A 144,179-nucleotide genomic window follows, 5' to 3' on the forward strand; every position below is an offset into this window, starting at 1 on the left:
TCAGTGTTAATCAGTGAGACTCCCACAGAGTTCAGTGTTAATCAGTGAGACTCCCATAGGGTTCACTGTTAATCACTGAGACTTCCACCGTGTTCAGTGTTAATCAGTGAGACTCCCACAGGGTTCAGTGTTAATCAGTGAGACACCCATAGGATTCAGTGTTAATCAGTGAGACTCCCATAGGATTCAGTGTTAATCAGTGATACTCCCATATGGTTCAGTGTTAATCAGTGAGACTCCCATAGGGTTCGTGTGTTAATCAGTGAGACTCCCACATGGTCCAGTGTTAATCAATGAGACTCCCATAGGGTTCAGTGTTAATCAGTGAGACTCCCACAGCGTTCAGTGTTAATCATTGAGACTCCCACAGGGTTCAGTGTTAATCAGTGAGACTCCCACAGGGTTCAGTGTTAATCAGTGAGACTCCCATAGGGTTCAGTGTAAATCAGTGAGACTCCCATAGTGTTCAGTGTTAATCAGTGAGACTCCCATTGAGTTCAGTGTTCATCAGTGAGACTCCCATAGGGTTCAATGTTGATCAGTGAGCCTCCCGTAGGGTTCAGTGTTAATCAGTGAGACTCCCACAGGGTTTAGTGACAATCACTGAGACTCCCCCAGGCTTCAGTGTTAATCAGAGAGACCCCCATAGGGTTCAGTGTTAATCAGTGAGACTCCCACAGGGTTCAGTGTTAATTAGTGAGACTCCCATAGGGTTCAGTGTTAATTCGTGACACTCCCTTAGGCTTCAGTGTTAATCAGTGAGACTCCCCCAGGCTTCAGTGTTAATCAGTGAGACTCCCATAGGGTTCAGTGTTAATCAGTGAGACTCCCATAGGGTTCAGTTTTAATAATTGAGACTTCCATAGGGTTCAGTGTTAATCAGTGAGACCCCCACAGGGTTCAGTGTTAATCACTGAGACTCCCACATGGTTCTGTGTTAATCAGTGAGACTCCCACTGGGCTCAGTGTTAATCATTGAGACTCCCACAGGGTTCAGTATTAATCAGTGAGACTCCCATAGGGTTCAGTGTTAATCAGTGAGACTCTCATATGGTTAGGTGTTAATCAGTGAGACTCCCATAGGGTTCACTGTTAATCACTGAGACTTCCACCGGGTTCAGTGTTAATCAGTGAGACTCCCACAGGGTTTAGTGACAATCACTGAGACTCCGATAGGGTTCAGTGTTAATCAGAGAGACCCCCATAGGGTTCAGTGTTAATCAGTGAGACTCCCACAGGGTTCAGTGTTAATCAGTGAGACTCCCATAAAGTTCAGTGTTAATCAGTGAGACTCCCATAGTGTTCAGTGTTAATCAGTGAGACTCCCATAGTGTTCAGTGTTAATCAGTGAGACTCCCATTGAGTTCAGTGTTCATCAGTGAGAATCCCATAGGGTTCAATGTTAATCAGTGAGACTCCCGTAGGCTTCAGTGTTAATCAGTGAGACTCCCATAGTGTTCAGTGTTAATCAATGAGACTCCCGTAGGGTTCAGAGTTAATCAATGAGACTCCCATAGGGTTCAGTGTTAATCAGTGAGACTCCCATAGGGTTCAGTGTTAATCAGTGAGACTCCCATAGGGTTCAGTGTTAATCAGTGAGACACACATAGGGTTCAGTGTTATTCAGTGAGACTCCCACAGGTTTCAGTGTTAATCAGTGAGACTCCGATAGGGTTCAGTGTTAATCAGGGAGACCCCCATAGGGTTCAGTGTTAATCAGTGAGACTCCCATAGGGTTCAGTGTTAATCAGTGAGACTCCCACAGGTTTCAGTGTTAATCAGTGAGACTCCGATAGGGTTCAGTGTTAATCAGTGAGACCCCCATAGGGTTCAGTGTTAATCAGTGTGACTCCCACAGGGTTCAGTGTTAATCAGTGAGACTCCCACAGGGTTCAGTATTAATCAATGAGACTCCCATAGGGTTCAATGTTAATCAGTGAGACTCTCATAGGGTCCAGTGTTAATCAGTGAGACTCCCATAGGGTTCAGTGTTAATTAGTGAGACTCCCACAGGGTTCAGTGTTAATCAGTGAGACTCCCACAGAGTTCAGTGTTAATCAGTGAGACTCCCATAGGGTTCACTGTTAATCACTGAGACTTCCACCGTGTTCAGTGTTAATCAGTGAGACTCCCACAGGGTTCAGTGTTAATCAGTGAGACACCCATAGGATTCAGTGTTAATCAGTGAGACTCCCATAGGATTCAGTGTTAATCAGTGATACTCCCATATGGTTCAGTGTTAATCAGTGAGACTCCCATAGGGTTCGTGTGTTAATCAGTGAGACTCCCACATGGTCCAGTGTTAATCAATGAGACTCCCATAGGGTTCAGTGTTAATCAGTGAGACTCCCACAGCGTTCAGTGTTAATCATTGAGACTCCCACAGGGTTCAGTGTTAATCAGTGAGACTCCCACAGGGTTCAGTGTTAATCAGTGAGACTCCCATAGGGTTCAGTGTAAATCAGTGAGACTCCCATAGTGTTCAGTGTTAATCAGTGAGACTCCCATTGAGTTCAGTGTTAATCAATGAGACTCCCGTAGGGTTCAGAGTTAATCAATGAGACTCCCATAGGGTTCAGTGTTAATCAGTGAGACTCCCATAGGGTTCAGTGTTAATCAGTGAGACTCCCATAGGGTTCAGTGTTAATCAGTGAGACTCCCACAGGTTTCAGTGTTAATCAGTGAGACTCCGATAGGGTTCAGTGTTAATCAGTGAGACCCCCATAGGGTTCATTGTTAATCAGTGTGACTCCCACAGGGTTCAGTGTTAATCAGTGAGACTCCCACAGGGTTCAGTGTTAATCAGTGAGACCCCCATAGGGTTCAGTGTTAATCAGTGTGACTCCCACAGGGTTCAGTGTTAATCAGTGAGACTCCCACAGGGTTCAGTATTAATCAATGAGACTCCCATAGGGTTCAATGTTAATCAGTGAGTCTCTCATAGGGTCCAGTGTTAATCAGTGAGACTCCCACAGTGTTCAGTGTTAATCAGTGAGACTCCCATAGGGTTCAGTGTTAATCAGTGAGACTCCCACAGGGTTCAGTGTTAATTAGTGAGACTCCCATAGTGTTCAGTGTTAGTCAGTGAGGCTCCCACAGGGTTCAGTATTAATCAGTGAGACTCCCACAGAGTTCAGTGTTAATCAGTGAGTCTCCCATAGGGTTCAGTGTTAATACGTGACACTCCCTTAGGGTTCAGTGTTAATCAGTGAGACTCCCCCAGGCTTCAGTGTTAATCAGTGAGACTCCCATAGGGTTCAGTGTTAATCAGTGACACTCCCATAGGGTTCAGTTTTAATAATTGAGACTTCCATAGGGTTCAGTGTTAATCAGTCAGACCCCCACAGGGTTCAGTGTTAATCACTGAGACTCCCACATGGTTCTGTGTTAATCAGTGAGACTCCCACTGGGCTCAGTGTTAATCATTGAGACTCCCACAGGGTTCAGTATTAATCAGTGAGACTCCCATAGGGTTCAGTGTTAATCAGTGAGACTCTCATATGGTTAGGTGTTAATCAGTGAGACTCCCATAGGGTTCACTGTTAATCACTGAGACTTCCACCGGGTTCAGTGTTAATCAGTGAGACTCCCACAGGGTTTAGTGACAATCACTGAGACTCCGATAGGGTTCAGTGTTAATCAGGGAGACCCCCATAGGGTTCAGTGTTAATCAGTGAGACTCCCACAGGGTTCAGTGTTAATTAGTGAGACTCCCATAGTGTTCAGTGTTAGTCAGTGAGGCTCCCACAGGGTTCAGTATTAATCAGTGAGACTCCCACAGAGTTCAGTGTTAATCAGTGAGTCTCCCATAGGGTTCAGTGTTAATACGTGACACTCCCTTAGGGTTCAGTGTTAATCAGTGAGACTCCCCCAGGCTTCAGTGTTAATCAGTGAGACTCCCATAGGGTTCAGTGTTAATCAGTGAGACTCCCATAGGGTTCAGTTTTAATAATTGAGACTTCCATAGGGTTCAGTGTTAATCAGTGAGACCCCCACAGGGTTCAGTGTTAATCACTGAGACTCCCACATGGTTCTGTGTTAATCAGTGAGACTCCCACTGGGCTCAGTGTTAATCATTGAGACTCCCACAGGGTTCAGTATTAATCAGTGAGACTCCCATAGGGTTCAGTGTTAATCAGTGAGACTCTCATATGGTTAGGTGTTAATCAGTGAGACTCCCATAGGGTTCACTGTTAATCACTGAGACTTCCACCGGGTTCAGTGTTAATCAGTGAGACTCCCACAGGGTTCAGTGACAATCACTGAGACTCCGATAGGGTTCAGTGTTAATCAGAGAGACCCCCATAGGGTTCAGTGTTAATCAGTGAGACTCCCACAGGGTTCAGTGTTAATCAGTGAGACTCACAATAGGGTTCAGTGTTAATCAGTGAGACTCCCATAGTGTTCAGTGTTAATCAGTGAGACTCCCATAGTGTTCAGTGTTAATCAGTGAGACTCCCATTGAGTACAGTGTTCATCAGTGAGACTCCCATAGGGTTCAATGTTAATCAGTGAGACTCCCGTAGGCTTCAGTGTTAATCAGTGAGACTCCCATAGTGTTCAGTGTTAATCAATGAGACTCCCGTAGGGTTCAGAGTTAATCAATGAGACTCCCATAGGGTTCAGTGTTAATCAGTGAGACTCCCATAGGGTTCAGTGTTAATCAGTGAGACTCCCATAGGGTTCAGTGTTAATCAGTGAGACACACATAGGGTTCAGTGTTATTCAGTGAGACTCCCACAGGTTTCAGTGTTAATCAGTGAGACTCCGATAGGGTTCAGTGTTAATCAGGGAGACCCCCATAGGGTTCAGTGTTAATCAGTGAGACTCCCATAGGGTTCAGTGTTAATCAGTGAGACTCCCACAGGTTTCAGTGTTAATCAGTGAGACTCCGATAGGGTTCAGTGTTAATCAGTGAGACCCCCATAGGGTTCAGTGTTAATCAGTGTGACTCCCACAGGGTTCAGTGTTAATCAGTGAGACTCCCACAGGGTTCAGTATTAATCAATGAGACTCCCATAGGGTTCAATGTTAATCAGTGAGACTCTCATAGGGTCCAGTGTTAATCAGTGAGACTCCCATAGGGTTCAGTGTTAATTAGTGAGACTCCCACAGGGTTCAGTGTTAATCAGTGAGACTCCCACAGAGTTCAGTGTTAATCAGTGAGACTCCCATAGGGTTCACTGTTAATCACTGAGACTTCCACCGTGTTCAGTGTTAATCAGTGAGACTCCCACAGGGTTCAGTGTTAATCAGTGAGACACCCATAGGATTCAGTGTTAATCAGTGAGACTCCCATAGGATTCAGTGTTAATCAGTGATACTCCCATATGGTTCAGTGTTAATCAGTGAGACTCCCATAGGGTTCGTGTGTTAATCAGTGAGACTCCCACATGGTCCAGTGTTAATCAATGAGACTCCCATAGGGTTCAGTGTTAATCAGTGAGACTCCCACAGCGTTCAGTGTTAATCATTGAGACTCCCACAGGGTTCAGTGTTAATCAGTGAGACTCCCACAGGGTTCAGTGTTAATCAGTGAGACTCCCATAGGGTTCAGTGTAAATCAGTGAGACTCCCATAGTGTTCAGTGTTAATCAGTGAGACTCCCATTGAGTTCAGTGTTCATCAGTGAGACTCCCATAGGGTTCAATGTTGATCAGTGAGCCTCCCGTAGGGTTCAGTGTTAATCAGTGAGACTCCCATAGTGTTCAGTGTTAATCAATGAGACTCCCGTAGGGTTCAGAGTTAATCAATGAGACTCCCATAGGGTTCAGTGTTAATCAGTGAGACTCCCATAGGGTTCAGTGTTAATCAGTGAGACTCCCATAGGGTTCAGTGTTAATCAGTGAGACTCCCACAGGTTTCAGTGTTAATCAGTGAGACTCCGATAGGGTTCAGTGTTAATCAGTGAGACCCCCATAGGGTTCAGTGTTAATCAGTGTGACTCCCACAGGGTTCAGTGTTAATCAGTGAGACTCCCACAGGGTTCAGTATTAATCAATGAGACTCCCATAGGGTTCAATGTTAATCAGTGAGTCTCTCATAGGGTCCAGTGTTAATCAGTGAGACTCCCACAGTGTTCAGTGTTAATCAGTGAGACTCCCATAGGGTTCAGTGTTAATCAGTGAGACTCCCACAGGGTTCAGTGTTAATTAGTGAGACTCCCATAGTGTTCAGTGTTAGTCAGTGAGGCTCCCACAGGGTTCAGTATTAATCAGTGAGACTCCCACAGAGTTCAGTGTTAATCAGTGAGTCTCCCATAGGGTTCAGTGTTAATACGTGACACTCCCTTAGGGTTCAGTGTTAATCAGTGAGACTCCCCCAGGCTTCAGTGTTAATCAGTGAGACTCCCATAGGGTTCAGTGTTAATCAGTCAGACCCCCACAGGGTTCAGTGTTAATCACTGAGACTCCCACATGGTTCTGTGTTAATCAGTGAGACTCCCACTGGGCTCAGTGTTAATCATTGAGACTCCCACAGGGTTCAGTATTAATCAGTGAGACTCCCATAGGGTTCAGTGTTAATCAGTGAGACTCTCATATGGTTAGGTGTTAATCAGTGAGACTCCCATAGGGTTCACTGTTAATCACTGAGACTTCCACCGGGTTCAGTGTTAATCAGTGAGACTCCCACAGGGTTTAGTGACAATCACTGAGACTCCGATAGGGTTCAGTGTTAATCAGGGAGACCCCCATAGGGTTCAGTGTTAATCAGTGAGACTCCCACAGGGTTCAGTGTTAATCAGTGAGACTCCCATAGGGTTCAGTGTTAATCAGTGAGACTCCCATAGTGTTCAGTGTTAATCAGTGAGACTCCCATAGTGTTCAGTGTTAATCAGTGAGACTCCCATTGAGTTCAGTGTTCATCAGTGAGACTCCCATAGGGTTCAATGTTAATCAGTGAGACTCCCGTAGGCTTCAGTGTTAATCAGTGAGACTCCCATAGTGTTCAGTGTTAATCAATGAGACTCCCGTAGGGTTCAGAGTTAATCAATGAGACTCCCATAGGGTTCAGTGTTAATCAGTGAGACTCCCATAGGGTTCAGTGTTAATCAGTGAGACTCCCATAGGGTTCAGTGTTAATCAGTGAGACACACATAAGGTTCAGTGTTATTCAGTGAGACTCCCACAGGTTTCAGTGTTAATCAGTGAGACTCTCATATGGTTAGGTGTTAATCAGTGAGACTCCCATAGGGTTCACTGTTAATCACTGAGACTTCCACCGGGTTCAGTGTTAATCAGTGAGACTCCCATAGGGTTCAATGTTAATCAGTGAGACTCCCGTAGGCTTCAGTGTTAATCAGTGAGACTCCCATAGTGTTCAGTGTTAATCAATGAGACTCCCGTAGGGTTCAGAGTTAATCAATGAGACTCCCATAGGGTTCAGTGTTAATCAGTGAGACTCCCATAGGGTTCAGTGTTAATCAGTGAGACTCCCATAGGGTTCAGTGTTAATCAGTGAGACACACATAGGGTTCAGTGTTATTCAGTGAGACTCCCACAGGTTTCAGTGTTAATCAGTGAGACTCCGATAGGGTTCAGTGTTAATCAGGGAGACCCCCATAGGGTTCAGTGTTAATCAGTGAGACTCCCATAGGGTTCAGTGTTAATCAGTGAGACTCCCACAGGTTTCAGTGTTAATCAGTGAGACTCCGATAGGGTTCAGTGTTAATCAGTGAGACCCCCATAGGGTTCAGTGTTAATCAGTGTGACTCCCACAGGGTTCAGTGTTAATCAGTGAGACTCCCACAGGGTTCAGTATTAATCAATGAGACTCCCATAGGGTTCAATGTTAATCAGTGAGACTCTCATAGGGTCCAGTGTTAATCAGTGAGACTCCCATAGGGTTCAGTGTTAATTAGTGAGACTCCCACAGGGTTCAGTGTTAATCAGTGAGACTCCCACAGAGTTCAGTGTTAATCAGTGAGACTCCCATAGGGTTCACTGTTAATCACTGAGACTTCCACCGTGTTCAGTGTTAATCAGTGAGACTCCCACAGGGTTCAGTGTTAATCAGTGAGACACCCATAGGATTCAGTGTTAATCAGTGAGACTCCCATAGGATTCAGTGTTAATCAGTGATACTCCCATATGGTTCAGTGTTAATCAGTGAGACTCCCATAGGGTTCGTGTGTTAATCAGTGAGACTCCCACATGGTCCAGTGTTAATCAATGAGACTCCCATAGGGTTCAGTGTTAATCAGTGAGACTCCCACAGCGTTCAGTGTTAATCATTGAGACTCCCACAGGGTTCAGTGTTAATCAGTGAGACTCCCACAGGGTTCAGTGTTAATCAGTGAGACTCCCATAGGGTTCAGTGTAAATCAGTGAGACTCCCATAGTGTTCAGTGTTAATCAGTGAGACTCCCATTGAGTTCAGTGTTCATCAGTGAGACTCCCATAGGGTTCAATGTTGATCAGTGAGCCTCCCGTAGGGTTCAGTGTTAATCAGTGAGACTCCCATAGTGTTCAGTGTTAATCAATGAGACTCCCGTAGGGTTCAGAGTTAATCAATGAGACTCCCATAGGGTTCAGTGTTAATCAGTGAGACTCCCATAGGGTTCAGTGTTAATCAGTGAGACTCCCATAGGGTTCAGTGTTAATCAGTGAGACTCCCACAGGTTTCAGTGTTAATCAGTGAGACTCCGATAGGGTTCAGTGTTAATCAGTGAGACCCCCATAGGGTTCAGTGTTAATCAGTGTGACTCCCACAGGGTTCAGTGTTAATCAGTGAGACTCCCACAGGGTTCAGTATTAATCAATGAGACTCCCATAGGGTTCAATGTTAATCAGTGAGTCTCTCATAGGGTCCGGTGTTAATCAGTGAGACTCCCACAGTGTTCAGTGTTAATCAGTGAGACTCCCATAGGGTTCAGTGTTAATCAGTGAGACTCCCACAGGGTTCAGTGTTAATTAGTGAGACTCCCATAGTGTTCAGTGTTAGTCAGTGAGGCTCCCACAGGGTTCAGTATTAATCAGTGAGACTCCCACAGAGTTCAGTGTTAATCAGTGAGTCTCCCATAGGGTTCAGTGTTAATACGTGACACTCCCTTAGGGTTCAGTGTTAATCAGTGAGACTCCCCCAGGCTTCAGTGTTAATCAGTGAGACTCCCATAGGGTTCAGTGTTAATCAGTCAGACCCCCACAGGGTTCAGTGTTAATCACTGAGACTCCCACATGGTTCTGTGTTAATCAGTGAGACTCCCACAGGGTTCAGTGTTAATCAGTGAGACACCCATAGGATTCAGTGTTAATCAGTGAGACTCCCATAGGATTCAGTGTTAATCAGTGATACTCCCATATGGTTCAGTGTTAATCAGTGAGACTCCCATAGGGTTCGTGTGTTAATCAGTGAGACTCCCACATGGTCCAGTGTTAATCAATGAGACTCCCATAGGGTTCAGTGTTAATCAGTGAGACTCCCACAGCGTTCAGTGTTAATCATTGAGACTCCCACAGGGTTCAGTGTTAATCAGTGAGACTCCCACAGGGTTCAGTGTTAATCAGTGAGACTCCCATAGGGTTCAGTGTAAATCAGTGAGACTCCCATAGTGTTCAGTGTTAATCAGTGAGACTCCCATTGAGTTCAGTGTTCATCAGTGAGACTCCCATAGGGTTCAATGTTGATCAGTGAGCCTCCCGTAGGGTTCAGTGTTAATCAGTGAGACTCCCATAGTGTTCAGTGTTAATCAATGAGACTCCCGTAGGGTTCAGAGTTAATCAATGAGACTCCCATAGGGTTCAGTGTTAATCAGTGAGACTCCCATAGGGTTCAGTGTTAATCAGTGAGACTCCCATAGGGTTCAGTGTTAATCAGTGAGACTCCCACAGGTTTCAGTGTTAATCAGTGAGACTCCGATAGGGTTCAGTGTTAATCAGTGAGACCCCCATAGGGTTCAGTGTTAATCAGTGTGACTCCCACAGGGTTCAGTGTTAATCAGTGAGACTCCCACAGGGTTCAGTATTAATCAATGAGACTCCCATAGGGTTCAATGTTAATCAGTGAGTCTCTCATAGGGTCCAGTGTTAATCAGTGAGACTCCCACAGTGTTCAGTGTTAATCAGTGAGACTCCCATAGGGTTCAGTGTTAATCAGTGAGACTCCCACAGGGTTCAGTGTTAATTAGTGAGACTCCCATAGTGTTCAGTGTTAGTCAGTGAGGCTCCCACAGGGTTCAGTATTAATCAGTGAGACTCCCACAGAGTTCAGTGTTAATCAGTGAGTCTCCCATAGGGTTCAGTGTTAATACGTGACACTCCCTTAGGGTTCAGTGTTAATCAGTGAGACTCCCCCAGGCTTCAGTGTTAATCAGTGAGACTCCCATAGGGTTCAGTGTTAATCAGTCAGACCCCCACAGGGTTCAGTGTTAATCACTGAGACTCCCACATGGTTCTGTGTTAATCAGTGAGACTCCCACTGGGCTCAGTGTTAATCATTGAGACTCCCACAGGGTTCAGTATTAATCAGTGAGACTCCCATAGGGTTCAGTGTTAATCAGTGAGACTCTCATATGGTTAGGTGTTAATCAGTGAGACTCCCATAGGGTTCACTGTTAATCACTGAGACTTCCACCGGGTTCAGTGTTAATCAGTGAGACTCCCACAGGGTTTAGTGACAATCACTGAGACTCCGATAGGGTTCAGTGTTAATCAGGGAGACCCCCATAGGGTTCAGTGTTAATCAGTGAGACTCCCACAGGGTTCAGTGTTAATCAGTGAGACTCCCATAGGGTTCAGTGTTAATCAGTGAGACTCCCATAGTGTTCAGTGTTAATCAGTGAGACTCCCATAGTGTTCAGTGTTAATCAGTGAGACTCCCATTGAGTTCAGTGTTCATCAGTGAGACTCCCATAGGGTTCAATGTTAATCAGTGAGACTCCCGTAGGCTTCAGTGTTAATCAGTGAGACTCCCATAGTGTTCAGTGTTAATCAATGAGACTCCCGTAGGGTTCAGAGTTAATCAATGAGACTCCCATAGGGTTCAGTGTTAATCAGTGAGACTCCCATAGGGTTCAGTGTTAATCAGTGAGACTCCCATAGGGTTCAGTGTTAATCAGTGAGACACACATAATGTTCAGTGTTATTCAGTGAGACTCCCACAGGTTTCAGTGTTAATCAGTGAGACTCTCATATGGTTAGGTGTTAATCAGTGAGACTCCCATAGGGTTCACTGTTAATCACTGAGACTTCCACCGGGTTCAGTGTTAATCAGTGAGACTCCCACAGGGTTTAGTGACAATCACTGAGACTCCGATAGGGTTCAGTGTTAATCAGAGAGACCCCCATAGGGTTCAGTGTTAATCAGTGAGACTCCCACAGGGTTCAGTGTTAATCAGTGAGACTCCCATAGGGTTCAGTGTTAATCAGTGAGACTCCCATAGTGTTCAGTGTTAATCAGTGAGACTCCCATAGTGTTCAGTGTTAATCAGTGAGACTCCCATTGAGTTCAGTGTTCATCAGTGAGACTCCCATAGGGTTCAATGTTAATCAGTGAGACTCCCGTAGGCTTCAGTGTTAATCAGTGAGACTCCCATAGTGTTCAGTGTTAATCAATGAGACTCCCGTAGGGTTCAGAGTTAATCAATGAGACTCCCATAGGGTTCAGTGTTAATCAGTGAGACTCCCATAGGGTTCAGTGTTAATCAGTGAGACTCCCATAGGGTTCAGTGTTAATCAGTGAGACACACATAGGGTTCAGTGTTATTCAGTGAGACTCCCACAGGTTTCAGTGTTAATCAGTGAGACTCCGATAGGGTGCAGTGTTAATCAGGGAGACCCCCATAGGGTTCAGTGTTAATCAGTGAGACTCCCATAGGGTTCAGTGTTAATCAGAGAGACTCCCACAGGTTTCAGTGTTAATCAGTGAGACTCCGATAGGGTTCAGTGTTAATCAGTGAGACCCCCATAGGGTTCAGTGTTAATCAGTGTGACTCCCACAGGGTTCAGTGTTAATCAGTGAGACTCCCACAGGGTTCAGTATTAATCAATGAGACTCCCATAGGGTTCAATGTTAATCAGTGAGACTCTCATAGGGTCCAGTGTTAATCAGTGAGACTCCCATAGGGTTCAGTGTTAATTAGTGAGACTCCCACAGAGTTCAGTGTTAATCAGTGAGATTCCCATAGGGTTCACTGTTAATCACTGAGACTTCCACCGTGTTCAGTGTTAATCAGTGAGACTCCCACAGGGTTCAGTGTTAATCAGTGAGACTCCCATAGAATTCAGTGTTAATCAGTGATACTCCCATATGGTTCAGTGTTAATCAGTGAGACTCCCATAGGGTTCGTGTGTTAATCAGTGAGACTCCCACATGGTCCAGTGTTAATCAATGAGACTCCCATAGGGTTCAGTGTTAATCAGTGAGACTCCCACAGGGTTCAGTGTTAATCATTGAGACTCCCACAGGGTTCACTGTTAATCAGTGAGACTCCCACAGGGTTCAGTGTTAATCAGTGAGACTCCCATAGGGTTCAGTGTAAATCAGTGAGACTCCCATAGTGTTCAGTGTTAATCAGTGAGACTCCCATTGAGTTCAGTGTTCATCAGTGAGACTCCCATAGGGTTCAATGTTGATCAGTGAGACTCCCGTAGGGTTCAGTGTTAATCAGTGAGACTCCCATAGTGTTCAGTGTTAATCAATGAGACTCCCGTAGGGTTCAGAGTTAATCAATGAGACTCCCATAGGGTTCAGTGTTAATCAGTGAGACTCCCATAGGGTTCAGTGTTAATCAGTGAGACTCCCACAGGTTTCAGTGTTAATCAGTGAGACTCCGATAGGGTTCAGTGTTAATCAGTGAGACCCCCATAGGGTTCAGTGTTAATCAGTGTGACTCCCACAGGGTTCAGTGTTAATCAGTGAGACTCCCACAGGGTTCAGTATTAATCAATGAGACTCCCATAGGGTTCAATGTTAATCAGTGAGTCTCTCATAGGGTCCAGTGTTAATCAGTGAGACTCCCACAGTGTTCAGTGTTAATCAGTGAGACTCCCATAGGGTTCGGTGTTAATCAGTGAGACTCCCACAGGGTTCAGTGTTAATTAGTGAGACTCCCATAGTGTTCAGTGTTAGTCAGTGAGGCTCCCACAGGGTTCAGTATTAATTAGTGAGACTCCCACAGAGTTCAGTGTTAATCAGTGAGTCTCCCATAGGGTTCAGTGTTAATACGTGACACTCCCTTAGGGTTCAGTGTTAATCAGTGAGACTCCCCCAGGCTTCAGTGTTAATCAGTGAGACTCCCATAGGGTTCAGTGTTAATCAGTGAGACTCCCATAGGGTTCAGTTTTAATCATTGAGACTTCCATAGGGTTCAGTGTTAATCAGTGAGACCCCCACAGGGTTCAGTGTTAATCACTGAGACTCCCACATGGTTCTGTGTTAATCAGTGAGACTCCCACTGGGCTCAGTGTTAATCATTGAGACTCCCACAGGGTTCAGTATTAATCAGTGAGACTCCCATAGGGTTCAGTGTTAATCAGTGAGACTCTCATATGGTTAGGTGTTAATCAGTGAGATTCCCATAGGGTTCACTGTTAATCACTGAGACTTCCACCGGGTTCAGTGTTAATCAGTGAGACTCCCACAGGGTTTAGTGACAATCACTGAGACTCCGATAGGGTTCAGTGTTAATCAGGGAGACCCCCATAGGGTTCAGTGTTAATCAGTGAGACTCCCACAGGGTTCAGTGTTAATCAGTGAGACTCCCATAGGGTTCAGTGTTAATCAGTGAGACTCCCATAGTGTTCAGTGTTAATCAGTGAGACTCCCATAGGGTTCAGTGTTAATCAGTGAGACACACATAGGGTTCAGTGTTATTCAGTGAGACCCCCACAGGTTTCAGTGTTAATCAGTGAGACTCTCATATGGTTAGGTGTTAATCAGTGAGACTCCCATAGGGTTCACTGTTAATCACTGAGACTTCCACCGGGTTCAGTGTTAATCAGTGAGACTCCCACAGGGTTTAGTGACAATCACTGAGACTCCGATAGGGTTCAGTGTTAATCAGAGAGACCCCCATAGGGTTCAGTGTTAATCAGTGAGACTCCCACAGGGTTCAGTGTTAATCAGTGAGACTCCCATAGGGTTCAGTGTTAATCAGTGAGACTCCCATAGTGTTCAGTGTTAATCAGTGAGACTCCCATAGTGTTCAGTGTTAATCAGTGAGACTCCCATTGAGTTCAGTGTTCATCAGTGAGACTCCCATAGGGTTCAATGTTAATCAGTGAGACTCCCGTAGGCTTCAGTGTTAATCAGTGAGACTCCCATAGTGTTTAGTGTTAATCAATGAGACTCCCGTAGGGTTCAGAGTTAATCAATGAGACTCCCATAGGGTTCAGTGTTAATCAGTGAGACTCCCATAGGGTTCAGTGTTAATCAGTGAGACTCCCATAGGGTTCAGTGTTAATCAGTGAGACACACATAGGGTTCAGTGTTATTCAGTGAGACTCCCACAGGTTTCAGTGTTAATCAGTGAGACTCCGATAGGGTTCAGTGTTAATCAGGGAGACCCCCATAGGGTTCAGTGTTAATCAGTGAGACTCCCATAGGGTTCAGTGTTAATCAGTGAGACTCCCACAGGTTTCAGTGTTAATCAGTGAGCCTCCGATAGGGTTCAGTGTTAATCAGTGAGACCCCCATAGGGTTCAGTGTTAATCAGTGTGACTCCCACAGGGTTCAGTGTTAATCAGTGAGACTCCCACAGGGTTCAGTATTAATCAATGAGACTCCCATAGGGTTCAATGTTAATCAGTGAGACTCTCATAGGGTCCAGTGTTAATCAGTGAGACTCCCATAGGGTTACGTGTTAATTAGTGAGACTCCCACAGGGTTCAGTGTTAATCAGTGAGACTCCCACAGAGTTCAGTGTTAATCAGTGAGACTCCCATAGGGTTCACTGTTAATCACTGAGACTTCCACCGTGTTCAGTGTTAATCAGTGAGACTCCCACAGGGTTCAGTGTTAATCAGTGAGACACCCATAGGATTCAGTGTTAATCAGTGAGACTCCCATAGGATTCAGTGTTAATCAGTGATACTCCCATATGGTTCAGTGTTAATCAGTGAGACTCCCATAGGGTTCGTGTGTTAATCAGTGAGACTCCCACATGGTCCAGTGTTAATCAATGAGACTCCCACAGGGTTCAGTGTTAATCATTGAGACTCCCACAGGGTTCAGTGTTAATCAGTGAGACTCCCACAGGGTTCAGTGTTAATCAGTGAGACTCCCATAGGGTTCAGTGTAAATCAGTGAGACTCCCATAGTGTTCAGTGTTAATCAGTGAGACTCCCATTGAGTTCAGTGTTAATCAGTGAGACTCCCATAGGGTTCAGTGTTAATCAGTGAGACTCCCATAGGGTTCAGTGTTAATCAGTGAGACACACATAGGGTTCAGTGTTATTCAGTGAGACTCCCACAGGTTTCAGTGTTAATCAGTGAGACTCCGATAGGGTTCAGTGTTAATCAGGGAGACCCCCATAGGGTTCAGTGTTAATCAGTGAGACTCCCATAGGGTTCAGTGTTAATCAGTGAGACTCCCACAGGTTTCAGTGTTAATCAGTGAGACTCCGATAGGGTTCGGTGTTAATCAGTGAGACCCCCATAGGGTTCAGTGTTAATCAGTGTGACTCCCACAGGGTTCAGTGTTAATCATTGAGACTCCCACAGGGTTCAGTGTTAATCAGTGAGACTCCCACAGGGTTCAGTGTTAATCAGTGAGACTCCCATAGGGTTCAGTGTAAATCAGTGAGACTCCCATAGTGTTCAGTGTTAATCAGTGAGACTCCCATTGAGTTCAGTGTTCATCAGTGAGACTCCCATAGGGTTCAATGTTGATCAGTGAGACTCCCGTAGGGTTCAGTGTTAATCAGTGAGACTCCCATAGTGTTCAGTGTTAATCAATGAGACTCCCGTAGGGTTCAGAGTTAATCAATGAGACTCCCATAGGGTTCAGTGTTAATCAGTGAGACTCCCATAGGGTTCAGTGTTAATCAGTGAGACTCCCATAGGGTTCAGTGTTAATCAGTGAGACTCCCACAGGTTTCAGTGTTAATCAGTGAGACTCCGATAGGGTTCAGTGTTAATCAGTGAGACCCCCATAGGGTTCAGTGTTAATCAGTGTGACTCCCACAGGGTTCAGTGTTAATCAGTGAGACTCCCACAGGGTTCAGTATTAATCAATGAGACTCCCATAGGGTTCAATGTTAATCAGTGAGTCTCTCATAGGGTCCAGTGTTAATCAGTGAGACTCCCACAGTGTTCAGTGTTAATCAGTGAGACTCCCATAGGGTTCAGTGTTAATCAGTGAGACTCCCACAGGGTTCAGTGTTAATTAGTGAGACTCCCATAGTGTTCAGTGTTAGTCAGTGAGGCTCCCACAGGGTTCAGTATTAATCAGTGAGACTCCCACAGAGTTCAGTGTTAATCAGTGAGTCTCCCATAGGGTTCAGTGTTAATACGTGACACTCCCTTAGGGTTCAGTGTTAATCAGTGAGACTCCCCCAGGCTTCAGTGTTAATCAGTGAGACTCCCATAGGGTTCAGTGTTAATCAGTGAGACTCTCATAGGGTTCAGTTTTAATCATTGAGACTTCCATAGGGTTCAGTGTTAATCAGTGAGACCCCCACAGGGTTCAGTGTTAATCACTGAGACTCCCACATGGTTCTGTGTTAATCAGTGAGACTCCCACTGGGCTCAGTGTTAATCATTGAGACTCCCACAGGGTTCAGTATTAATCAGTGAGACTCCCATAGGGTTCAGTGTTAATCAGTGAGACTCTCATATGGTTAGGTGTTAATCAGTGAGACTCCCATAGGGTTCACTGTTAATCACTGAGACTTCCACCGGGTTCAGTGTTAATCAGTGAGACTCCCACAGGGTTTAGTGACAATCACTGAGACTCCGATAGGGTTCAGTGTTAATCAAGGAGACCCCCATAGGGTTCAGTGTTAATCAGTGAGACTCCCACAGGGTTCAGTGTTAATCAGTGAGACTCCCATAGGGTTCAGTGTTAATCAGTGAGACTCCCATAGTGTTCAGTGTTAATCAGTGAGACTCCCATTGAGTTCAGTGTTCATCAGTGAGACTCCCATAGGGTTCAATGTTAATCAGTGAGACTCCCGTAGGCTTCAGTGTTAATCAGTGAGACTCCCATAGTGTTCAGTGTTAATCAATGAGACTCCCGTAGGGTTCAGAGTTAATCAATGAGACTCCCATAGGGTTCAGTGTTAATCAGTGAGACTCCCATAGGGTTCAGTGTTAATCAGTGAGACTCCCATAGGGTTCAGTGTTAATCAGTGAGACACACATAGGGTTCAGTGTTATTCAGTGAGACTCCCACAGGTTTCAGTGTTAATCAGTGAGACTCCGATAGGGTTCAGTGTTAATCAGGGAGACCCCCATAGGGTTCAGTGTTAATCAGTGAGACTCCCATAGGGTTCAGTGTTAATCAGTGAGACTCCCACAGGTTTCAGTGTTAATCAGTGAGACTCCGATAGGGTTCAGTGTTAATCAGTGAGACCCCCATAGGGTTCAGTGTTAATCAGTGTGACTCCCACAGGGTTCAGTGTTAATCAGTGAGACTCCCACAGGGTTCAGTATTAATCAATGAGACTCCCATAGGGTTCAATGTTAATCAGTGAGTCTCTCATAGGGTCCAGTGTTAATCAGTGAGACTCCCACAGTGTTCAGTGTTAATCAGTGAGACTCCCATAGGGTTCAGTGTTAATCAGTGAGACTCCCACAGGGTTCAGTGTTAATTAGTGAGACTCCCATAGTGTTCAGTGTTAGTCAGTGAGGCTCCCACAGGGTTCAGTATTAATCAGTGAGACTCCCACAGAGTTCAGTGTTAATCAGTGAGTCTCCCATAGGGTTCAGTGTTAATACGTGACACTCCCTTAGGGTTCAGTGTTAATCAGTGAGACTCCCCCAGGCTTCAGTGTTAATCAGTGAGACTCCCATAGGGTTCAGTGTTAATCAGTGAGACTCTCATAGGGTTCAGTTTTAATCATTGAGACTTCCATAGGGTTCAGTGTTAATCAGTGAGACCCCCACAGGGTTCAGTGTTAATCACTGAGACTCCCACATGGTTCTGTGTTAATCAGTGAGACTCCCACTGGGCTCAGTGTTAATCATTGAGACTCCCACAGGGTTCAGTATTAATCAGTGAGACTCCCATAGGGTTCAGTGTTAATCAGTGAGACTCTCATATGGTTAGGTGTTAATCAGTGAGACTCCCATAGGGTTCACTGTTAATCACTGAGACTTCCACCGGGTTCAGTGTTAATCAGTGAGACTCCCACAGGGTTTAGTGACAATCACTGAGACTCCGATAGGGTTCAGTGTTAATCAAGGAGACCCCCATAGGGTTCAGTGTTAATCAGTGAGACTCCCACAGGGTTCAGTGTTAATCAGTGAGACTCCCATAGGGTTCAGTGTTAATCAGTGAGACTCCCATAGTGTTCAGTGTTAATCAGTGAGACTCCCATTGAGTTCAGTGTTCATCAGTGAGACTCCCATAGGGTTCAATGTTAATCAGTGAGACTCCCGTAGGCTTCAGTGTTAATCAGTGAGACTCCCATAGTGTTCAGTGTTAATCAATGAGACTCCCGTAGGGTTCAGAGTTAATCAATGAGACTCCCATAGGGTTCAGTGTTAATCAGTGAGACTCCCATAGGGTTCAGTGTTAATCAGTGAGACTCCCATAGGGTTCAGTGTTAATCAGTGAGACACACATAGGGTTCAGTGTTATTCAGTGAGACTCCCACAGGTTTCAGTGTTAATCAGTGAGACTCCGATAGGGTTCAGTGTTAATCAGGGAGACCCCCATAGGGTTCAGTGTTAATCAGTGAGACTCCCATAGGGTTCAGTGTTAATCAGTGAGACTCCCACAGGTTTCAGTGTTAATCAGTGAGACTCCGATAGGGTTCAGTGTTAATCAGTGAGACCCCCATAGGGTTCAGTGTTAATCAGTGTGACTCCCACAGGGTTCAGTGTTAATCAGTGAGACTCCCACAGGGTTCAGTATTAATCAATGAGACTCCCATAGGGTTCAATGTTAATCAGTGAGACTCTCATAGGGTCCAGTGTTAATCAGTGAGACTCCCACAGTGTTCAGTGTTAATCAGTGAGACTCCCATAGGGTTCAGTGTTAATCAGTGAGACTCCCACAGGGTTCAGTGTTAATTAGTGAGACTCCCATAGTGTTCAGTGTTAGTCAGTGAGGCTCCCACAGGGTTCAGTATTAATCAGTGAGACTCCCACAGAGTTCAGAGTTAATCAGTGAGTCTCCCATAGGGTTCAGTGTTAATACGTGACACTCCCTTAGGGTTCAGTGTTAATCAGTGAGACTCCCCCAGGGTTCAGTGTTAATCAGTGAGACTCCCATAGGGTTCAGTGTTAATCAGTGAGACTCCCATAGGGTTCAGTTTTAATCATTGAGACTTCCATAGGGTTCAGTGTTAATCACTGAGACCCCCACAGGGTTCAGTGTTAATCACTGAGACTCCCACATGGTTCTGTGTTAATCAGTGAGACTCCCACTGGGCTCTGTGTTAATCATTGAGACTCCCACAGGGTTCAGTATTAATCAGTGAGACTCCCATAGGGTTCAGTGTTAATCAGTGAGACTCTCATATGGTTCGGTGTTAATCAGTGAAACTCCCATAGGGTTCACTGTTAATCACTGAGACTTCCACCGGGTTCAGTGTTAATCAGTGAGACTCCCACAGGGTTCAGTGACAATCACTGAGACTCCGATAGGGTTCAGTGTTAATCAGGGAGACCCCCATAGGGTTCAGTGTTAATCAGTGAGACTCCCACAGGGTTCAGTGTTAATCAGTGAGACTCCGATAGGGTTCAGTGTTAATCAGGGAGACCCCCATAGGGTTCAGTGTTAATAAGTGAGACTCCCACAGGGTTCAGTGTTAATCATTTAGACTCCCACAGTGTTCAGTGTTAATCAGTGAGACTCCCACAGGGTTCAGTGTTAATCAGTGAGACTCCCACAGGGTTCAGTGTTAATTAGTGAGCATCCCATAGGGTTCAGTGTTAATCAGTGAGACTCCCACAGGGTTCAGTCTTAATCAGTGAGACGCCCATAGGGTTCAGTGTTAATCAGTGAGACTCCCACAGCGTTCAGTGTTAATCAGTGAGACTCCCATAGTGTTCAGTGTTAATCAATGAGACTCCCGTAGGGTTCAGAGTTAATCAATGAGACTCCCATAGGGTTCAGTGTTAATCAGTGAGACTCCCATAGGGTTCAGTGTTAATCAGTGAGACTCCCATAGGGTTCAGTGTTAATCAGTGAGACACACATAGGGTTCAGTGTTATTCAGTGAGACTCCCACAGGTTTCAGTGTTAATCAGTGAGACTCCGATAGGGTTCAGTGTTAATCAGGGAGACCCCCATAGGGTTCAGTGTTAATCAGTGAGACTCCCATAGGGTTCAGTGTTAATCAGTGAGACTCCCACAGGTTTCAGTGTTAATCAGTGAGACTCCGATAGGGTTCAGTGTTAATCAGTGAGACCCCCATAGGGTTCAGTGTTAATCAGTGTGACTCCCACAGGGTTCAGTGTTAATCAGTGAGACTCCCACAGGGTTCAGTATTAATCAATGAGACTCCCATAGGGTTCAATGTTAATCAGTGAGACTCTCATAGGGTCCAGTGTTAATCAGTGAGACTCCCACAGTGTTCAGTGTTAATCAGTGAGACTCCCATAGGGTTCAGTGTTAATCAGTGAGACTCCCACAGGGTTCAGTGTTAATTAGTGAGACTCCCATAGTGTTCAGTGTTAGTCAGTGAGGCTCCCACAGGGTTCAGTATTAATCAGTGAGACTCCCACAGAGTTCAGAGTTAATCAGTGAGTCTCCCATAGGGTTCAGTGTTAATACGTGACACTCCCTTAGGGTTCAGTGTTAATCAGTGAGACTCCCCCAGGGTTCAGTGTTAATCAGTGAGACTCCCATAGGGTTCAGTGTTAATCAGTGAGACTCCCATAGGGTTCAGTTTTAATCATTGAGACTTCCATAGGGTTCAGTGTTAATCACTGAGACCCCCACAGGGTTCAGTGTTAATCACTGAGACTCCCACATGGTTCTGTGTTAATCAGTGAGACTCCCACTGGGCTCTGTGTTAATCATTGAGACTCCCACAGGGTTCAGTATTAATCAGTGAGACTCCCATAGGGTTCAGTGTTAATCAGTGAGACTCTCATATGGTTCGGTGTTAATCAGTGAAACTCCCATAGGGTTCACTGTTAATCACTGAGACTTCCACCGGGTTCAGTGTTAATCAGTGAGACTCCCACAGGGTTCAGTGACAATCACTGAGACTCCGATAGGGTTCAGTGTTAATCAGGGAGACCCCCATAGGGTTCAGTGTTAATCAGTGAGACTCCCACAGGGTTCAGTGTTAATCAGTGAGACTCCGATAGGGTTCAGTGTTAATCAGGGAGACCCCCATAGGGTTCAGTGTTAATAAGTGAGACTCCCACAGGGTTCAGTGTTAATCATTTAGACTCCCACAGTGTTCAGTGTTAATCAGTGAGACTCCCACAGGGTTCAGTGTTAATCAGTGAGACTCCCACAGGGTTCAGTGTTAATTAGTGAGCATCCCATAGGGTTCAGTGTTAATCAGTGAGACTCCCACAGGGTTCAGTCTTAATCAGTGAGACGCCCATAGGGTTCAGTGTTAATCAGTGAGACTCCCACAGCGTTCAGTGTTAATCAGTGAGACTCCCATAGGGTTCAGTGTTAATTAGTGAGACTCCCACAGGGTTCAGTGTTAATCAGTGAGACTCCCACAGAGTTCAGTGTTAATCAGTGAGACTCCCATAGGGTTCACTGTTAATCACTGAGACTTCCACCGTGTTCAGTGTTAATCAGTGAGACTCCCACAGGGTTCAGTGTTAATCAGTGAGACACCCATAGGATTCAGTGTTAATCAGTGAGACTCCCATAGGATTCAGTGTTAATCAGTGATACTCCCATATGGTTCAGTGTTAATCAGTGAGACTCCCATAGGGTTCGTGTGTTAATCAGTGAGACTCCCACATGGTCCAGTGTTAATCAATGAGACTCCCATAGGGTTCAGTGTTAATCAGTGAGACTCCCACAGGGTTCAGTGTTAATCATTGAGACTCCCACAGGGTTCAGTGTTAATCAGTGAGACTCCCACAGGGTTCAGTGTTAATCAGTGAGACTCCCATAGGGTTCAGTGTAAATCAGTGAGACTCCCATAGTGTTCAGTGTTAATCAGTGAGACTCCCATTGAGTTCAGTGTTCATCAGTGAGACTCCCATAGGGTTCAATGTTGATCAGTGAGACTCCCATAGTGTTCAGTGTTAATCAATGAGACTCCCGTAGGGTTCAGAGTTAATCAATGAGACTCCCATAGGGTTCAGTGTTAATCAGTGAGACTCCCATAGGGTTCAGTGTTATTCAGTGAGACTCCCACAGGTTTCAGTGTTAATCAGTGAGACTCCGATAGGGTTCAGTGTTAATCAGGGAGACCCCCATAGGGTTCAGTGTTAATCAGTGAGACTCCCATAGGGTTCAGTGTTAATCAGTGAGACTCCCACAGGTTTCAGTGTTAATCAGTGAGACTCCGATAGGGTTCAGTGTTAATCAGTGAGACCCCCATAGGGTTCAGTGTTAATCAGTGTGACTCCCACAGGGTTCAGTGTTAATCAGTGAGACTCCCACAGGGTTCAGTATTAATCAATGAGACTCCCATAGGGTTCAATGTTAATAAGTGAGACTCTCATAGGGTCCAGTGTTAATCAGTGAGACTCCCATAGGGTTCAGTGTTAATTAGTGAGACTCCCACAGAGTTCAGTGTTAATCAGTGAGATTCCCATAGGGTTCACTGTTAATCACTGAGACTTCCACCGTGTTCAGTGTTAATCAGTGAGACTCCCACAGGGTTCAGTGTTAATCAGTGAGACACCCATAGGATTCAGTGTTAATCAGTGAGACTCCCAGGAATTCAGTGTTAATCAGTGATACTCCCATATGGTTCAGTGTTAATCAGTGAGACTCCCACAGGGTTTAGTGACAATCACTGAGACTCCGATAGGGTTCAGTGTTAATCAAGGAGACCCCCATAGGGTTCAGTGTTAATCAGTGAGACTCCCACAGGGTTCAGTGTTAATCAGTGAGACTCCCATAGGGTTCAGTGTTAATCAGTGAGACTCCCATAGTGTTCAGTGTTAATCAGTGAGACTCCCATAGTGTTCAGTGTTAATCAGTGAGACTCCCATTGAGTTCAGTGTTCATCAGTGAGACTCCCATAGGGTTCAATGTTAATCAGTGAGACTCCCGTAGGTTTCAGTGTTAATCAGTGAGACTCCCATAGTGTTCAGTGTTAATCAATGAGACTCCCGTAGGGTTCAGAGTTAATCAATGAGACTCCCATAGGGTTCAGTGTTAATCAGTGAGACTCCCATAGGGTTCAGTGTTAATCAGTGAGACTCCCATAGGGTTCAGTTTTAATCAGTGAGACACACATAGGGTTCAGTGTTATTCAGTGAGACTCCCACAGGTTTCAGTGTTAATCAGTGAGACTCCGATAGGGTTCAGTGTTAATCAGGGAGACCCCCATAGGGTTCAGTGTTAATCAGTGAGACTCCCATAGGGTTCAGTGTTAATCAGTGAGACTCCCACAGGTTTCAGTGTTAATCAGTGAGACTTCGATAGGGTTCAGTGTTAATCAGTGAGACCCCCATAGGGTTCAGTGTTAATCAGTGTGACTCCCACAGGGTTCAGTGTTAATCAGTGAGACTCCCACAGGGTTCAGTATTAATCAATGAGACTCCCATAGGGTTCAATGTTAATCAGTGAGACTCTCATAGGGTCCAGTGTTAATCAGTGAGACTCCCACAGTGTTCAGTGTTAATCAGTGAGACTCCCATAGGGTTCAGTGTTAATCAGTGAGACTCCCACAGGGTTCAGTGTTAATTAGTGAGACTCCCATAGTGTTCAGTGTTAGTCAGTGAGGCTCCCACAGGGTTCAGTATTAATCAGTGAGACTCCCACAGAGTTCAGTGTTAATCAGTGAGTCTCCCATAGGGTTCAGTGTTAATACGTGACACTCCCTTAGGGTTCAGTGTTAATCAGTGAGACTCCCCCAGGGTTCAGTGTTAATCAGTGAGACTCTAATAGGGTTCAGTGTTAATCAGTGAGACTCCCATAGGGTTCAGTTTTAATCATTGAGACTTCCATAGGGTTCAGTGTTAATCACTGAGACCCCCACAGGGTTCAGTGTTAATCACTGAGACTCCCACATGGTTCTGTGTTAATCAGTGAGACTCCCACTGGGCTCAGTGTTAATCATTGAGACTCCCACAGGGTTCAGTATTAATCAGTGAGACTCCCATAGGGTTCAGTGTTAATCAGTGAGACTCTCATATGGTTCGGTGTTAATCAGTGAAACTCCCATAGGGTTCACTGTTAATCACTGAGACTTCCACCGGGTTCAGTGTTAATCAGTGAGACTCCCACAGGGTTCAGTGACAATCACTGAGACTCCGATAGGGTTCAGTGTTAATCAGGGAGACCCCCATAGGGTTCAGTGTTAATCAGTGAGACTCCCACAGGGTTCAGTGTTAATCAGTGAGACTCCGATAGGGTTCAGTGTTAATCAGGGAGACCCAAATAGGGTTCAGTGTTAATAAGTGAGACTCCCACAGGGTTCAGTGTTAATCATTTAGACTCCCACAGTGTTCAGTGTTAATCAGTGAGACTCCCACAGGGTTCAGTGTTAATCAGTGAGACTCCCACAGGGTTCAGTGTTAATTAGTGAGCATCCCATAGGGTTCAGTGTTAATCAGTGAGACTCCCACAGGGTTCAGTCTTAATCAGTGAGACGCCCATAGGGTTCAGTGTTAATCAGTGAGACTCCCACAGCGTTCAGTGTTAATCAGTGAGACTCCCATAGGGTTCAGTGTTAATTAGTGAGACTCCCACAGGGTTCAGTGTTAATCAGTGAGACTCCCACAGAGTTCAGTGTTAATCAGTGAGACTCCCATAGGGTTCACTGTTAATCACTGAGACTTCCACCGTGTTCAGTGTTAATCAGTGAGACTCCCACAGGGTTCAGTGTTAATCAGTGAGACACCCATAGGATTCAGTGTTAATCAGTGAGACTCCCATAGGATTCAGTGTTAATCAGTGATACTCCCATATGGTTCAGTGTTAATCAGTGAGACTCCCATAGGGTTCGTGTGTTAATCAGTGAGACTCCCACATGGTCCAGTGTTAATCAATGAGACTCCCATAGGGTTCAGTGTTAATCAGTGAGACTCCCACAGGGTTCAGTGTTAATCATTGAGACTCCCACAGGGTTCAGTGTTAATCAGTGAGACTCCCACAGGGTTCAGTGTTAATCAGTGAGACTCCCATAGGGTTCAGTGTAAATCAGTGAGACTCCCATAGTGTTCAGTGTTAATCAGTGAGACTCCCATTGAGTTCAGTGTTCATCAGTGAGACTCCCATAGGGTTCAATGTTGATCAGTGAGACTCCCATAGTGTTCAGTGTTAATCAATGAGACTCCCGTAGGGTTCAGAGTTAATCAATGAGACTCCCATAGGGTTCAGTGTTAATCAGTGAGACTCCCATAGGGTTCAGTGTTAATCAGTGAGACTCCCATAGGGTTCAGTGTTAATCAGTGAGACACACATAGGGTTCAGTGTTATTCAGTGAGACTCCCACAGGTTTCAGTGTTAATCAGTGAGACTCCGATAGGGTTCAGTGTTAATCAGGGAGACCCCCATAGGATTCAGTGTTAATCAGTGAGACTCCCATAGGGTTCAGTGTTAATCAGTGAGACTCCCACAGGTTTCAGTGTTAATCAGTGAGACTCCGATAGGGTTCAGTGTTAATCAGTGAGACCCCCATAGGGTTCAGTGTTAATCAGTGTGACTCCCACAGGGTTCAGTGTTAATCAGTGAGACTCCCACAGGGTTCAGTATTAATCAATGAGACTCCCATAGGGTTCAATGTTAATCAGTGAGACTCTCATAGGGTCCAGTGTTAATCAGTGAGACTCCCATAGGGTTCAGTGTTAATTAGTGAGACTCCCACAGAGTTCAGTGTTAATCAGTGAGATTCCCATAGGGTTCACTGTTAATCACTGAGACTTCCACCGTGTTCAGTGTTAATCAGTGAGACTCCCACAGGGTTCAGTGTTAATCAGTGAGACACCCATAGGATTCAGTGTTAATCAGTGAGACTCCCATAGAATTCAGTGTTAATCAGTGATACTCCCATATGGTTCAGTGTTAATCAGTGAGACTCCCATAGGGTTCGTGTGTTAATCAGTGAGACTCCCACATGGTCCAGTGTTAATCAATGAGACTCCCATAGGGTTCAGTGTTAATCAGTGAGACTCCCACAGGGTTCAGTGTTAATCATTGAGACTCCCACAGGGTTCAGTGTTAATCAGTGAGACTCCCACAGGGTTCAGTGTTAATCAGTGAGACTCCCATAGGGTTCAGTGTAAATCAGTGAGACTCCCATAGTGTTCAGTGTTAATCAGTGAGACTCCCATTGAGTTCAGTGTTCATCAGTGAGACTCCCATAGGGTTCAATGTTGATCAGTGAGACTCCCGTAGGGTTCAGTGTTAATCAGTGAGACTCCCATAGTGTTCAGTGTTAATCAATGAGACTCCCGTAGGGTTCAGAGTTAATCAATGAGACTCCCATAGGGTTCAGGGTTAATCAGTGAGACTCCCATAGGGTTCAGTGTTAATCAGTGAGACTCCCATAGGGTTCAGTGTTAATCAGTGAGACTCCCACAGGTTTCAGTGTTAATCAGTGAGACTCCGATAGGGTTCAGTGTTAATCAGTGAGACCCCCATAGGGTTCAGTGTTAATCAGTGTGACTCCCACAGGGTTCAGTGTTAATCAGTGAGACTCCCACAGGGTTCAGTATTAATCAATGAGACTCCCATAGGGTTCAATGTTAATCAGTGAGTCTCTCATAGGGTCCAGTGTTAATCAGTGAGACTCCCACAGTGTTCAGTGTTAATCAGTGAGACTCCCATAGGGTTCGGTGTTAATCAGTGAGACTCCCACAGGGTTCAGTGTTAATTAGTGAGACTCCCATAGTGTTCAGTGTTAGTCAGTGAGGCTCCCACAGGGTTCAGTATTAATCAGTGAGACTCCCACAGAGTTCAGTGTTAATCAGTGAGTCTCCCATAGGGTTCAGTGTTAATACGTGACACTCCCTTAGGGTTCAGTGTTAATCAGTGAGACTCCCCCAGGCTTCAGTGTTAATCAGTGAGACTCCCATAGGGTTCAGTGTTAATCAGTGAGACTCCCATAGGGTTCAGTTTTAATCATTGAGACTTCCATAGGGTTCAGTGTTAATCAGTGAGACCCCCACAGGGTTCAGTGTTAATCACTGAGACTCCCACATGGTTCTGTGTTAATCAGTGAGACTCCCACTGGGCTCAGTGTTAATCATTGAGACTCCCACAGGGTTCAGTATTAATCAGTGAGACTCCCATAGGGTTCAGTGTTAATCAGTGAGACTCTCATATGGTTAGGTGTTAATCAGTGAGATTCCCATAGGGTACACTGTTAATCACTGAGACTTCCACCGGGTTCAGTGTTAATCAGTGAGACTCCCACAGGGTTTAGTGACAATCACTGAGACTCCGATAGGGTTCAGTGTTAATCAGGGAGACCCCCATAGGGTTCAGTGTTAATCAGTGAGACTCCCACAGGGTTCAGTGTTAATCAGTGAGACTCCCATAGGGTTCAGTGTTAATCAGTGAGACTCCCATAGTGTTCAGTGTTAATCAGTGAGACTCCCATAGGGTTCAGTGTTAATCAGTGAGACACACATAGGGTTCAGTGTTATTCAGTGAGACCCCCACAGGTTTCAGTGTTAATCAGTGAGACTCTCATATGGTTAGGTGTTAATCAGTGAGACTCCCATAGGGTTCACTGTTAATCACTGAGACTTCCACCGGGTTCAGTGTTAATCAGTGAGACTCCCACAGGGTTTAGTGACAATCACTGAGACTCCGATAGGGTTCAGTGTTAATCAGAGAGACCCCCATAGGGTTCAGTGTTAATCAGTGAGACTCCCACAGGGTTCAGTGTTAATCAGTGAGACTCCCATGGGGTTCAGTGTTAATCAGTGAGACTCCCATAGTGTTCAGTGTTAATCAGTGAGACTCCCATAGTGTTCAGTGTTAATCAGTGAGACTCCCATTAAGTTCAGTGTTCATCAGTGAGACTCCCATAGGGTTCAATGTTAATCAGTGAGACTCCCGTAGGCTTCAGTGTTAATCAGTGAGACTCCCATAGTGTTCAGTGTTAATCAATGAGACTCCCGTAGGGTTCAGAGTTAATCAATGAGACTCCCATAGGGTTCAGTGTTAATAAGTGAGACTCCCATAGGGTTCAGTGTTAATCAGTGAGACTCCCATAGGGTTCAGTGTTAATCAGTGAGACACACATAGGGTTCAGTGTTATTCAGTGAGACTCCCACAGGTTTCAGTGTTAATCAGTGAGACTCCGATAGGGTTCAGTGTTAATCAGGGAGACCCCCATAGGGTTCAGTGTTAATCAGTGAGACTCCCATAGGGTTCAGTGTTAATCAGTGAGACTCCCACAGGTTTCAGTGTTAATCAGTGAGACTCCGATAGGGTTCAGTGTTAATCAGTGAGACCCCCATAGGGTTCAGTGTTAATCAGTGAGACTCTCATAGGGTCCAGTGTTAATCAGTGAGACTCCCATAGGGTTCAGTGTTAATTAGTGAGACTCCCACAGGGTTCAGTGTTAATCTGTGAGACTCCCACAGAGTTCAGTGTTAATCAGTGAGACTCCCATAGGGTTCACTGTTAATCACTGAGACTTCCACCGTGTTCAGTGTTAATCAGTGAGACTCCCACAGGGTTCAGTGTTAATCAGTGAGACACCCATAGGATTCAGTGTTAATCAGTGAGACTCCCATAGGATTCAGTGTTAATCAGTGATACTCCCATATGGTTCAGTGTTAATCAGTGAGACTCCCATAGGGTTCGTGTGTTAATCAGTGAGACTCCCACATGGTCCAGTGTTAATCAATGAGACTCCCACAGGGTTCAGTGTTAATCATTGAGACTCCCACAGGGTTCAGTGTTAATCAGTGAGACTCCCACAGGGTTCAGTGTTAATCAGTGAGACTCCCATAGGGTTCAGTGTAAATCAGTGAGACTCCCATAGTGTTCAGTGTTAATCAGTGAGACTCCCATTGAGTTCAGTGTTCATCAGTGAGACTCCCATAGGGTTCAATGTTGATCAGTGAGACTCCCGTAGGGTTCAGTGTTAATCAGTGAGACTCCCATAGTGTTCAGTGTTAATCAATGAGACTCCCGTAGGGTTCAGAGTTAATCAATGAGACTCCCATAGGGTTCAGTGTTAATCAGTGAGACTCCCATAGGGTTCAGTGTTAATCAGTGAGACTCCCATAGGGTTCAGTGTTAATCAGTGAGACTCCCACAGGTTTCAGTGTTAATCAGTGAGACTCCGATAGGGTTCAGTGTTAATCAGTGAGACCCCCATAGGGTTCAGTGTTAATCAGTGTGACTCCCACAGGGTTCAGTGTTAATCAGTGAGACTCCCACAGGGTTCAGTATTAATCAATGAGACTCCCATAGGGTTCAATGTTAATCAGTGAGTCTCTCATAGGGTCCAGTGTTAATCAGTGAGACTCCCACAGTGTTCAGTGTTAATCAGTGAGACTCCCATAGGGTTCAGTGTTAATCAGTGAGACTCCCACAGGGTTCAGTGTTAATTAGTGAGACTCCCATAGTGTTCAGTGTTAGTCAGTGAGGCTCCCACAGGGTTCAGTATTAATCAGTGAGACTCCCACAGAGTTCAGTGTTAATCAGTGAGTCTCCCATAGGGTTCAGTGTTAATACGTGACACTCCCTTAGGGTTCAGTGTTAATCAGTGAGACTCCCCCAGGCTTCAGTGTTAATCAGTGAGACTCCCATAGGGTTCAGTGTTAATCAGTGAGACTCCCATAGGGTTCAGTTTTAATCATTGAGACTTCCATAGGGTTCAGTGTTAATCAGTGAGACCCCCACAGGGTTCAGTGTTAATCACTGAGACTCCCACATGGTTCTGTGTTAATCAGTGAGACTCCCACTGGGCTCAGTGTTAATCATTGAGACTCCCACAGGGTTCAGTATTAATCAGTGAGACTCCCATAGGGTTCAGTGTTAATCAGTGAGACTCTCATATGGTTAGGTGTTAATCAGTGAGACTCCCATAGGGTTCACTGTTAATCACTGAGACTTCCACCGGGTTCAGTGTTAATCAGTGAGACTCCCACAGGGTTTAGTGACAATCACTGAGACTCCGATAGGGTTCAGTGTTAATCAAGGAGACCCCCATAGGGTTCAGTGTTAATCAGTGAGACTCCCACAGGGTTCAGTGTTAATCAGTGAGACTCCCATAGGGTTCAGTGTTAATCAGTGAGACTCCCATAGTGTTCAGTGTTAATCAGTGAGACTCCCATAGTGTTCAGTGTTAATCAGTGAGACTCCCATTGAGTTCAGTGTTCATCAGTGAGACTCCCATAGGGTTCAATGTTAATCAGTGAGACTCCCGTAGGCTTCAGTGTTAATCAGTGAGACTCCCATAGTGTTCAATGTTAATCAATGAGACTCCCGTAGGGTTCAGAGTTAATCAATGAGACTCCCATAGGGTTCAGTGTTAATCAGTGAGACTCCCATAGGGTTCAGTGTTAATCAGTGAGACTCCCATAGGGTTCAGTGTTAATCAGTGAGACACACATAGGGTTCAGTGTTATTCAGTGAGACTCCCACAGGTTTCAGTGTTAATCAGTGAGACTCCAATAGGGTTCAGTGTTAATCAGGGAGACCCCCATAGGGTTCAGTGTTAATCAGTGAGACTCCCATAGGGTTCAGTGTTAATCAGTGAGACTCCCACAGGTTTCAGTGTTAATCAGTGAGACTCCGAAAGGGTTCAGTGTTAATCAGTGAGACCCCCATAGGGTTCAGTGTTAATCAGTGTGACTCCCACAGGGTTCAGTGTTAATCAGTGAGACTCCAACAGGGTTCAGTATTAATCAATGAGACTCCCATAGGGCTCAATGTTAATCAGTGAGACTCTCATAGGGTCCAGTGTTAATCAGTGAGACTCCCACAGTGTTCAGTGTTAATCAGTGAGACTCCCATAGGGTTCAGTGTTAATCAGTGAGACTCCCACAGGGTTCAGTGTTAATTAGTGAGACTCCCATAGGGTTCAGTGTTAATACGTGACACTCCCTTAGGGTTCAGTGTTAATCAGTGAGACTCCCCCAGGGTTCAGTGTTAATCAGTGAGACTCCCATAGGGTTCAGTGTTAATCAGTGAGACTCCCATAGGGTTCAGTTTTAATCATTGAGACTTCCATAGGGTTCAGTGTTAATCAGTGAGACCCCCACAGGGTTCAGTGTTAATCACTGAGACTCCCACATGGTTCTGTGTTAATCAGTGAGACTCCCACTGGGCTCAGTGTTAATCATTGAGACTCCCACAGGGTTCAGTATTAATCAGTGAGACTCCCATAGGGTTCAGTGTTAATCAGTGAGACTCTCATATGGTTCGGTGTTAATCAGTGAAACTCCCATAGGGTTCACTGTTAATCACTGAGACTTCCACCGGGTTCAGTGTTAATCAGTGAGACTCCCACAGGGTTCAGTGACAATCACTGAGACTCCGATAGGGTTCAGTGTTAATCAGGGAGACCCCCATAGGGTTCAGTGTTAATCAGTGAGACTCCCACAGGGTTCAGTGTTAATCAGTGAGACTCCGATAGGGTTCAGTGTTAATCAGGGAGACCCCCATAGGGTTCAGTGTTAATAAATGAGACTCCCACAGGGTTCAGTGTTAATCATTTAGACTCCCACAGTGTTCAGTGTTAATCAGTGAGACTCCCACAGGGTTCAGTGTTAATCAGTGAGACTCCCACAGGGTTCAGTGTTAATTAGTGAGCATCCCATAGGGTTCAGTGTTAATCAGTGAGACTCCCACAGGGTTCAGTCTTAATCAGTGAGACGCCCATAGGGTTCAGTGTTAATCAGTGAGACTCCCACAGCGTTCAGTGTTAATCAGTGAGACTCCCATAGGGTTCAGTGTTAATTAGTGAGACTCCCACAGGGTTCAGTGTTAATCAGTGAGACTCCCACAGAGTTCAGTGTTAATCAGTGAGACTCCCATAGGGTTCACTGTTAATCACTGAGACTTCCACCGTGTTCAGTGTTAATCAGTGAGACTCCCACAGGGTTCAGTGTTAATCAGTGAGACACCCATAGGATTCAGTGTTAATCAGTGATACTCCCATATGGTTCAGTGTTAATCAGTGAGACTCCCATAGGGTTCGTGTGTTAATCAGTGAGACTCCCACATGGTCCAGTGTTAATCAATGAGACTCCCATAGGGTTCAGTGTTAATCAGTGAGACTCCCACAGGGTTCAGTGTTAATCATTGAGACTCCCACAGGGTTCAGTGTTAATCAGTGAGACTCCCACAGGGTTCAGTGTTAATCAGTGAGACTCCCATAGGGTTCAGTGTAAATCAGTGAGACTCCCATAGTGTTCAGTGTTAATCAGTGAGACTCCCATTGAGTTCAGTGTTCATCAGTGAGACTCCCATAGGGTTCAATGTTGATCAGTGAGACTCCCGTAGGGTTCAGTGTTAATCAGTGAGACTCCCATAGTGTTCAGTGTTAATCAATGAGACTCCCGTAGGGTTCAGAGTTAATCAATGAGACTCCCATAGGGTTCAGTGTTAATCAGTGAGACTCCCATAGGGTTCAGTGTTAATCAGTGAGACTCCCATAGGGTTCAGTGTTAATCAGTGAGACTCCCACAGGTTTCAGTGTTAATCAGTGAGACTCCGATAGGGTTCAGTGTTAATCAGTGAGACCCCCATAGGTTCAGTGTTAATCAGTGTGACTCCCACAGGGTTTAGTGTTAATCAGTGAGACTCCCACAGGGTTCAGTATTAATCAATGAGACTCCCATAGGGTTCAATGTTAATCAGTGAGACTCTCATAGGGTCCAGTGTTAATCAGTGAGACTCCCACAGTGTTCAGTGTTAATCAGTGAGACTCCCATAGGGTTCAGTGTTAATCAGTGAGACTCCCACAGGGTTCAGTGTTAATTAGTGAGACTCCCATAGTGTTCAGTGTTAGTCAGTGAGGCTCCCACAGGGTTCAGTATTAATCAGTGAGACTCCCACAGAGTTCAGTGTTAATCAGTGAGTCTCCCATAGGGTTCAGTGTTAATACGTGACACTCCCTTAGGGTTCAGTGTTAATCAGTGAGACTCCCCCAGGGTTCAGTGTTAATCAATGAGACTCCCATAGGGTTCAGTGTTAATCAGTGAGACTCCCATAGGGTTCAGTTTTAATCATTGAGACTTCCATAGGGTTCAGTGTTAATCAGTGAGACCCCCACAGGGTTCAGTGTTAATCACTGAGACTCCCACATGGTTCTGTGTTAATCAGTGAGACTCCCACTGGGCTCAGTGTTAATCATTGAGACTCCCACAGGGTTCAGTATTAATCAGTGAGACTCCCATAGGGTTCAGTGTTAATCAGTGAGACTCTCATATGGTTAGGTGTTAATCAGTGAGACTCCCATAGGGTTCACTGTTAATCACTGAGACTTCCACCGGGTTCAGTGTTAATCAGTGAGACTCCCACAGGGTTTAGTGACAATCACTGAGACTCCAATAGGGTTCAGTGTTAATCAGGGAGACCCCCATAGGGTTCAGTGTTAATCAGTGAGACTCCCACAGGGTTCAGTGTTAATCAGTGAGACTCCCATAGGGTTCAGTGTTAATCAGTGAGACTCCCATAGTGTTCAGTGTTAATCAGTGAGACTCCCATAGTGTTCAGTGTTAATCAGTGAGACTCCCATTGAGTTCAGTGTTCATCAGTGAGACTCCCATAGGGTTCAATGTTAATCAGTGAGACTCCCGTAGGCTTCAGTGTTAATCAGTGAGACTCCCATAGTGTTCAGTGTTAATCAATGAGACTCCCGTAGGGTTCAGAATTAATCACTGAGACTTCCACCGGGTTCAGTGTTATTCAGTGAGACTCCCACAGGTTTCAGTGTTAATCAGTGAGACTCCGATAGGGTTCAGTGTTAATCAGGGAGACCCCCATAGGGTTCAGTGTTAATCAGTGAGACTCCCACAGGGTTCAGTGTTAATCAGTTAGACTCCCATAGGGTTCAGTGTTAATCAGTGAGACTCTCATAGGGTTCGGTGTTAATCAGTGAGACTCCCACAGTGTTCAGTGTTAATCAGTGAGACTCCCACAGGGTTCAGTGTTAATCAGTGAGACTCCCACAGCGTTCAGTGTTAATTAGTGAGCATCCCATAGGGTTCAGTGTTAATCAGTGAGACTCCCACAGGGTTCAGTCTTAATCAGTGAGACGCCCATAGGGTTCAGTGTTAATCAGTGAGACTCCCACAGCGTTCAGTGTTAATCAGTGAGACTCCCATAGGGTTCAGTGTTAATTAGTGAGACTCCCACAGGGTTCAGTGTTAATCAGTGAGACTCCCACAGCGTTCAGTGTTAATCAATGAGACTCCCATAGGGTTCAGTGTTAATCAGTGAGACTCCCACAGGGTTCAGTGTTAATCATTGAGACTCCCACAGGGTTCAGTGTTAATCAGTGAGACTCCCACAGGGTTCAGTGTTAATCAGTGAGACTCCCATAGGGTTCAGTGTAAATCAGTGAGACTCCCATAGTGTTCAGTGTTAATCAGTGAGACTCCCATTGAGTTCAGTGTTCATCAGTGAGACTCCCATAGGGTTCAATGTTGATCAGTGAGACTCCCGTAGGGTTCAGTGTTAATCAGTGAGACTCCCATAGTGTTCAGTGTTAATCAATGAGACTCCCGTAGGGTTCAGAGTTAATCAATGAGACTCCCATAGGGTTCAGTGTTAATCGGTGAGACTCCCATAGGGTTCAGTGTTAATCAGTGAGACTCCCATAGGGTTCAGTGTTAATCAGTGAGACTCCCACAGGTTTCAGTGTTAATCAGTGAGACTCCGATAGGGTTCAGTGTTAATCAGTGAGACCCCCATAGGGTTCAGTGTTAATCAGTGTGACTCCCACAGGGTTCAGTGTAAATCAGTGAGACTCCCACAGGGTTCAGTATTAATCAATGAGACTCCCATAGGGTTCAATGTTAATCAGTTAGACTCTCATAGGGTCCAGTGTTAATCAGTGAGACTCCCACAGTGTTCAGTGTTAATCAGTGAGACTCCCATAGGGTTCAGTGTTAATCAGTGAGACTCCCACAGGGTTCAGTGTTAATTAGTGAGACTCCTATAGTGTTCAGTGTTAGTCAGTGAGGCTCCCACAGGGTTCAGTATTAATCAGTGAGACTCCCACAGAGTTCAGTGTTAATCAGTGAGTCTCCCATAGGGTTCAGTGTTAATACGTGACACTCCCTTAGGGTTCAGTGTTAATCAGTGAGACTCCCCCAGGGTTCAGTGTTAATCAGTGAGACTCCCATAGGGTTCAGTGTTAATCAGTGAGACTCCCATAGGGTTCAGTTTTAATCATTGAGACTTCCATAGGGTTCAGTGTTAATCAGTGAGACCCCCACAGGGTTCAGTGTTAATCACTGAGACTCCCACATGGTTCTGTGTTAATCAGTGATACTCCCACTGGGCTCAGTGTTAATCCTTGCGACTCCCACAGGGTTCAGTATTAATCAGTGAGACTCCCATAGGGTTCAGTGTTAATCAGTGAGACTCTCATATGGTTCGGTGTTAATCAGTGAGACTCCCATAGGGTTCACTGTTAATCACTGAGACTTCCACCGGGTTCAGTGTTAATCAGTGAGACTCCCACAGGGTTCAGTGACAATCACTGAGACTCCGATAGGGTTCAGTGTTAATCAGGGAGACCCCCATAGGGTTCAGTGTTAATCAGTGAGACTCCCACAGGGTTCAGTGTTAATCAGTGAGATTCTCATAGGGTTCGGTGTTAATCAGTGAGACTCCCACAGTGTTCAGTGTTAATCAGTGAGACTCCCACAGGGTTCAGTGTTAATCAGTGAGAATCCCACAGGGTTCAGTGTTAATTAGTGAGCATCTCATAGGGTTCAGTGTTAATCAGTGAGACTCCCACAGGGTTCAGTCTTAATCAGTGAGACGCCCATAGGGTTCAGTGTTAATCAGTGAGACTCCCACAGCGTTCAGTGTTAATCAGTGAGACTCCCATAGGGTTCAGTGTTAATTAGTGAGACTCCCACAGGGTTCAGTGTTAATCAGTGAGACTCCCACAGCGTTCAGTGTTAATCAATGAGACTCCCATAGGGTTCAGTGTTAATCAGTGAGACTCCCACAGGGTTCAGTGTTAATCATTGAGACTCCCACAGGGTTCAGTGTTAATCAGTGAGACTCCCACAGGGTTCAGTGTTAATCAGTGAGACTCCCATAGGGTTCAGTGTAAATCAGTGAGACTCCCATAGTGTTCAGTGTTAATCAGTGAGACTCCCATTGAGTTCAGTGTTCATCAGTGAGACTCCCATAGGGTTCAATGTTGATCAGTGAGACTCCCGTAGGGTTCAGTGTTAATCAGTGAGACTCCCATAGTGTTCAGTGTTAATCAATGAGACTCCCGTAGGGTTCAGAGTTAATCAATGAGACTCCCATAGGGTTCAGTGTTAATCAGTGAGACTCCCATAGGGTTCAGTGTTAATCAGTGAGACTCCCATAGGGTTCAGTGTTAATCAGTGAGACTCCCACAGGTTTCAGTGTTAATCAGTGAGACTCCGATAGGGTTCAGTGTTAATCAGTGAGACCCCCATAGGGTTCAGTGTTAATCAGTGTGACTCCCACAGGGTTCAGTGTTAATCAGTGAGACTCCCACAGGGTTCAGTATTAATCAATGAGACTCCCATAGGGTTCAATGTTAATCAGTGAGACTCTCATAGGGTCCAGTGTTAATCAGTGAGACTCCCACAGTGTTCAGTGTTAATCAGTGAGACTCCCATAGGGTTCAGTGTTAATCAGTGAGACTCCCACAGGGTTCAGTGTTAATTAGTGAGACTCCCATAGTGTTCAGTGTTAGTCAGTGAGGCTCCCACAGGGTTCAGTATTAATCAGTGAGACTCCCACAGAGTTCAGTGTTAATCAGTGAGTCTCCCATAGGGTTCAGTGTTAATACGTGACACTCCCTTAGGGTTCAGTGTTAATCAGTGAGACTCCCCCAGGGTTCAGTGTTAATCAGTGAGACTCCCATAGGGTTCAGTGTTAATCAGTGAGACTCCCATAGGGTTCAGTTTTAATCATTGAGACTTCCATAGGGTTCAGTGTTAATCAGTGAGACCCCCACAGGGTTCAGTGTTAATCACTGAGACTCCCACATGGTTCTGTGTTAATCAGTGATACTCCCACTGGGCTCAGTGTTAATACTTGCGACTCCCACAGGGTTCAGTATTAATCAGTGAGACTCCCATAGGGTTCAGTGTTAATCAGTGAGACTCTCATATGGTTCGGTGTTAATCAGTGAGACTCCCATAGGGTTCACTGTTAATCACTGAGACTTCCACCGGGTTCAGTGTTAATCAGTGAGACTCCCACAGGGTTCAGTGACAATCACTGAGACTCCGATAGGGTTCAGTGTTAATCAGGGAGACCCCCATAGGGTTCAGTGTTAATCAGTGAGACTCCCACAGGGTTCAGTGTTAATCAGTGAGATTCTCATAGGGTTCGGTGTTAATCAGTGAGACTCCCACAGTGTTCAGTGTTAATCAGTGAGACTCCCACAGGGTTCAGTGTTAATCAGTGAGAATCCCACAGGGTTCAGTGTTAATTAGTGAGCATCCCATAGGGTTCAGTGTTAATCAGTGAGACTCCCACAGGGTTCAGTCTTAATCAGTGAGACGCCCATAGGGTTCAGTGTTAATCAGTGAGACTCCCACAGCGTTCAGTGTTAATCAGTGAGACTCCCATAGGGTTCAGTGTTAATTAGTGAGACTCCCACAGGGTTCAGTGTTAATCAGTGAGACTCCCACAGCGTTCAGTGTTAATCAATGAGACTCCCATAGGGTTCAGTGTTAATCAGTGAGACTCCCACAGGGTTCAGTGTTAATCATTGAGACTCCCACAGGGTTCAGTGTTAATCAGTGAGACTCCCACAGGGTTCAGTGTTAATCAGTGAGACTCCCATAGGGTTCAGTGTAAATCAGTGAGACTCCCATAGTGTTCAGTGTTAATCAGTGAGACTCCCATTGAGTTCAGTGTTCATCAGTGAGACTCCCATAGGGTTCAATGTTGATCAGTGAGACTCCCGTAGGGTTCAGTGTTAATCAGTGAGACTCCCATAGTGTTCAGTGTTAATCAATGAGACTCCCGTAGGGTTCAGAGTTAATCAATGAGACTCCCATAGGGTTCAGGGTAATCAGTGAGACTCCCATAGGGTTCAGTGTTAATCAGTGAGACTCCCATAGGGTTCAGTGTTAATCAGTGAGACTCCCACAGGTTTCAGTGTTAATCAGTGAGACTCCGATAGGGTTCAGTGTTAATCAGTGAGACCCCCATAGGGTTCAGTGTTAATCAGTGTGACTCCCACAGGGTTCAGTGTTAATCAGTGAGACTCCCACAGGGTTCAGTATTAATCAATGAGACTCCCATAGGGTTCAATGTTAATCAGTGAGACTCTCATAGGGTCCAGTGTTAATCAGTGAGACTCCCACAGTGTTCAGTGTTAATCAGTGAGACTCCCATAGGGTTCAGTGTTAATCAGTGAGACTCCCACAGGGTTCAGTGTTAATTAGTGAGACTCCCATAGTGTGCAGTGTTAGTCAGTGAGGCTCCCACAGGGTTCAGTATTAATCAGTGAGACTCCCACAGAGTTCAGTGTTAATCAGTGAGTCTCCCATAGGGTTCAGTTTTAATCATTGAGACTTCCATAGGGTTCAGTGTTAATCAGTGAGACCCCCACAGGGTTCAGTGTTAATCACTGAGACTCCCACATGGTTCTGTGTTAATCAGTGAGACTCCCACTGGGCTCAGTGTTAATCATTGCGACTCCCACAGGGTTCAGTATTAATCAGTGAGACTCCCATAGGGTTCAGTGTTAATCAGTGAGACTCTCATATGGTTCGGTGTTAATCAGTGAGACTCCCATAGGGTTCACTGTTAATCACTGAGACTTCCACCGGGTTCAGTGTTAATCAGTGAGACTCCCACAGGGTTCAGTGACAATCACTGAGACTCCGATAGGGTTCAGTGTTAATCAGGGAGACCCCCATAGGGTTCAGTGTTAATCAGTGAGACTCCCACAGGGTTCAGTGTTAATCAGTGAGACTCCCATAGGGTTCAGTGTTAATCAGTGAGACTCCCATAGTGTTCAGTGTTAATCAGTGAGACTCCCATAGTGTTCAGTGTTAATCAGTGAGACTCCCATTGAGTTCAGTGTTCATCAGTGAGACTCCCATAGGGTTCAATGTTAATCAGTGAGACTCCCATAGGGTTCAGTGTTAATCAGTGAGACTCCCATAGTGTTCAGTGTTAATCAATGAGACTCCCGTAGGGTTCAGAGTTAATCAATGAGACTCCCATAGGGTTCAGCGTTAATCAGTGAGACTCCCATAGGGTTCAGTGTTAATCAGTGAGACTCCCATAGGGTTCAGTGTTAATCAGTGAGACACACATAGGGTTCAGTGTTATTCAGTGAGACTCCCACAGGTTTCAGTGTTAATCAGTGAGACTCCAATAGGGTTCAGTGTTAATCAGGGAGACCCCCATAGGGTTCAGTGTTAATCAGTGAGACTCCCACAGGGTTCAGTCTTAATCAGTGAGACGCCCATAGGGTTCAGTGTTAATCAGTGAGACTCCCACAGCGTTCAGTGTTAATCAGTGAGACTCCCATAGGGTTCAGTGTTAATTAGTGAGACTCCCACAGGGTTCAGTGTTAATCAGTGAGACTCCCACAGGGTTCAGTGTTAATCAGTGAGACTCCCATAGGGTTCAGTGTTCATCAGTGAGACTCCCATAGTGTTCAGTGTTAATCAGTGAGACTCCCGTAGGGTTCAGTGTTCATCAGTGAGACTCCCATAGGGTTCAATGTTGATCAGTGAGACTCCCGTAGGGTTCAGTGTTAATCAGTGAGACTCCCATAGTGTTCAGTGTTAATCAATGAGACTCCCGTAGGGTTCAGAGTTAATCAATGAGACTCCCATAGGGTTCAGTGTTAATCAGTGAGACTCCCATAGGGTTCAGTGTTAATCAGTGAGACTCCCATAGGGTTCAGTGTTAATCAGTGAGACTCCCACAGTGTTCAGTGTTAATCAGTGAGACTCCCATAGGGTTCAGTGTTAATCAGTGAGACTCCCACAGGGTTCAGTGTTAATTAGTGAGACTCCCATAGTGTTCAGTGTTAGTCAGTGAGGCTCCCACAGGGTTCAGTATTAATCAGTGAGACTCCCACAGAGTTCAGTGTTAATCAGTGAGTCTCCCATAGGGTTCAGTGTTAATACGTGACACTCCCTTAGGGTTCAGTGTTAATCAGTGAGACTCCCCCAGGGTTCAGTGTTAATCAGTGAGACTCCCATAGGGTTCAGTGTTAATCAGTGAGACTCCCATAGGGTTCAGTTTTAATCATTGAGACTTCCATAGGGTTCAGTGTTAATCAGTGAGACCCCCACAGGGTTCAGTGTTAATCACTGAGACTCCCACATGGTTCTGTGTTAATCAGTGATACTCCCACTGGGCTCAGTGTTAATCCTTGCGACTCCCACAGGGTTCAGTATTAATCAGTGAGACTCCCATAGGGTTCAGTGTTAATCAGTGAGACTCTCATATGGTTCGGTGTTAATCAGTGAGACTCCCATAGGGTTCACTGTTAATCACTGAGACTTCCACCGGGTTCAGTGTTAATCAGTGAGACTCCCACAGGGTTCAGTGACAATCACTGAGACTCCGATAGGGTTCAGTGTTAATCAGGGAGACCCCCATAGGGTTCAGTGTTAATCAGTGAGACTCCCACAGGGTTCAGTGTTAATCAGTGAGATTCTCATAGGGTTCGGTGTTAATCAGTGAGACTCCCACAGTGTTCAGTGTTAATCAGTGAGACTCCCAAAGGGTTCAGTGTTAATCAGTGAGAATCCCACAGGGTTCAGTGTTAATTAGTGAGCATCCCATAGGGTTCAGTGTTAATCAGTGAGACTCCCACAGGGTTCAGTCTTAATCAGTGAGACGCCCATAGGGTTCAGTGTTAATCAGTGAGACTCCCACAGCGTTCAGTGTTAATCAGTGAGACTCCCATAGGGTTCAGTGTTAATTAGTGAGACTCCCACAGGGTTCAGTGTTAATCAGTGAGACTCCCACAGCGTTCAGTGTTAATCAATGAGACTCCCATAGGGTTCAGTGTTAATCAGTGAGACTCCCACAGGGTTCAGTGTTAATCATTGAGACTCCCACAGGGTTCAGTGTTAATCAGTGAGACTCCCACAGGGTTCAGTGTTAATCAGTGAGACTCCCATAGGGTTCAGTGTAAATCAGTGAGACTCCCATAGTGTTCAGTGTTAATCAGTGAGACTCCCATTGAGTTCAGTGTTCATGAGTGAGACTCCCATAGGGTTCAATGTTGATCAGTGAGACTCCCGTAGGGTTCAGTGTTAATCAGTGAGACTCCCATAGTGTTCAGTGTTAATCAATGAGACTCCCGTAGGGTTCAGAGTTAATCAATGAGACTCCCATAGGGTTCAGTGTTAATCAGTGAGACTCCCATAGGGTTCAGTGTTAATCAGTGAGACTCCCATAGGGTTCAGTGTTAATCAGTGAGACTCCCACAGGTTTCAGTGTTAATCAGTGAGACTCCGATAGGGTTCAGTGTTAATCAGTGAGACCCCCATAGGGTTCAGTGTTAATCAGTGTGACTCCCACAGGGTTCAGTGTTAATCAGTGAGACTCCCACAGGGTTCAGTATTAATCAATGAGACTCCCATAGGGTTCAATGTTAATCAGTGAGACTCTCATAGGGTCCAGTGTTAATCAGTGAGACTCACACAGTGTTCAGTGTTAATCAGTGAGACTCCCATAGGGTTCAGTGTTAATCAGTGAGACTCCCACAGAGTTCAGTGTTAATCAGTGAGACTCCCATAGGGTTCAGTGTTAATCAGTGAGACTCCCATAGGGTTCAGTGTTAATCAGTGGGACTCCCATAGGGTTCAGTGTTAATCAGTGAGACACACATAGGGTTCAGTGTTATTCAGTGAGACTCCCATAGGGTTCAGTGTTAATCAGTGAGACTCCCATAGGGTTCAGTTTTAATCATTGAGACTTCCATAGGGTTCAGTGTTAATCAGTGAGACCCCCACAGGGTTCAGTGTTAATCACTGAGACTCCCACATGGTTCTGTGTTAATCAGTGATACTCCCACTGGGCTCAGTGTTAATCCTTGCGACTCCCACAGGGTTCAGTATTAATCAGTGAGACTCCCATAGGGTTCAGTGTTAATCAGTGAGACTCTCATATGGTTCGGTGTTAATCAGTGAGACTCCCATAGGGTTCACTGTTAATCACTGAGACTTCCACCGGGTTCAGTGTTAATCAGTGAGACTCCCACAGGGTTCAGTGACAATCACTGAGACTCCGATAGGGTTCAGTGTTAATCAGGGAGACCCCCATAGGGTTCAGTGTTAATCAGTGAGACTCCCACAGGGTTCAGTGTTAATCAGTGAGATTCTCATAGGGTTCGGTGTTAATCAGTGAGACTCCCACAGTGTTCAGTGTTAATCAGTGAGACTCCCACAGGGTTCAGTGTTAATCAGTGAGAATCCCACAGGGTTCAGTGTTAATTAGTGAGCATCCCATAGGGTTCAGTGTTAATCAGTGAGACTCCCACAGGGTTCAGTCTTAATCAGTGAGACGCCCATAGGGTTCAGTGTTAATCAGTGAGACTCCCACAGCGTTCAGTGTTAATCAGTGAGACTCCCATAGGGTTCAGTGTTAATTAGTGAGACTCCCACAGGGTTCAGTGTTAATCAATGAGACTCCCACAGCGTTCAGTGTTAATCAATGAGACTCCCATAGGGTTCAGTGTTAATCAGTGAGACTCCCACAGGGTTCAGTGTTAATCATTGAGACTCCCACAGGGTTCAGTGTTAATCAGTGAGACTCCCACAGGGTTCAGTGTTAATCAGTGAGACTCCCATAGGGTTCAGTGTAAATCAGTGAGACTCCCATAGTGTTCAGTGTTAATCAGTGAGACTCCCATTGAGTTCAGTGTTCATCAGTGAGACTCCCATAGGGTTCAATGTTGATCAGTGAGACTCCCGTAGGGTTCAGTGTTAATCAGTGAGACTCCCATAGTGTTCAGTGTTAATCAATGAGACTCCCGTAGGGTTCAGAGTTAATCAATGAGACTCCCATAGGGTTCAGTGTTAATCAGTGAGACTCCCATAGGGTTCAGTGTTAATCAGTGAGACTCCCATAGGGTTCAGTGTTAATCAGTGAGACTCCCACAGGTTTCAGTGTTAATCAGTGAGACTCCCACAGGGTTCAGTGTTAATCAGTGAGAATCCCACAGGGTTCAGTGTTAATTAGTGAGCATCCCATAGGGTTCAGTGTTAATCAGTGAGACTCCCACAGGGTTCAGGCTTAATCAGTGAGACGCCCATAGGGTTCAGTGTTAATCAGTGAGACTCCCACAGCGTTCAGTGTTAATCAGTGAGACTCCCATAGGGTTCAATGTTAATTAGTGAGACTCCCACAGGGTTCAGTGTTAATCAGTGAGACTCCCACAGCGTTCAGTGTTAATCAATGAGACTCCCATAGGGTTCAGTGTTAATCAGTGAGACTCCCACAGGGTTCAGTGTTAATCATTGAGACTCCCACAGGGTTCAGTGTTAATCAGTGAGACTCCCACAGGGTTCAGTGTTAATCAATGAGACTCCCATAGGGTTCAGTGTAAATCAGTGAGACTCCCATAGTGTTCAGTGTTAATCAGTGAGACTCCCATTGAGTTCAGTGTTCATCAGTGAGACTCCCATAGGGTTCAATGTTGATCAGTGAGACTCCCGTAGGGTTCAGTGTTAATCAGTGAGACTCCCATAGTGTTCAGTGTTAATCAATGAGACTCCCGTAGGGTTCAGAGTTAATCAATGAGACTCCCATAGGGTTCAGTGTTAATCAGTGAGACTCCCATAGGGTTCAGTGTTAATCAGTGAGACTCCCATAGGGTTCAGTGTTAATCAGTGAGACTCCCACAGGTTTCAGTGTTAATCAGTGAGACTCCGATAGGGTTCAGTGTTAATCAGTGAGACCCCCATAGGGTTCAGTGTTAATCAGTGTGACTCCCACAGGGTTCAGTGTTAATCAGTGAGACTCCCACAGGGTTCAGTATTAATCAATGAGACTCCCATAGGGTTCAATGTTAATCAGTGAGACTCTCATAGGGTCCAGTGTTAATCAGTGAGACTCCCACAGTGTTCAGTGTTAATCAGTGAGACTCCCATAGGGTTCAGTGTTAATCAGTGAGACTCCCACAGGGTTCAGTGTTAATTAGTGAGACTCCCATAGTGTTCAGTGTTAGTCAGTGAGGCTCCCACAGGGTTCAGTATTAATCAGTGAGACTCCCACAGAGTTCAGTGTTAATCAGTGAGTCTCCCATAGGGTTCAGTGTTAATACGTGACACTCCCTTAGGGTTCAGTGTTAATCAGTGAGACTCCCCCAGGGTTCAGTGTTAATCAGTGAGACTCCCATAGGGTTCAGTGTTAATCAGTGAGACTCCCATAGGGTTCAGTTTTAATCATTGAGACTTCCATGGGGTTCAGTGTTAATCAGTGAGACCCCCACAGGGTTCAGTGTTAATCACTGAGACTCCCACATGGTTCTGTGTTAATCAGTGAGACTCCCACTGGGCTCAGTGTTAATCATTGCGACTCCCACAGGGTTCAGTATTAATCAGTGAGACTCCCATAGGGTTCAGTGTTAATCAGTGAGACTCTCATATGGTTCGGTGTTAATCAGTGAGACTCCCATAGGGTTCACTGTTAATCACTGAGACTTCCACCGGGTTCAGTGTTAATCAGTGAGACTCCCACAGGGTTCAGTGACAATCACTGAGACTCCGATAGGGTTCAGTGTTAATCAGTGAGACTCCCACAGGGTTCAGTGTTAATCAGTGAGACTCCCATAGGGTTCAATGTTAATCAGTGAGACTCTCATAGGGTCCAGTGTTAATCAGTGAGACTCACACAGTGTTCAGTGTTAATCAGTGAGACTCCCATAGGGTTCAGTGTTAATCAGTGAGACTCCCACAGAGTTCAGTGTTAATCAGTGAGACTCCCATAGGGTTCAGTGTTAATCAGTGAGACTCCCATAGGGTTCAGTGTTAATCAGTGGGACTCCCATAGGGTTCAGTGTTAATCAGTGAGACACACATAGGGTTCAGTGTTATTCAGTGAGACTCCCATAGGGTTCAGTGTTAATCAGTGAGACTCCCATAGGGTTCAGTTTTAATCATTGAGACTTCCATAGGGTTCAGTGTTAATCAGTGAGACCCCCACAGGGTTCAGTGTTAATCACTGAGACTCCCACATGGTTCTGTGTTAATCAGTGATACTCCCACTGGGCTCAGTGTTAATCCTTGCGACTCCCACAGGGTTCAGTATTAATCAGTGAGACTCCCATAGGGTTCAGTGTTAATCAGTGAGACTCTCATATGGTTCGGTGTTAATCAGTGAGACTCCCATAGGGTTCACTGTTAATCACTGAGACTTCCACCGGGTTCAGTGTTAATCAGTGAGACTCCCACAGGGTTCAGTGACAATCACTGAGACTCCGATAGGGTTCAGTGTTAATCAGGGAGACCCCCATAGGGTTCAGTGTTAATCAGTGAGACTCCCACAGGGTTCAGTGTTAATCAGTGAGATTCTCATAGGGTTCGGTGTTAATCAGTGAGACTCCCACAGTGTTCAGTGTTAATCAGTGAGACTCCCACAGGGTTCAGTGTTAATCAGTGAGAATCCCACAGGGTTCAGTGTTAATTAGTGAGCATCCCATAGGGTTCAGTGTTAATCAGTGAGACTCCCACAGGGTTCAGTCTTAATCAGTGAGACGCCCATAGGGTTCAGTGTTAATCAGTGAGACTCCCACAGCGTTCAGTGTTAATCAGTGAGACTCCCATAGGGTTCAGTGTTAATTAGTGAGACTCCCACAGGGTTCAGTGTTAATCAGTGAGACTCCCACAGCGTTCAGTATTAATCAATGAGACTCCCATAGGGTTCAGTGTTAATCAGTGAGACTCCCACAGGGTTCAGTGTTAATCATTGAGACTCCCACAGGGTTCAGTGTTAATCAGTGAGACTCCCACAGGGTTCAGTGTTAATCAGTGAGACTCCCATAGGGTTCAGTGTAAATCAGTGAGACTCCCATAGTGTTCAGTGTTAATCAGTGAGACTCCCACAGGGTTCAGTGTTAATCAGTGAGACTCCCACAGGGTTCAGTGTTAATCAGTGAGACTCCCATAGGGTTCAGTGTAAATCAGTGAGACTCCCATAGTGTTCAGTGTTAATCAGTGAGACTCCCATTGAGTTCAGTGTTCATGAGTGAGACTCCCATAGGGTTCAATGTTGATCAGTGAGACTCCCGTAGGGTTCAGTGTTAATCAGTGAGACTCCCATAGTGTTCAGTGTTAATCAATGAGACTCCCGTAGGGTTCAGAGTTAATCAATGAGACTCCCATAGGGTTCAGTGTTAATCAGTGAGACTCCCATAGGGTTCAGTGTTAATCAGTGAGACTCCCATAGGGTTCAGTGTTAATCAGTGAGACTCCCACAGGTTTCAGTGTTAATCAGTGAGACTCCGATAGGGTTCAGTGTTAATCAGTGAGACCCCCATAGGGTTCAGTGTTAATCAGTGTGACTCCCACAGGGTTCAGTGTTAATCAGTGAGACTCCCACAGGGTTCAGTATTAATCAATGAGACTCCCATAGGGTTCAATGTTAATCAGTGAGACTCTCATAGGGTCCAGTGTTAATCAGTGAGACTCACACAGTGTTCAGTGTTAATCAGTGAGACTCCCATAGGGTTCAGTGTTAATCAGTGAGACTCCCACAGAGTTCAGTGTTAATCAGTGAGACTCCCATAGGGTTCAGTGTTAATCAGTGAGACTCCCATAGGGTTCAGTGTTAATCAGTGGGACTCCCATAGGGTTCAGTGTTAATCAGTGAGACACACATAGGGTTCAGTGTTATTCAGTGAGACTCCCATAGGGTTCAGTGTTAATCAGTGAGACTCCCATAGGGTTCAGTTTTAATCATTGAGACTTCCATAGGGTTCAGTGTTAATCAGTGAGACCCCCACAGGGTTCAGTGTTAATCACTGAGACTCCCACATGGTTCTGTGTTAATCAGTGATACTCCCACTGGGCTCAGTGTTAATCCTTGCGACTCCCACAGGGTTCAGTATTAATCAGTGAGACTCCCATAGGGTTCAGTGTTAATCAGTGAGACTCTCATATGGTTCGGTGTTAATCAGTGAGACTCCCATAGGGTTCACTGTTAATCACTGAGACTTCCACCGGGTTCAGTGTTAATCAGTGAGACTCCCACAGGGTTCAGTGACAATCACTGAGACTCCGATAGGGTTCAGTGTTAATCAGGGAGACCCCCATAGGGTTCAGTGTTAATCAGTGAGACTCCCACAGGGTTCAGTGTTAATCAGTGAGATTCTCATAGGGTTCGGTGTTAATCAGTGAGACTCCCACAGTGTTCAGTGTTAATCAGTGAGACTCCCACAGGGTTCAGTGTTAATCAGTGAGAATCCCACAGGGTTCAGTGTTAATTAGTGAGCATCCCATAGGGTTCAGTGTTAATCAGTGAGACTCCCACAGGGTTCAGTCTTAATCAGTGAGACGCCCATAGGGTTCAGTGTTAATCAGTGAGACTCCCACAGCGTTCAGTGTTAATCAGTGAGACTCCCATAGGGTTCAGTGTTAATTAGTGAGACTCCCACAGGGTTCAGTGTTAATCAGTGAGACTCCCACAGCGTTCAGTGTTAATCAATGAGACTCCCATAGGGTTCAGTGTTAATCAGTGAGACTCCCACAGGGTTCAGTGTTAATCATTGAGACTCCCACAGGGTTCAGTGTTAATCAGTGAGACTCCCACAGGGTTCAGTGTTAATCAGTGAGACTCCCATAGGGTTCAGTGTAAATCAGTGAGACTCCCATAGTGTTCAGTGTTAATCAGTGAGACTCCCATTGAGTTCAGTGTTCATCAGTGAGACTCCCATAGGGTTCAATGTTGATCAGTGAGACTCCCGTAGGGTTCAGTGTTAATCAGTGAGACTCCCATAGTGTTCAGTGTTAATCAATGAGACTCCCGTAGGGTTCAGAGTTAATCAATGAGACTCCCATAGGGTTCAGTGTTAATCAGTGAGACTCCCATAGGGTTCAGTGTTAATCAGTGAGACTCCCATAGGGTTCAGTGTTAATCAGTGAGACTCCCACAGGTTTCAGTGTTAATCAGTGAGACTCCCACAGGGTTCAGTGTTAATCAGTGAGAATCCCACAGGGTTCAGTGTTAATTAGTGAGCATCCCATAGGGTTCAGTGTTAATCAGTGAGACTCCCACAGGGTTCAGGCTTAATCAGTGAGACGCCCATAGGGTTCAGTGTTAATCAGTGAGACTCCCACAGCGTTCAGTGTTAATCAGTGAGACTCCCATAGGGTTCAATGTTAATTAGTGAGACTCCCACAGGGTTCAGTGTTAATCAGTGAGACTCCCACAGCGTTCAGTGTTAATCAATGAGACTCCCATAGGGTTCAGTGTTAATCAGTGAGACTCCCACAGGGTTCAGTGTTAATCATTGAGACTCCCACAGGGTTCAGTGTTAATCAGTGAGACTCCCACAGGGTTCAGTGTTAATCAATGAGACTCCCATAGGGTTCAGTGTAAATCAGTGAGACTCCCATAGTGTTCAGTGTTAATCAGTGAGACTCCCATTGAGTTCAGTGTTCATCAGTGAGACTCCCATAGGGTTCAATGTTGATCAGTGAGACTCCCGTAGGGTTCAGTGTTAATCAGTGAGACTCCCATAGTGTTCAGTGTTAATCAATGAGACTCCCGTAGGGTTCAGAGTTAATCAATGAGACTCCCATAGGGTTCAGTGTTAATCAGTGAGACTCCCATAGGGTTCAGTGTTAATCAGTGAGACTCCCATAGGGTTCAGTGTTAATCAGTGAGACTCCCACAGGTTTCAGTGTTAATCAGTGAGACTCCGATAGGGTTCAGTGTTAATCAGTGAGACCCCCATAGGGTTCAGTGTTAATCAGTGTGACTCCCACAGGGTTCAGTGTTAATCAGTGAGACTCCCACAGGGTTCAGTATTAATCAATGAGACTCCCATAGGGTTCAATGTTAATCAGTGAGACTCTCATAGGGTCCAGTGTTAATCAGTGAGACTCCCACAGTGTTCAGTGTTAATCAGTGAGACTCCCATAGGGTTCAGTGTTAATCAGTGAGACTCCCACAGGGTTCAGTGTTAATTAGTGAGACTCCCATAGTGTTCAGTGTTAGTCAGTGAGGCTCCCACAGGGTTCAGTATTAATCAGTGAGACTCCCACAGAGTTCAGTGTTAATCAGTGAGTCTCCCATAGGGTTCAGTGTTAATACGTGACACTCCCTTAGGGTTCAGTGTTAATCAGTGAGACTCCCCCAGGGTTCAGTGTTAATCAGTGAGACTCCCATAGGGTTCAGTGTTAATCAGTGAGACTCCCATAGGGTTCAGTTTTAATCATTGAGACTTCCATGGGGTTCAGTGTTAATCAGTGAGACCCCCACAGGGTTCAGTGTTAATCACTGAGACTCCCACATGGTTCTGTGTTAATCAGTGAGACTCCCACTGGGCTCAGTGTTAATCATTGCGACTCCCACAGGGTTCAGTATTAATCAGTGAGACTCCCATAGGGTTCAGTGTTAATCAGTGAGACTCTCATATGGTTCGGTGTTAATCAGTGAGACTCCCATAGGGTTCACTGTTAATCACTGAGACTTCCACCGGGTTCAGTGTTAATCAGTGAGACTCCCACAGGGTTCAGTGACAATCACTGAGACTCCGATAGGGTTCAGTGTTAATCAGTGAGACTCCCACAGGTTTCAGTGTTAATCAGTGAGACTCCGATAGGGTTCAGTGTTAATCAGTGAGACCCCCATAGGGTTCAGTGTTAATCAGTGTGACTCCCACAGGGTTCAGTGTTAATCAGTGAGACTCCCACAGGGTTCAGTATTAATCAATGAGACTCCCATAGGGTTCAATGTTAATCAGTGAGACTCTCATAGGGTCCAGTGTTAATCAGTGAGACTCACACAGTGTTCAGTGTTAATCAGTGAGACTCCCATAGGGTTCAGTGTTAATCAGTGAGACTCCCACAGAGTTCAGTGTTAATCAGTGAGACTCCCATAGGGTTCAGTGTTAATCAGTGAGACTCCCATAGGGTTCAGTGTTAATCAGTGGGACTCCCATAGGGTTCAGTGTTAATCAGTGAGACACACATAGGGTTCAGTGTTATTCAGTGAGACTCCCATAGGGTTCAGTGTTAATCAGTGAGACTCCCATAGGGTTCAGTTTTAATCATTGAGACTTCCATAGGGTTCAGTGTTAATCAGTGAGACCCCCACAGGGTTCAGTGTTAATCACTGAGACTCCCACATGGTTCTGTGTTAATCAGTGATACTCCCACTGGGCTCAGTGTTAATCCTTGCGACTCCCACAGGGTTCAGTATTAATCAGTGAGACTCCCATAGGGTTCAGTGTTAATCAGTGAGACTCTCATATGGTTCGGTGTTAATCAGTGAGACTCCCATAGGGTTCACTGTTAATCACTGAGACTTCCACCGGGTTCAGTGTTAATCAGTGAGACTCCCACAGGGTTCAGTGACAATCACTGAGACTCCGATAGGGTTCAGTGTTAATCAGGGAGACCCCCATAGGGTTCAGTGTTAATCAGTGAGACTCCCACAGGGTTCAGTGTTAATCAGTGAGATTCTCATAGGGTTCGGTGTTAATCAGTGAGACTCCCACAGTGTTCAGTGTTAATCAGTGAGACTCCCACAGGGTTCAGTGTTAATCAGTGAGAATCCCACAGGGTTCAGTGTTAATTAGTGAGCATCCCATAGGGTTCAGTGTTAATCAGTGAGACTCCCACAGGGTTCAGTCTTAATCAGTGAGACGCCCATAGGGTTCAGTGTTAATCAGTGAGACTCCCACAGCGTTCAGTGTTAATCAGTGAGACTCCCATAGGGTTCAGTGTTAATTAGTGAGACTCCCACAGGGTTCAGTGTTAATCAGTGAGACTCCCACAGCGTTCAGTGTTAATCAATGAGACTCCCATAGGGTTCAGTGTTAATCAGTGAGACTCCCACAGGGTTCAGTGTTAATCATTGAGACTCCCACAGGGTTCAGTGTTAATCAGTGAGACTCCCACAGGGTTCAGTGTTAATCAGTGAGACTCCCATAGGGTTCAGTGTAAATCAGTGAGACTCCCATAGTGTTCAGTGTTAATCAGTGAGACTCCCATTGAGTTCAGTGTTCATCAGTGAGACTCCCATAGGGTTCAATGTTGATCAGTGAGACTCCCGTAGGGTTCAGTGTTAATCAGTGAGACTCCCATAGTGTTCAGTGTTAATCAATGAGACTCCCGTAGGGTTCAGAGTTAATCAATGAGACTCCCATAGGGTTCAGTGTTAATCAGTGAGACTCCCATAGGGTTCAGTGTTAATCAGTGAGACTCCCATAGGGTTCAGTGTTAATCAGTGAGACTCCCACAGGTTTCAGTGTTAATCAGTGAGACTCCCACAGGGTTCAGTGTTAATCAGTGAGAATCCCACAGGGTTCAGTGTTAATTAGTGAGCATCCCATAGGGTTCAGTGTTAATCAGTGAGACTCCCACAGGGTTCAGGCTTAATCAGTGAGACGCCCATAGGGTTCAGTGTTAATCAGTGAGACTCCCACAGCGTTCAGTGTTAATCAGTGAGACTCCCATAGGGTTCAATGTTAATTAGTGAGACTCCCACAGGGTTCAGTGTTAATCAGTGAGACTCCCACAGCGTTCAGTGTTAATCAATGAGACTCCCATAGGGTTCAGTGTTAATCAGTGAGACTCCCACAGGGTTCAGTGTTAATCATTGAGACTCCCACAGGGTTCAGTGTTAATCAGTGAGACTCCCACAGGGTTCAGTGTTAATCAATGAGACTCCCATAGGGTTCAGTGTAAATCAGTGAGACTCCCATAGTGTTCAGTGTTAATCAGTGAGACTCCCATTGAGTTCAGTGTTCATCAGTGAGACTCCCATAGGGTTCAATGTTGATCAGTGAGACTCCCGTAGGGTTCAGTGTTAATCAGTGAGACTCCCATAGTGTTCAGTGTTAATCAATGAGACTCCCGTAGGGTTCAGAGTTAATCAATGAGACTCCCATAGGGTTCAGTGTTAATCAGTGAGACTCCCATAGGGTTCAGTGTTAATCAGTGAGACTCCCATAGGGTTCAGTGTTAATCAGTGAGACTCCCACAGGTTTCAGTGTTAATCAGTGAGACTCCGATAGGGTTCAGTGTTAATCAGTGAGACCCCCATAGGGTTCAGTGTTAATCAGTGTGACTCCCACAGGGTTCAGTGTTAATCAGTGAGACTCCCACAGGGTTCAGTATTAATCAATGAGACTCCCATAGGGTTCAATGTTAATCAGTGAGACTCTCATAGGGTCCAGTGTTAATCAGTGAGACTCCCACAGTGTTCAGTGTTAATCAGTGAGACTCCCATAGGGTTCAGTGTTAATCAGTGAGACTCCCACAGGGTTCAGTGTTAATTAGTGAGACTCCCATAGTGTTCAGTGTTAGTCAGTGAGGCTCCCACAGGGTTCAGTATTAATCAGTGAGACTCCCACAGAGTTCAGTGTTAATCAGTGAGTCTCCCATAGGGTTCAGTGTTAATACGTGACACTCCCTTAGGGTTCAGTGTTAATCAGTGAGACTCCCCCAGGGTTCAGTGTTAATCAGTGAGACTCCCATAGGGTTCAGTGTTAATCAGTGAGACTCCCATAGGGTTCAGTTTTAATCATTGAGACTTCCATGGGGTTCAGTGTTAATCAGTGAGACCCCCACAGGGTTCAGTGTTAATCACTGAGACTCCCACATGGTTCTGTGTTAATCAGTGAGACTCCCACTGGGCTCAGTGTTAATCATTGCGACTCCCACAGGGTTCAGTATTAATCAGTGAGACTCCCATAGGGTTCAGTGTTAATCAGTGAGACTCTCATATGGTTCGGTGTTAATCAGTGAGACTCCCATAGGGTTCACTGTTAATCACTGAGACTTCCACCGGGTTCAGTGTTAATCAGTGAGACTCCCACAGGGTTCAGTGACAATCACTGAGACTCCGATAGGGTTCAGTGTTAATCAGTGAGACTCCCACAGGGTTCAGTGTTAATCAGTGAGACTCCCATAGGGTTCAATGTTAATCAGTGAGACTCTCATAGGGTCCAGTGTTAATCAGTGAGACTCACACAGTGTTCAGTGTTAATCAGTGAGACTCCCATAGGGTTCAGTGTTAATCAGTGAGACTCCCACAGAGTTCAGTGTTAATCAGTGAGACTCCCATAGGGTTCAGTGTTAATCAGTGAGACTCCCATAGGGTTCAGTGTTAATCAGTGGGACTCCCATAGGGTTCAGTGTTAATCAGTGAGACACACATAGGGTTCAGTGTTATTCAGTGAGACTCCCATAGGGTTCAGTGTTAATCAGTGAGACTCCCATAGGGTTCAGTTTTAATCATTGAGACTTCCATAGGGTTCAGTGTTAATCAGTGAGACCCCCACAGGGTTCAGTGTTAATCACTGAGACTCCCACATGGTTCTGTGTTAATCAGTGATACTCCCACTGGGCTCAGTGTTAATCCTTGCGACTCCCACAGGGTTCAGTATTAATCAGTGAGACTCCCATAGGGTTCAGTGTTAATCAGTGAGACTCTCATATGGTTCGGTGTTAATCAGTGAGACTCCCATAGGGTTCACTGTTAATCACTGAGACTTCCACCGGGTTCAGTGTTAATCAGTGAGACTCCCACAGGGTTCAGTGACAATCACTGAGACTCCGATAGGGTTCAGTGTTAATCAGGGAGACCCCCATAGGGTTCAGTGTTAATCAGTGAGACTCCCACAGGGTTCAGTGTTAATCAGTGAGATTCTCATAGGGTTCGGTGTTAATCAGTGAGACTCCCACAGTGTTCAGTGTTAATCAGTGAGACTCCCACAGGGTTCAGTGTTAATCAGTGAGAATCCCACAGGGTTCAGTGTTAATTAGTGAGCATCCCATAGGGTTCAGTGTTAATCAGTGAGACTCCCACAGGGTTCAGTCTTAATCAGTGAGACGCCCATAGGGTTCAGTGTTAATCAGTGAGACTCCCACAGCGTTCAGTGTTAATCAGTGAGACTCCCATAGGGTTCAGTGTTAATTAGTGAGACTCCCACAGGGTTCAGTGTTAATCAGTGAGACTCCCACAGCGTTCAGTGTTAATCAATGAGACTCCCATAGGGTTCAGTGTTAATCAGTGAGACTCCCACAGGGTTCAGTGTTAATCATTGAGACTCCCACAGGGTTCAGTGTTAATCAGTGAGACTCCCACAGGGTTCAGTGTTAATCAGTGAGACTCCCATAGGGTTCAGTGTAAATCAGTGAGACTCCCATAGTGTTCAGTGTTAATCAGTGAGACTCCCATTGAGTTCAGTGTTCATCAGTGAGACTCCCATAGGGTTCAATGTTGATCAGTGAGACTCCCGTAGGGTTCAGTGTTAATCAGTGAGACTCCCATAGTGTTCAGTGTTAATCAATGAGACTCCCGTAGGGTTCAGAGTTAATCAATGAGACTCCCATAGGGTTCAGTGTTAATCAGTGAGACTCCCATAGGGTTCAGTGTTAATCAGTGAGACTCCCATAGGGTTCAGTGTTAATCAGTGAGACTCCCACAGGTTTCAGTGTTAATCAGTGAGACTCCCACAGGGTTCAGTGTTAATCAGTGAGAATCCCACAGGGTTCAGTGTTAATTAGTGAGCATCCCATAGGGTTCAGTGTTAATCAGTGAGACTCCCACAGGGTTCAGGCTTAATCAGTGAGACGCCCATAGGGTTCAGTGTTAATCAGTGAGACTCCCACAGCGTTCAGTGTTAATCAGTGAGACTCCCATAGGGTTCAATGTTAATTAGTGAGACTCCCACAGGGTTCAGTGTTAATCAGTGAGACTCCCACAGCGTTCAGTGTTAATCAATGAGACTCCCATAGGGTTCAGTGTTAATCAGTGAGACTCCCACAGGGTTCAGTGTTAATCATTGAGACTCCCACAGGGTTCAGTGTTAATCAGTGAGACTCCCACAGGGTTCAGTGTTAATCAATGAGACTCCCATAGGGTTCAGTGTAAATCAGTGAGACTCCCATAGTGTTCAGTGTTAATCAGTGAGACTCCCATTGAGTTCAGTGTTCATCAGTGAGACTCCCATAGGGTTCAATGTTGATCAGTGAGACTCCCGTAGGGTTCAGTGTTAATCAGTGAGACTCCCATAGTGTTCAGTGTTAATCAATGAGACTCCCGTAGGGTTCAGAGTTAATCAATGAGACTCCCATAGGGTTCAGTGTTAATCAGTGAGACTCCCATAGGGTTCAGTGTTAATCAGTGAGACTCCCATAGGGTTCAGTGTTAATCAGTGAGACTCCCACAGGTTTCAGTGTTAATCAGTGAGACTCCGATAGGGTTCAGTGTTAATCAGTGAGACCCCCATAGGGTTCAGTGTTAATCAGTGTGACTCCCACAGGGTTCAGTGTTAATCAGTGAGACTCCCACAGGGTTCAGTATTAATCAATGAGACTCCCATAGGGTTCAATGTTAATCAGTGAGACTCTCATAGGGTCCAGTGTTAATCAGTGAGACTCCCACAGTGTTCAGTGTTAATCAGTGAGACTCCCATAGGGTTCAGTGTTAATCAGTGAGACTCCCACAGGGTTCAGTGTTAATTAGTGAGACTCCCATAGTGTTCAGTGTTAGTCAGTGAGGCTCCCACAGGGTTCAGTATTAATCAGTGAGACTCCCACAGAGTTCAGTGTTAATCAGTGAGTCTCCCATAGGGTTCAGTGTTAATACGTGACACTCCCTTAGGGTTCAGTGTTAATCAGTGAGACTCCCCCAGGGTTCAGTGTTAATCAGTGAGACTCCCATAGGGTTCAGTGTTAATCAGTGAGACTCCCATAGGGTTCAGTTTTAATCATTGAGACTTCCATGGGGTTCAGTGTTAATCAGTGAGACCCCCACAGGGTTCAGTGTTAATCACTGAGACTCCCACATGGTTCTGTGTTAATCAGTGAGACTCCCACTGGGCTCAGTGTTAATCATTGCGACTCCCACAGGGTTCAGTATTAATCAGTGAGACTCCCATAGGGTTCAGTGTTAATCAGTGAGACTCTCATATGGTTCGGTGTTAATCAGTGAGACTCCCATAGGGTTCACTGTTAATCACTGAGACTTCCACCGGGTTCAGTGTTAATCAGTGAGACTCCCACAGGGTTCAGTGACAATCACTGAGACTCCGATAGGGTTCAGTGTTAATCAGTGAGACTCCCACAGGGTTCAGTGTTAATCAGTGAGACTCCCATAGGGTTCCGTGTTAATCAGTGAGACTCCCACAGGGTTCAGTGTTAATCAGTGAGACTCCCATTGAGTTCAGTGTTCATCAGTGAGACTCCCATAGGGTTCAATGTTGATCAGTGAGACTCCCGTAGGGTTCAGTGTTAATCAGTGAGACTCCCATAGTGTTCAGTGTTAATCAATGAGACTCCCGTAGGGTTCAGAGTTAATCAATGAGACTCCCATAGGGTTCAGTGTTAATCAGTGAGACTCCCATAGGGTTCAGTGTTAATCAGTGAGACTCCCATAGGGTTCAGTGTTAATCAGTGAGACTCCCACAGGTTTCAGTGTTAATCAGTGAGACTCCGATAGGGTTCAGTGTTAATCAGTGAGACCCCCATAGGGTTCAGTGTTAATCAGTGTGACTCCCACAGGGTTCAGTGTTAATCAGTGAGACTCCCACAGGGTTCAGTATTAATCAATGAGACTCCCTTAGGGTTCAATGTTAATCAGTGAGACTCTCATAGGGTCCAGTGTTAATCAGTGAGACTCCCACAGTGTTCAGTGTTAATCAGTGAGACTCCCATAGGGTTCAGTGTTAATCAGTGAGACTCCCACAGGGTTCAGTGTTAATTAGTGAGACTCCCATAGTGTTCAGTGTTAGTCAGTGAAGCTCCCACAGGGTTCAGTATTAATCAGTGAGACTCCCACAGAGTTCAGTGTTAATCAGTGAGTCTCCCATAGGGTTCAGTGTTAATACGTGACACTTCCTTAGGGTTCAGTGTTAATCAGTGAGACTCCCCCAGGGTTCAGTGTTAATCAGTGAGACTCCCATAGGGTTCAGTGTTAATCAGTGAGACTCCCATAGGGTTCAGTTTTAATCATTGAGACCCCCACAGGGTTCAGTGTTAATCAGTGAGACTCCCACATGGTTCTGTGTTAATCAGTGAGACTCCCACTGGGCTCCGTGTTAATCATTGAGACTCCCACAGGGTTCAGTATTAATCAGTGAGACTCCCATAGGGTTCAGTGTTAATCAGTGAGACTCTCATATGGTTCGGTGTTAATCAGTGAGACTCCCATAGGGTTCACTGTTAATCACTGAGACTTCCACCGGGTTCAGTGTTAATCAGTGAGACTCCCACAGGGTTCAGTGACAATCACTGAGACTCCGATAGGGTTCAGTGTTAATCAGGGAGACCCCCATAGGGTTCAGTGTTAATCAGTGAGACTCCCACAGGGTTAAGTGTTAATCAGTGAGACTCCCATAGGGTTCAGTGTTAATCAGTGAGACTCCCATAGTGTTCAGTGTTAATCAGTGAGACTCCCATAGTGTTCAGTGTTAATCATTGAGACTCCCATTGAGTTCAGTGTTCATCAGTGAGACTCCCATAGGGTTCAATGTTAATCAGTGAGACTCCCGTAGGGTTCAGTGTTAATCAGTGAGACTCCCATAGTGTTCAGTGTTAATCAATGAGACTCCGGTAGGGTTCAGAGTTAATCAATGAGACTCCCATAGGGTTCAGTGTTAATCAGTGAGACTCCCATAGGGTTCAGTGTTAATCAGTGAGACTCCCATAGGGTTCAGTGTTAATCAGTGAGACACACATATCGTTCAGTGTTATTCAGTGAGACTCCCACAGGTTTCAGTGTTAATCAATGAGACTCCCGTATGGTTCAGAGTTAATCAATGAGACTCCCATAGGGTTCAGTGTTAATCACTGAGACTCCAATAGGGTTCAGTGTTAATCAGTGAGACTCCCATAGGGTTCAGTGTTAATCAGTGAGACACACATAGGGTTCAGTGTTATTCAGTGAGACTCCCACAGGTTTCAGTATTAATCAGTGAGACTCCGATAGGGTTCAGTGTTAATCAGGGAGACCCCCATAGGGTTCAGTGTTAATCAGTGAGACTCCCACAGGGTTCCGTGTTAATCAGTTAGACTCCCACAGGGTTCAGTATTAATCAGTGAGACTCCCATAGGGTTCAATGTTAATCAGTGAGACTCTCATAGGGTTCAGTGTTAATCAGTGAGACTCCCACAGTGTTCAGTGTTAATCAGTGAGACTCCCATAGGGTTCAGTGTTAATCAGTGAGACTCCCACAGGGTTCAGTGTTAATTAGTGAGCATCCCATAGGGTTCAGTGTTAATCAGTGAGACTCCCACAGGGTTCAGTGTTAATCAGTGAGACTCCCACAGGGTTCAGTGTTAATCATTGAGACTCCCCCAGGGTTCAGTGTTAATCAGTGAGACTCCCATAGGGTTCAGTGTTAATCAGTGAGACTCCCACAGGGTTCAGTGTTGATCAGTGAGACTCCCACAGAGTTCAGTGTTAATCAGTGAGACTCCCATAGGGTTCACTGTTAATCACTGAGACTTCCACCGGGTTCAGTGTTAATCAGTGAGACTCCCACAGGGTTCAGTGTTAATCAGTGAGACTCCCATAGGGTTCAGTGTTAATCAGTGATACTCCCATATGGTTCAGTGTTAATCAGTGAGACTCCCATTGGGTTCGTGTGTTAATCAGTGAGACTCCCACATGGTCCAGTGTTAATCAATGAGATTCCCATAGGGTTCAGTGTTAATCAGTGAGACTCCCACAGGGTTCAGTGTTAATCATTGAGACTCCCACAGGGTTCAGTGTTAATCAGTGAGACTCTCATATGGTTCGGTGTTAATCAGTGAGACTCCCATAGGTTTCACTGTTAATCACTGAGACTTCCACCGGGTTCAGTGTTAATCAGTGAGACTCCCACAGGGTTCAGTGACAATCACTGAGACTCCGATAGGGTTCAGTGTTAATCAGGGAGACCCCCATAGGGTTCAGTGTTAATCAGTGAGACTCCCACAGGGTTCAGTGTTAATCAGTGAGACTCCCATAGGGTTCAGTGTTAATCAGTGAGACTCCCATAGTGTTCAGTGTTAATCAGTGAGACTCCCATTGAGTTCAGTGTTCATCAGTGAGACTCCCATAGGGTTCAATGTTAATCAGTGAGACTCCCGTAGGGTTCAGTGTTAATCAGTGAGACTCCCATAGTGTTCGGTGTTAATCAATGAGACTCCCGTAGGGTTCAGAGTTAATCAATGAGACTCCCATAGGGTTCAGTGTTAATCAGTGAGACTCCCATAGGGTTCAGTGTTAATCAGTGAGACTCCCATAGGGTTCAGTGTTAATCAGTGAGACGTACATATCGTTCAGTGTTATTCAGTGAGACTCCCACAGGTTTCAGTGTTAATCATAGAGACTCCCGTATGGTTCAGAGTTAATCAATGAGACTCCCATAGGGTTCAGTGTTAATCACTGAGACTCCAATATGGTTCAGTGTTAATCAGTGAGACTCCCATAGGGTTCAGTGTTAATCAGTGAGACACACATAGGGTTCAGTGTTATTCAGTGAGACTCCCACAGGTTTCAGTGTTAATCAGTGAGACTCCGATAGGGTTCAGTGTTAATCAGGGAGACCCCCATAGGGTTCAGTGTTAATCAGTGAGACTCCCACAGGGTTCAGTGTTAATCAGTTAGACTCCCACAGGGTTCAGTATTAATCAGTGAGACTCCCATAGGGTTCAATGTTAATCAGTGAGACTCTCATAGGGTTCAGTGTTAATCAGTGAGACTCCCACAGTGTTCAGTGTTAATCAGTGAGACTCCCATAGGGTTCAGTGTTAATCAGTGAGACTCCCACAGGGTTCAGTGTTAATCAGTGAGACTCCCACAGGGTTCAGTGACAATCACTGAGACTCCGATAGGGTTCAGTGTTAATCAGGGAGACCCCCATAGGGTTCAGTATTAATCAGTGAGACTCCCACAGGGTTCAGTGTTAATCAGTGAGACTCCCATAGGGTTCACTGTTAATCACTGAGACTTCCACCGGGTTCAGTGTTAATCAGTAAGACTCCCACAGGGTTCAGTGACAATCACTGAGACTCTGATAGGGTTCAGTGTTAATCAGGGAGACCCCCATAGGGTTCAGTGTTAATCAGTGAGACTCCCACAGGGTTCAGTGTTAATCAGTGAGACTCCCATAGGGTTCAGTGTTAATCAGTGAGACTCCCATAGTGTTCAGTGTTAATCAGTGAGACTCCCATAGTGTTCAGTGTTAATCAGTGAGACTCCCATTGAGTTCAGTGTTCATCAGTGAGACTCCCATAGGGTTCAATGTTATTCAGTGAGACTCCCGTAGGGTTCAGTGTTAATCAGTGAGACTCCCATAGTGTTCAGTGTTAATCAATGAGACTCCCGTAGGGTTCAGAGTTAATCAATGAGACTCCCATAGGGTTCAGTGTTAATCAGTGAGACTCCCATAGGGTTCAGTGTTAATCAGTGGGACTCCCATAGGGTTCTGTGTTAATCAGTGAGACACACATAGGGTTCAGTGTTATTCAGTGAGACTCCCACAGGTTTCAGTGTTAATCAGTGAGACTCCGATAGGGTTCAGTGTTAATCAGGGAGACCCCCCATAGGGTTCAGTGTTAATCAGTGAGACTCCCACAGGGTTCAGTGTTAATCAGTTAGACTCCCATAGGGTTCAGTGTTAAGCAGTGAGACTCTCATAGGGTTCGGTGTTAATCAGTGAGACTCCCACAGTGTTCAGTGTTAATCAGTGAGACTCCCACAGGGTTCAGTGTTAATCAGTGAGACTTCCACCAGGTTCAGTGTTAATCAGTGAGACTCCCACAGGGTTCAGTGACAATCACTGAGACTCCGATAGGGTTCAGTGTTAATCAGGGAGACCCCGATAGGGTTCAGTGTTAATCAGTGAGACTCCCACAGGGTTCAGTGTTAATCAGTGAGACTCCCATAGGGTTCAGTGTTAATCAGTGAGACTCCCATAGTGTTCAGTGTTAATCGGTGAGACTCCCATAGTGTTCAGTGTTAATCAGTGAGACTCCCATTGAGTTCAGTGTTCATCAGTGAGACTCCCATAGGGTTCAATGTTAATCAGTGAGACTCCCGTAGGGTTCAGTGTTAATCAGTGAGACTCCCATAGGGTTCAGTGTTAATCAGTGGGACTCCCATAGGGTTCAGTGTTAATCAGTGAGACACACATAGGTTCAGTGTTATTCAGTGAGACTCCCAAAGGGTTCAGTGTTAATCAGTGAGACTCCGATAGGGTTCAGTGTTAATCAGTGAGACTCTCATAGGGTTCGGTGTTAATCAGTGAGACTCCCACAGGGTTCAGTGTTAATCAGTTAGACTCCCATAGGGTTCAGTGTTAATCAGTGAGACTCTCATAGGGTTCGGTGTTAATCAGTGAGACTCCCACAGTGTTCAGTGTTAATCAGTGAGACTCCCACAGGGTTCAGTGTTAATCAGTGAGACTCCCACAGGGTTCAGTGTTAATTAGTGAGCATCCCATAGGGTTCAGTGTTAATCAGTGAGACTCCCACAGGGTTCAGTCTTAATCAGTGAGACGCCCATAGGGTTCAGTGTTAATCAGTGAGACTCCCACAGCGTTCAGTGTTAATCAGCGAGACTCCCATAGGGTTCAGTGTTAATTAGTGAGACTCCCACAGGGTTCAGTGTTAATCAGTGAGACTCCCACAGAGTTCAGTGTTAATCAGTGAGACTCCCATAGGGTTCACTGTTAATCATTGAGACTTCCACCGTGTTCAGTGTTAATCAGTGAGACTCCCACAGGGTTCAGTGTTAATCAGTGAGACACCCATAGGATTCAGTGTTAATCAGTGAGACTCCCATATGGTTCAGTGTTAATCAGTGAGACTCCCATACGGTTCGTGTGTTAATCAGTGAGACTCCCACATGGTCCAGTGTTAATCAATGAGACTCCCATAGGGTTCAGTGTTAATCAGTGAGACTCCCACAGGGTTCAGTTTTAATCATTGAGACTCCCACAGGGTTCAGTGTTAATCAGTGAGACTCCCACAGGGTTCAGTGTTAATCAGTGAGACTCCCATAGGGTTCAGTGTTAATCAGTGAGACTCCCACAGGGTTCAGTGTTAATCAGTGAGACTCTCACAGGGTTCAGTGTTAATTAGTGAGCATCCCATAGGGTTCAGTGTTAATCAGTGAGACTCCCACAGGGTTCAGTCTTAATCAGTGAGACGCCCATAGGGTTCAGTGTTAATCAGTGAGACTCCCACAGCGTTCACTGTTAATCAGTGAGACTCCCATAGGGTTCAGTGTTAATTAGTGAGACTCCCACAGGGTTCAGTGTTAATCAGAGGGACTCCCACAGAGTTCAGTGTTAATCAGTGAGACTCCCATAGGGTTCACTGTTAATCACTGAGACTTCCACCGGGTTCAGTGTTAATCAGTGAGACTCCCACAGGGTTCAGTGACAATCACTGAGACTCCGATAGGGTTCAGTGTTAATCAGGGAGACCCCCTAAGGGTTCAGTGTTAATCAGTGAGACTCCCACAGGGTTCAGTGTTAATCAGTGAGACTCCCATAGGGTTCAGTGTTAATCAGTGAGACTCCCATAGTGTTCAGTGTTAATCAGTGAGACTCCCATAGTGTTCAGTGTTAATCAGTGAGACTCCCATTGAGTTCAGTGTTCATCAGTGAGACTCCCATAGGGTTCAATGTTAATCAGTGAGACTCCCGTAGGGTTCAGTGTTAATCAGTGAGACTCCCATAGTGTTCAGTGTTAATCAATGAGACTCCCGTAGGGTTCAGAGTTAATCAATGAGACTCCCATAGGGTTCAGTGTTAATCAGTGAGACTCCCATAGGGTTCAGTGTTAATCAGTGGGACTCCCATAGGGTTCAGTGTTAATCAGTGAGACACACATAGGGTTCAGTGTTATTCAGTGAGACTCCCACAGGTTTCAGTGTTAATCAGTGAGACTCCGATAGGGTTCAGTGTTAATCAGGGAGACCCCCATAGGGTTCAGTGTTAATCAGTGAGACTCCCACAGGGTTCAGTGTTAATCAGTTAGACTCCCATAGGGTTCAGTGTTAATCAGTGAGACTCTCATAGGGTTCGGTGTTAATCAGTGAGACTCCCACAGTGTTCAGTGTTAATCAGTGAGACTCCCACAGGGTTCAGTGTTAATCAGTGAGACTCCCACAGGGTTCAGTGTTAATTAGTGAGCATCCCATAGGGTTCAGTGTTAATCAGTGAGACTCCCACAGGGTTCAGTCTTAATCAGTGAGACGCCCATAGGGTTCAGTGTTAATCAGTGAGACTCCCACAGCGTTCAGTGTTAATCAGTGAGACTCCCATAGGGTTCAATGTTAATTAGTGAGACTCCCACAGGGTTCAGTGTTAATCAGTGAGACTCCCACAGAGTTCAGTGTTAATCAGTGAGACTCCCATAGGGTTCACTGTTAATCATTGAGACTTCCACCGTGTTCAGTGTTAATCAGTGAGACTCCCACAGGGTTCAGTGTTAATCAGTGAGACACCCATAGGATTCAGTGTTAATCAGTGAGACTCCCATATGGTTCAGTGTTAATCAGTGAGACTCCCATAGGGTTCGTGTGTTAATCAGTGAGACTCCCACATGGTTCAGTGTTAATCAATGAGACTCCCATAGGGTTCAGTGTTAATCAGTGAGACTCCCACAGGGTTCAGTTTTAATCATTGAGACTCCCACAGGGTTCAGTGTTAATCAGTGAGACTCCCACAGGGTTCAGTGTTAATCAGTGAGAATCCCATAGGGTTCAGTGTTAATCAGTGAGACTCCCACAGGGTTCAGTGTTAATCAGTGAGACTCCCATTGAGTTCAGTGTTCATCAGTGAGACTCCCATAGGGTTCAATGTTGATCAGTGAGACTCCCGTAGGGTTCAGTGTTAATCAGTGAGACTCCCACAGTGTTCAGTGTTAATCAGTGAGACTCCCATAGGGTTCAGTGTTAATCAGTGAGACTCCCACAGGGTTCAGTGTTAATCAGTGAGACTCCCACAGGGTTCAGTGACAATCACTGAGACTCCGATAGGGTTCAGTGTTAATCAGGGAGACCCCCATAGGGTTCAGTGTTAATCAGTGAGACTCTCATATGGTTCGGTGTTAATCAGTGAGACTCCCATAGGGTTCACTGTTAATCACTGAGACTTCCACCGGGTTGTGTTAATCAGTGAGACTCCCACAGGGTTCAGTGACAATCACTGAGACTCCAATAGGGTTCAGTGTTAATCAGGGAGACCCCCATAGGGTTCAGTGTTAATCAGTGAGCCTCCCACAGGGTTCAGTGTTAATCATTGAGACTCCCATAGGGTTCAGTGTTAATCAGTGAGACTCCCATAGTGTTCAGTGTTAATCAGTGAGACTCCCATAGTGTTCAGTGTTAATCAGTGAGACTCCCATTGAGTTCAGTGTTCATCAGTGAGACTCCCATAGGGTTCAATGTTAATCAATGAGACTCCCGTAGGGTTCAGTGTTAATCAGTGAGACTCCCATAGTGTTCAGTGTTAATCAATGAGACTCCCGTAGGGTTCAGATTTAATCAATGAGACTCCCATAGGGTTCAGTGTTAATCAGTGAGACTCCCATAGGGTTCAGTGTTAATCAGTGAGACTCCCATAGGGTTCAGTGTTAATCAGTGAGACACACATAGGGTTCAGTGTTAATCAGTGAGACTCCCACAGGGTTCAGTGTTAATCAGTTAGACTCCCATAGGGATCAGTGTTAATCAGTGAGACTCTCATAGGGTTCGGTGTTAATCAGTGAGACTCCCACAGTGTCCAGTGTTAATCAGTGAGACTCCCACAGGGTTCAGTGTTAATCAGTGAGACTCCCACAGGGTTCAGTGTTAATTAGTGAGCATCCCATAGGGTTCAGTGTTAATCAGTGAGACTCCCACAGGGTTCAGTCTTAATCAGTGAGACGCCCATAGGGTTCAGTGTTAATCAGTGAGACTCCCACAGCGTTCAGTGTTAATCAGTGAGACTCCCATAGGGTTCAGTGTTAATTAGTGAGACTCCCACAGGGTTCAGTGTTAATCAGTGAGACTCCCACAGAGTTCAGTGTTAATCAGTGAGACTCCCATAGGGTTCACTGTTAATCATTGAGACTTCCACCGTGTTCAGTGTTAATCAGTGAGACTCCCACAGGGTTCAGTGTTAATCAGTGAGACACCCATAGGATTCAGTGTTAATCATTGAGACTCCCATATGGTTCAGTGTTAATCAGTGAGACTCCCATAGGGTTCGTGTGTTAATCAGTGAGACTCCCACATGGTCCAGTGTTAATCAATGAGACTCCCATAGGGTTCAGTGTTAATCAGTGAGACTCCCACAGGGTTCTGTTTTAATCATTGAGACTCCTACAGGGTTCAGTGTTAATCAGTGAGACTCCCACAGGGTTCAGTGTTAATCAGTGAGACTCCCATAGGGTTCAGTGTTAATCAGTGAGACTCCCACAGGGTTCAGTGTTAATCAGTGAGACTCCCATTGAGTTCAGTGTTCATCAGTGAGACTCCCATAGGGTTCAATGTTGATCAGTGAGACTCCCGTAGGGTTCAGTGTTAATCAGTGAGGCTCCCATAGTGTTCAGTGTTAATCAATGAGACTCCCGTAGGGTTCAGAGTTAATCAATGAGACTCCCATAGGGTTCAGTGTTAATCAGTGAGACTCCCATAGGGTTCAGTGTTAATCAGTGAGACTCCCATAGGGTTCAGTGTTAATCAGTGAGACTCCCACAGGTTTCAGTGTTAATCAGTGTGACTCCCACAGGGTTCAGTGTTAATCAGTGAGACTCCCACAGGGTTCAGTATTAATCAATGAGACTCCCATAGGGTTCAATGTTAATCAGTGAGACTCTCATAGGGTTCAGTGTTAATATGTGACACTCCCTTAGGGTTCAGTGTTAATCAGTGAGACTCCCCCAGGGTTCAGTGTTAATCAGTGAGACTCCCATAGGGTTCAGTGTTAATCAGTGAGACTCCCATAGGGTTCAGTTTTAATCATTGAGACTTCCATAGGGTTCAGTGTTAATCAGTGAGACCCCCACAGGGTTCAGTGTTAATCAGTGAGACTCCCACATGGTTCTGTGTTAATCAGTGAGACTCCCACTGGGCTCAGTGTTAATCATTGAGACTCCCACAGGGTTCAGTATTAATCAGTGAGACTCCCATAGGGTTCAGTGTTAATCAGTGAGACTCTCATATGGTTCGGTGTTAATCACTGAGACTTCCACCGGGTTCAGTGTTAATCAGTGAGACTCCCACAGGGTTCAGTGACAATCACTGAGACTCCGATAGGGTTCAGTGTTAATCAGGGAGACCCCCATAGGGTTCAGTGTTAATCAGTGAGACTCCCACAGGGTTCAGTGTTAATCATTGAGACTCCCATAGGGTTCAGTGTTAATCAGTGAGACACACATAGGGTTCAGTGTTATTCAGTGAGACTCCCACAGGTTTCAGTGTTAATCAGTGAGACTCCGATAGGGTTCAGTGTTAATCAGGGAGACCCCCATAGGGTTCAGTGTTAATCAGTGAGACTCCCATAGGGTTCAGTGTTAATCAGTGAGACTCCCACAGGTTTCAGTGTTAATCAGTGAGACTCCGATAGGGTTCAGTGTTAATCAGTGAGACCCCCATAGGGTTCAGTGTTAATCAGTGTGACTCCCACAGGGTTCAGTGTTAATCAGTGAGACTCCCACAGGGTTCAGTATTAATCAATGAGACTCCCATAGGGTTCAATGTTAATCAGTGAGACTCTCATAGGGTCCAGTGTTAAACAGTGAGACTCCCATAGGGTTCAGTGTTAATTAGTGAGACTCCCACAGAGTTCAGTGTTAATCAGTGAGATTCCCATAGGGTTCACTGTTAATCACTGAGACTTCCACCGTGTTCAGTGTTAATCAGTGAGACTCCCACAAGGATCAGTGTTAATCAGTGAGACACCCATAGGATTCAGTGTTAATCAGTGAGACTCCCATAGAATTCAGTGTTAATCAGTGATACTCCCATATGGTTCAGTGTTAATCAGTGAGACTCCCATAGGGTTCGTGTGTTAATCAGTGAGACTCCCACATGGTCCAGTGTTAATCAATGAGACTCCCATAGGGTTCAGTGTTAATCAGTGAGACTCCCACAGGGTTCAGTGTTAATCATTGAGACTCCCACAGGGTTCAGTGTTAATCAGTGACACTCCCACAGGGTTCAGTGTTAATCAGTGAGACTCCCATAGGGTTCAGTGTAAATCAGTGAGACTCCCATAGTGTTCAGTGTTAATCAGTGAGACTCCCATTGAGTTCAGTGTTCATCAGTGAGACTCCCATAGGGTTCAATGTTGATCAGTGAGACTCCCGTAGGGTTCAGTGTTAATCAGTGAGACTCCCATAGTGTTCAGTGTTAATCAATGAGACTCCCGTAGGGTTCAGAGTTAATCAATGAGACTCCCATAGGGTTCAGTGTTAATCAGTGAGACTCCCATAGGGTTCAGTGTTAATCAGTGAGACTCCCATAGGGTTCAGTGTTAATCAGTGAGACTCCCACAGGTTTCAGTGTTAATCAGTGAGACTCCGATAGGGTTCAGTGTTAATCAGTGAGACCCCTATAGGGTTCAGTGTTAATCAGTGTGACTCCCACAGGGTTCAGTGTTAATCAGTGAGACTCCCACAGGGTTCAGTATTAATCAATGAGACTCCCATAGGGTTCAATGTTAATCAGTGAGTCTCTCATAGGGTCCAGTGTTAATCAGTGAGACTCCCACAGTGTTCAGTGTTAATCAGTGAGACTCCCATAGGGTTCGGTGTTAATCAGTGAGACTCCCACAGGGTTCAGTGTTAATTAGTGAGACTCCCATAGTGTTCAGTGTTAGTCAGTGAGGCTCCCACAGGGTTCAGTATTAATCAGTGAGACTCCCACAGAGTTCAGTGTTAATCAGTGAGTCTCCCATAGGGTTCAGTGTTAATACGTGACCCTCCCTTAGGGTTCAGTGTTAATCAGTGAGACACCCCCAGGCTTCAGTGTTAATCAGTGAGACTCCCATAGGGTTCAGTGTTAATCAGTGAGACTCCCATAGGGTTCAGTTTTAATCATTGAGACTTCCATAGGGTTCAGTGTTAATCAGTGAGACCCCCACAGGGTTCAGTGTTAATCACTGAGACTCCCACATGGTTCTGTGTTAATCAGTGAGACTCCCACTGGGCTCACTGTTAATCATTGAGACTCCCACAGGGTTCAGTATTAATCAGTGAGACTCCCATAGGGTTCAGTGTTAATCAGTGAGACTCTCATATGGTTAGGTGTTAATCAGTGAGATTCCCATAGGGTTCACTGTTAATCACTGAGACTTCCACCGGGTTCAGTGTTAATCAGTGAGACTCCCACAGGGTTTAGTGACAATCACTGAGACTCCGATAGGGTTCAGTGTTAATCAGGGAGACCCCCATAGGGTTCAGTGTTAATCAGTGAGACTCCCACAGGGTTCAGTGTTAATCAGTGAGACTCCCATAGGGTTCAGTGTTAATCAGTGAGACTCCCATAGTGTTCAGTGTTAATCAGTGAGACTCCCATAGGGTTCAGTGTTAATCAGTGAGACACACATAGGGTTCAGTGTTATTCAGTGAGACCCCCACAGGTTTCAGTGTTAATCATTGAGACTCTCATATGGTTAGGTGTTAATCAGTGAGACTCCCATAGGGTTCACTGTTAATCACTGAGACTTCCACCGGGTTCAGTGTTAATCAGTGAGACTCCCACAGGGTTTAGTGACAATCACTGAGACTCCGATTGGGTTCAGTGTTAATCAGAGAGACCCCCATAGGGTTCAGTGTTAATCAGTGAGACTCCCACAGGGTTCAGTGTTAATCAGTGAGACTCCCATAGGGTTCAGTGTTAATCAGTGAGACTCCCATAGTGTTCAGTGTTAATCAGTGAGACTCCCATAGTGTTCAGTGTTAATCAGTGAGACTCCCATTGAGTTCAGTGTTCATCAGTGAGACTCCCATAGGGTTCAATGTTAATCAGTGAGACTCCCGTAGGCTTCAGTGTTAATCAGTGAGACTCCCATAGTGTTCAGTGTTAATCAATGAGACTCCCGTAGGGTTCAGAGTTAATCAATGAGACTCCCATAGGGTTCAGTGTTAATCAGTGAGACTCCCATAGGGTTCAGTGTTAATCAGTGAGACTCCCATAGGGTTCAGTGTTAATCAGTGAGACACACATAGGGTTCAGTGTTATTCAGTGAGACTCCCACAGGTTTCAGTGTTAATCAGTGAGACTCCGATAGGGTTCAGTGTTAATCAGGGAGACCCCCATAGGGTTCAGTGTTAATCAGTGAGACTCCCATAGGGTTCAGTGTTAATCAGTGAGACTCCCACAGGTTTCAGTGTTAATCAGTGAGACTCCAATAGGGTTCAGTGTTAATCAGTGAGACCCCCATAGGGTTCAGTGTTAATCAGTGTGACTCCCACAGGGTTCAGTGTTAATCAGTGAGACTCCCACAGGGTTCAGTATTAATCAATGAGACTCCCATAGGGTTCAATGTTAATCAGTGAGACTCTCATAGGGTACAGTGTTAATCAGTGAGACTCCCATAGGGTTCAGTGTTAATTAGTGAGACTCCCACAGGGTTCAGTGTTAATCAGTGAGACTCCCACAGAGTTCAGTGTTAATCAGTGAGACTCCCATAGGGTTCACTGTTAATCACTGAGACTTCCACCGTGTTCAGTGTTAATCAGTGAGACTCCCACAGGGTTCAGTGTTAATCAGTGAGACACCCATAGGATTCAGTGTTAATCAGTGAGACTCCCATAGGATTCAGTGTTAATCAGTGATACTCCCATATGGTTCAGTGTTAATCAGTGAGACTCCCATAGGGTTCGTGTGTTAATCAGTGAGACTCCCACATGGTCCAGTGTTAATCAATGAGACTCCCACAGGGTTCAGTGTTAATCATTGAGACTCCCACAGGGTTCAGTGTTAATCAGTGAGACTCCCACAGGGTTCAGTGTTAATCAGTGAGACTCCCATAGGGTTCAGTGTAAATCAGTGAGACTCCCATAGTGTTCAGTGTTAATCAGTGAGACTCCCATTGAGTTCAGTGTTCATCAGTGAGACTCCCATAGGGTTCAATGTTGATCAGTGAGACTCCCGTAGGGTTCAGTGTTAATCAGTGAGACTCCCATAGTGTTCAGTGTTAATCAATGAGACTCCCGTAGGGTTCAGAGTTAATCAATGAGACTCCCATAGGGTTCAGTGTTAATCAGTGAGACTCCCATAGGGTTCAGTGTTAATCAGTGAGACTCCCATAGGGTTCAGTGTTAATCAGTGAGACTCCCACAGGTTTCAGTGTTAATCAGTGAGACTCCGATAGGGTTCAGTGTTAATCAGTGAGACCCCCATAGGGTTCAGTGTTAATCAGTGTGACTCCCACAGGGTTCAGTGTTAATCAGTGAGACTCCCACAGGGTTCAGTATTAATCAATGAGACTCCCATAGGGTTCAATGTTAATCAGTGAGTCTCTCATAGGGTCCAGTGTTAATCAGTGAGACTCCCACAGTGTTCAGTGTTAATCAGTGAGACTCCCATAGGGTTCAGTGTTAATCAGTGAGACTCCCACAGGGTTCAGTGTTAATTAGTGAGACTCCCATAGTGTTCAGTGTTAGTCAGTGAGGCTCCCACAGGGTTCAGTATTAATCAGTGAGACTCCCACAGAGTTCAGTGTTAATCAGTGAGTCTCCCATAGGGTTCAGTGTTAATACGTGACACTCCCTTAGGGTTCAGTGTTAATCAGTGAGACTCCCCCAGGGTTCAGTGTTAATCAGTGAGACTCCCATAGGGTTCAGTGTTAATCAGTGAGACTCCCATAGGGTTCAGTTTTAATCATTGAGACTTCCATAGGGTTCAGTGTTAATCAGTGAGACCCCCACAAGGTTCAGTGTTAATCACTGAGACTCCCACATGGTTCTGTGTTAATCAGTGAGACTCCCACTGGGCTCAGTGTTAATCATTGAGACTCCCACAGGGTTCAGTATTAATCAGTGAGACTCCCATAGGGTTCAGTGTTAATCAGTGAGACTCTCATATGGTTAGGTGTTAATCAGTGAGACTCCCATAGGGTTCACTGTTAATCACTGAGACTTCCACCGGGTTCAGTGTTAATCAGTGAGACTCCCACAGGGTTTAGTGACAATCACTGAGACTCCGATAGGGTTCAGTGTTAATCAAGGAGACCCCCATAGGGTTCAGTGTTAATCAGTGAGACTCCCACAGGGTTCAGTGTTAATCAGTGAGACTCCCATAGGGTTCAGTGTTAATCAGTGAGACTCCCATAGTGTTCAGTGTTAATCAGTGAGACTCCCATAGTGTTCAGTGTTAATCAGTGAGACTCCCATTGAGTTCAGTGTTCATCAGTGAGACTCCCATAGGGTTCAATGTTAATCAGTGAGACTCCCGTAGGCTTCAGTGTTAATCAGTGAGACTCCCATAGTGTTCAGTGTTAATCAATGAGACTCCCGTAGGGTTCAGAGTTAATCAATGAGACTCCCATAGGGTTCAGTGTTAATCAGTGAGACTCCCATAGGGTTCAGTGTTAATCAGTGAGACTCCCATAGGGTTCAGTGTTAATCAGTGAGACACACATAGGGTTCAGTGTTATTCAGTGAGACTCCCACAGGTTTCAGTGTTAATCAGTGAGACTCCGATAGGGTTCAGTGTTAATCAGGGAGACCCCCATAGGGTTCAGTGTTAATCAGGGAGACTCCCATAGGGTTCAGTGTTAATCAGTGAGACTCCCACAGGTTTCAGTGTTAATCAGTGAGACTCCGATAGGGTTCAGTGTTAATCAGTGAGACCCCCATAGGGTTCAGTGTTAATCAGTGTGACTCCCACAGGGTTCAGTGTTAATCAGTGAGACTCCCACAGGGTTCAGTATTAATCAATGAGACTCCCATAGGGTTCAATGTTAATCAGTGAGACTCCCATAGGGTTCAATGTTAATCAGTGAGACTCTCATAGGGTCCAGTGTTAATCAGTGAGACTCCCACAGTGTTCAGTGTTAATCAGTGAGACTCCCATAGGGTTCAGTGTTAATCAGTGAGACTCCCACAGGGTTCAGTGTTAATTAGTGAGACTCCCATAGTGTTCAGTGTTAGTCAGTGAGGCTCCCACAGGGTTCAGTATTAATCAGTGAGACTCCCACAGAGTTCAGTGTTAATCAGTGAGTCTCCCATAGGGTTCAGTGTTAATACGTGACACTCCCTTAGGGTTCAGTGTTAATCAGTGAGACTCCCCCAGGGTTCAGTGTTAATCAGTGAGACTCTCATATGGTTCGGTGTTAATCAGTGAAACTCCCATAGGGTTCACTGTTAATCACTGAGACTTCCACCGGGTTCAGTGTTAATCAGTGAGACTCCCACAGGGTTCAGTGACAATCACTGAGACTCCGATAGGGTTCAGTGTTAATCAGGGAGACCCCCATAGGGTTCAGTGTTAATCAGTGAGACTCCCACAGGGTTCAGTGTTAATCAGTGAGACTCCGATAGGGTTCAGTGTTAATCAGGGAGACCCCCATAGGGTTCAGTGTTAATAAGTGAGACTCCCACAGGGTTCAGTGTTAATCATTTAGACTCCCACAGTGTTCAGTGTTAATCAGTGAGACTCCCACAGGGTTCAGTGTTAATCAGTGAGACTCCCATAGTGTTCAGTGTTAGTCAGTGAGGCTCCCACAGGGTTCAGTATTAATCAGTGAGACTCCCACAGAGTTCAGTGTTAATCAGTGAGTCTCCCATAGGGTTCAGTGTTAATACGTGACACTCCCTTAGGGTTCGGTGTTAATCAGTGAGACTCCCCCAGGGTTCAGTGTTAATCAGTGAGACTCTCATATGGTTCGGTGTTAATCAGTGAAACTCCCATAGGGTTCACTGTTAATCACTGAGACTTCCACTGGGTTCAGTGTTAATCAGTGAGACTCCCACAGGGTTCAGTGACAATCACTGAGACTCCGATAGGGTTCAGTGTTAATCAGGGAGACCCCCATAGGGTTCAGTGTTAATCAGTGAGACTCCCACAGGGTTCAGTGTTAATCAGTGAGACTCCGATAGGGTTCAGTGTTAATCAGGGAGACCCCCATAGGGTTCAGTGTTAATAAGTGAGACTCCCACAGGGTTCAGTGTTAATCATTTAGACTCCCACAGTGTTCAGTGTTAATCAGTGAGACTCCCACAGGGTTCAGTGTTAATCAGTGAGACTCCCACAGGGTTCAGTGTTAATTAGTGAGCATCCCATAGGGTTCAGTGTTAATCAGTGAGACTCCCACAGGGTTCAGTCTTAATCAGTGAGACGCCCATAGGGTTCAGTGTTAATCAGTGAGACTCCCACAGCGTTCAGTGTTAATCAGTGAGACTCCCATAGGGTTCAGTGTTAATTAGTGAGACTCCCACAGGGTTCAGTGTTAATCAGTGAGACTCCCACAGAGTTCAGTGTTAATCAGTGAGACTCCCATAGGGTTCACTGTTAATCACTGAGACTTCCACCGTGTTCAGTGTTAATCAGTGAGACTCCCACAGGGTTCAGTGTTAATCAGTGAGACACCCATAGGATTCAGTGTTAATCAGTGAGACTCCCATAGGATTCAGTGTTAATCAGTGATACTCCCATATGGTTCAGTGTTAATCAGTGAGACTCCCATAGGGTTCGTGTGTTAATCAGTGAGACTCCCACATGGTCCAGTGTTAATCAATGAGACTCCCATAGGGTTCAGTGTTAATCAGTGAGACTCCCACAGGGTTCAGTGTTAATCATTGAGACTCCCACAGGGTTCAGTGTTAATCAGTGAGACTCCCACAGGGTTCAGTGTTAATCAGTGAGACTCCCATAGGGTTCAGTGTAAATCAGTGAGACTCCCATAGTGTTCAGTGTTAATCAGTGAGACTCCCATTGAGTTCAGTGTTCATCAGTGAGACTCCCATAGGGTTCAATGTTGATCAGTGAGACTCGTGTAGGGTTCAGTGTTAATCAGTGAGACTCCCATAGTGTTCAGTGTTAATCAATGAGACTCCCGTAGGGTTCAGAGTTAATCAATGAGACTCCCATAGGGTTCAGTGTTAATCAGTGAGACTCCCATAGGGTTCAGTGTTAATCAGTGAGACTCCCATAGGGTTCAGTGTTAATCAGTGAGACTCCCACAGGTTTCAGTGTTAATCAGTGAGACTCCGATAGGGTTCAGTGTTAATCAGTGAGACCCCCATAGGGTTCAGTGTTAATCAGTGTGACTCCCACAGGGTTCAGTGTTAATCAGTGAGACTCGCACAGGGTTCAGTATTAATCAATGAGACTCCCATAGGGTTCAATGTTAATCAGTGAGACTCTCATAGGGTCCAGTGTTAATCAGTGAGACTCCCACAGTGTTCAGTGTTAATCAGTGAGACTCCCATAGGGTTCAGTGTTAATCAGTGAGACTCCCACAGGGTTCAGTGTTAATTAGTGAGACTCCCATAGTGTTCAGTGTTAGTCAGTGAGGCTCCCACAGGGTTCAGTATTAATCAGTGAGACTCCCACAGAGTTCAGTGTTAATCAGTGAGTCTCCCATAGGGTTCAGTGTTAATACGTGACACTCCCTTAGGGTTCAGTGTTAATCAGTGAGACTCCCCCAGGGTTCAGTGTTAATCAGTGAGACTCCCATAGGGTTCAGTGTTAATCAGTGAGACTCCCATAGGGTTCAGTTTTAATCATTGAGACTTCCATAGGGTTCAGTGTTAATCAGTGAGACCCCCACAGGGTTCAGTGTTAATCACTGAGACTCCCACATGGTTCTGTGTTAATCAGTGAGACTCCCACTGGGCTCAGTGTTAATCATTGAGACTCCCACAGGGTTCAGTATTAATCAGTGAGACTCCCATAGGGTTCAGTGTTAATCAGTGAGACTCTCATATGGTTAGGTGTTAATCAGTGAGACTCCCATAGGGTTCACTGTTAATCACTGAGACTTCCACCGGGTTCAGTGTTAATCAGTGAGACTCCCACAGGGTTTAGTGACAATCACTGAGACTCCAATAGGGTTCAGTGTTAATCAGGGAGACCCCCATAGGGTTCAGTGTTAATCAGTGAGACTCCCACAGGGTTCAGTGTTAATCAGTGAGACTCCCATAGGGTTCAGTGTTAATCAGTGAGACTCCCATAGTGTTCAGTGTTAATCAGTGAGACTCCCATAGTGTTCAGTGTTAATCAGTGAGACTCCCATTGAGTTCAGTGTTCATCAGTGAGACTCCCATAGGGTTCAATGTTAATCAGTGAGACTCCCGTAGGCTTCAGTGTTAATCAGTGATACTCCCATAGTGTTCAGTGTTAATCAATGAGACTCCCGTAGGGTTCAGAGTTAATCAATGAGACTCCCATAGGGTTCAGTGTTAATCAGTGAGACTCCCATAGGGTTCAGTGTTAATCAGTGAGACTCCCATAGGGTTCATTGTTAATCAGTGAGACACACATAGGGTTCAGTGTTATTCAGTGAGACTCCCACAGGTTTCAGTGTTAATCAGTGAGACTCCGATAGGGTTCAGTGTTAATCAGGGTGACCCCCATAGGGTTCAGTGTTAATCAGTGAGACTCCCACAGGGTTCAGTGTTAATCAGTTAGACTCCCATAGGGTTCAGTGTTAATCAGTGAGACTCTCATAGGGTTCGGTGTTAATCAGTGAGACTCCCACAGTGTTCAGTGTTAATCAGTGAGACTCCCACAGGGTTCAGTGTTAATTAGTGAGCATCCCATAGGGTTCAGTGTTAATCAGTGAGACTCCCACAGGGTTCAGTCTTAATCAGTGAGACGCCCATAGGGTTCAGTGTTAATCAGTGAGACTCCCACAGCGTTCAGTGTTAATCAGTGAGACTCCCATAGGGTTCAGTGTTAATTAGTGAGACTCCCACAGGGTTCAGTGTTAATCAGTGAGACTCCCACAGCGTTCAGTGTTAATCAATGAGACTCCCATAGGGTTCAGTGTTAATCAGTGAGACTCCCACAGGGTTCAGTGTTAATCATTGAGACTCCCACAGGGTTCAGTGTTAATCAGTGAGACTCCCACAGGGTTCAGTGTTAATCAGTGAGACTCCCATAGGGTTCAGTGTAAATCAGTGAGACTCCCATAGTGTTCAGTGTTAATCAGTGAGACTCCCATTGAGTTCAGTGTTCATCAGTGAGACTCCCATAGGGTTCAATGTTGATCAGTGAGACTCCCGTAGGGTTCAGTGTTAATCAGTGAGACTCCCATAGTGTTCAGTGTTAATCAATGAGACTCCCGTAGGGTTCAGAGTTAATCAATGAGACTCCCATAGGGTTCAGTGTTAATCAGTGAGACTCCCATAGGGTTCAGTGTTAATCAGTGAGACTCCCATAGGGTTCAGTGTTAATCAGTGAAACTCCCACAGGTTTCAGTGTTAATCAGTGAGACTCCGATAGGGTTCAGTGTTAATCAGTGAGACCCCCATAGGGTTCAGTGTTAATCAGTGTGACTCCCACAGGGTTCAGTGTTAATCAGTGAGACTCCCACAGGGTTCAGTATTAATCAATGAGACTCCCATAGGGTTCAATGTTAATAAGTGAGACTCTCATAGGGTCCAGTGTTAATCAGTGAGACTCCCACAGTGTTCAGTGTTAATCAGTGAGACTCCCATAGGGTTCAATGTTAATCAGTGAGACTCCCACAGGGTTCAGTGTTAATTAGTGAGACTCCCATAGTGTTCAGTGTTAGTCAGTGAGGCTCCCACAGGGTTCAGTATTAATCAGTGAGACTCCCACAGAGTTCAGTGTTAATCAGTGAGTCTCCCATAGGGTTCAGTGTTAATACGTGACACTCCCTTAGGGTTCAGTGTTAATCAGTGAGACTCCCCCAGGGTTCAGTGTTAATCAGTGAGACTCCCATAGGGTTCAGTGTTAATCAGTGAGACTCCCATAGGGTTCAGTTTTAATCATTGAGACTTCCATAGGGTTCAGTGTTAATCAGTGAGACCCCCAAAGGGTTCAGTGTTAATCACTGAGACTCCCACATGGTTCTGTGTTAATCAGTGATACTCCCACTGGGCTCAGTGTTAATCCTTGCGACTCCCACAGGGTTCAGTATTAATCAGTGAGACTCCCATAGGGTTCAGTGTTAATCAGTGAGACTCTCATATGGTTCGGTGTTAATCAGTGAGACTCCCATAGGGTTCACTGTTAATCACTGAGACTTCCAACGGGTTCAGTGTTAATCAGTGAGACTCCCACAGGGTTCAGTGACAATCACTGAGACTCCGATAGGGTTCAGTGTTAATCAGGGAGACCCCCATAGGGTTCAGTGTTAATCAGTGAGACTCCCACAGGGTTCAGTGTTAATCAGTGAGATTCTCATAGGGTTCGGTGTTAATCAGTGAGACTCCCACAGTGTTCAGTGTTAATCAGTGAGACTCCCACAGGGTTCAGTGTTAATCAGTGAGAATCCCACAGGGTTCAGTGTTAATTAGTGAGCATCCCATAGGGTTCAGTGTTAATCAGTGAGACTCCCACAGGGTTCAGTCTTAATCAGTGAGACGCCCATAGGGTTCAGTGTTAATCAGTGAGACTCCCACAGCGTTCAGTGTTAATCAGTGAGACTCCCATAGGGTTCAGTGTTAATTAGTGAGACTCCCACAGGGTTCAGTGTTAATCAGTGAGACTCCCACAGCGTTCAGTGTTAATCAATGAGACTCCCATAGGGTTCAGTGTTAATCAGTGAGACTCCCACAGGGTTCAGTGTTAATCATTGAGACTCCCACAGGGTTCAGTGTTAATCAGTGAGACTCCCACAGGGTTCAGTGTTAATCAGTGAGACTCCCATAGGGTTCACTGTAAATCAGTGAGACTCCCATAGTGTTCAGTGTTAATCAGTGAGACTCCCATTGAGTTCAGTGTTCATCAGTGAGACTCCCATAGGGTTCAATGTTGATCAGTGAGACTCCCGTAGGGTTCAGTGTTAATCAGTGAGACTCCCATAGTGTTCAGTGTTAATCAATGAGACTCCCGTAGGGTTCAGAGTTAATCAATGAGACTCCCATAGGGTTCAGTGTTAATCAGTGAGACTCCCATAGGGTTCAGTGTTAATCAGTGAGACTCCCATAGGGTTCAGTGTTAATCAGTGAGACTCCCAAAGGTTTCAGTGTTAATCAGTGAGACTCCGATAGGGTTCAGTGTTAATCAGTGAGACCCCCATAGGGTTCAGTGTTAATCAGTGTGACTCCCACAGGGTTCAGTGTTAATCAGTGAGACTCCCACAGGGTTCAGTATTAATCAATGAGACTCCCATAGGGTTCAATGTTAATCAGTGAGACTCTCATAGGGTCCAGTGTTAATCAGTGAGACTCCCACAGTGTTCAGTGTTAATCAGTGAGACTCCCATAGGGTTCAGTGTTAATCAGTGAGACTCCCACAGGGTTCAGTGTTAATTAGTGAGACTCCCATAGTGTTCAGTGTTAGTCAGTGAGGCTCCCACAGGGTTCAGTATTAATCAGTGAGACTCCCACAGAGTTCAGTGTTAATCAGTGAGTCTCCCATAGGGTTCAGTGTTAATACGTGACACTCCCTTAGGGTTCAGTGTTAATCAGTGAGACTCCCCCAGGGTTCAGTGTTAATCAGTGAGACTCCCATAGGGTTCAGTGTTAATCAGTGAGACTCCAATAGGGTTCAGTTTTAATCATTGAGACTTCCATAGGGTTCAGTGTTAATCAGTGAGACCCCCACAGGGTTCAGTGTTAATCACTGAGACTCCCACATGGTTCTGTGTTAATCAGTGATACTCCCACTGGGCTCAGTGTTAATCCTTGCGACTCCCACAGGGTTCAGTATTAATCAGTGAGACTCCCATAGGGTTCAGTGTTAATCAGTGAGACTCTCATATGGTTCGGTGTTAATCAGTGAGACTCCCATAGGGTTCACTGTTAATCACTGAGACTTCCACCGGGTTCAGTGTTAATCAGTGAGACTCCCACAGGGTTCAGTGACAATCACTGAGACTCCGATAGGGTTCAGTGTTAATCAGGGAGACCCCCATAGGGTTCAGTGTTAATCAGTGAGACTCCCACAGGGTTCAGTGTTAATCAGTGAGATTCTCATAGGGTTCGGTGTTAATCAGTGAGACTCCCACAGTGTTCAGTGTTAATCAGTGAGACTCCCACAGGGTTCAGTGTTAATCAGTGAGAATCCCACAGGGTTCAGTGTTAATTAGTGAGCATCCCATAGGGTTCAGTGTTAATCAGTGAGACTCCCACAGGGTTCAGTCTTAATCAGTGAGACGCCCATAGGGTTCAGTGTTAATCAGTGAGACTCCCACAGCGTTCAGTGTTAATCAGTGAGACTCCCATAGGGTTCAGTGTTAATTAGTGAGACTCCCACAGGGTTCAGTGTTAATCAGTGAGACTCCCACAGCGTTCAGTGTTAATCAATGAGACTCCCATAGGGTTCAGTGTTAATTAGTGAGACTCCCACAGGGTTCAGTGTTAATCAGTGAGACTCCCATAGGGTTCAGTGTAAATCAGTGAGACTCCCATAGTGTTCAGTGTTAATCAGTGAGACTCCCATTGAGTTCAGTGTTCATCAGTGAGACTCCCATAGGGTTCAATGTTGATCAGTGAGACTCCCGTAGGGTTCAGTGTTAATCAGTGAGACCCCCACAGGGTTCAGTGTTAATCACTGAGACTCCCACATGGTTCTGTGTTAATCAGTGATACTCCCACTGGGCTCAGTGTTAATCCTTGCGACTCCCACAGGGTTCAGTATTAATCAGTGAGACTCCCATAGGGTTCAGTGTTAATCAGTGAGACTCTCATATGGTTCGGTGTTAATCAGTGAGACTCCCATAGGGTTCACTGTTAATCACTGATACTTCCACCGGGTTCAGTGTTAATCAGTGAGACTCCCACAGGGTTCAGTGACAATCACTGAGACTCCGATAGGGTTCAGTGTTAATCAGGGAGACCCCCATAGGGTTCAGTGTTAATCAGTGAGACTCCCACAGGGTTCAGTGTTAATCAGTGAGATTCTCATAGGGTTCGGTGTTAATCAGTGAGACTCCCACAGTGTTCAGTGTTAATCAGTGAGACTCCCACAGGGTTCAGTGTTAATCAGTGAGAATCCCACAGGGTTCAGTGTTAATTAGTGAGCATCCCATAGGGTTCAGTGTTAATCAGTGAGACTCCCACAGGGTTCAGTCTTAATCAGTGAGACGCCCATAGGGTTCAGTGTTAATCAGTGAGACTCCCACAGCGTTCAGTGTTAATCAGTGAGACTCCCATAGGGTTCAGTGTTAATTAGTGAGACTCCCACAGGGTTCAGTGTTAATAAGTGAGACTCCCACAGCGTTCAGTGTTAATCAATGAGACTCCCATAGGGTTCAGTGTTAATTAGTGAGACTCCCACAGGGTTCAGTGTTAATCAGTGAGACTCCCATAGGGTTCAGTGTAAATCAGTGAGACTCCCATAGTGTTCAGTGTTAATCAGTGAGACTCCCATTGAGTTCAGTGTTCATCAGTGAGACTCCCATAGGGTTCAATGTTGATCAGTGAGACTCCCGTAGGGTTCAGTGTTAATCAGTGAGACTCCCATAGTGTTCAGTGTTAATCAATGAGACTCCCGTAGGGTTCAGAGTTAATCAATGAGACTCCCATAGGGTTCAGTGTTAATCAGTGAGACTCCCATAGGGTTCAGTGTTAATCAGTGAGACTCCCATAGGGTTCAGTGTTAATCAGTGAGACTCCCACAGGTTTCAGTGTTAATCAGTGAGACTCCGATGGGGTTCAGTGTTAATCAGTGAGACCCCCATAGGGTTCAGTGTTAATCAGTGTGACTCCCACAGGGTTCAGTGTTAATCAGTGAGACTCCCACAGGGTTCAGTATTAATCAATGAGACTCCCATAGGGTTCAATGTTAATCAGTGAGACTCTCATAGGGTCCAGTGTTAATCAGTGAGACTCCCACAGTGTTCAGTGTTAATCAGTGAGACTCCCATAGGGTTCAGTGTTAATCAGTGAGACTCCCACAGGGTTCAGTGTTAATTAGTGAGACTCCCATAGTGTTCAGTGTTAGTCAGTGAGGCTCCCACAGGGTTCAGTATTAATCAGTGAGACTCCCACAGAGTTCAGTGTTAATCAGTGAGTCTCCCATAGGGTTCAGTGTTAATACGTGACACTCCCTTAGGGTTCAGTGTTAATCAGTGAGACTCCCCCAGGGTTCAGTGTTAATCAGTGAGACTCCCATAGGGTTCAGTGTTAATCAGTGAGACTCCCATAGGGTTCAGTTTTAATCATTGAGACTTCCATAGGGTTCAGTGTTAATCAGTGAGACCCCCACAGGGTTCAGTGTTAATCACTGAGACTCCCACATGGTTCTGTGTTAATCAGTGAGACTCCCACTGGGCTCAGTGTTAATCATTGCGACTCCCACAGGGTTCAGTATTAATCAGTGAGACTCCCATAGGGTTCAGTGTTAATCAGTGAGACTCTCATATGGTTCGGTGTTAATCAGTGAGACTCCCATAGGGTTCACTGTTAATCACTGAGACTTCCACCGGGTTCAGTGTTAATCAGTGAGACTCCCACAGGGTTCAGTGACAATCACTGAGACTCCGATAGAGTTCAGTGTTAATCAGGGAGACCCCCATAGGGTTCAGTGTTAATCAGTGAGACTCCCACAGGGTTCAGTGTTAATCAGTGAGACTCCCATAGGGTTCAGTGTTAATCAGTGAGACTCCCATAGTGTTCAGTGTTAATCAGTGAGACTCCCATAGTGTTCAGTGTTAATCAGTGAGACTCCCATTGAGTTCAGTGTTCATCAGTGAGACTCCCATAGGGTTCAATGTTAATCAGTGAGACTCCCGTAGGGTTCAGTGTTAATCAGTGAGACTCCCATAGTGTTCAGTGTTAATCAATGAGACTCCCGTAGGGTTCAGAGTTAATCAATGAGACTCCCATAGGGTTCAGCGTTAATCAGTGAGACTCCCATAGGGTTCAGTGTTAATCAGTGAGACTCCCATAGGGTTCAGTGTTAATCAGTGAGACACACATAGGGTTCAGTGTTATTCAGTGAGACTCCCACAGGTTTCAGTGTTAATCAGTGAGACTCCAATAGGGTTCAGTGTTAATCAGGGAGACCCCCATAGGGTTCAGTGTTAATCAGTGAGACTCCCACAGGGTTCAGTGTTAATCAGTTAGACTCCCATAGGGTTCAGTGTTAATCAGTGAGACTCTCATAGGGTTCGGTGTTAATCAGTGAGACTCCCACAGTGTTCAGTGTTAATCAGTGAGACTCCCACAGGGTTCAGTGTTAATCAGTGAGACTCCCACAGGGTTCAGTGTTAATTAGTGAGCATCCCATAGGGTTCAGTGTTAATCAGTGAGACTCCCACAGGGTTCAGTCTTAATCAGTGAGACGCCCATAGGGTTCAGTGTTCATCAGTGAGACTCCCACAGCGTTCAGTGTTAATCAGTGAGACTCCCATAGGGTTCAGTTTTAATCATTGAGACTTCCATAGGGTTCAGTGTTAATCAGTGAGACCCCCACAGGGTGCAGTGTTAATCACTGAGACTCCCACATGGTTCTGTGTTAATCAGTGAGACTCCCCCAGGGTTCAGTGTTAATCAGTGAGACTCCCATAGGGTTCAGTGTTAATCAGTGAGACTCCCATAGTGTTCAATGTTAATCAGTGAGACTCCCGTAGGGTTCAGTGTTAATCAGTGAGACTCCCATAGTGTTCAGTGTTAATCAATTAGACTCCCGTAGGGTTCAGAGTTAATCAATGAGACTCCCATAGGGTTCAGCGTTAATCAGTGAGACTCCCATAGGGTTCAGTGTTAATCAGTGAGACTCCCATAGGGTTCAGTGTTAATCAGTGAGACACACATAGGGTTCAGTGTAAATCAGTGAGACTCCCATAGTGTTCAGTGTTAATCAGTGAGACTCCCATTGAGTTCAGTGTTCATCAGTGAGACTCCCATAGGGTTCAATGTTGATCAGTGAGACTCCCGTAGGGTTCAGTGTTAATCAGTGAGACTCCCATAGTGTTCAGTGTTAATCAATGAGACTCCCGTAGGGTTCAGAGTTAATCAATGAGACTCCCATAGGGTTCAGTGTTAATCAGTGAGACTCCCATAGGGTTCAGTGTTAATCAGTGAGACTCCCATTGAGTTCAGTGTTCATCAGTGAGACTCCCATAGGGTTCAATGTTGATCAGTGAGACTCCCGTAGGGTTCAGTGTTAATCAGTGAGACTCCCATAGTGTTCAGTGTTAATCAATGAGACTCCCGTAGGGTTCAGAGTTAATCAATGAGACTCCCATAGGGTTCAGTGTTAATCAGTGAGACTCCCATAGGGTTCAGTGTTAATCAGTGAGACTCCCATAGGGTTCAGTGTTAATCAGTGAGACTCCCACAGGTTTCAGTGTTAATCAGTGAGACTCCGATAGGGTTCAGTGTTAATCAGTGAGACCCCCATAGGGTTCAGTGTTAATCAGTGTGACTCCCACAGGGTTCAGTGTTAATCAGTGAGACTCCCACAGCGTTCAGTATTAATCAATGAGACTCCCATAGGGTTCAATGTTAATCAGTGAGACTCTCATAGGGTCCGGTGTTAATCAGTGAGACTCCCACAGTGTTCAGTGTTAATCAGTGAGACTCCCATAGGGTTCAGTGTTAATCAGTGAGACTCCCACAGGGTTCAGTGTTAATTAGTGAGACTCCCATAGTGTTCAGTGTTAGTCAGTGAGGCTCCCACAGGGTTCAGTATTAATCAGTGAGACTCCCACAGAGTTCAGTGTTAATCAGTGAGTCTCCCATAGGGTTCAGTGTTAATACGTGACACTCCCTTAGGGTTCAGTGTTAATCAGTGAGACTCCCCCAGGGTTCAGTGTTAATCAGTGAGACTCCCATAGGGTTCAGTGTTAATCAGTGAGACTCCCATAGGGTTCAGTTTTAATCATTGAGACTTCCATAGGGTTCAGTGTTAATCAGTGAGACCCCCACAGGGTTCAGTGTTAATCACTGAGACTCCCACATGGTTCTGTGTTAATCAGTGATACTCCCACTGGGCTCAGTGTTAATCCTTGCGACTCCCACAGGGTTCAGTATTAATCAGTGAGACTCCCATAGGGTTCAGTGTTAATCAGTGAGACTCTCATATGGTTCGGTGTTAATCAGTGAGACTCCCATAGGGTTCACTGTTAATCACTGAGACTTCCACCGGGTTCAGTGTTAATCAGTGAGACTCCCACAGGGTTCAGTGACAATCACTGAGACTCCGATAGGGTTCAGTGTTAATCAGGGAGACCCCCATAGGGTTCAGTGTTAATCAGTGAGACTCCCACAGGGTTCAGTGTTAATCAGTGAGATTCTCATAGGGTTCGGTGTTAATCAGTGAGACTCCCACAGTGTTCAGTGTTAATCAGTGAGACTCCCACAGGGTTCAGTGTTAATCAGTGAGAATCCCACAGGGTTCAGTGTTAATTAGTGAGCATCCCATAGGGTTCAGTGTTAATCAGTGAGACTCCCACAGGGTTCAGTCTTAATCAGTGAGACGCCCATAGGGTTCAGTGTTAATCAGTGAGACTCCCACAGCGTTCAGTGTTAATCAGTGAGACTCCCATAGGGTTCAGTGTTAATTAGTGAGACTCCCACAGGGTTCAGTGTTAATCAGTGAGACTCCCACAGCGTTCAGTGTTAATCAATGAGACTCCCATAGGGTTCAGTGTTAATCAGTGAGACTCCCACAGGGTTCAGTGTTAATCAGTGAGACTCCCATAGGGTTCAGTGTAAATCAGTGAGACTCCCATAGTGTTCAGTGTTAATCAGTGAGACTCCCATTGAGTTCAGTGTTCATCAGTGAGACTCCCATAGGGTTCAATGTTGATCAGTGAGACTCCCGTAGGGTTCAGTGTTAATCAGTGAGACTCCCATAGTGTTCAGTGTTAATCAATGAGACTCCCGTAGGGTTCAGAGTTAATCAATGAGACTCCCATAGGGTTCAGTGTTAATCAGTGAGACTCCCATAGGGTTCAGTGTTAATCAGTGAGACTCCCATAGGGTTCAGTGTTAATCAGTGAGACTCCCACAGGTTTCAGTGTTAATCAGTGAGACTCCGATAGGGTTCAGTGTTAATCAGTGAGACCCCCATAGGGTTCAGTGTTAATCAGTGTGACTCCCACAGGGTTCAGTGTTAATCAGTGAGACTCCCACAGGGTTCAGTATTAATCAATGAGACTCCCATAGGGTTCAATGTTAATCAGTGAGACTCTCATAGGGTCCAGTGTTAATCAGTGAGACTCCCACAGTGTTCAGTGTTAATCAGTGAGACTCCCATAGGGTTCAGTGTTAATCAGTGAGACTCCCACAGGGTTCAGTGTTAATTAGTGAGACTCCCATAGTGTTCAGTGTTAGTCAGTGAGGCTCCCACAGGGTTCAGTATTAATCAGTGAGACTCCCACAGAGTTCAGTGTTAATCAGTGAGTCTCCCATAGGGTTCAGTGTTAATACGTGACACTCCCTTAGGGTTCAGTGTTAATCAGTGAGACTCCCCCAGGGTTCAGTGTTAATCAGTGAGACTCCCATAGGGTTCAGTGTTAATCAGTGAGACTCCCATAGGGTTCAGTTTTAATCATTGAGACTTCCATAGGGTTCAGTGTTAATCAGTGAGACCCCCACAGGGTTCAGTGTTAATCACTGAGACTCCCACATGGTTCTGTGTTAATCAGTGAGACTCCCACTGGGCTCAGTGTTAATCATTGCGACTCCCACAGGGTTCAGTATTAATCAGTGAGACTCCCATAGGGTTCAGTGTTAATCAGTGAGACTCTCATATGGTTCGGTGTTAATCAGTGAGACTCCCATAGGGTTCACTGTTAATCACTGAGACTTCCACCGGGTTCAGTGTTAATCAGTGAGACTCCCACAGGGTTCAGTGACAATCACTGAGACTCCGATAGAGTTCAGTGTTAATCAGGGAGACCCCCATAGGGTTCAGTGTTAATCAGTGAGACTCCCACAGGGTTCAGTGTTAATCAGTGAGACTCCCATAGGGTTCAGTGTTAATCAGTGAGACTCCCATAGTGTTCAGTGTTAATCAGTGAGACTCCCATAGTGTTCAGTGTTAATCAGTGAGACTCCCATTGAGTTCAGTGTTCATCAGTGAGACTCCCATAGGGTTCAATGTTAATCAGTGAGACTCCCGTAGGGTTCAGTGTTAATCAGTGAGACTCCCATAGTGTTCAGTGTTAATCAATGAGACTCCCATAGGGTTCAGAGTTAATCAATGAGACTCCCATAGGGTTCAGCGTTAATCAGTGAGACTCCCATAGGGTTCAGTGTTAATCAGTGAGACTCCCATAGGGTTCAGTGTTAATCAGTGAGACACACATAGGGTTCAGTGTTATTCAGTGAGACTCCCACAGGTTTCAGTGTTAATCAGTGAGACTCCAATAGGGTTCAGTGTTAATCAGGGAGACCCCCATAGGGTTCAGTGTTAATCAGTGAGACTCCCACAGGGTTCAGTGTTAATCAGTTAGACTCCCATAGGGTTCAGTGTTAATCAGTGAGACTCTCATAGGGTTCGGTGTTAATCAGTGAGACTCCCACAGTGTTCAGTGTTAATCAGTGAGACTCCCACAGGGTTCAGTGTTAATCAGTGAGACTCCCACAGGGTTCAGTGTTAATTAGTGAGCATCCCATAGGGTTCAGTGTTAATCAGTGAGACTCCCACAGGGTTCAGTCTTAATCAGTGAGACGCCCATAGGGTTCAGTGTTCATCAGTGAGACTCCCACAGCGTTCAGTGTTAATCAGTGAGACTCCCATAGGGTTCAGTTTTAATCATTGAGACTTCCATAGGGTTCAGTGTTAATCAGTGAGACCCCCACAGGGTGCAGTGTTAATCACTGAGACTCCCACATGGTTCTGTGTTAATCAGTGAGACTCCCCCAGGGTTCAGTGTTAATCAGTGAGACTCCCATAGGGTTCAGTGTTAATCAGTGAGACTCCCATAGGGTTCAGTTTTAATCATTGAGACTTCCATAGGGTTCAGTGTTAATCAGTGAGACCCCCACAGGGTTCAGTGTTAATCACTGAGACTCCCACATGGTTCTGTGTTAATCAGTGAGACTCCCACTGGGCTCAGTGTTAATCATTGCGACTCCCACAGGGTTCAGTATTAATCAGTGGGACTCCCATAGGGTTCAGTGTTAATCAGTGAGACTCTCATATGGTTCGGTGTTAATCAGTGAGACTCCCATAGGGTTCACTGTTAATCACTGAGACTTCCACCGGGTTCAGTGTTAATCAGTGAGACTCCCACAGGGTTCAGTGTTAATCAGTGAGACTCCCATAGTGTTCAGTGTTAATCAGTGAGACTCCCATAGTGTTCAGTGTTAATCAGTGAGACTCCCATTGAGTTCAGTGTTCATCAGTGAGACTCCCATAGGGTTCAATGTTAATCAGTGAGACTCCCGTAGGGTTCAGTGTTAATCAGTGAGACTCCCATAGTGTTCAGTGTTAATCAATTAGACTCCCGTAGGGTTCAGAGTTAATCAATGAGACTCCCATAGGGTTCAGCGTTAATCAGTGAGACTCCCATAGGGTTCAGTGTTAATCAGTGAGACTCCCATAGGGTTCAGTGTTAATCAGTGAGACACACATAGGGTTCAGTGTAAATCAGTGAGACTCCCATAGTGTTCAGTGTTAATCAGTGAGACTCCCATTGAGTTCAGTGTTCATCAGTGAGACTCCCATAGGGTTCAATGTTGATCAGTGAGACTCCCGTAGGGTTCAGTGTTAATCAGTGAGACTCCCATAGTGTTCAGTGTTAATCAATGAGACTCCCGTAGGGTTCAGAGTTAATCAATGAGACTCCCATAGGGTTCAGTGTTAATCAGTGAGACTCCCATAGGGTTCAGTGTTAATCAGTGAGACTCCCATAGGGTTCAGTGTTAATCAGTGAGACTCCCACAGGTTTCAGTGTTAATCAGTGAGACTCCGATAGGGTTCAGTGTTAATCAGTGAGACCCCCATAGGGTTCAGTGTTAATCAGTGTGACTCCCACAGGGTTCAGTGTTAATCAGTGAGACTCCCACAGGGTTCAGTATTAATCAATGAGACTCCCATAGGGTTCAATGTTAATCATTGAGACTCTCATAGGGTCCAGTGTTAATCAGTGAGACTCCCACAGTGTTCAGTGTTAATCAGTGAGACTCCCATAGGGTTCAGTGTTAATCAGTGAGACTCCCACAGGGTTCAGTGTTAATTAGTGAGACTCCCATAGTGTTCAGTGTTAGTCAGTGAGGCTCCCACAGGGTTCAGTATTAATCAGTGAGACTCCCACAGAGTTCAGTGTTAATCAGTGAGTCTCCCATAGGGTTCAGTGTTAATACGTGACACTCCCTTAGGGTTCAGTGTTAATCAGTGAGACTCCCCCAGGGTTCAGTGTTAATCAGTGAGACTCCCATAGGGTTCAGTGTTAATCAGTGAGACTCCCATAGGGTTCAGTTTTAATCATTGAGACTTCCATAGGGTTCAGTGTTAATCAGTGAGACCCCCACAGGGTTCAGTGTTAATCACTGAGACTCCCACATGGTTCTGTGTTAATCAGTGAGACTCCCACTGGGCTCAGTGTTAATCATTGCGACTCCCACAGGGTTCAGTATTAATCAGTGAGACTCCCATAGGGTTCAGTGTTAATCAGTGAGACTCTCATATGGTTCGGTGTTAATCAGTGAGACTCCCATAGGGTTCACTGTTAATCACTGAGACTTCCACCGGGTTCAGTGTTAATCAGTGAGACTCCCACAGGGTTCAGTGTTAATCAGTGAGACTCCCATAGTGTTCAGTGTTAATCAGTGAGACTCCCATAGTGTTCAGTGTTAATCAGTGAGACTCCCATTGAGTTCAGTGTTCATCAGTGAGACTCCCATAGGGTTCAATGTTAATCAGTGAGACTCCCGTAGGGTTCAGTGTTAATCAGTGAGACTCCCATAGTGTTCAGTGTTAATCAATTAGACTCCCGTAGGGTTCAGAGTTAATCAATGAGACTCCCATAGGGTTCAGCGTTAATCAGTGAGACTCCCATAGGGTTCAGTGTTAATCAGTGAGACTCCCATAGGGTTCAGTGTTAATCAGTGAGACACACATAGGGTTCAGTGTAAATCAGTGAGACTCCCATAGTGTTCAGTGTTAATCAGTGAGACTCCCATTGAGTTCAGTGTTCATCAGTGAGACTCCCATAGGGTTCAATGTTGATCAGTGAGACTCCCGTAGGGTTCAGTGTTAATCAGTGAGACTCCCATAGTGTTCAGTGTTAATCAATGAGACTCCCGTAGGGTTCAGAGTTAATCAATGAGACTCCCATAGGGTTCAGTGTTAATCAGTGAGACTCCCATAGGGTTCAGTGTTAATCAGTGAGACTCCCATAGGGTTCAGTGTTAATCAGTGAGACTCCCACAGGTTTCAGTGTTAATCAGTGAGACTCCGATAGGGTTCAGTGTTAATCAGTGAGACCCCCATAGGGTTCAGTGTTAATCAGTGTGACTCCCACAGGGTTCAGTGTTAATCAGTGAGACTCCCACAGGGTTCAGTATTAATCAATGAGACTCCCATAGGGTGCAATGTTAATCAGTGAGACTCTCATAGGGTCCAGTGTTAATCAGTGAGACTCCCACAGTGTTCAGTGTTAATCAGTGAGACTCCCATAGGGTTCAGTGTTAATCAGTGAGACTCCCACAGGGTTCAGTGTTAATTAGTGAGACTCCCATAGTGTTCAGTGTTAGTCAGTGAGGCTCCCACAGGGTTCAGTATTAATCAGTGAGACTCCCACAGAGTTCAGTGTTAATCAGTGAGTCTCCCATAGGGTTCAGTGTTAATACGTGACACTCCCTTAGGGTTCAGTGTTAATCAGTGAGACTCCCATAGGGTTCAGTGTTAATCAGTGAGACTCCCATAGGGTTCAGTTTTAATCATTGAGACTTCCATAGGGTTCAGTGTTAATCAGTGAGACCCCCACAGGGTTCAGTGTTAATCACTGAGACTCCCACATGGTTCTGTGTTAATCAGTGAGACTCCCACTGGGCTCAGTGTTAATCATTGCGACTCCCACAGGGTTCAGTATTAATCAGTGAGACTCCCATAGGGTTCAGTGTTAATCAGTGAGACTCTCATATGGTTCGGTGTTAATCAGTGAGACTCCCATAGGGTTCACTGTTAATCACTGAGACTTCCACCGGGTTCAGTGTTAATCAGTGAGACTCCCACAGGGTTCAGTGACAATCACTGAGACTCCGATAGAGTTCAGTGTTAATCAGGGAGACCCCCATAGGGTTCAGTGTTAATCAGTGAGACTCCCACAGGGTTCAGTGTTAATCAGTGAGACTCCCATAGGGTTCAGTGTTAATCAGTGAGACTCCCATAGTGTTCAGTGTTAATCAGTGAGACTCCCATAGTGTTCAGTGTTAATCAGTGAGACTCCCATTGAGTTCAGTGTTCATCAGTGAGACTCCCATAGGGTTCAATGTTAATCAGTGAGACTCCCGTAGGGTTCAGTGTTAATCAGTGAGACTCCCATAGTGTTCAGTGTTAATCAATGAGACTCCCGTAGGGTTCAGAGTTAATCAATGAGACTCCCATAGGGTTCAGCGTTAATCAGTGAGACTCCCATAGGGTTCAGTGTTAATCAGTGAGACTCCCATAGGGTTCAGTGTTAATCAGTGAGACACACATAGGGTTCAGTGTTATTCAGTGAGACTCCCACAGGTTTCAGTGTTAATCAGTGAGACTCCAATAGGGTTCAGTGTTAATCAGGGAGACCCCCATAGGGTTCAGTGTTAATCAGTGAGACTCCCACAGGGTTCAGTGTTAATCAGTTAGACTCCCATAGGGTTCAGTGTTAATCAGTGAGACTCTCATAGGGTTCGGTGTTAATCAGTGAGACTCCCACAGTGTTCAGTGTTAATCAGTGAGACTCCCACAGGGTTCAGTGTTAATCAGTGAGACTCCCACAGGGTTCAGTGTTAATTAGTGAGCATCCCATAGGGTTCAGTGTTAATCAGTGAGACTCCCACAGGGTTCAGTCTTAATCAGTGAGACGCCCATAGGGTTCAGTGTTCATCAGTGAGACTCCCACAGCGTTCAGTGTTAATCAGTGAGACTCCCATAGGGTTCAGTTTTAATCATTGAGACTTCCATAGGGTTCAGTGTTAATCAGTGAGACCCCCACAGGGTGCAGTGTTAATCACTGAGACTCCCACATGGTTCTGTGTTAATCAGTGAGACTCCCCCAGGGTTCAGTGTTAATCAGTGAGACTCCCATAGGGTTCAGTGTTAATCAGTGAGACTCCCATAGGGTTCAGTTTTAATCATTGAGACTTCCATAGGGTTCAGTGTTAATCAGTGAGACCCCCACAGGGTTCAGTGTTAATCACTGAGACTCCCACATGGTTCTGTGTTAATCAGTGAGACTCCCACTGGGCTCAGTGTTAATCATTGCGACTCCCACAGGGTTCAGTATTAATCAGTGAGACTCCCATAGGGTTCAGTGTTAATCAGTGAGACTCTCATATGGTTCGGTGTTAATCAGTGAGACTCCCATAGGGTTCACTGTTAATCACTGAGACTTCCACCGGGTTCAGTGTTAATCAGTGAGACTCCCACAGGGTTCAGTGTTAATCAGTGAGACTCCCATAGTGTTCAGTGTTAATCAGTGAGACTCCCATAGTGTTCAGTGTTAATCAGTGAGACTCCCATTGAGTTCAGTGTTCATCAGTGAGACTCCCATAGGGTTCAATGTTAATCAGTGAGACTCCCGTAGGGTTCAGTGTTAATCAGTGAGACTCCCATAGTGTTCAGTGTTAATCAATTAGACTCCCGTAGGGTTCAGAGTTAATCAATGAGACTCCCATAGGGTTCAGCGTTAATCAGTGAGAATCCCATAGGGTTCAGTGTTAATCAGTGAGACTCCCATAGGGTTCAGTGTTAATCAGTGAGACACACATAGGGTTCAGTGTAAATCAGTGAGACTCCCATAGTGTTCAGTGTTAATCAGTGAGACTCCCATTGAGTTCAGTGTTCATCAGTGAGACTCCCATAGGGTTCAATGTTGATCAGTGAGACTCCCGTAGGGTTCAGTGTTAATCAGTGAGACTCCCATAGTGTTCAGTGTTAATCAATGAGACTCCCGTAGGGTTCAGAGTTAATCAATGAGACTCCCATAGGGTTCAGTGTTAATCAGTGAGACTCCCATAGGGTTCAGTGTTAATCAGTGAGACTCCCATAGGGTTCAGTGTTAATCAGTGAGACTCCCACAGGTTTCAGTGTTAATCAGTGAGACTCCGATAGGGTTCAGTGTTAATCAGTGAGACCCCCATAGGGTTCAGTGTTAATCAGTGTGACTCCCACAGGGTTCAGTGTTAATCAGTGAGACTCCCACAGGGTTCAGTATTAATCAATGAGACTCCCATAGGGTTCAATGTTAATCATTGAGACTCTCATAGGGTCCAGTGTTAATCAGTGAGACTCCCACAGTGTTCAGTGTTAATCAGTGAGACTCCCATAGGGTTCAGTGTTAATCAGTGAGACTCCCACAGGGTTCAGTGTTAATTAGTGAGACTCCCATAGTGTTCAGTGTTAGTCAATGAGGCTCCCACAGGGTTCAGTATTAATCAGTGAGACTCCCACAGAGTTCAGTGTTAATCAGTGAGTCTCCCATAGGGTTCAGTGTTAATACGTGACACTCCCTTAGGGTTCAGTGTTAATCAGTGAGACTCCCCCAGGGTTCAGTGTTAATCAGTGAGACTCCCATAGGGTTCAGTGTTAATCAGTGAGACTCCCATAGGGTTCAGTTTTAATCATTGAGACTTCCATAGGGTTCAGTGTTAATCAGTGAGACCCCCACAGGGTTCAGTGTTAATCACTGAGACTCCCACATGGTTCTGTGTTAATCAGTGAGACTCCCACTGGGCTCAGTGTTAATCATTGCGACTCCCACAGGGTTCAGTATTAATCAGTGAGACTCCCATAGGGTTCAGTGTTAATCAGTGAGACTCTCATATGGTTCGGTGTTAATCAGTGAGACTCCCATAGGGTTCACTGTTAATCACTGAGACTTCCACCGGGTTCAGTGTTAATCAGTGAGACTCCCACAGGGTTCAGTGTTAATCAGTGAGACTCCCATAGTGTTCAGTGTTAATCAGTGAGACTCCCATAGTGTTCAGTGTTAATCAGTGAGACTCCCATTGAGTTCAGTGTTCATCAGTGAGACTCCCATAGGGTTCAATGTTAATCAGTGAGACTCCCGTAGGGTTCAGTGTTAATCAGTGAGACTCCCATAGTGTTCAGTGTTAATCAATTAGACTCCCGTAGGGTTCAGAGTTAATCAATGAGACTCCCATAGGGTTCAGCGTTAATCAGTGAGACTCCCATAGGGTTCAGTGTTAATCAGTGAGACTCCCATAGGGTTCAGTGTTAATCAGTGAGACACACATAGGGTTCAGTGTAAATCAGTGAGACTCCCATAGTGTTCAGTGTTAATCAGTGAGACTCCCATTGAGTTCAGTGTTCATCAGTGAGACTCCCATAGGGTTCAATGTTGATCAGTGAGACTCCCGTAGGGTTCAGTGTTAATCAGTGAGACTCCCACAGTGTTCAGTGTTAATCAATGAGACTCCCGTAGGGTTCAGAGTTAATCAATGAGACTCCCATAGGGTTCAGTGTTAATCAGTGAGACTCCCATAGGGTTCAGTGTTAATCAGTGAGACTCCCATAGGGTTCAGTGTTAATCAGTGAGACTCCCACAGGTTTCAGTGTTAATCAGTGAGACTCCGATAGGGTTCAGTGTTAATCAGTGAGACCCCCATAGGGTTCAGTGTTAATCAGTGTGACTCCCACAGGGTTCAGTGTTAATCAGTGAGACTCCCACAGGGTTCAGTATTAATCAATGAGACTCCCATAGGGTTCAATGTTAATCAGTGAGACTCTCATAGGGTCCAGTGTTAATCAGTGAGACTCCCACAGTGTTCAGTGTTAATCAGTGAGACTCCCATAGGGTTCAGTGTTAATCAGTGAGACTCCCACAGGGTTCAGTGTTAATTAGTGAGACTCCCATAGTGTTCAGTGTTAGTCAGTGAGGCTCCCACAGGGTTCAGTATTAATCAGTGAGACTCCCACAGAGTTCAGTGTTAATCAGTGAGTCTCCCATAGGGTTCAGTGTTAATACGTGACACTCCCTTAGGGTTCAGTGTTAATCAGTGAGACTCCTCCAGGGTTCAGTGTTAATCAGTGAGACTCCCATAGGGTTCAGTGTTAATCAGTGAGACTCCCATAGGGTTCAGTTTTAATCATTGAGACTTCCATAGGGTTCAGTGTTAATCAGTGAGACCCCCACAGGGTTCAGTGTTAATCACTGAGACTCCCACATGGTTCTGTGTTAATCAGTGAGACTCCCACTGGGCTCAGTGTTAATCATTGCGACTCCCACAGGGTTCAGTGTTAATCACTGAGACTCCCATAGGGTTCAGTGTTAATCAGTGAGACTCTCATATGGTTCGGTGTTAATCAGTGAGACTCCCATAGGGTTCACTGTTAATCACTGAGACTTCCACCGGGTTCAGTGTTAATAAGTGAGACTCCCACAGGGTTCAGTGACAATCACTGAGACTCCCATAGGGTTCAGTGTTAATCACTGAGACTTCCACCGGGTTCAGTGTTAATAAGTGAGACTCCCACAGGGTTCAGTGACAATCACTGAGACTCCGATAGAGTCCAGTGTTAATCAGGGAGACCCCCATAGGGTTCAGTGTTAATCAGTGAGACTCCCACAGGGTTCATTCTTAATCAGTGAGACGCCCATAGGGTTCAGTGTTAATCAGTGAGACTCCCACAGCGTTCAGTGTTAATCAGTGAGACTCCCATAGGGTTCAGTTTTAATCATTGAGACTTCCATAGGGTTCAGTGTTAATCAGTGAGACCCCCACAGGGTGCAGTGTTAATCACTGAGACTCCCACATGGTTCTGTGTTAATCAGTGAGACTCCCCCAGGGTTCAGTGTTAATCAGTGAGACTCCCATAGGGTTCAGTGTTAATCAGTGAGACTCCCATAGGGTTCAGTTTTAATAATTGAGACTTCCATAGGGTTCAGTGTTAATCAGTGAGACCCCCACAGGGTTCAGTGTTAATCACTGAGACTCCCACATGGTTCTGTGTTAATCAGTGAGACTCCCACTGGGCTCAGTGTTAATCATTGCGACTCCCACAGGGTTCAGTATTAATCAGTGAGACTCCCATAGGGTTCAGTGTTAATCAGTGAGACTCTCATATCGTTCGGTGTTAATCAGTGAGACTCCCATAGGGTTCACTGTTAATCACTGAGACTTCCACCGGGTTCAGTGTTAATCAGTGAGACTCCCACAGGGTTCAGTGTTAATCAGTGAGACTCCCATAGTGTTCAGTGTTAATCAGTGAGACTCCCATAGTGTTCAGTGTTAATCAGTGAGACTCCCATTGAGTTCAGTGTTCATCAGTGAGACTCCTATAGGGTTCAATGTTAATCAGTGAGACTCCCGTAGGGTTCAGTGTTAATCAGTGAGACTCCCATAGTGTTCAGTGTTAATCAATTAGACTCCCGTAGGGTTCAGAGTTAATCAATGAGACTCCCATAGGGTTCAGCGTTAATCAGTGAGACTCCCATAGGGTTCAGTGTTAATCAGTGAGACTCCCATAGGGTTCAGTGTTAATCAGTGAGACACACATAGGGTTCAGTGTTATTCAGTGAGACTCCCACAGGTTTTAGTGTTAATCAGTGAGACTCCAATAGGGTTCAGTGTTAATCAGGGAGACCCCCATAGGGTTCAGTGTTAATCAGTGAGACTCCCACAGGGTTCAGTGTTAATCAGTTAGACTCCCATAGGGTTCAGTGTTAATCAGTGAGACTCTCATAGGGTTCGGTGTTAATCAGTGAGACTCCCACAGTGTTCAGTGTTAATCAGTGAGACTCCCACAGGGTTCAGTGTTAATCAGTGAGACTCCCACAGGGTTCAGTGTTAATTAGTGAGCATCCCATAGGGTTCAGTGTTAATCAGTGAGACTCCCACAGGGTTCAGTCTTAATCAGTGAGACGCCCATAGGGTTCAGTGTTAATCAGTGAGACTCCCACACGGTTCAGTGTTAATCAGTGAGACTCCCATAGGGTTCAGTTTTAATCATTGAGACTTCCATAGGGTTCAGTGTTAATCAGTGAGACCCCCACAGGGTGCAGTGTTAATCACTGAGACTCCCACATGGTTCTGTGTTAATCAGTGAGACTCCCACTGGGCTCAGTGTTAATCATTGCGACTCCCACAGGGTTCGGTGTTAATCAGTGAGACTCCCATAGGGTTCACTGTTAATCACTGAGACTTCCACCGGGTTCAGTGTTAATCAGTGAGACTCCCACAGGGTTCAGTGACAATCACTGAGACTCCGATAGGGTTCAGTGTTAATCAGGGAGACCCCCATAGGGTTCAGTGTTAATCAGTGAGACTCCCACAGGGTTCAGTGTTAATCAGTGAGACTCCCATAGGGTTCAGTGTTAATCAGTGAGACTCCCATAGTGTTCAGTGTTAATCAGTGAGACTCCCATAGTGTTCAGTGTTAATCAGTGAGACTCCCATTGAGTTCAGTGTTCATCAGTGAGACTCCCATAGGGTTCAATGTTAATCAGTGAGACTCCCGTAGGGTTCAGTGTTAATCAGTGAGACTCCCATAGTGTTCAGTGTTAATCAATGAGACTCCCGTAGGGTTCAGAGTTAATCAATGAGACTCCCATAGGGTTCAGCGTTAATCAGTGAGACTCCCATAGGGTTCAGTGTTAATCAGTGAGACTCCCATAGGGTTCAGTGTTAATCAGTGAGACACACATAGGGTTCAGTGTTATTCAGTGAGACTCCCACAGGTTTCAATGTTAATCAGTGAGACTCCAATAGGGTTCAGTGTTAATCAGGGAGACCCCCATAGGGTTCAGTGTTAATCAGTTAGACTCCCACAGGGTTCAGTGTTAATCAGTTAGACTCCCATAGGGTTCAGTGTTAATCAGTGAGACTCTCATAGGGTTCGGTGTTAATCAGTGAGACTCCCACAGTGTTCAGTGTTAATCAGTGAGACTCCCACAGGGTTCAGTGTTAATCAGTGAGACTCCCACAGGGTTCAGTGTTAATTAGTGAGCATCCCATAGGGTTCAGTGTTAATCAGTGAGACTCCCACAGGGTTCAGTCTTAATCAGTGAGACGCCCATAGGGTTCAGTGTTAATCAGTGAGACTCCCACAGCGTTCAGTGTTAATCAGTGAGACTCCCATAGGGTTTAGTGTTAATTAGTGAGACTCCCACAGGGTTCAGTGTTAATCAGTGAGACTCCCACAGAGTTCAGTGTTAATCAGTGAGACTCCCATAGGGTTCACTGTTAATCATTGAGACTTCCACCGTGTTCAGTGTTAATCAGTGAGACTCCCACAGGGTTCAGTGTTAATCAGTGAGACACCCATAGGATTCAGTGTTAATCAGTGAGACTCCCATATGGTTCAGTGTTAATCAGTGAGACTCCCATAGGGTTCGTGTGTTAATCAGTGAGACTCCCACATGGTCCAGTGTTAATCAATGAGACTCCCATAGGGTTCAGTGTTATTCAGTGAGACTCCCACAGGGTTCAGTTTTAATCATTGAGGCTCCCACAGGGTTCAGTGTTAATCAGTGAGACTCCCACAGGGTTCAGTGTTAATCAGTGAGACTCCCATAGGGTTCCGTGTTAATCAGTGAGACTCCCACAGGGTTCAGTGTTAATCAGTGAGACTCCCATTGAGTTCAGTGTTCATCAGTGAGACTCCCATAGGGTTCAATGTTGATCAGTGAGACTCCCGTAGGGTTCAGTGTTAATCAGTGAGACTCCCATAGTGTTCAGTGTTAATCAATGAGACTCCCGTAGGGTTCAGAGTTAATCAATGAGACTCCCATAGGGTTCAGTGTTAATCAGTGAGACTCCCATAGGGTTCAGTGTTAATCAGTGAGACTCCCATAGGGTTCAGTGTTAATCAGTGAGACTCCCACAGGTTTCAGTGTTAATCAGTGAGACTCCGATAGGGTTCAGTGTTAATCAGTGAGACCCCCATAGGGTTCAGTGTTAATCAGTGTGACTCCCACAGGGTTCAGTGTTAATCAGTGAGACTCCCACAGGGTTCAGTATTAATCAATGAGACTCCCATAGGGTTCAATGTTAATCAGTGAGACTCTCATAGGGTCCAGTGTTAATCAGTGAGACTCCCACAGTGTTCAGTGTTAATCAGTGAGACTCCCATAGGGTTCAGTGTTAATCAGTGAGACTCCCACAGGGTTCAGTGTTAATTAGTGAGACTCCCATAGTGTTCAGTGTTAGTCAGTGAGGCTCCCACAGGGTTCAGTATTAATCAGTGAGACTCCCACAGAGTTCAGTGTTAATCAGTGAGTCTCCCATAGGGTTCAGTGTTAATACGTGACACTCCCTTAGGGTTCAGTGTTAATCAGTGAGACTCCCCCAGGGTTCAGTGTTAATCAGTGAGACTCCCATAGGGTTCAGTGTTAATCAGTGAGACTCCCATAGGGTTCAGTTTTAATCATTGAGACCCCCACAGGGTTCAGTGTTAATCAGTGAGACTCCCACATGGTTCTGTGTTAATCAGTGAGACTCCCACTGGGCTCCGTGTTAATCATTGAGACTCCCACAGGGTTCAGTATTAATCAGTGAGACTCCCATAGGGTTCAGTGTTAATCAGTGAGACTCTCATATGGTTCGGTGTTAATCAGTGAGACTCCCATAGGGTTCACTGTTAATCACTGAGACTTCCACCGGGTTCAGTGTTAATCAGTGAGACTCCCACAGGGTTCAGTGACAATCACTGAGACTCCGATAGGGTTCAGTGTTAATCAGGGAGACCCCCATAGGGTTCAGTGTTAATCAGTGAGACTCCCACAGGGTTCAGTGTTAATCAGTGAGACTCCCATAGGGTTCAGTGTTAATCAGTGAGACTCCCATAGTGTTCAGTGTTAATCAGTGAGACTCCCATAGTGTTCAGTGTTAATCATTGAGACTCCCATTGAGTTCAGTGTTCATCAGTGAGACTCCCATAGGGTTCAATGTTAATCAGTGAGACTCCCGTAGGGTTCAGTGTTAATCAGTGAGACTCCCATAGTGTTCAGTGTTAATCAATGAGACTCCGGTAGGGTTCAGAGTTAATCAATGAGACTCCCATAGGGTTCAGTGTTAATCAGTGAGACTCCCATAGGGTTCAGTGTTAATCAGTGAGACTCCCATAGGGTTCAGTGTTAATCAGTGAGACACACATATCGTTCAGTGTTATTCAGTGAGACTCCCACAGGTTTCAGTGTTAATCAATGAGACTCCCGTATGGTTCAGAGTTAATCAATGAGACTCCCATAGGGTTCAGTGTTAATCACTGAGACTCCAATAGGGTTCAGTGTTAATCAGTGAGACTCCCATAGGGTTCAGTGTTAATCAGTGAGACACACATAGGGTTCAGTGTTATTCAGTGAGACTCCCACAGGTTTCAGTATTAATCAGTGAGACTCCGATAGGGTTCAGTGTTAATCAGGGAGACCCCCATAGGGTTCAGTGTTAATCAGTGAGACTCCCACAGGGTTCAGTGTTAATCAGTTAGACTCCCACAGGGTTCAGTATTAATCAGTGAGACTCCCATAGGGTTCAATGTTAATCAGTGAGACTCTCATAGGGTTCAGTGTTAATCAGTGAGACTCCCACAGTGTTCAGTGTTAATCAGTGAGACTCCCATAGGGTTCAGTGTTAATCAGTGAGACTCCCACAGGGTTCAGTGTTAATTAGTGAGCATCCCATAGGGTTCAGTGTTAATCAGTGAGACTCCCACAGGGTTCAGTGTTAATCAGTGAGACTCCCACAGGGTTCAGTGTTAATCATTGAGACTCCCCCAGGGTTCAGTGTTAATCAGTGAGACTCCCATAGGGTTCAGTGTTAATCAGTGAGACTCCCACAGGGTTCAGTGTTAATCAGTGAGACTCCCATAGGGTTCAGTGTTAATCAGTGAGACTCCCACAGGGTTCAGTGTTAATCACTGAGACTTCCACCGGGTTCAGTGTTAATCAGTGAGACTCCCACAGGGTTCAGTGACAATCACTGAGACTCCGATAGGGTTCAGTGTTAATCAGGGAGACCCCCATAGGGTTCAGTGTTAATCAGTGAGACTCCCACAGGGTTCAGTGTTAATCAGTGAGACTCCCATAGGGTTCAGTGTTAATCAGTGAGACTCCCATAGTGTTCAGTGTTAATCAGTGAGACTCCCATAGTGTTCAGTGTTAATCATTGAGACTCCCATTGAGTTCAGTGTTCATCAGTGAGACTCCCATAGGGTTCAATGTTAATCAGTGAGACTCCCGTAGGGTTCAGTGTTAATCAGTGAGACTCCCATAGTGTTCAGTGTTAATCAATGAGACTCCGGTAGGGTTCAGAGTTAATCAATGAGACTCCCATAGGGTTCAGTGTTAATCAGTGAGACTCCCATAGGGTTCAGTGTTAATCAGTGAGACTCCCATAGGGTTCAGTGTTAATCAGTGAGACACACATATCGTTCAGTGTTATTCAGTGAGACTCCCACAGGTTTCAGTGTTAATCAATGAGACTCCCGTATGGTTCAGAGTTAATCAATGAGACTCCCATAGGGTTCAGTGTTAATCACTGAGACTCCAATAGGGTTCAGTGTTAATCAGTGAGACTCCCATAGGGTTCAGTGTTAATCAGTGAGACACACATAGGGTTCAGTGTTATTCAGTGAGACTCCCACAGGTTTCAGTATTAATCAGTGAGACTCCGATAGGGTTCAGTGTTAATCAGGGAGACCCCCATAGGGTTCAGTGTTAATCAGTGAGACTCCCACAGGGTTCAGTGTTAATCAGTTAGACTCCCACAGGGTTCAGTATTAATCAGTGAGACTCCCATAGGGTTCAATGTTAATCAGTGAGACTCTCATAGGGTTCAGTGTTAATCAGTGAGACTCCCACAGTGTTCAGTGTTAATCAGTGAGACTCCCATAGGGTTCAGTGTTAATCAGTGAGACTCCCACAGGGTTCAGTGTTAATTAGTGAGCATCCCATAGGGTTCAGTGTTAATCAGTGAGACTCCCACAGGGTTCAGTGTTAATCAGTGAGACTCCCACAGGGTTCAGTGTTAATCATTGAGACTCCCCCAGGGTTCAGTGTTAATCAGTGAGACTCCCATAGGGTTCAGTGTTAATCAGTGAGACTCCCACAGGGTTCAGTGTTAATCAGTGAGACTCCCACAGAGTTCAGTGTTAATCAGTGAGACTCCCATAGGGTTCACTGTTAATCACTGAGACTTCCACCGGGTTCAGTGTTAATCAGTGAGACTCCCACAGGGTTCAGTGTTAATCAGTGAGACACCCATAGGGTTCAGTGTTACTCAGTGAGACTCCCATAGGGTTCAGTGTTAATCAGTGATACTCCCATATGGTTCAGTGTTAATCAGTGAGACTCCCATTGGGTTCGTGTGTTAATCAGTGAGACTCCCACATGGTCCAGTGTTAATCAATGAGATTCCCATAGGGTTCAGTGTTAATCAGTGAGACTCCCACAGGGTTCAGTGTTAATCATTGAGACTCCCACAGGGTTCAGTGTTAATCAGTGAGACTCTCATATGGTTCGGTGTTAATCAGTGAGACTCCCATAGGTTTCACTGTTAATCACTGAGACTTCCACCGGGTTCAGTGTTAATCAGTGAGACTCCCACAGGGTTCAGTGACAATCACTGAGACTCCGATAGGGTTCAGTGTTAATCAGGGAGACCCCCATAGGGTTCAGCGTTAATCAGTGAGACTCCCACAGGGTTCAGTGTTAATCAGTGAGACTCCCATAGGGTTCAGTGTTAATCAGTGAGACTCCCATAGTGTTCAGTGTTAATCAGTGAGACTCCCATTGAGTTCAGTGTTCATCAGTGAGACTCCCATAGGGTTCAATGTTAATCAGTGAGACTCCCGTAGGGTTCAGTGTTAATCAGTAAGACTCCCATAGTGTTCGGTGTTAATCAATGAGACTCCCGTAGGGTTCAGAGTTAATCAATGAGACTCCCATAGGGTTCAGTGTTAATCAGTGAGACTCCCATAGGGTTCAGTGTTAATCAGTGAGACTCCCATAGGGTTCAGTGTTAATCAGTGAGACACACATATCAATCAGTGTTATTCAGTGAGACTCCCACAGGTTTCAGTGTTAATCATAGAGACTCCCGTATGGTTCAGAGTTAATCAATGAGACTCCCATAGGGTTCAGTGTTAATCACTGAGACTCCAATATGGTTCAGTGTTAATCAGTGAGACTCCCATAGGGTTCAGTGTTAATCAGTGAGACACACATAGGGTTCAGTGTTATTCAGTGAGACTCCCACAGGTTTCAGTGTTAATCAGTGAGACTCCGATAGGGTTCAGTGTTAATCAGGGAGACCCCCATAGGGTTCAGTGTTAATCAGTGAAACTCCCACAGGGTTCAGTGTTAATCAGTGAGACTCCCATAGGGTTCAGTGTTAATCAGTGAGACTCCCACAGGGTTCAGTGTTAATCAGTGAGACTCCCACAGAGTTCAGTGTTAATCAGTGAGACTCCCATAGGGTTCACTGTTAATCACTGAGACTTCCACCGGGTTCAGTGTTAATCAGTGAGACTCCCACAGGGTTCAGTGTTAATCAGTGAGACACCCATAGGGTTCAGTGTTACTCAGTGAGACTCCCATAGGGTTCAGTGTTAATCAGTGATACTCCCATATGGTTCAGTGTTAATCAGTGAGACTCCCATTGGGTTCGTGTGTTAATCAGTGAGACTCCCACATGGTCCAGTGTTAATCAATGAGATTCCCATAGGGTTCAGTGTTAATCAGTGAGACTCCCACAGGGTTCAGTGTTAATCATTGAGACTCCCACAGGGTTCAGTGTTAATCAGTGAGACTCTCATATGGTTCGGTGTTAATCAGTGAGACTCCCATAGGTTTCACTGTTAATCACTGAGACTTCCACCGGGTTCAGTGTTAATCAGTGAGACTCCCACAGGGTTCAGTGACAATCACTGAGACTCCGATAGGGTTCAGTGTTAATCAGGGAGACCCCCATAGGGTTCAGCGTTAATCAGTGAGACTCCCACAGGGTTCAGTGTTAATCAGTGAGACTCCCATAGGGTTCAGTGTTAATCAGTGAGACTCCCATAGTGTTCAGTGTTAATCAGTGAGACTCCCATTGAGTTCAGTGTTCATCAGTGAGACTCCCATAGGGTTCAATGTTAATCAGTGAGACTCCCGTAGGGTTCAGTGTTAATCAGTGAGACTCCCATAGTGTTCGGTGTTAATCAATGAGACTCCCGTAGGGTTCAGAGTTAATCAATGAGACTCCCATAGGGTTCAGTGTTAATCAGTGAGACTCCCATAGGGTTCAGTGTTAATCAGTGAGACTCCCATAGGGTTCAGTGTTAATCAGTGAGACACACATATCAATCAGTGTTATTCAGTGAGACTCCCACAGGTTTCAGTGTTAATCATAGAGACTCCCGTATGGTTCAGAGTTAATCAATGAGACTCCCATAGGGTTCAGTGTTAATCACTGAGACTCCAATATGGTTCAGTGTTAATCAGTGAGACTCCCATAGGGTTCAGTGTTAATCAGTGAGACACACATAGGGTTCAGTGTTATTCAGTGAGACTCCCACAGGTTTCAGTGTTAATCAGTGAGACTCCGATAGGGTTCAGTGTTAATCAGGGAGACCCCCATAGGGTTCAGTGTTAATCAGTGAAACTCCCACAGGGTTCAGTGTTAATCAGTTAGACTCCCACAGGGTTCAGTATTAATCAGTGAGACTCCCATAGGGTTCAATGTTAATCAGTGAGACTCTCATAGGGTTCAGTGTTAATCAGTGAGACTCCCACAGTGTTCAGTGTTAATCAGTGAGACTCCCATAGGGTTCAGTGTTAATCAGTGAGACTCCCACAGGGTTCAGTGTTAATCAGTGAGACTCCCACAGGGTTCAGTGACAATCACTGAGACTCCGATAGGGTTCAGTGTTAATCAGGGAGACCCCCATAGGGTTCAGTATTAATCAGTGAGACTCCCACAGGGTTCAGTGTTAATCAGTGAGACTCCCATAGGGTTCACTGTTAATCACTGAGACTTCCACCGGGTTCAGTGTTAATCAGTGAGACTCCCACAGGGTTCAGTGACAATCACTGAGACTCTGATAGGGTTCAGTGTTAATCAGGGAGACCCCCATAGGGTTCAGTGTTAATCAGTGAGACTCCCATAGGGTTCAGTGTTAATCAGTGGAACTCCCATAGGGTTCAGTGTTAATCAGTGAGACACACATAGGGTTCAGTGTTATTCAGTGAGACTCCCACAGGTTTCAGTGTTAATCAGTGAGACTCCGATAGGGTTCAGTGTTAATCAGGGAGACCCCCATAGGGTTCAGTGTTAATCAGTGAGACTCCCACAGGGTTCAGTGTTAATCAGTTAGACTCCCATAGGGTTCAGTGTTAAGCAGTGAGACTCTCATAGGGTTCGGTGTTAATCAGTGAGACTCCCACAGTGTTCAGTGTTAATCAGTGAGACTCCCACAGGGTTCAGTGTTAATCAGTGAGACTTCCACCGGGTTCAGTGTTAATCAGTGAGACTCCCACAGGGTTCAGTGACAATCACTGAGACTCCGATAGGGTTCAGTGTTAATCAGGGAGACCCCGATAGGGTTCAGTGTTAATCAGTGAGACTCCCACAGGGTTCAGTGTTAATCAGTGAGACTCCCATAGGGTTCAGTGTTAATCAGTGAGACTCCCATAGGGTTCAGTGTTAATCAGTGAGACTCCCATAGGGTTCAGTGTTAATCAGTGGGACTCCCATAGGGTTCAGTGTTAATCAGTGAGACACACATAGGGTTCAGTGTTATTCAGTGAGACTCCCACAGGTTTCAGTGTTAATCAGTGAGACTCCGATAGGGTTCAGTGTTAATCAGGGAGACCCCCATAGGGTTCAGTGTTAATCAGTGAGACTCCCACAGGGTTCAGTGTTAATCAGTTAGACTCCCATAGGGTTCAGTGTTAAGCAGTGAGACTCTCATAGGGTTCGGTGTTAATCAGTGAGACTCCCACAGTGTTCAGTGTTAATCAGTGAGACTCCCACAGGGTTCAGTGTTAATCAGTGAGACTTCCACCGGGTTCAGTGTTAATCAGTGAGACTCCCACAGGGTTCAGTGACAATCACTGAGACTCCGATAGGGTTCAGTGTTAATCAGGGAGACCCCGATAGGGTTCAGTGTTAATCAGTGAGACTCCCACAGGGTTCAGTGTTAATCAGTGAGACTCCCATAGGGTTCAGTGTTAATCAGTGAGACTCCCATAGTGTTCAGTGTTAATCGGTGAGACTCCCATAGTGTTCAGTGTTAATCAGTGAGACTCCCATTGAGTTCAGTGTTCATCAGTGAGACTCCCATAGGGTTCAATGTTAATGAGTGAGACTCCCGTAGGGTTCAGTGTTAATCAGTGAGACTCCCATAGTGTTCAGTGTTAATCAATGAGACTCCCGTAGGGTTCAGAGTTAATCAATGAGACTCCCATAGGATTCAGTGTTAATCAGTGAGACTCCCATAGGGTTCAGTGTTAATCAGTGGGACTCCCATAGGGTTCAGTGTTAATCAGTGAGACACACATAGGTTCAGTGTTATTCAGTGAGACTCCCAAAGGGTTCAGTGTTAATCAGTGAGACTCCGATAGGGTTCAGTGTTAATCAGTGAGACTCTCATAGGGTTCGGTGTTAATCAGTGAGACTCCCACAGGGTTCAGTGTTAATCAGTTAGACTCCCATAGGGTTCAGTGTTAATCAGTGAGACTCTCATAGGGTTCGGTGTTAATCAGTGAGACTCCCACAGTGTTCAGTGTTAATCAGTGAGACTCCCACAGGGTTCAGTGTTAATCAGTGAGACTCCCACAGGGTTCAGTGTTAATTAGTGAGCATCCCATAGGGTTCAGTGTTAATCAGTGAGACTCCCACAGGGTTCAGTCTTAATCAGTGAGACGCCCATAGGGTTCAGTGTTAATCAGTGAGACTCCCACAGCGTTCAGTGTTAATCAGCGAGACTCCCATAGGGTTCAGTGTTAATTAGTGAGACTCCCACAGGGTTCAGTGTTAATCAGTGAGACTCCCACAGAGTTCAGTGTTAATCAGTGAGACTCCCATAGGGTTCACTGTTAATCATTGAGACTTCCACCGTGTTCAGTGTTAATCAGTGAGACTCCCACAGGGTTCAGTGTTAATCAGTGAGACACCCATAGGATTCAGTGTTAATCAGTGAGACTCCCATATGGTTCAGTGTTAATCAGTGAGACTCCCATACGGTTCGTGTGTTAATCAGTGAGACTCCCACATGGTCCAGTGTTAATCAATGAGACTCCCATAGGGTTCAGTGTTAATCAGTGAGACTCCCACAGGGTTCAGTTTTAATCATTGAGACTCCCACAGGGTTCAGTGTTAATCAGTGAGACTCCCACAGGGTTCAGTGTTAATCAGTGAGACTCCCATAGGGTTCAGTGTTAATCAGTGAGACTCCCACAGGGTTCAGTGTTAATCAGTGAGACTCTCACAGGGTTCAGTGTTAATTAGTGAGCATCCCATAGGGTTCAGTGTTAATCAGTGAGACTCCCACAGGGTTCAGTCTTAATCAGTGAGACGCCCATAGGGTTCAGTGTTAATCAGTGAGACTCCCACAGCGTTCAGTGTTAATCAGTGAGACTCCCATAGGGTTCAGTGTTAATTTTTGAGACTCACACAGGGTTCAGTGTTAATCAGAGGGACTCCCACAGAGTTCAGTGTTAATCAGTGAGACTCCCATAGGGTTCACTGTTAATCACTGAGACTTCCACCGGGTTCAGTGTTAATCAGTGAGACTCCCACAGGGTTCAGTGACAATCACTGAGACTCCGATAGGGTTCAGTGTTAATCAGGGAGACCCCCATAGGGTTCAGTGTTAATCAGTGAGACTCCCACAGGGTTCAGTGTTAATCAGTGAGACTCCCATAGGGTTCAGTGTTAATCAGTGAGACTCCCATAGTGTTCAGTGTTAATCAGTGAGACTCCCATAGTGTTCAGTGTTAATCAGTGAGACTCCCATTGAGTTCAGTGTTCATCAGTGAGACTCCCATAGGGTTCAATGTTAATCAGTGAGTCTCCCGTAGGGTTCAGTGTTAATCAGTGAGACTCCCATAGTGTTCAGTGTTAATCAATGAGACTCCCGTAGGGTTCAGAGTTAATCAATGAGACTCCCATAGGTTTCAATGTTAATCAGTGAGACTCCCATAGGGTTCAGTGTTAATCAGTGGGACTCCCATAGGGTTCAGTGCTAATCAGTGAGACACACATAGGGTTCAGTGTTATTCAGTGAGACTCCCACAGGTTTCAGTGTTAATCAGTGAGACTCCGATAGGGTTCAGTGTTAATCAGGGAGACCCCCATAGGGTTCAGTGTTAATCAGTGAGACTCCCACAGGGTTCAGTGTTAATTAGTGAGCATCCCATAGGGTTCAGTGTTAATCAGTGAGACTCCCACAGGGTTCAGTCTTAATCAGTGAGACGCCCATAGGGTTCAGTGTTAATCAGTGAGACTCCCACAGCGTTCAGTGTTAATCAGTGAGACTCCCATAGGGTTCAATGTTAATTAGTGAGACTCCCACAGGGTTCAGTGTTAATCAGTGAGACTCCCACAGAGTTCAGTGTTAATCAGTGAGACTCCCATAGGGTTCACTGTTAATCATTGAGACTTCCACCGTGTTCAGTGTTAATCAGTGAGACTCCCACAGGGTTCAGTGTTAATCAGTGAGACACCCATAGGATTCAGTGTTAATCAGTGAGACTCCCATATGGTTCAGTGTTAATCAGTGAGACTCCCATAGGGTTCGTGTGTTAATCAGTGAGACTCCCACATGGTTCAGTGTTAATCAATGAGACTCCCATAGGGTTCAGTGTTAATCAGTGAGACTCCCACAGGGTTCAGTTTTAATCATTGAGACTCCCACAGGGTTCAGTGTTAATCAGTGAGACTCCCACAGGGTTCAGTGTTAATCAGTGAGACTCCCATAGGGTTCAGTGTTAATCAGTGAGACTCCCACAGGGTTCAGTGTTAATCAGTGAGACTCCCATTGAGTTCAGTGTTCATCAGTGAGACTCCCATAGGGTTCAATGTTGATCAGTGAGACTCCCGTAGGGTTCAGTGTTAATCAGTGAGACTCCCACAGTGTTCAGTGTTAATCAGTGAGACTCCCATAGGGTTCAGTGTTAATCAGTGAGACTCCCACAGGGTTCAGTGTTAATCAGTGAGACTCCCATAGGGTTCAGTGTTAATCAGTGAGACTCCCATAGTGTTCAGTGTTAATCAGTGAGACTCCCATAGTGTTCAGTGTTAATCAGTGAGACTCCCATTGAGTTCAGTGTTCATCAGTGAGACTCCCGTAGGGTTCAATGTTAATCAGTGAGACTCCCGTAGGGTTCAGTGTTAATCAGTGAGACTCCCATAGTGTTCAGTGTTAATCAATGAGACTCCCGTAGGGTTCAGAGTTAATCAATGAGACTCCCATAGGGTTCAGTGTTAATCAGTGAGACTCCCATAGGGTTCAGTGTTAATCAGTGGGACTCCCATAGGGTTCAGTGTTAATCAGTGAGACACACATAGGGTTCAGTGTTATTCAGTGAGACTCCCACAGGTTTCAGTGTTAATCAGTGAGACTCCGATAGGGTTCAGTGTTAATCAGGGAGAACCCCATAGGGTTCAGTGTTAATCAGTGAGACTCCCACAGGGTTCAGTGTTAATCAGTTAGACTCCCATAGGGTTCAGTGTTAATCAGTGAGACTCTCATAGGGTTCGGTATTAATCAGTGAGACTCCCACAGTGTTCAGTGTTAATCAGTGAGACTCCCACAGGGTTCAGTGTTAATCAGTGAGACTCCCACAGGGTTCAGTGTTAATTAGTGAGCATCCCATAGGGTTCAGTGTTAATCAGTGAGACTCCCACAGGGTTCAGTCTTAATCAGTGAGACGCCCATAGGGTTCAGTGTTAATCAGTGAGACTCCCACAGCGTTCAGTGTTAATCAGTGAGACTCCCATAGGGTTCAATGTTAATTAGTGAGACTCCCACAGGGTTCAGTGTTAATCAGTGAGACTCCCACAGAGTTCAGTGTTAATCAGTGAGACTCCCATAGGGTTCACTGTTAATCATTGAGACTTCCACCGTGTTCAGTGTTAATCAGTGAGACTCCCACAGGGTTCAGTGTTAATCAGTGAGACACCCATAGGATTCAGTGTTAATCAGTGAGACTCCCATATGGTTCAGTGTTAATCAGTGAGACTCCCATAGGGTTCGTGTGTTAATCAGTGAGACTCCCACATGGTTCAGTGTTAATCAATGAGACTCCCATAGGGTTCAGTGTTAATCAGTGAGACTCCCACAGGGTTCAGTTTTAATCATTGAGACTCCCACAGGGTTCAGTGTTAATCAGTGAGACTCCCACAGGGTTCAGTGTTAATCAGTGAGACTCCCATAGGGTTCAGTGTTAATCAGTGAGACTCCCACAGGGTTCAGTGTTAATCAGTGAGACTCCCATTGAGTTCAGTGTTCATCAGTGAGACTCCCATAGGGTTCAATGTTGATCAGTGAGACTCCCGTAGGGTTCAGTGTTAATCAGTGAGACTCCCACAGTGTTCAGTGTTAATCAGTGAGACTCCCATAGGGTTCAGTGTTAATCAGTGAGACTCCCACAGGGTTCAGTGTTAATCAGTGAGACTCCCACAGGGTTCTGTGACAATCACTGAGACTCCAATAGGGTTCAGTGTTAATCAGGGAGACCCCCATAGGGTTCAGTGTTAATCAGTGAGACTCTCATCTGGTTCGGTGTTAATCAGTGAGACTCCCATAGGGTTCACTGTTAATCACTGAGACTTCCACCGGGTTGTGTTAATCAGTGAGACTCCCACAGGGTTCAGTGACAATCACTGAGACTCCAATAGGGTTCAGTGTTAATCAGGGAGACCCCCATAGGGTTCAGTGTTAATCAGTGAGCCTCCCACAGGGTTCAGTGTTAATCAGTGAGACTCCCATAGGGTTCAGTGTTAATCAGTGAGACTCCCATAGTGTTCAGTGTTAATCAGTGAGACTCCCATAGTGTTCAGTGTTAATCAGTGAGACTCCCATTGAGTTCAGTGTTCATCAGTGAGACTCCCATAGGGTTCAATGTTAATCAATGAGACTCCCGTAGGGTTCAGTGTTAATCAGTGAGACTCCCATAGTGTTCAGTGTTAATCAATGAGACTCCCGTAGGGTTCAGAGTTAATCAATGAGACTCCCATAGGGTTCAGTGTTAATCAGTGAGACTCCCATAGGGTTCAGTGTTAATCAGTGAGACTCCCATAGGGTTCAGTGTTAATCAGTGAGACACACATAGGGTTCAGTGTTAATCAGTGAGACTCCCACAGGGTTCAGTGTTAATCAGTTAGACTCCCATAGGGTTCAGTGTTAATCAGTGAGACTCTCATAGGGTTCGGTGTTAATCAGTGAGACTCCCACAGTGTCCAGTGTTAATCAGTGAGACTCCCACAGGGTTCAGTGTTAATCAGTGAGACTCCCACAGGGTTCAGTGTTAATTAGTGAGCATCCCATAGGGTTCAGTGTTAATCAGTGAGACTCCCACAGGGTTCAGTCTTAATCAGTGAGACGCCCATAGGGTTCAGTGTTAATCAGTGAGACTCCCACAGCGTTCAGTGTTAATCAGTGAGACTCCCATAGGGTTCAGTGTTAATTAGTGAGACTCCCACAGGGTTCAGTGTTAATCAGTGAGACTCCCACAGAGTTCAGTGTTAATCAGTGAGACTCCCATAGGGTTCACTGTTAATCATTGAGACTTCCACCGTGTTCAGTGTTAATCAGTGAGACTCCCACAGGGTTCAGTGTTAATCAGTGAGACACCCATAGGATTCAGTGTTAATCATTGAGACTCCCATATGGTTCAGTGTTAATCAGTGAGACTCCCATAGGGTTCGTGTGTTAATCAGTGAGACTCCCACATGGTCCAGTGTTAATCAATGAGACTCCCATAGGGTTCAGTGTTAATCAGTGAGACTCCCACAGGGTTCTGTTTTAATCATTGAGACTCCCACAGGGTTCAGTGTTAATCAGTGAGACTCCCACAGGGTTCAGTGTTAATCAGTGAGACTCCCATAGGGTTCAGTGTTAATCAGTGAGACTCCCACAGGGTTCAGTGTTAATCAGTGAGACTCCCATTGAGTTCAGTGTTCATCAGTGAGACTCCCATAGGGTTCAATGTTGATCAGTGAGACTCCCGTAGGGTTCAGTGTTAATCAGTGAGGCTCCCATAGTGTTCAGTGTTAATCAATGAGACTCCCGTAGGGTTCAGAGTTAATCAATGAGACTCCCATAGGGTTCAGTGTTAATCAGTGAGACTCCCATAGGGTTCAGTGTTAATCAGTGAGACTCCCATAGGGTTCAGTGTTAATCAGTGAGACTCCCACAGGTTTCAGTGTTAATCAGTGAGACTCCGATAGGGTTCAGTGTTAATCAGTGAGACCCCCATAGGGTTCAGTGTTAATCAGTGTGACTCCCACAGGGTTCAGTGTTAATCAGTGAGACTCCCACAGGGTTCAGTATTAATCAATGAGACTCCCATAGGGTTCAATGTTAATCAGTGAGACTCTCATAGGGTCCAGTGTTAATCAGTGAGACTCCCACAGTGTTCAGTGTTAATCAGTGAGACTCCCATAGGGTTCAGTGTTAATCAGTGAGACTCCCACAGGGTTCAATGTTAATTAGTGAGACTCCCATAGTGGTCAGTGTTAGTCAGTGAGGCTCCCACAGGGTTCAGTATTAATCAGTGAGACTCCCACAGAGTTCAGTGTTAATCAGTGAGTCTCCCATAGGGATCAGTGTTAATACGTGACACTCCCTTAGGGTTCAGTGTTAATCAGTGAGACTCCCCCAGGGTTCAGTGTTAATCAGTGAGACTCGCATAGGGTTCAGTGTTAATCAGTGAGACTCCCATAGGGTTCAGTTTTAATCATTGAGACTTCCATAGGGTTCAGTGTTAATCAGTGAGACCCCCACAGGGTTCAGTGTTAATCAGTGAGACTCCCACATGGTTCTGTGTTAATCAGTGAGACTCCCACTGGGCTCAGTGTTAATCATTGAGACTCCCACAGGGTTCAGTATTAATCAGTGAGACTCCCATAGGGTTCAGTGTTAATCAGTGAGACTCTCATATGGTTCGGTGTTAATCAGTGAGACTCCCATAGGGTTCACTGTTAATCACTGAGACTTCCACCGGGTTCAGTGTTAATCAGTGAGACTTCCACAGGGTTCAGTGACAATCACTGAGACTCCGATAGGGTTCAGTGTTAATCAGGCAGACCCCCATAGGGTTCAGTGTTAATCAGTGAGACTCCCACAGGGTTCAGTGTTAATCATTGAGACTCCCATAGGGTTCAGTGTTAATCAGTGAGACTCCCATAGTGTTCAGTGTTAATCAGTGAGACTCCCATAGTGTTCAGTGTTAATCAGTGAGACTCCCATTGAGTTCAGTGTTCATCAGTGAGACTCCCATAGGGTTCAATGTTAATCAGTGAGTCTCCCGTAGGGTTCAGTGTTAATCAGTGAGACTCCCATAGTGTTCAGTGTTAATCAATGAGACTCCGGTAGGGTTCAGAGTTAATCAATGAGACTCCCATAGGGTTCAGTGTTAATCAGTGAGACTCCCATAGGGTTCAGTATTAATCAGTGAGACTCCCATAGGGTTCAGTGTTAATCAGTGAGACACACATATCGTTCAGTGTTATTCAGTGAGACTCCCACAGGTTTCAGTGTTAATCAATGAGACTCCCGTATGGTTCAGAGTTAATCAATGAGACTCCCATAGGGTTCAGTGTTAATCACTGAGACTCCAATAGGGTTCAGTGTTAATCAGTGAGACTCCCATAGGGTTCAGTGTTAATCAGTGAGACACACATAGGGTTCAGTGTTATTCAGTGAGACTCCCACAGGTTTCAGTGTTAATCAGTGAGACTCCCATAGGGTTCAGTGTTAATCAGTGAGACTCCCACAGGGTTCAGTGTTAATCAGTTAGACTCCCACAGGGTTCAGTATTAATCAGTGAGACTCCCATAGGGTTCAATGTTAATCAGTGAGACTCTCATAGGGTTCAGTGTTAATCAGTGAGACTCCCACAGTGTTCAGTGTTAATCAGTGAGACTCCCATAGGGTTCAGTTTTAATCAGTGAGACTCCCACAGGGTTCAGTGTTAATTAGTGAGCATCCCATAGGGTTCGTGTGTTAATCAGTGAGACTCCCACAGGGTTCAGTGTTAATCAGTGAGACTCCCACAGGGTTCAGTGTTAATCAGTGAGACTCCCCCAGGGTTCAGTGTTAATCAGTGAGACTCCCATAGGGTTCAGTGTTAATCAGTGAGACTCCCACAGGGTTCAGTGTTAATCAGTGAGACTCCCACAGAGTTCAGTGTTAATCAGTGAGACTCCCATAGGGTTCACTGTTAATCACTGAGACATCCACCGGGTTCAGTGTTAATCAGTGAGACTCCCACAGGGTTCAGTATTAATCAGTGAGACTCCCATAAGGTTCAGTGTTAATCAGTGAGACACACATATCGTTCAGTGTTATTCAGTGAGACTCCCACAGGTTTCAGTGTTAATCAATGAGACTCCCGTATGGTTCAGAGTTAATAAATGAGACTCCCATAGGGTTCAGTGTTAATCACTGAGACTCCAATAGGGTTCAGTGTTAATCAGTGAGACTCCCATAGGGTTCAGTGTTAATCAGTGAGACACACATAGGGTTCAGTGTTATTCAGTGAGACTCCCACAGGTTTCAGTGTTAATCAGTGAGACTCCCATAGGGTTCAGTGTTAATCAGTGAGACTCCCACAGGGTTCAGTGTTAATCAGTTAGACTCCCACAGGGTTCAGTATTAATCAGTGAGACTCCCATAGGGTTCAATGTTAATCAGTGAGACTCTCATAGGGTTCAGTGTTAATCAGTGAGACTCCCACAGTGTTCAGTGTTAATCAGTGAGACTCCCATAGGGTTCAGTTTTAATCAGTGAGACTCCCACAGGGTTCAGTGTTAATTAGTGAGCATCCCATAGGGTTCAGTGTTAATCAGTGAGACTCCCACAGGGTTCAGTGTTAATCAGTGAGACTCCCACAGGGTTCAGTGTTAATCAGTGAGACTCCCCCAGGGTTCAGTGTTAATCAGTGAGACTCCCATAGGGTTCAGTGTTAATCAGTGAGACTCCCACAGGGTTCAGTGTTAATCAGTGAGACTCCCACAGAGTTCAGTGTTAATCAGTGAGACTCCCATAGGGTTCACTGTTAATCACTGAGACATCCACCGGGTTCAGTGTTAATCAGTGAGACTCCCACAGGGTTCAGTGTTAATCAGTGAGACACCCATAGGGTTCAGTGTTACTCAGTGAGACTCCCATAGGGTTCAGTGTTAATCAGTGATACTCCCATATGGTTCAGTGTTAATCAGTGAGACTCCCATAGGGTTCGTGTGTTAATCAGTGAGACTCCCACATGGTCCAGTGTTAATCAATGAGATTCCCATAGGGTTCAGTGTTAATCAGTGAGACTCCCACAGGGTTCAGTGTTAATCATTGAGACTCCCACAGGGTTCAGTGTTAATCAGTGAGACTCTCATATGGTTCGGTGTTGATCAGTGAGACTCCCATAGGTTTCACTGTTAATCACTGAGACTTCCACCGGGTTCAGTGTTAATCAGTGAGACTCCCACAGGGTTCAGTTACAATCACTGAGACTCCGATAGGGTTCAGTGTTAATCAGGGAGGCCCCCATAGGGTTCAGTGTTAATCAGTGAGACTCCCACAGGGTTCAGTGTTAATCAGTGAGACTCCCATTGAGTTCAGTGTTCATCAGTGAGACTCCCATAGGGTTCAATGTTAATCAGTGAGACTCCCGTAGGGTTCAGTGTTAATCAGTGAGACTCCCATAGTGTTCGGTGTTAATCAATGAGACTCCCGTAGGGTTCAGAGTTAATCACTGAGACTCCCATAGGGTTCAGTGTTAATCAGTGAGACTCCCATAGGGTTCAGTGTCAATCAGTGAGACTCCCATAGGGTTCAGTGTTAATCAGTGAGACACACATATCGTTCAGTGTTATTCAGTGAGACTCCCACAGGTTTCAGTGTTAATCATAGAGACTCCCGTATGGTTCAGAGTTAATCAATGAGACTCCCATAGGGTTCAGTGTTAATCACTGAGACTCCAATAGGGTTCAGTGTTAATCAGTGAGACTCCCATAGGGTTCAGTGTTAATCAGTGAGACACACATAGGGTTCAGTGATATTCAGTGAGACTCCCACAGGTTTCAGTGTTAATCAGTGAGACTCCGATAGGGTTCAGTGTTAATCAGGGAGACCCCCATAGGGTTCAGTGTTAATCAGTGAGACTCTCACAGGGTTCAGTATTAATCAGTGAGACTCCCATAGGGTTCAATGTTAATCAGTGAGACTCTCATAGGGTTCAGTGTTAATCAGTGAGACTCCCACAGTGTTCAGTGTTAATCAGTGAGACTCCCATAGGGTTCAGTGTTAATCAGTGAGACTCCCACAGGGTTCAGTGTTAATCAGTGAGACTCCCACAGGGTTCAGTGTTAATCAGTGAGACTCCCCCAGGGTTCAGTGTTAATCAGTGAGACTCCCATAGGGTTCACTGTTAATCATTGAGACTTCCACCGTGTTCAGTGTTAATCAGTGAGACTCCCACAGGGTTCAGTGTTAATCAGTGAGACACCCATAGGATTCAGTGTTAATCAGTGAGACTCCCATATGGTTCAGTGTTAATCAGTGAGACTCCCATAGGGTTCGTGTGTTAATCAGTGAGACTCCCACATGGTCCAGTGTTAATCAATGAGACTCCCATAGGGTTCAGTGTTAATCAGTGAGACTCCCACAGGGTTCTGTTTTAATCATTGAGACTCCCACAGGGTTCAGTGTTAATCAGTGAGACTCCCACAGGGTTCAGTGTTAATCAGTGAGACTCCCATAGGGTTCAGTGTTAATCAGTGAGACTCCCACAGGGTTCAGTGTTAATCAGTGAGACTCCCATTGAGTTCAGTGTTCATCAGTGAGACTCCCATAGGGTTCAATGTTGATCAGTGAGACTCCCGTAGGGTTCAGTGTTAATCAGTGAGACTCCCATAGTGTTCAGTGTTAATCAATGAGACTCCCGTAGGGTTCAGAGTTAATCAATGAGACTCCCATAGGGTTCAGTGTTAATCAGTGAGACTCCCATAGGGTTCAGTGTTAATCAGTGAGACTCCCATAGGGTTCAGTGGTAATCAGTGAGACTCCCACAGGTTTCAGTGTTAATCAGTGAGAATCCGATAGGGTTCAGTGTTAATCAGTGAGACCCCCATAGGGTTCAGTGTTAATCAGTGTGACTCCCACAGGGTTCAGTGTTAATCAGTGAGACTCCCACAGGGTTCAGTATTAATCGATGAGACTCCCATAGGGTTCAATGTTAATCAGTGAGACTCTCGTAGCGTCCAGTGTTAATCAGTGAGACTCCCACAGTGTTCAGTGTTAATCAGTGAGACTCCCATAGGGTTCAGTGTTAATCAGTGAGACTCCCACAGGGTTCAGTGTTAATTAGTGAGACTCCCATAGTGGTCAGTGTTAGTCAGTGAGGCTCCCACAGGGTTCAGTATTAATCAGTGAGACTCCCACAGAGTTCAGTGTTAATCAGTGAGTCTCCCATAGGGTTCAGTGTTAATACGTGACACTCCCTTAGGGTTCAGTGTTAATCAGTGAGACTCCCCCAGGGTTCAGTGTTAATCAGTGAGACTCCTATAGGGTTCAGTGTTAATCAGTGAGACTCCCATAGGGTTCAGTTTTAATCATTGAGACTTCCATAGGGTTCAGTGTTAATCAGTGAGACCCCCACAGGGTTCAGTGTTAATCAGTGAGACTCCCACATGGTTCTGTGTTAATCAGTGAGACTCCCACTGGGCTCAGTGTTAATCATTGAGACTCCCACAGGGTTCAGTATTAATCAGTGAGACTCCCATAGGGTTCAGTGTTAATCAGTGAGACTCTCATATGGTTCGGTGTTAATCAGTGAGACTCCCATAGGGTTCACTGTTAATCACTGAGACTTCCACCGGGTTCAGTGTTAATCAGTGAGACTCCCATAGGGTTCAGTGTTAATCAGTGAGACTCCCATAGTGTTCAGTGTTAATCAGTGAGACTCCCATAGTGTTCAGTGTTAATCAGTGAGACTCCCATTGAGTTCAGTGTTCATCAGTGAGACTCCCATAGGGTTCAATGTTAATCAGTGAGACTCCCGTAGGGTTCAGTGTTAATCAGTGAGACTCCCATAGTGTTCAGTGTTAATCAATGAGACTCCGGTAGGGTTCAGAGTTAATCAATGAGACTCCCATAGGGTTCAGTGTTAATCAGTGAGACTCCCATAGGGTTCAGTATTAATCAGTGAGACTCCCATAGGGTTCAGTGTTAATCAGTGAGACACACATATCGTTCAGTGTTATTCAGTGAGACTCCCACAGGTTTCAGTGTTAATCAATGAGACTCCCGTATGGTTCAGAGTTGATCAATGAGACTCCCATAGGGTTCAGTGTTAATCACTGAGACTCCAATAGGGTTCATTGTTAATCAGTGAGACTCCCATAGGGTTCAGTGTTAATCAGTGAGACACACATAGGGTTCAGTGTTATTCAGTGAGACTCCCACAGGTTTCAGTGTTAATCAGTGAGACTCCCATAGGGTTCAGTGTTAATCAGTGAGACTCCCACAGGGTTCAGTGTTAATCAGTTAGACTCCCACAGGGTTCAGTATTAATCAGTGAGACTCCCATAGGGTTCAATGTTAATCAGTGAGACTCTCATAGGGTTCAGTGTTAATCAGTGAGACTCCCACAGTGTTCAGTGTTAATCAGTGAGACTCCCATAGGGTTCAGTTTTAATCAGTGAGACTCCCACAGGGTTCAGTGTTAATTAGTGAGCATCCCATAGGGTTCAGTGTTAATCAGTGAGACTCCCACAGGGTTCAGTGTTAATCAGTGAGACTCCCACAGCGTTCAGTGTTAATCAGTGAGACTCCCCCAGGGTTCAGTGTTAATCAGTGAGACTCCCATAGGGTTCAGTGTTAATCAGTGAGACTCCCACAGGGTTCAGTGTTAATCAGTGAGACTCCTATAGGGTTCAGTGTTAATCAGTGAGACTCCCATAGGGTTCACTGTTAATCACTGAGACTTCCACCGGGTTCAGTGTTAATCAGTGAGACTCCCACAGGGTTCAGTGTTAATCAGTGAGACACCCATAGAGTTCAGTGTTACTCAGTGAGACTCCCATAGGGTTCAGTGTTAATCAGTGATACTCCCATATGGTTCAGTGTTAATCAGTGAGACTCCCATAGGGTTCGTGTGTTAATCAGTGAGACTCCCACATGGTCCAGTGTTAATCAATGAGATTCCCATAGGGTTCAGTGTTAATCAGTGAGACTCCCACAGGGTTCAGTGTTAATCATTGAGACTCCCACAGGGTTCAGTGTTAATCAGTGAGACTCTCATATGGTTCGGTGTTAATCAGTGAGACTCTCATAGGTTTCACTGTTAATCACTGAGACTTCCACCGGGTTCAGTGTTAATCAGTGAGACTCCCACAGGGTTCAGTGACAATCACTGAGACTCCGATAGGGTTCAGTGTTAATCAGGGAGACCCCCATAGGGTTCAGTGTTAATCAGTGAGACTCCCACAGGGTTCAGTGTTAATCAGTGAGACTCCCATTGAGTTCAGTGTTCATCAGTGAGACTCCCATAGGGTTCAATGTTAATCAGTGAGACTCCCGTAGGGTTCAGTGTTAATCAGTGAGACTCCTATAGTGTTCGGTGTTAATCAATGAGACTCCCGTAGGGTTCAGAGTTAATCAATGCGACTCCCATAGGGTTCAGTGTTAATCAGTGAGACTCCCATAGGGTTCAGTGTTAATCAGTGAGACTCCCATAGGGTTCAGTGTTAATCAGTGAGACACACATATCGTTCAGTGTTATTCAGTGAGACTCCCACAGTTTTCAGTGTGAATCATAGAGACTCCCGTATGGTTCAGAGTTAATCAATGAGACTCCCATAGGGTTCAGTGTTAATCACTGAGACTCCAATAGGGTTCAGTGTTAATCAGTGAGACTCCCATAGGGTTCAGTGTTAATCAGTGAGACACACATAGGGTTCAGTGTTATTCAGTGAGACTCCCACAGGTTTCAGTGTTAATCAGTGAGACTCCGATAGGGTTCAGTGTTAATCAGGGAGACCCCCATAGGGTTCAGTGTTAATCAGTGAGACTCCCACAGGGTTCAGTGTTAATCAGTTAGACTCCCACAGGGTTCAGTATTAATCAGTGAGACTCCCATAGGGTTCAATGTTAATCATTGAGACTCCTATAGGGTTCAGTGTTAATCAGTGAGACTCCCACAGTGTTCAGTGTTAATCAGTGAGACTCCCATAGGGTTCAGTGTTAATCAGTGAGACTCCCACAGGGTTCAGTGTTAATCAGTGAGACTCCCACAGGGTTCAGTGTTAATCAGTGAGACTCCCCCAGGGTTCAGTGTTAATCAGTTAGACTCCCACAGGGTTCAGTATTAATCAGTGAGACTCCCATAGGGTTCAATGTTAATCAGTGAGACTCCTATAGGGTTCAGTGTTAATCAGTGAGACTCCCACAGTGTTCAGTGTTAATCAGTGAGACTCCCATAGGGTTCAGTGTTAATCAGTGAGACTCCCACAGGGTTCAGTGTTAATCAGTGAGAATCCCACAGGGTTCAGTGTTAATCAGTGAGACTCCCCCAGGGTTCAGTGTTAATCAGTGAGACTCCCATAGGGTTCAGTGTTAATCAGTGAGACACACATATCGTTCAGTGTTATTCAGTGAGACTCCCACAGGTTTCTGTGTTAATCAATGAGACTCCCGTATGGTTCAGAGTTAATCAATGAGACTCCCATAGGGTTCAGTGTTAATCACTGAGACTCCAATAGGGATCAGTGTTAATCAGTGAGACTCCCATAGGGTTCAATGTTAATCAGTGAGACACACATAGGGTTCAGTGTTATTCAGTGAGACTCCCACAGGTTTCAGTGTTAATCAGTGAGACTCCGATAGGGTTCAGTGTTAATCAGGGAGACTCCCACAGTGTTCAGTGTTAATCAGTGAGACTCCAATAGGGTTCAGTGTTAATCAGTGAGACTCCCACAGTGTTCAGTGTTAATCAGTGAGACTCCCACAGGGTTCAGTGTTAATCAGTGAGACTCCCACAGGGTTCAGTGTTAATCAGTAAGACTCCCACAGGGTTCAGTGTTAATCAGTGAGACTCTCATATGGTTCGGTGTTAATCAGTGAGACTCCCATAGGGTTCACTGTTAATCACTGAGACTTCCACCGGGTTCAGTGTTAATCAGTGAGACTCCCACAGGGTTCAGTGACAATCACTGAGACTCCGATAGGGTTCAGTGTTAATCAGCGAGACCCCCATAGGGTTCAGTGTTAATCAGTGAGACTCCCACAGGGTTCAGTGTTAATCAGTGAGACTCCCATAGGGTTCAGTGTTAATCAGTTAGACTCCCATAGTGTTCAGTGTTAATCAGTGAGACTCCCATAGTGTTCAGTGTTAATCAGTGAGACTCCCATTGAGTTCAGTGTTCATCAGTGAGACTCCCATAGGGTTCAATGTTAATCAGTGAGACTCACGTAGGGTTCAGTGTTAATCAGTGAGACTCCCATAGTGTTCAGAGTTAATCAATGAGACTCCCATAGGGTTCAGTGTTAATCAGTGAGACTCCCATAGGGTTCAGTGTTAATCAGTGAGACTCCCATAGGGTTCAGTGTTAATCAGTGAGACACACATATCGTTCAGTGTTATTCAGTGAGACTCCCACAGGTTTCAGTGTTAATCAATGAGACTCCCGTATGGTTCAGAGTTAATCAATGAGACTCCCATAGGGTTCAGTGTTAATCACTGAGACTACAATAGGTTCAGTGTTAATCAGTGAGACTCCCATAGGGTTCAGTGTTAATCAGTGAGACACACATAGGGTTCAGTGTTATTCAGTGAGACTCCCACAGGTTTCAGTGTTAATCAGTGAGACTCCGATAGGGTTCAGTGTTAATCAGGGAGACCCCCATAGGGTTCAGTGTTAATCAGTGAGACTCCCACAGGGTTCAGTGTTAATCAGTTAGACTCCCACAGGGTTCAGTATTAATCAGTGAGACTCCCATAGGGTTCAATGTTAATCAGTGAGACTCTCATAGGGTTCAGTGTTAATCAGTGAGACTCCCACAGTGTTCAGTGTTAATCAGTGAGACTCGCATAGGGTTCAGTGTTAATCAGTGAGACTCCCACAGGGTTCAGTGTTAATCAGTGAGACTCCCACAGGGTTCAGTGTTAATCAGTGAGACTCCCCCAGGGTTCAGTGTTAATCAGTGAGACTCCCATAGGGTTCAGTGTTAATCAGTGAGACACACATATCGTTCAGTGTTATTCAGTGAGACTCCCACAGGTTTCAGTGTTAATCAATGAGACTCCCGTATGGTTCAGAGTTAATCAATGAGACTCCCATAGGGTTCAATGTTAATCACTGAGACTCCAATAGGGTTCAGTGTTAATCAGTGAGACTCCCATAGGGTTCAGTGTTAATCAGTGAGACACACATAGGGTTCAGTGTTATTCAGTGAGACTCCCACAGGTTTCAGTGTTAATCAGTGAGACTCCGATAGGGTTCAGTGTTAATCAGGGAGACTCTCACAGTGTTCAGTGTTAATCAGTGAGACTCCCATAGGGTTCAGTGTTAATCAGTGAGACTCCCACAGTGTTCAGTGTTAATCAGTGAGACTCCCATAGGGTTCAGTGTTAATCAGTGAGACTCCCACAGGGTTCAGTGTTAATTAGTGAGCATCCCATAGGGTTCAGTGTTAATCAGTGAGACTCCCACAGGGTTCAGTGTTAATCAGTGAGACTCCCACAGGGTTCAGTGTTAATCAGTGAGACTCCCACAGGGTTCAGTGTTAATCAGTGAGACTCTCATATGGTTCGGTGTTAATCAGTGAGACTCCCATAGGGTTCAGTGTTAATAAGTGAGACTCCCATAGTGTTCAGTGTTAATCAGTGAGACTCCCATAGTGTTCAGTGTTAATCAGTGAGACTCCCATTGAGTTCAGTGTTCATCAGTGAGACTCCCATAGGGTTCAATGTTAATCAGTGAGACTCCCGTAGGGTTCAGTGTTGATCAGTGAGACTCCCATAGTGTTCAGTGTTAATCAATGAGACTCCCGTAGGGTTCAGAGTTAATCACTGAGAATCCAATAGGGTTCAGTGTTATTCAGTGAGACTCCCACAGGTTTCAGTGTTAATCAGTGAGACTCCGATAGGGTTCAGTGTTAATCAGGGAGACCCCCATAGGGTTCAGTGTTAATCAGTGAGACTCCCACAGGGTTCAGTGTTAATCAGTTAGACTCCCACAGGGTTCAGTATTAATCAGTGAGACTCCCATAGGGTTCAATGTTAATCAGTGAGACTCTCATAGGGTTCAGTGTTAATCAGTGAGACTCCCACAGTGTTCAGTGTTAATCAGTGAGACATCCATAGGGTTCAGTGTTAATCAGTGAGACTCCCACAGGGTTCAGTGTTAATTAGTGAGCATCCCATAGGGTTCAGTGTTAATCAGTGAGACTCCCACAGGGTTCAGTGTTAATCAGTGAGACTCCCACAGGGTTCAGTGTTAATCAGTGAGACTCCCCCATGGTTCAGTGTTAATCAGTGAGACTCCCATAGGGTTCAGTGTTAATCAGTGAGACTCCCACAGGGTTCAGTGTTAATCAGTGAGACTCCCACAGAGTTCAGTGTTAATCAGTGAGACTCCCATAGGGTTCACTGTTAATCACTGAGACTTCCACCGGGTTCAGTGTTAATCAGTGAGACTCCCATAGGGTTCAGTGTTAATCAGTGATACTCCCATATGGTTCAGTGTTAATCAGTGAGACTCCCATAGGGTTCGTGTGTTAATCAGTGAGACTCCCACATGGTCCAGTGTTAATCAATGAGATTCCCATAGGGTTCAGTGTTAATCAGTGAGACTCCCACAGGGTTCAGTGTTAATCATTGAGACTCCCACAGGGTTCAGTGTTAATCAGTGAGACTCTCATATGGTTCGGTGTTAATCAGTGAGACTCCCATAGGTTTCTCTGTTAATCACTGAGACTTCCACCGGGTTCAGTGTTAATCAGTGAGACTCCCACAGGGTTCAGTGACAATCACTGAGACTCCGATAGGGTTCAGTATTAATCAGGGAGACCCCCATAGTGTTCAGTGTTAATCAGTGAGACTCCCACAGGGTTCAGTGTTAATCAGTGAGACTCCCATAGGGTTCAGTGTTAATCAGTGAGACTCCCGTAGGGTTCAGTGTTAATCAGTGAGACTCCCATAGTGTTCGGTGTTAATCAATGAGACTCCCGTAGGGTTCAGAGTTAATCAATGAGACTCCCATAGGGTTCAGTGTTAATCAGTGAGACTCCCATAGGGTTCAGTGTTAATCAGTGAGACTCCCATAGGGTTCAGTGTTAATCAGTGAGACACACATATCGTTCAGTGTTATTCAGTGAGACTCCCACAGGTTTCAGTGTTAATCATAGAGACTCCCGTATGGTTCAGAGTTAATCAATGAGACTCCCATAGGGTTCAGTGTTAATCACTGAGACTCCAATAGGGTTCAGTGTTAATCAGTGAGACTCCCATAGGGTTCAGTGTTAATCAGTGAGACACACATAGGGTTCAGTGTTATTCAGTGAGACTCCCACAGGTTTCAGTGTTAATCAGTGAGACTCCGATAGGGTTCAGTGTTAATCAGGGAGACCCCCATAGGGTTCAGTGTTAATCAGTGAGACTCCCACAGGGTTCAGTGTTAATCAGTTAGACTCCCACAGGGTTCAGTATTAATCAGTGAGACTCCCATAGGGTTCAATGTTAATCAGTGAGACTCTCATAGTGTTCAGTGTTAATCAGTGAGACTCCCACAGTGTTCAGTGTTAATCAGTGAGACTCCCATAGGGTTCAGTGTTAATCAGTGAGACTCCCACAGGGTTCAGTGTTAATCAGTGAGACTCCCACAGGGTTCAGTGTTAATCAGTGAGACTCCCCCAGGGTTCAGTGTTAATCAGTGAGACTCCCATAGGGTTCAGTATTAATCAGTGAGACACACATATCGTTCAGTGTTATTCAGTGAGACTCCCACAGGTTTCAGTGTTAATCAATGAGACTCCCGTATGGTTCAGAGTTAATCAATGAGACTCCCATAGGGTTCAGTGTTAATCACTGAGACTCCAATAGGGTTCAGTGTTAATCAGTGAGACTCCCATAGGGTTCAGTGTTAATCAGTGAGACACACATAGGGTTCAGTGTTATTCAGTGAGACTCCCACAGGTTTCAGTGTTAATCAGTGAGACTCCGATAGGGTTCAGTGTTAATCAGGGAGACTCCCACAGTGTTCAGTGTTAATCAGTGAGACTCCCATAGGGTTCAGTGTTAATCAGTGAGACTCCCACAGTGTTCAGTGTTAATCAGTGAGACTCCCATAGGGTTCAGTGTTAATCAGTGAGACTCCCACAGGGTTCAGTGTTAATTAGTGAGCATCCCATAGGGTTCAGTGTTAATCAGTGAGACTCCCACAGGGTTCAGTGTTAATCAGTGAGACTCCCACAGGGTTCAGTGTTAATCAGTGAGACTCCCACAGGGTTCAGTGTTAATCAGTGAGACTCTCATATGGTTCGGTGTTAATCAGTGAGACTCCCATAGGGTTCAGTGTTAATAAGTGAGACTCCCATAGTGTTCAGTGTTAATCAGTGAGACTCCCATAGTGTTCAGTGTTAATCAGTGAGACTCCCATTGAGTTCAGTGTTCATCAGTGAGACTCCCATAGGGTTCAATGTTAATCAGTGAGACTCCCGTAGGGTTCAGTGTTAATCAGTGAGACTCCCATAGTGTTCAGTGTTAATCAATGAGACTCCCGTAGGGTTCAGAGTTAATCAATGAGACTCCCATAGGGTTCAGTGTTAATCAGTGAGACTCCCATAGGGTTCAGTGTTAATCAGTGAGACTCCCATAGGGTTCAGTGTTAATCAGTGAGACACACATATCGTTCAGTGTTATTCAGTGAGACTCCCACAGGTTTCAGTGTTAATCAATGAGACTCCCGTATGGTTCAGAGTTAATCAATGAGACTCCCATAGGGTTCAGTGTTAATCACTGAGACTCCAATAGGGTTCAGTGTTATTCAGTGAGACTCCCACAGGTTTCAGTGTTAATCAGTGAGACTCCGATAGGGTTCAGTGTTAATCAGGGAGACCCCCATAGGGTTCAGTGTTAATCAGTGAGACTCCCACAGGGTTCAGTGTTAATCAGTTAGACTCCCACAGGGTTCAGTATTAATCAGTGAGACTCCCATAGGGTTCAATGTTAATCAGTGAGACTCTCATAGGGTTCAGTGTTAATCAGTGAGACTCCCACAGTGTTCAGTGTTAATCAGTGAGACATCCATAGGGTTCAGTGTTAATCAGTGAGACTCCCACAGGGTTCAGTGTTAATTAGTGAGCATCCCATAGGGTTCAGTGTTAATCAGTGAGACTCCCACAGGGTTCAGTGTTAATCAGTGAGACTCCCACAGGGTTCAGTGTTAATCAGTGAGACTCCCCCAGGGTTCAGTGTTAATCAGTGAGACTCCCATAGGGTTCAGTGTTAATCAGTGAGACTCCCACAGGGTTCAGTGTTAATCAGTGAGACTCCCACAGAGTTCAGTGTTAATCAGTGAGACTCCCATAGGGTTCACTGTTAATCACTGAGACTTCCACCGGGTTCAGTGTTAATCAGTGAGACTCCCACAGGGTTCAGTGTTAATCAGTGAGACACCCATAGGGTTCAGTGTTACTCAGTGAGACTCCCATAGGGTTCAGTGTTAATCAGTGATACTCCCATATGGTTCAGTGTTAATCAGTGAGACTCCCATAGGGTTCGTGTGTTAATCAGTGAGACTCCCACATGGTCCAGTGTTAATCAATGAGATTCCCATAGGGTTCAGTGTTAATCAGTGAGACTCCCACAGGGTTCAGTGTTAATCATTGAAACTCCCACAGGGTTCAGTGTTAATCAGTGAGACTCTCATATGGTTCGGTGTTAATCAATGAGACTCCCATAGGTTTCACTGTTAATCACTGAGACTTCCACCGGGTTCAGTGTTAATCAGTGAGACTCCCACAGGGTTCAGTGACAATCACTGAGACTCCGATAGGGTTCAGTATTAATCAGGGAGACCCCCATAGGGTTCAGTGTTAATCAGTGAGACTCCCACAGGGTTCAGTGTTAATCAGTGAGACTCCCATAGGGTTCAGTGTTAATCAGTGAGACTCCCATAGTGTTCAGTGTTAATCAGTGAGTCTCCCATTGAGTTCAGTGTTCATCAGTGAGACTCCCATAGGGTTCAATGTTAATCAGTGAGACTCCCGTAGGGTTCAGTGTTAATCAGTGAGACTCCCATAGTGTTCGGTGTTAATCAATGAGACTCCCGTAGGGTTCAGAGTTAATCAATGAGACTCCCATAGGGTTCAGTGTTAATCAGTGAGACTCCCATAGGGTTCAGTGTTAATCAGTGAGACTCCCATAGGGTTCAGAGTTAATCAGTGAGACACACATATCGTTCAGTGTTATTCAGTGAGACTCCCACAGGTTTCAGTGTTAATCATAGAGACTCCCGTATGGTTCAGAGTTAATCAATGAGACTCCCATAGGGTTCAGTGTTAATCACTGAGACTCCAATAGGGTTCAGTGTTAATCAGTGAGACTCCCATAGGGTTCAGTGTTAATCAGTGAGACACACATAGGGTTCAGTGTTATTCAGTGAGACTCCCACAGGTTTCAGTGTTAATCAGTGAGACTCCGATAGGGTTCAGTGTTAATCAGGGAGACCCCCATAGGGTTCAGTGTTAATCAGTGAGACTCCCACAGGGTTCAGTGTTAATCAGTTAGACTCCCACAGGGTTCAGTATTAATCAGTGAGACTCCCATAGGGTTCAATGTTAATCAGTGAGACTCTCATAGGGTTCAGTGTTAATCAGTGAGACTCCCACAGTGTTCAGTGTTAATCAGTGAGACTCCCATAGGGTTCAGTGTTAATCAGTGAGACTCCCACAGGGTTCAGTGTTAATCAGTGAGACTCCCACAGGGTTCAGTGTTAATCAGTGAGACTCCCATAGGGTTCAGTGTTAATCAGTGAGACTCCCACAGGGTTCAGTGTTAATCAGTGAGACTCCCATAGGGTTCAGTGTTAATCAGTGAGACACACATATCGTTCAGTGTTATTCAGTGAGACTTCCACAGGTTTCAGTGTTAATCAGTGAGACTCCCACAGGGTTCAGTATTAATCAGTGAGACTCCCATAGGGTTCAATGTTAATCAGTGAGACTCCCACAGGGTTCAGTGTTAATTAGTGAGCATCCCATAGGGTTCAGTGTTAATCAGTGAGACTCCCATAGGGTTCAGTGTTAATCAGTGAGACTCCCACAGGGTTCAGTGTTAATCAGTGAGACTCCCACAGGGTTCAGTGTTAATCAGTGAGACTCCCCCAGGGTTCAGTGTTAATCAGTGAGACTCCCATAGGGTTCAGTGTTAATCAGTGAGACTCCCACAGGGTTCAGTGTTAATCAGTGAGACTCCCACAGGGTTCAGTGTTAATTAGTGAGCATCCCATAGGGTTCAGTGTTAATTAGTGAGCATCCCATAGGGTTCAGTGTTAATCAGTGAGACTCCCACAGGGTTCAGTGTTAATCAGTGAGACTCCCACAGGGTTCAGTGTTAATCAGTGAGACTCCCCCAGGGTTCAGTGTTAATCAGTGAGACTCCCATAGGGTTCGGTGTTAATCAGTGAGACTCCCACAGGGTTCAGTGTTAATCAGTGAGACTCCCACAGAGTTCAGTGTTAATCAGTGAGACTCCCATAGGGTTCACTGTTAATCACTGAGACTTCCACCGGGTTCAGTGTTAATCAGTGAGACTCCCACAGGGTTCAGTGTTAATCAGTGAGACACCCATAGGGTTCAGTGTTACTCAGTGAGACTCCCATAGGGTTCAGTGTTAATCAGTGATACTCCCATATGGTTCTGTGTTAATCAGTGAGACTCCCATAGGGTTCGTGTGTTAATCAGTGAGACTCCCACATGGTCCAGTGTTAATCAATGAGATTCCCATAGGGTTCAGTGTTAATCAGTGAGACTCCCACAGGCTTCAGTGTTAATCATTGAGACTCCCACAGGGTTCAGTGTTAATCAGTGAGACTCTCATATGGTTCGGTGTTAATCAGTGAGACTCCCATAGGTTTCACTGTTAATCACTGAGACTTCCACCGGGTTCAGTGTTAATCAGTGAGACTCCCACAGGGTTCAGTGACAATCACTGAGACTCCGATAGGGTTCAGTATTAATCAGGGAGACCCCCATAGGGTTCAGTGTTAATCAGTGAGACTCCCACAGGGTTCAGTGTTAATCAGTGAGACTCCCATAGGGTTCAGTGTTAATCAGTGAGACTCCCATAGTGTTCAGTGTTAATCAGTGAGAATCCCATTGAGTTCAGTGTTCATCAGTGAGACTCCCATAGGGTTCAGTGTTAATCAGTGAGACTCCCATAGGGTTCAGTGTTAATCAGTGAGACTCCCATAGGGTTCAGTGTTAATCAGTGAGACACACATATCGTTCAGTGTTATTCAGTGAGACTCCCACAGGTTTCAGTGTTAATCATAGAGACTCCCGTATGGCTCAGAGTTAATCAATGAGACTCCCATAGGGTTCAGTGTTAATCACTGAGACTCCAATAGGGTTCAGTGTTAATCAGTGAGACTCCCATAGGGTTCAGTGTTAATCAGTGAGACACACATAGGGTTCAGTGTTATTCAGTGAGACTCCCACAGGTTTCAGTGTTAATCAGTGAGACTCCGATAGGGTTCAGTGTTAATCAGGGAGACCCCCATAGGGTTCAGTGTTAATCAGTGAGACTCCCACAGGGTTCAGTGTTAATCAGTTAGACTCCCACAGGGTTCAGTATTAATCAGTGAGACTCCCATAGGGTTCAATGTTAATCAGTGAGACTCTCATAGGGTTCAGTGTTAATCAGTGAGACTCCCACAGTGTTCAGTGTGAATCAGTGAGACTCCCATAGGGTTCAGTGTTAATCAGTGAGACTCCCCCAGGGTTCAGTGTTAATCAGTGAGACTCCCATAGGGTTCAGTGTTAATCAGTGAGACTCCCATAGGGTTCAGTGTTAATCAGTGAGACACACATAGGGTTCAGTGTTATTCAGTGAGACTCCCACAGGTTTCAGTGTTAATCAGTGAGACTCCGATAGGGTTCAGTGTTAATCAGGTAGACTCCCACAGTGTTCAGTGTTAATCAGTGAGACTCCCATAGGGTTCAGTGTTAATCAGTGAGACTCCCACAGTGTTCAGTGTTAATCAGTGAGACTCCCATAGGGTTCAGTGTTAATCAGTGAGACTCCCACAGGGTTCAGTGTTAATTAGTGAGCATCCCATAGGGTTCAGTGTTAATCAGTGAGACTCCCACAGGTTTCAGTGTTAATCAGTGAGACTCCCACAGGGTTCAGTGTTAATCAGTGAGACTCCCCCAGGGTTCAGTGTTAATCAGTGAGACTCCCATAGGGTTCAGTGTTAATCAGTGAGACTCCCACAGGGTTCAGTGTTAATCAGTGAGACTCCCACAGTGTTCAGTGTTAATCAGTGAGACTCCCATAGGGTTCAGTGTTAATCAGTGAGACTCCCACAGGGTTCAGTGTTAATCAGTTAGACTCCCATAGGGTTCAGTGTTAATCAGTGAGACTCCCATAGGGTTCAGTGTTAATCAGTGGGACACACATAGGGTTCAGTGTTATTCAGTGAGACTCCCACAGGTTTCAGTGTTAATCAGTGAGACTCCGATAGGGTTCAGTGTTAATCAGGGAGACTCCCACAGTGTTCAGTGTTAATCAGTGAGACTCCCATAGGGTTCAGTGTTAATCAGTGAGACTCCCACAGTGTTCAGTGTTAATCAGTGAGACTCCCATAGGGTTCAGTGTTAATCAGTGAGACTCCCACAGGGTTCAGTGTTAATTAGTGAGCATCCCATAGGGTTCAGTGTTAATCAGTGAGACTCCCACAGGTTTCAGTGTTAATCAGTGAGACTCCCACAGGGTTCAGTGTTAATCAGTGAGACTCCCATAGGGTTCAGTGTTAATCAGTGAGACACACATAGGGTTCAGTGTTATTCAGTGAGACTCCCACAGGTTTCAGTGTTAATCAGTGAGACTCCGATAGGGTTCAGTGTTAATCAGGGAGACTCCCACAGTGTTCAGTGTTAATCAGTGAGACTCCCATAGGGTTCAGTGTTAATCAGTGAGACTCCCACAGTGTTCAGTGTTAATCAGTGAGACTCCCATAGGGTTCAGTGTTAATCAGTGAGACTCCCACAGGGTTCAGTGTTAATTAGTGAGCATCCCATAGGGTTCAGTGTTAATCAGTGAGACTCCCACAGGTTTCAGTGTTAATCAGTGAGACTCCCACAGGGTTCAGTGTTAATCAGTGAGACTCCCCCAGGGTTCATTGTTAATCAGTGAGACTCCCATAGGGTTCAGTGTTAATCAGTGAGACTCCCACAGGGTTCAGTGTTAATCAGTGAGACTCCCACAGAGTTCAGTGTTAATCAGTGAGACTCCCACAGGTTTCAGTGTTAATCAGTGAGACTCCGATAGGGTTCAGTGTTAATCAGGGAGACCCCCATAGGGTTCAGTGTTAATCAGTGAGACTCCCACAGGGTTCAGTGTTAATCAGTTAGACTCCCACAGGGTTCAGTATTAATCAGTGAGACTCCCATAGGGTTCAATGTTAATCAGTGAGACTCTCATAGGGTTCAGTGTTAATCAGTGAGACTCCCACAGTGTTCAGTGTTAATCAGTGAGTCTCCCATAGGGTTCAGTGTTAATCAGTGAGACTCCCACAGGGTTCAGTGTTAATCAGTGAGACTCCCATAGGGTTCAGTGTTAATCAGTGAGACTCCCATAGGGTTCAGTGTTAATCAGTGAGACACACATAGGGTTCAGTGTTATTCAGTGAGACTCCCAGAGGTTTCAGTGTTAATCAGTGAGACTCCGATAGGGTTCAGTGTTAATCAGGGAGACTCCCACAGTGTTCAGTGTTAATCAGTGAGACTCCCATAGGGTTCAGTGTTAATCAGTGAGACTCCCACAGTGTTCAGTGTTAATCAGTGAGACTCCCATAGGGTTCAGTGTTAATCAGTGAGACTCCCACAGGGTTCAGTGTTAATTAGTGAGCATCCCATAGGGTTCAGTGTTAATCAGTGAGACTCCCACAGGTTTCAGTGTTAATCAGTGAGACTCCCACAGGGTTCAGTGTTAATCAGTGAGACTCCCCCAGGGTTCAGTGTTAATCAGTGAGACTCCCATAGGGTTCAGTGTTAATCAGTGAGACTCCCACAGGGTTCAGTGTTAATCAGTGAGACTCCCACAGAGTTCAGTGTTAATCAGTGAGACTCCCACAGGTTTCAGTGTTAATCAGTGAGACTCCCACAGGTTTCAGTGTTAATCAGGGAGACCCCCATAGTGTTCGGTGTTAATCAATGAGACTCCCGTAGGGTTCAGAGTTAATCAATGAGACTCCCATAGGGTTCAGTGTTAATCAGTGAGACTCCCATAGGGTTCAGTGTTAATCAGTGAGACTCCCATAGGGTTCAGTGTTAATCAGTGAGACACACATATCGTTCAGTGTTATTCAGTGAGACTCCCACAGGTTTCAGTGTTAATCATAGAGACTCCCGTATGGTTCAGAGTTAATCAATGAGACTCCCATAGGGTTCAGTGTTAATCACTGAGACTCCAATAGGGTTCCGTGTTAATCAGTGAGACTCCCATAGGGTTCAGTGTTAATCAGTGAGACACACATAGGGTTCAGTGTTATTCAGTGAGACTCCCACAGGTTTCAGTGTTAATCAGTGAGACTCCGATAGGGTTCAGTGTTAATCAGGGAGACCCCCATAGGGTTCAGTGTTAATCAGTGAGACTCCCACAGGGTTCAGTGTTAATCAGTTAGACTCCCACAGGGTTCAGTATTAATCAGTGAGACTCCCATAGGGTTCAATGTTAATCAGTGAGACTCTCATAGGGTTCAGTGTTAATCAGTGAGACTCCCACAGTGTTCAGTGTTAATCAGTGAGACTCCCATAGGGTTCAGTGTTAATCAGTGAGACTCCCACAGGGTTCAGTGTTAATCAGTGAGACTCCCACAGGGTTCAGTGTTAATCAGTGAGACTCCCCCAGGGTTCAGTGTTAATCAGTGAGACTCCCATAGGGTTCAGTGTTAATCAGTGAGACTCCCCCAGGGTTCAGTGTTAATCAGTGAGACTCCCATAGGGTTCAGTGTTAATCAGTGAGACTCCGATAGGGTTCAGTGTTAATCAGGGAGACTCCCACAGTGTTCAGTGTTAATCAGTGAGACTCCCATAGGGTTCAGTGTTAATCAGTGAGACTCCCACAGTGTTCAGTGTTAATCAGTGAGACTCCCATAGGGTTCAGTGTTAATCAGTGAGACTCCCACAGGGTTCAGTGTTAATTAGTGAGCATCCCATAGGGTTCAGTGTTAATCAGTGAGACTCCCACAGGTTTCAGTGTTAATCAGTGAGACTCCCACAGGGTTCAGTGTTAATCAGTGAGACTCCCCCAGGGTTCAGTGTTAATCAGTGAGACTCCCATAGGGTTCAGTGTTAATCAGTGAGACTCCCACAGGGTTCAGTGTTAATCAGTGAGACTCCCACAGAGTTCAGTGTTAATCAGTGAGACTCCCACAGGTTTCAGTGTTAATCAGTGAGACTCCGATAGGGTTCAGTGTTAATCAGGGAGACCCCCATAGGGTTCAGTGTTAATCAGTGAGACTCCCACAGGGTTCAGTGTTAATCAGTTAGACTCCCACAGGGTTCAGTATTAATCAGTGAGACTCCCATAGGGTTCAATGTTAATCAGTGAGACTCTCATAGGGTTCAGTGTTAATCAGTGAGACTCCCACAGTGTTCAGTGTTAATCAGTGAGTCTCCCATAGGGTTCAGTGTTAATCAGTGAGACTCCCACAGGGTTCAGTGTTAATCAGTGAGACTCCCATAGGGTTCAGTGTTAATCAGTGAGACTCCCATAGGGTTCAGTGTTAATCAGTGAGACACACATAGGGTTCAGTGTTATTCAGTGAGACTCCCACAGGTTTCAGTGTTAATCAGTGAGACTCCCACAGGGTTCAGTGTTAATCAGTGAGACTCCCCCAGGGTTCATTGTTAATCAGTGAGACTCCCATAGGGTTCAGTGTTAATCAGTGAGACTCCCCCAGGGTTCAGTGTTAATCAGTGAGACTCCCATAGGGTTCAGTGTTAATCAGTGAGACTCCGATAGGGTTCAGTGTTAATCAGGGAGACTCCCACAGTGTTCAGTGTTAATCAGTGAGACTCCCATAGGGTTCAGTGTTAATCAGTGAGACTCCCACAGTGTTCAGTGTTAATCAGTGAGACTCCCATAGGGTTCAGTGTTAATCAGTGAGACTCCCACAGGGTTCAGTGTTAATTAGTGAGCATCCCATAGGGTTCAGTGTTAATCAGTGAGACTCCCACAGGTTTCAGTGTTAATCAGTGAGACTCCCACAGGGTTCAGTGTTAATCAGTGAGACTCCCCCAGGGTTCAGTGTTAATCAGTGAGACTCCCATAGGGTTCAGTGTTAATCAGTGAGACTCCCACAGGGTTCAGTGTTAATCAGTGAGACTCCCACAGAGTTCAGTGTTAATCAGTGAGACTCCCACAGGTTTCAGTGTTAATCAGTGAGACTCCGATAGGGTTCAGTGTTAATCAGGGAGACCCCCATAGGGTTCAGTGTTAATCAGTGAGACTCCCACAGGGTTCAGTGTTAATCAGTTAGACTCCCACAGGGTTCAGTATTAATCAGTGAGACTCCCATAGGGTTCAATGTTAATCAGTGAGACTCTCATAGGGTTCAGTGTTAATCAGTGAGACTCCCACAGTGTTCAGTGTTAATCAGTGAGTCTCCCATAGGGTTCAGTGTTAATCAGTGAGACTCCCACAGGGTTCAGTGTTAATCAGTGAGACTCCCATAGGGTTCAGTGTTAATCAGTGAGACTCCCATAGGGTTCAGTGTTAATCAGTGAGACACACATAGGGTTCAGTGTTATTCAGTGAGACTCCCACAGGTTTCAGTGTTAATCAGTGAGACTCCCACAGGGTTCAGTGTTAATCAGTGAGACTCCCCCAGGGTTCATTGTTAATCAGTGAGACTCCCATAGGGTTCAGTGTTAATCAGTGAGACTCCCACAGGGTTCAGTGTTAATCAGTGAGACTCCCACAGAGTTCAGTGTTAATCAGTGAGACTCCCACAGGTTTCAGTGTTAATCAGTGAGACTCCGATAGGGTTCAGTGTTAATCAGGGAGACCCCCATAGGGTTCAGTGTTAATCAGTGAGACTCCCACAGGGTTCAGTGTTAATCAGTTAGACTCCCACAGGGTTCAGTATTAATCAGTGAGACTCCCATAGGGTTCAATGTTAATCAGTGAGACTCTCATAGGGTTCAGTGTTAATCAGTGAGACTCCCACAGTGTTCAGTGTTAATCAGTGAGTCTCCCATAGGGTTCAGTGTTAATCAGTGAGACTCCCACAGGGTTCAGTGTTAATCAGTGAGACTCCCATAGGGTTCAGTGTTAATCAGTGAGACACACATAGGGTTCAGTGTTATTCAGTGAGACTCCCACAGGTTTCAGTGTTAATCAGTGAGACTCCGATAGGGTTCAGTGTTAATCAGGGAGACTCCCACAGTGTTCAGTGTTAATCAGTGAGACTCCCATAGGGTTCAGTGTTAATCAGTGAGACTCCCACAGTGTTCAGTGTTAATCAGTGAGACTCCCATAGGGTTCAGTGTTAATCAGTGAGACTCCCACAGGGTTCAGTGTTAATTAGTGAGCATCCCATAGGGTTCAGTGTTAATCAGTGAGACTCCCACAGGTTTCAGTGTTAATCAGTGAGACTCCCACAGGGTTCAGTGTTAATCAGTGAGACTCCCCCAGGGTTCAGTGTTAATCAGTGAGACTCCCATAGGGTTCAGTGTTAATCAGTGAGACTCCCACAGGGTTCAGTGTTAATCAGTGAGACTCCCACAGAGTTCAGTGTTAATCAGTGAGACTCCCACAGGTTTCAGTGTTAATCAGTGAGACTCCCACAGGTTTCAGTGTTAATCAGGGAGACCCCCATAGTGTTCGGTGTTAATCAATGAGACTCCCGTAGGGTTCAGAGTTAATCAATGAGACTCCCATAGGGTTCAGTGTTAATCAGTGAGACTCCCATAGGGTTCAGTGTTAATCAGTGAGACTCCCATAGGGTTCAGTGTTAATCAGTGAGACACACATATCGTTCAGTGTTATTCAGTGAGACTCCCACAGGTTTCAGTGTTAATCATAGAGACTCCCGTATGGTTCAGAGTTAATCAATGAGACTCCCATAGGGTTCAGTGTTAATCACTGAGACTCCAATAGGGTTCCGTGTTAATCAGTGAGACTCCCATAGGGTTCAGTGTTAATCAGTGAGACACACATAGGGTTCAGTGTTATTCAGTGAGACTCCCACAGGTTTCAGTGTTAATCAGTGAGACTCCGATAGGGTTCAGTGTTAATCAGGGAGACCCCCATAGGGTTCAGTGTTAATCAGTGAGACTCCCACAGGGTTCAGTGTTAATCAGTTAGACTCCCACAGGGTTCAGTATTAATCAGTGAGACTCCCATAGGGTTCAATGTTAATCAGTGAGACTCTCATAGGGTTCAGTGTTAATCAGTGAGACTCCCACAGTGTTCAGTGTTAATCAGTGAGACTCCCATAGGGTTCAGTGTTAATCAGTGAGACTCCCACAGGGTTCAGTGTTAATCAGTGAGACTCCCACAGGGTTCAGTGTTAATCAGTGAGACTCCCCCAGGGTTCAGTGTTAATCAGTGAGACTCCCATAGGGTTCAGTGTTAATCAGTGAGACTCCCATAGGGTTCAGTGTTAATCAGTGAGACACACATAGGGTTCAGTGTTATTCAGTGAGACTCCCACAGGTTTCAGTGTTAATCAGTGAGACTCCGATAGGGTTCAGTGTTAATCAGGGAGACTCACACAGTGTTCAGTGTTAATCAGTGAGACTCCCATAGGGTTCAGTGTTAATCAGTGAGACTCCCACAGTGTTCAGTGTTAATCAGTGAGACTCCCATAGGGTTCAGTGTTAATCAGTGAGACTCCCACAGGGTTCAGTGTTAATTAGTGAGCATCCCATAGGGTTCAGTGTTAATCAGTGAGACTCCCACAGGTGTCAGTGTTTATCAGTGAGACTCCCACAGGGTTCAGTGTTAATCAGTGAGACTCCCCCAGGGTTCAGTGTTAATCAGTGAGAATCCCATAGGGTTCAGTGTTAATCAGTGAGACTCCCACAGGGTTCAGTGTTAATCAGTGAGACTCCCACAGAGTTCAGTGTTAATCAGTGAGACTCCCACAGGTTTCAGTGTTAATCAGTGAGACTCCGATAGGGTTCAGTGTTAATCAGGGAGACCCCCATAGGGTTCAGTGTTAATCAGTGAGACTCCCACAGGGTTCAGTGTTAATCAGTTAGACTCCCACAGGGTTCAGTATTAATCAGTGAGACTCCCATAGGGTTCAATGTTAATCAGTGAGACTCTCATAGGGTTCAGTGTTAATCAGTGAGACTCCCACAGTGTTCAGTGTTAATCAGTGAGACTCCCATAGGGTTCAGTGTTAATCAGTGAGACTCCCACAGGGTTCAGTGTTAATCAGTGAGACTCCCATAGGGTTCAGTGTTAATCAGTGAGACTCCCATAGGGTTCAGTGTTAATCAGTGAGACACACATAGGGTTCAGTGTTATTCAGTGAGACTCCCACAGGTTTCAGTGTTAATCAGTGAGACTCCGATAGGGTTCAGTGTTAATCAGGGAGACTCCCACAGTGTTCAGTGTTAATCAGTGAGACTCCCATAGGGTTCAGTGTTAATCAGTGAGACTCCCACAGTGTTCAGTGTTAATCAGTGAGACTCCCATAGGGTTCAGTGTTAATCAGTGAGACTCCCACAGGGTTCAGTTTTAATTAGTGAGCATCACATAGGGTTCAGTGTTAATCAGTGAGACTCCCACAGGTTTCAGTGTTAATCAGTGAGACTCCCACAGGGTTCAGTGTTAATCAGTGAGACTCCCCCAGGGTTCAGTGTTAATCAGTGAGACTCCCATAGGGTTCAGTGTTAATCAGTGAGACTCCCACAGGGTTCAGTGTTAATCAGTGAGACTCCCACAGAGTTCAGTGTTAATCAGTGAGACTCCCACAGGGTTCAGTGTTAATCAGTGAGACTCCGATAGGGTTCAGTGTTAATCAGGGAGACCCCCATAGGGTTCAGTGTTAATCAGTGAGACTCCCACAGGGTTCAGTGTTAATCAGTTAGACTCCCACAGGGTTCAGTATTAATCAGTGAGACTCCCATAGGGTTCAATGTTAATCAGTGAGACTCTCATAGGGTTCAGTGTTAATCAGTGAGACTCGCACAGTGTTCAGTGTTAATCAGTGAGACTCCCATAGGGTTCAGTGTTAATCAGTGAGACTCCCACAGGGTTCAGTGTTAATTAGTGAGCATCCCATAGGGTTCAGTGTTAATCAGTGAGACTCCCACAGGGTTCAGTGTTAATCAGTGAGACTCCCACAGGGTTCAGTGTTAATCAGTGAGACTCCCCCAGGGTTCAGTGTTAATCAGTGAGACTCCCATAGGGTTCAGTGTTAATCAGTGAGACTCCCATAGGGTTCAGTGTTAATCAGTGAGACTCCCACAGGGTTCAGTATTAATCAGTGAGACTCCCATAGGGTTCAATGTTAATCAGTGAGACTCTCATAGGGTTCAGTGTTAATCAGTGAGACTCCCACAGTGTTCAGTGTTAATCAGTGAGACTCCCATAGGGTTCAGTGTTAATCAGTGAGACTCCCACAGGGTTCAGTGTTAATCAGTGAGACTCCCATAGGGTTCAGTGTTAATCAGTGAGACTCCCATAGGGTTCAGTGTTAATCAGTGAGACACACATAGGGTTCAGTGTTATTCAGTGAGACTCCCACAGGTTTCAGTGTTAATCAGTGAGACTCCGATAGGGTTCAGTGTTAATCAGGGAGACTCCCACAGTGTTCAGTGTTAATCAGTGAGACTCCCATAGGGTTCAGTGTTAATCAATGAGACTCCCACAGTGTTCAGTGTTAATCAGTGAGACTCCCATAGGGTTCAGTGTTAATCAGTGAGACTCCCACAGGGTTCAGTGTTAATTAGTGAGCATCCCATAGGGTTCAGTGTTAATCAGTGAGACTCCCACAGGTTTCAGTGTTAATCAGTGAGACTCCCACAGGGTTCAGTGTTAATCAGTGAGACTCCCCCAGGGTTCAGTGTTAATCAGTGAGACTCCCATAGGGTTCAGTGTTAATCAGTGAGACTCCCACAGGGTTCAGTGTTAATCAGTGAGACTCCCACAGAGTTCAGTGTTAATCAGTGAGACTCCCACAGGTTTCAGTGTTAATCAGTGAGACTCCGATAGGGTTCAGTGTTAATCAGGGAGACCCCCATAGTGTTCGGTGTTAATCAATGAGACTCCCGTAGGGTTCAGAGTTAATCAATGAGACTCCCATAGGGTTCAGTGTTAATCAGTGAGACTCCCATAGGGTTCAGTGTTAATCAGTGAGACTCCCATAGGGTTCAGTGTTAATCAGTGAGACACACATATCGTTCAGTGTTATTCAGTGAGACTCCCACAGGTTTCAGTGTTAATCATAGAGACTCCCGTATGGTTCAGAGTTAATCAATGAGACTCCCATAGGGTTCAGTGTTAATCACTGAGACTCCAATAGGGTTCAGTGTTAATCAGTGAGACTCCCATAGGGTTCAGTGTTAATCAGTGAGACACACATAGGGTTCAGTGTTATTCAGTGAGACTCCCACAGGTTTCAGTGTTAATCAGTGAGACTCCGATAGGGTTCAGTGTTAATCAGGGAGACCCCCATAGGGTTCAGTGTTAATCAGTGAGACTCCCACAGGGTTCAGTGTTAATCAGTTAGACTCCCACAGGGTTCAGTATTAATCAGTGAGACTCCCATAGGGTTCAATGTTAATCAGTGAGACTCTCATAGGGTTCAGTGTTAATCAGTGAGACTCCCACAGTGTTCAGTGTTAATCAGTGAGACTCCCATAGGGTTCAGTGTTAATCAGTGAGACTCCCACAGGGTTCAGTGTTAATCAGTGAGACTCCCACAGGGTTCAGTGTTAATCAGTGAGACTCCCCCAGGGTTCAGTGTTAATCAGTGAGACTCCCATAGGGTTCAGTGTTAATCAGTGAGACTCCCATAGGGTTCAGTGTTAATCAGTGAGACACACATAGGGTTCAGTGTTAATCAGTGAGACTCCCACAGGTTTCAGTGTTAATCAGTGAGACTCCCACAGGGTTCAGTGTTAATCAGTGAGACTCCCCCATGGTTCAGTGTTAATCAGTGAGACTCCCATAGGGTTCAGTGTTAATCAGTGAGACTCCCACAGGGTTCAGTGTTAATCAGTGAGACTCCCACAGAGTTCAGTGTTAATCAGTGAGACTCCCACAGGGTTCAGTGTTAATCAGTGAGACTCCGATAGGGTTCAGTGTTAATCAGTGAGACTCCCACAGTGTTCAGTGTTAATCAGTGAGACTCCCATAGGGTTCAGTGTTAATCAGTGAGACTCCCACAGGGTTCAGTGTTAATTAGTGAGCATCCCATAGGGTTCAGTGTTAATCAGTGAGACTCCCACAGGGTTCAGTGTTAATCAGTGAGACTCCCACAGGGTTCAGTGTTAATCAGTGAGACTCCCCCAGGGTTCAGTGTTAATCATTGAGACTCCCATAGGGTTCAGTGTTAATCAGTGAGACTCCCATAGGGTTCAGTGTTAATCAGTGAGACTCCCACAGGGTTCAGTGTTAATCAGTGAGACTCCCACAGAGTTCAGTGTTAATCAGTGAGACTCCCATAGGGTTCACTGTTAATCACTGAGACTTCCACCGGGTTCAGTGTTAATCAGTGAGACTCCCATAGGGTTCGTGTGTTAATCAGTGAGACTCCCACATGGTCCAGTGTTAATCAATGAGATTCCCATAGGGTTCAGTGTTAATCAGTGAGACTCCCACAGGGTTCAGTGTTAATCAGTGAGACTCTCATATGGTTCAGTGTTAATCAGTGAGACTCCCACAGGGTTCAGTGACAATCACTGAGACTCTGATAGGGTTCAGTATTAATCAGGGAGACCCCCATAGGGTTCAGTGTTAATCAGTGAGACTCCCACAGGGTTCAGTGTTAATCAGTGAGACTCCCATAGGGTTCAGTGTTAATCAGTGAGACTCCCATAGTGTTCAGTGTTAATCAGTGAGACTCCCATTGAGTTCAGTGTTCATCAGTGAGACTCCCATAGGGTTCAATGTTAATCAGTGAGACTCCCGTAGGGTTCAGTGTTAATCAGTGAGACTCCCATAGTGTTCGGTGTTAATCAATGAGACTCCCGTAGGGTTCAGAGTTAATCAATGAGACTCCCATAGGGTTCAGTGTTAATCAGTGAGACTCCCATAGGGTTCAGTGTTAATCAGTGAGACTCCCATAGGGTTCAGTGTTAATCAGTGAGACACACATATCGTTCAGTGTTATTCAGTGAGACTCCCACAGGTTTCAGTGTTAATCATAGAGACTCCCGTATGGTTCAGAGTTAATCAATGAGACTCCCATAGGGTTCAGTGTTAATCACTGAGACTCCAATAGGGTTCAGTGTTAATCAGTGAGACTCCCATAGGGTTCAGTGTTAATCAGTGAGACACACATAGGGTTCAGTGTTATTCAGTGAGACTCCCACAGGTTTCAGTGTTAATCAGTGATACTCCGATAGGGTTCAGTGTTAATCAGGGAGACCCCCATAGGGTTCAGTGTTAATCAGTGAGACTCCCACAGGGTTCAGTGTTAATCAGTTAGACTCCCACAGGGTTCAGTATTAATCAGTGAGACTCCCATAGGGTTCAATGTTAATCAGTGAGACTCTCATAGGGTTCAGTGTTAATCAGTGAGACTCCCACAGTGTTCAGTGTTAATCAGTGAGACTCCCATAGGGTTCAGTGTTAATCAGTGAGACTCCCACAGGGTTCAGTGTTAATCAGTGAGACTCCCACAGGGTTCAGTGTTAATCAGTGAGACTCCCCCAGGGTTCAGTGTTAATCAGTGAGACTCCCATAGGGTTCAGTGTTAATCAGTGAGACACACATATCGTTCAGTGTTATTCAGTGAGACTTCCACAGGTTTCAGTGTTAATCAATGAGACTCCTGTATGGTTCAGAGTTAATCAATGAGACTCCCATAGGGTTCAGTGTTAATCACTGAGACTCCAATAGGGTTCAGTGTTAATCAGTGAGACTCCCATAGGGTTCAGTGTTAATCAGTGAGACACACATAGGGTTCAGTGTTATTCAGTGAGACTCCCACAGGTTTCAGTGTTAATCAGTGAGACTCCGATAGGGTTCAGTGTTAATCAGGGAGACTCCCACAGTGTTCAGTGTTAATCAGTGAGACTCCCATAGGGTTCAGTGTTAATCAGTGAGACTCCCACAGTGTACAGTGTTAATCAGTGAGACTCCCATAGGGTTCAGTGTTAATCAGTGAGACTCCCACAGGGTTCAGTGTTAATTAGTGAGCATCCCATAGGGTTCAGTGTTAATCAGTGAGACTCCCACAGGTTTCAGTGTTAATCAGTGAGACTCCCACAGGGTTCAGTGTTAATCAGTGAGACTCCCACAGGGTTCAGTATTAATCAGTGAGACTCCCATAGGGTTCAATGTTAATCAGTGAGACTCTCATAGGGTTCAGTGTTAATCAGTGAGACTCCCACAGTGTTCAGTGTTAATCAGTGAGACTTCCATAGGGTTCAGTGTTAATCAGTGAGACTCCCACAGGGTTCAGTGTTAATCAGTGAGACTCCCACAGGGTTCAGTGTTAATCAGTGAGACTCCCCCAGGGTTCAGTGTTAATCAGTGAGACTCCCATAGGGTTCAGTGTTAATCAGTGAGACACACATATCGTTCAGTGTTATTCAGTGAGACTTCCACAGGTTTCAGTGTTAATCAATGAGACTCCTGTATGGTTCAGAGTTAATCAATGAGACTCCCATAGGGTTCAGTGTTAATCACTGAGACTCCAATAGGGTTCAGTGTTAATCAGTGAGACTCCCATAGGGTTCAGTGTTAATCAGTGAGACACACATAGGGTTCAGTGTTATTCAGTGAGACTCCCACAGGTTTCAGTGTTAATCAGTGAGACTCCGATAGGGTTCAGTGTTAATCAGGGAGACTCCCACAGTGTTCAGTGTTAATCAGTGAGACTCCCATAGGGTTCAGTGTTAATCAGTGAGACTCCCACAGTGTTCAGTGTTAATCAGTGAGACTCCCATAGGGTTCAGTGTTAATCAGTGAGACTCCCACAGGGTTCAGTGTTAATTAGTGAGCATCCCATAGGGTTCAGTGTTAATCAGTGAGACTCCCACAGGTTTCAGTGTTAATCAGTGAGACTCCCACAGGGTTCAGTGTTAATCAGTGAGACTCCCCCAGGGTTCAGTGTTAATCAGTGAGACTCCCATAGGGTTCAGTGTTAATCAGTGAGACTCCCACAGGGTTCAGTGTTAATCAGTGAGACTCCCACAGAGTTCAGTGTTAATCAGTGAGACTCCCATAGGGTTCACTGTTAATCACTGAGACTTCCACCGGGTTCAGTGTTAATCAGTGAGACTCCCTCAGGGTTCAGTGTTAATCAGTGAGACACCCATAGGATTCAGTGTTAACCAGTGAGACTCCCATAGGGTTCAGTGTTACTCAGTGAGACTCCTATAGGGTTCAGTGTTAATCAGTGATACTCCCATATGGTTCAGTGTTAATCAGTGAGACTCCCATAGGGTTCGTGTGTTAATCAGTGAGACTCCCACATGGTCCAGTGTTAATCAATGAGATTCCCATAGGGTTCAGTGTTAATCAGTGAGACTCCCACAGGGTTCAGTGTTAATCATTGAGACTCCCACAGGGTTCAGTGTTAATCAGTGAGACTCCCACAGGGTTCAGTGTTAGTCAGTGAGACTCCCATAGGGTTCAGTGTTAATCAGTGAGACTCCCATAGTGTTCAGTGTTAATCAGTGAGACTCCCATTGAGTTCAGTGTTCATCAGTGAGACTCCCGTAGGGTTCAGTGTTAATCAGTGAGACTCCCATAGTGTTCAGTGTTAATCAATGAGACTCCCGTAGGGTTCAGAGTTAATCAATGAGACTCCCGTAGGGTTCAGTGTTAAACAGTGAGATTCCCATAGGGTTC

Source organism: Petromyzon marinus, unplaced genomic scaffold (assembly GCF_048934315.1).
Source record: "Petromyzon marinus isolate PM22_M1 ecotype Great Lakes invasive population unplaced genomic scaffold, UKy_Petmar_22M1.pri1.0 PM_Scaffold_6, whole genome shotgun sequence".
NCBI lineage: Eukaryota > Metazoa > Chordata > Hyperoartia > Petromyzontiformes > Petromyzontidae > Petromyzon > Petromyzon marinus.